The 123,655-nt window shown below is 43.9% G+C and overlaps 5 protein-coding genes and 1 long non-coding RNA gene across 8 annotated transcripts; 1 reads left to right on the forward strand and 5 right to left on the reverse strand.

The window, feature by feature from the left end:
- Positions 1-40,742: 40,742 nt before the first annotated feature.
- ghrhrl (growth hormone releasing hormone receptor, like) lies at positions 40,743-66,549 on the reverse strand. Its single transcript, XM_049010450.1, has 13 exons — positions 66,482-66,549; positions 62,896-63,001; positions 61,809-61,916; positions 55,438-55,529; positions 55,072-55,175; positions 53,243-53,375; positions 48,946-49,102; positions 45,954-46,014; positions 44,596-44,665; positions 44,298-44,389; positions 42,629-42,758; positions 41,721-41,762; positions 40,743-41,496 (listed from the first exon to the last, which is right to left on the reverse strand). The coding sequence occupies exons 1-13, from the start codon at positions 66,530-66,532 to the stop codon at positions 41,395-41,397; spliced, it is 1,248 nt and encodes a 415-aa protein (XP_048866407.1). The 5' UTR covers positions 66,533-66,549; the 3' UTR covers positions 40,743-41,394.
- LOC125739901 (nucleolar protein 58-like) lies at positions 46,350-47,349 on the forward strand. The gene is made up of 3 exons (XM_049010456.1): positions 46,350-46,649; positions 46,692-46,871; positions 46,914-47,349. The coding sequence occupies exons 1-3, from the start codon at positions 46,362-46,364 to the stop codon at positions 47,031-47,033; spliced, it is 588 nt and encodes a 195-aa protein (XP_048866413.1). The 5' UTR covers positions 46,350-46,361; the 3' UTR covers positions 47,034-47,349.
- A 2,425-nt stretch (positions 66,550-68,974) lies between the features above and the next one.
- Positions 68,975-90,231, reverse strand: fyco1a (FYVE and coiled-coil domain autophagy adaptor 1a). 3 transcript variants are annotated; one of them, XM_049010412.1, is made up of 18 exons: positions 90,146-90,231; positions 84,624-84,732; positions 83,083-83,189; positions 82,757-82,882; positions 81,925-82,031; positions 81,597-81,740; positions 80,839-80,926; positions 77,737-79,866; positions 77,082-77,174; positions 76,643-76,761; positions 76,379-76,546; positions 74,930-75,082; positions 74,270-74,493; positions 73,044-73,158; positions 72,777-72,875; positions 71,615-71,825; positions 70,776-70,885; positions 68,975-70,631 (listed from the first exon to the last, which is right to left on the reverse strand). In XM_049010412.1, the coding sequence occupies exons 2-18, from the start codon at positions 84,682-84,684 to the stop codon at positions 70,559-70,561; spliced, it is 4,128 nt and encodes a 1,375-aa protein (XP_048866369.1). In that variant the 5' UTR covers positions 84,685-84,732; positions 90,146-90,231; the 3' UTR covers positions 68,975-70,558. The 3 variants fall into 3 exon arrangements, with proteins under 3 accessions (XP_048866369.1, XP_048866370.1, XP_048866368.1); XM_049010413.1 differs by having other exon boundaries at positions 90,184-90,202; XM_049010411.1 differs by having other exon boundaries at positions 90,136-90,189.
- Positions 90,232-104,407: 14,176 nt separating this feature from the next.
- On the reverse strand, positions 104,408-105,586 carry LOC125739904 (uncharacterized). Its single transcript, XR_007397374.1, has 2 exons — positions 104,734-105,586; positions 104,408-104,582 (listed from the first exon to the last, which is right to left on the reverse strand). It is a non-coding gene; the product is annotated as an uncharacterized LOC125739904 (long non-coding RNA).
- Positions 105,587-109,456: 3,870 nt separating this feature from the next.
- On the reverse strand, positions 109,457-114,417 carry LOC125739898 (CMRF35-like molecule 8). Its single transcript, XM_049010452.1, has 9 exons — positions 114,222-114,417; positions 113,311-113,631; positions 112,063-112,386; positions 111,342-111,444; positions 110,924-111,021; positions 110,668-110,717; positions 110,112-110,171; positions 109,776-109,841; positions 109,457-109,672 (listed from the first exon to the last, which is right to left on the reverse strand). The coding sequence occupies exons 1-8, from the start codon at positions 114,271-114,273 to the stop codon at positions 109,776-109,778; spliced, it is 1,074 nt and encodes a 357-aa protein (XP_048866409.1). The 5' UTR covers positions 114,274-114,417; the 3' UTR covers positions 109,457-109,672.
- A 389-nt stretch (positions 114,418-114,806) lies between these two features.
- Positions 114,807-123,538, reverse strand: LOC125739887 (leucine-rich repeat-containing protein 24-like). The gene is made up of 6 exons (XM_049010426.1): positions 123,349-123,538; positions 122,987-123,220; positions 119,396-119,583; positions 118,816-119,094; positions 117,659-117,827; positions 114,807-117,238 (listed from the first exon to the last, which is right to left on the reverse strand). The coding sequence occupies exons 2-6, from the start codon at positions 123,126-123,128 to the stop codon at positions 116,151-116,153; spliced, it is 1,866 nt and encodes a 621-aa protein (XP_048866383.1). The 5' UTR covers positions 123,129-123,220; positions 123,349-123,538; the 3' UTR covers positions 114,807-116,150.
- Positions 123,539-123,655: the final 117 nt, after the last annotated feature.

The following is a 123,655-nucleotide window of genomic DNA, read 5'->3' on the forward strand; positions in this document are numbered from 1 at the left end:
GTTCAACTCTGAGGTCCATGAGAGAGTCTAGGTCATGTTCAGCTTTGCGGTCCATAGGAGAGTCTAGGTCACGTTCAGCTCTGAGGTCCATAGGAGAGTCTAGTTCACGTTCTGCTCTGAGGTCCATAGGAGAGTCTAGTTCACGTTCAGCTCTGAGATCCATAGGTGAGTTCAGGTGACATTGAATTCTGCGGTCCATAGGAGAGTTTAGTTCACGTTCTGCTCTGAGGTCCATAGGAGAGTCTAGTTCACGTTCTGCTCTGAGGTCCATAGGAGAGTCTAGTTCACGTTCTGCTCTGAGGTCCATAGGTGAGTTCAGGTGACATTGAATTCTGCGGTCCATAGGAGAGTCTAGTTCACGTTCTACTCTGAGGTCCACAGGAGTGTCTTGGTCATGTTCAGCTCTGAGATCCATAGGACAGTCTAGGTCACGTTCTGCTCTGAGGTCCATAGAGACGTCTAGTTCACGTTTAGCTCTGAGATCCATAGGTGAGTTCAGGTGACATTGAATTCTGCGGTCCATAGGAGAGTCTAGGTCATGTTCAGCTCTGAGGTCCATAAGAGAGTCTAGGAGATGTTCAACTCTGAGGTCCATAAGAGAGTCTAGATCACGTTCAGCTCTGAGATCCATAGGTGAGTTCAGGTGACATTGAATTCTGCGGTCCATAGGAGAGTCTAGGTCATGTTCAGCTCTGAGGTCCATAAGAGAGTCTAGGTCATGTTCAGCTCTGAGATCCATAGGTGAGTTCAGGTGACATTGAATTCTGCGGTCCATAGGAGAGTCTAGGTCATGTTTAGCTCTGAGGTTCATAGGAGAGTCCAGTGACATTGAGTTCTGCAGTAAGATGTGGGGAGAGAACTTTCCTGAAGTCAGAACTGGAGCCTCTTTGTTTAGGATAGAGTCCCACAATTTGGCTATCCATAAGAGAGTTTAGGTGACATTTAACTCTACAGTCCATAAGAGATCTCCGGTCACGTTCAGCCCTGACGTCCATAGGAGAGTCTAGTTTGGTCATGTTCAGCTCTGCGGTCCATAGGAGAGTCTAGGTCACGTTCAGCTCTGAGGTCTATAGGAGAGGCTAGGTCATGTTCAGCTTTGAGGTCTATAGGAGAGGCTAGGTCACGTTCAGCTCTGAGGTCTATAGGAGAGGCTAGGTCATGTTCAGCTCTGAGGTCTATAGGAGAGTCTAGGTCATGTTCAGCTTTGAGGTCCATAAGTGACTCCAGGTGACATTGAATTGTGCGGTCCAGGTCAGACTACTACTTTGCGTCTCCTACAATATGAGACAATGAATCAGTAAGCCAACACAGAATTCGAGAGCAAATGGTAACTTGTAGGCAAATGTCTGTCCGGTTCAGCAGAAGTGATCCACTGTCACGCTGTTTATTATTAGATGTCTCCCTTAAGGAACTGCACATGTAGGAATGGCTGTGTATCCTTTGCAATAGTCAATAATGACTTCAATGGATTATGAGTATAGAATCTTGAATCATGGGTCTTGAGTATTGAATTGTGCTCCTTGAATTGTTTTGATCTGACCTCTTCAGTCACAATCTGCCATATGGGACAATTGAAAGCCTAATGAAAAAGGAGTTTGCCAATATCAGGTCTTTCAAGGAAACACCTACTTTATTACATTAATTCCATATTTATTTCTGATTTCAAAGCTGATTATTTCAAGTTTACATTCTTTTTGAACCATGAAATGGTGCTTTGCCCATCACATGAGAATTTATGACAGAGATCAATATTCAAGGCATTTTGAAAAACACATGTTGTTTCCAAATATACAGCATACCTTGTTACCAAATGAAAAGGAAAAATGTCAGTATGTCCAGAGAATAATGTTCATTGGTCATTTAAGGGTGTCACATGTTGGGCGGATGTAAATGAGGCTTGATGATAGGTTTCCTTAGAATGGTAATGTCAGTCAGCTTGTGCATGTGTAAATGGAGTGCTCCTGCATGGAAGGCTGTCCCCCCGGAGACAAGGAAAGGGTTGATTGGTTCCCTGGGGACTGGGCTGTGTGGTTTGCAGAGCTAATCCCCTTGCTGGAAGGCAGGGGTGCTGTCAGGTTATGACTGATGTGGATGCAGGTTTGATCAATGTTCTAGTTTTATTGAAAGCATAAGAGATCTAGAGAGGGAGGCTTGATCTCAGATGAAGATTAGTTTACTTTATTAGTAATGTCATTTTTTATCATCTACCCTAAGCATTTATTCACAAAAATGCATTATTTGCTTTACTAGCAATGTTACTCCTAACTCAAAGCCGAGGACAAGACTTTGTTAAGCTTTAGAAGGAGTAAATGACTGAGCTGGTACACTAACCTGGCCGGGCGCTCTAAGCGGTAAAGTACTGAGCAGTGTGTCACTGTATGTTCCATGCCATTCCTGCAGATCAGTATGCCTATATTCTGGCTTAGACAGGCTGCCATCCTATGTGTCTGTGAAAGACTGGCTTCCTGTCCTTCATGTCCGCTGCCTTATGATAGACTGGCTCCCTGTCCTTCATGTCCCCTGCCTTATGATAGACTGGCTTCCTGTCCTTCATGTCCCCTGCCTTATGATAGACTGGCTCCCTGTCCTTCATGTCCCCTGCCTTATGATAGACTGGCTTCCTGTCCTTCATGTCCCCTGCCTTATGATAGACTGGCTCCCTGTCCTTCATGTCCCCTGCCTTATGATAGACTGGCTTTCTGTCCTTCATGTTAGCTGCCTTATGATAGACTGGCTTCCTGTCCTTCATGTCCCCTGCCTTATGATAGACTGGCTTCCTGTCCTTCATGTCCTCTGCCTTATGATAGACTGGCTTCCTGTCCTTCATGTCCCCTGCCTTATGATAGACTGGCTTCCTGTCCTTCATGTCCCTTGCCTTATGATAGACTGGCTTCCTGTCCTTCATGTCCCCTGCCTTATGATAGACTGGCTTCCTGTCCTTCATGTCCCCTGCCTTATGATAGACTGGCTTCCTGTCCTTCATGTCCCTTGCCTTATGATAGACTGGCTCCCTGTCCTTCATGTCCCCTGCCTTATGATAGACTGGCTTCCTGTCCTTCATGTCCCTTGCCTTATGATAGACTGGCTTCCTGTCCTTCATGTCCTCTGCCTTATGATAGACTGGATCACTGTCCTTCATGTCCCCTGCCTTATGATAGACTGGTTTCCTGTCCTTCATGTCCCCTGCCTTATGATAGACTGGCTCCCTGTCCTTCATGTCCCCTGCCTTATGATAGACTGGCTTCCTGTCCTTCATGTCCCCTGTCTTATGATAGACTGGCTTCCTGTCCTTCATGTCCTTTGCCTTATGATAGATTGGATCCCTGTCTTTCATGTCCCCTGCCTTATGATAGACTGGCTCCCTGTCCTTCATGTCCCCTGCCTTATGATAGACTGGCTTCCTGTCCTTCATGTCCCCTGCCTTATGATAGACTGGCTCCCTGTCCTTCATGTACCCTTCCTTATGATAGACTGGCTGCCTGTCTTTCACGTCCCCTGCCTTGTGATAGACTGACTTCCTGTCTTTCACGTCCCCTCTCTTGTGATAGACTGGCTGCCTGTATTACAGGTCTCCTTCATCTATCTCACCCTGTATTCCTTTCCATGCCACTTTCAACTGTAGATAGTCTGTCTAATGTTAAAGTATGTGAAATTTCATGTGAAGATACTTGTAAACTGCTCTGAAATTGCCTTGTTTGTTTAACATTCTCTGCCAATAATGAACTTTCTGATGCTAATTCTGATTCCAGAGCTTGAACTTTTAGAGGTCAATAATGTTGAAGCTGATGATTTCAGCGCAGGGGTCCATGATTAGCAGTATAATGCCTACACAATCGAGCACAGAAGGAATTGTGGAGACATAAACAAAGATTCTTACAGCTGTTTCTGTGGCCACGCTTCCACATGGGAGTCCTGTCAGTGGGAACAGGAAATCCCGTCATGGACACATCTCTAGCTCATGTTTCATTGCAAACAGCAGCCTGAGATCATTCCGCAGCCCTTCCTTTGCAAGTCCGCTTTGGACGTTTGCATCATAACCAAACCGGCTTCGGCGGATTCCGGTGTTAAGGGATAACACTCTGTCAAATAAAATCACCTCAGAAGAACGCTAACTTCCAAACAAGTGAAGCAGAACTTCCCAGTAGTCCCGCCAGGTGAATGGCTCTCCTTTAAATGACATAATAAAAAAATTTGCAAATAAAGAAAATTGTGTATTATAATTGTTTAAAGTAATTTTTTCTTTTTGTTTTGCACGCAGGGACCATCTGCAAATCCTTTGTGCGAAGGAGATACTGATGATGCAATGTGAGTCAGAGCTGTGAGAGGCAGTGGGAGGGGGATGGATGGGCCGGCCCAGTGTGTGGGACATGTTCTGGCTGCCCAGGTCAGCGGGATGCCCTGAAGACCCGTTCTCCTACGTAAGAGAGCTGAGTCCAGACGTCAGGCCCGCGGAGCGCTGGGTCATTTTCCAGAAACCCTGCGACGGGAACGAATTGGAGCAAGTGAGAGAGAGATGGAGGAAGAAAAGGCGGGGGCGTTGGCTGACGTGAAATCGAGCGGGAGCTTTCCCCCAGTCGCATCACTGCTCCTGCCAGCTCATGCCACCGACCAGTGCTGCTGCTTCACTGTACTCTGGGAGAAGTCGTAATAAGCACACCCCTCCCCCCTCGCCCCCCTCCCCGGGCTAATTCTGCTGCAGAAACTTTTTACCAGATACACCCATTGAGCCTAAGGCTTCAGAGGTTTGCTCATTTGATCTTTGTGAAGTCAAGTCGAATGAAGCTCTCTTGTCTTCAGTCATGTACACAGTGAAACAAATTAACATTCCTCCTGACATTCCTCCTGAACCTGTGATGCAACATTAGGATGGACATTACAGTTTTAGAGACAGAGATATGTATGGGAAGACAGAGTAGATTCAGTAGAAAGACAACTACCTACCTACCTACCTACCTACCTACCAAACGTAACATAATGTAACATAATGTAACATAACGTAACATAATGTAACATAACGTAACATAATGTAACAGAACGTAACATAACGTAACATGATGAAACATAACGTAACATAACGTAACATAATGTAACAGAACGTAACATAAAGTAACATAATATAACACAATATAACACATTATTTATGTTATGCCACAACACCCATCCACATGACATGTCAAACATCGCATGACATGAAATAACATATCATAACTAACATAACATGACAGCCATGACACAACAGTATAAAATACATATATCCATTTTCTATACCGGCGTGTCCTATTCAGGGCTGCAGGGGTCCGAGGCCTAGTGATATATATCATATCACACAGGGTCGTAACCAGTATTTTTAAAATACTCAGGTCAAAGGTGTCAGTCGATCGATCCTAGGTCTGCTCATAATGCATCATGGATACTGAAGTTGCAGAAAAAACACTGAGAACTTGACCTTGGGATCCTCAGTAGCAGGTACGGGTATAATATCACATCCCAACATTTCTAAGAATTAACACTGAAAGACTGGTGACTTACTTTTATTGCATTTTTCTATAATTCTGTATTTATTTCAGGCAACATAGAAGAAGCAAAGCAATTTAACAGTAATTGTAGCAGTAAAGTAAAGGATGAGAGGAGCTGCTCTGAGATTGACGGAGACGGTGGGGAGAAGACAAAGGGTCCATGAGCTGAAGGATGAGGTGTCATTTTTGGGGAGTGAGGAACACTGCAGCTCCACTGCTGATGGTTCACTGGGCGGGAAGCTTTGCCCAGGCAAAACCCGAATGCCAATCACAACACCCTTAACCGCTACCCAGCCCTAACATAAGTAACCAGCTAAAATACAAGACTTTTTTAACTGCATAAGCAGTTTCCCCCCACAGTCCAAAAACATGCTGAGGCTAATTGGAGTTGCTAAATTGCCTGTAGGTGTGCATGTGAGAGCGAATGGTGTGTGAGTGTGCCCTGCAATGGGCTGGCCCCCCATCCTGGGTTGTTCCCTGCCTCGTGCCCATTGCTTCCGGGATAGGCTCCGGACCCCCCGCGACCCAGTAGGATAAGCGGTTTGGAAAATGGATGGATGGATGTATAAGCAGTCTGACTTTTTCAATGTCTTTACAATGTTTATCAGAATACTTTAGGTACTGGTGAAATTCTTTTGCCATGGGTAGGGGGGAGGTGCATAGGGGTTTGGTACAAGCTGCTGAACAATGCAAGACAGGACAGGGCAATATAGGACTGAATAAACAACAAGTAAGTAATACGAAGTTTAACAGGGGAAGGTCCTACAAACCTACAAATTTTTGCAATCTGTGACATTGCTTGTTTTTAGGGATATTACACTCTGCCTTGACATTAAAGCAGGTTATTACCTCCTCCCAGATAATTATCCCCCCCTCTCACCCGCATATATACACAGACACACACACACTCACACACACACCGAAACTACTCCAGTTTACACAGCTGGAGTAATCTGCCCCTAATTGGGCTCTGCCGCAGTATCCTCGAACCAGATACTCAGTGCAGATTTCCTCATATGCTGTTCAAAGCAGCAGCCGCTTTGGACGTAAGCATCTTCTGAGGGATGAAACAGAGAAAACGCCACTGGGACTGGATGTGAGAATGCTTCTGTCAATCACCCATCAGCTCCCCCCTGCAGGGACCCGGCTGGACCTGCCTGTTGGCGCCCGGCCTTCCTGACATGCGGTCCTGCCCGTCTTCCATCCAGCTGGGCCCCTGCTCTCGCCACAAGCGACTCACAGCCTATGGAATGACATCATCTTGAAAAAGGAATGGGGGGGGGGGGGGGGGGGAATTAAACCATGCTATAGTGCTGTATGGTGTAACCATGGCAACCCTCAGATCGCAGTGCAGAGGGGATGGAGGCCGAGGAGCACTGGGGAGGGGGGTGGGGGTGGTGCTTTTGGAAAGAGAGAGATCAAGATGAAGAGCGATGTCACTGTGAAAGGCGCACCAGATCCAGCAATTATGCTGTGCAGTTCCAGGACACACCAGAACTGCACTAACGTTTTATCACTGGCCAGGGGATCTTACTCAAAATCCCGTGCAGTGCCTCCACAGCCACACAATGGGAAAAAGCAAGATGTGACTACTTAAAATACATTTTTGTATAGTCACAAAGATACCATTTTGAGATGACCTAAGAACCAGTTTTACTCAGAACAATGCATTACCACAGTAAATAGATAATTCACTGTTGTCTTTAGGAATGCCTAGTTTTGGTGGAGAGGGAATTAATCACTCAGAGCTTTAAGAGCATAGACTTGTGTTTTAAAAGTATTTAAGGTGCTTGTTCTAAGCCGTGGCAACAGTGCCGCTGATCTGTTTAAGACCTTTCACAGGCTAACCATTGGCCATCAGCTTGACTGGGGTACTGACTCATGAATTATCTAGATCTGACCCCAGGCAACTTAAAAGGCACCAAAGGATGGAGGACACAATTACAAAGTAACTGGTTGTGAGCTTCTGGGACCATGTGGCCAAGTAGCCCAGAGATTGGAAGCTGTGATGTCAGTGGGCTAAGCCTGTGTGCTTCTAACCAGAAGGTCATTAGTTCAAACCCAGCCGCAGCACATCTGTGGGTCCTAAAACAAGGCTCTTAACCCAACAGCCACCCCAACAGGTGGCTGCCCTTCACAGGCAGCTTACTCTACAAAGAGCTAGTTGAGGGAGGCATAAAGACAATTTCCCCACAGGGATTAATAAAGTGATGATTATTATTATTATTATTAGCCCTTTTATTGTGACTGTGGTACGTGGCTTTTGAGCCCAACACAGAGGAACCTAGCTCTTCTTTGGAGTCCTTCATTTAAGCTTTATATTTGTGCCATTCTGAAGATATGTATCTATTCAATTATGAGATACCAAGTTATCACCAGCTCCAGGCCCGGAGTGGCCAGTTGGGAGACTCGGGAGAAATCCCAGTGGACCACTTAGCTATTGTGCTGATCCGAAACAAAATAATTTGACAAGTCTAAAATTGAGTTGGTTGGAAACAAAATAATTGTAAAACTTTAAAATTCTACAACAACGCTTCAGAACGTGAACCAGCCAGTTTAGTTGCGCACATAAAAACACACACACACATAGGTTTCTAATTATATCTTTGTGGGGACTCCCCATTCATTTCTATGGGGAACACTCTAACTCCAGCATGATGACCTTAACCCCTACCCTGCCCTAAGCTTAACCATAAGTAACCAAGCAAAATACAAGAGTTTTTGCATTTTTAGTTTTTTCATAGCAGTCTCTGATTTTTATAAAATAGAGTTTTCCCTTATAGGGACCGGTTTCCTGGTCCCCATAAGGGAAAACTCTATTTTATAAAAAATATCTGAAAAAAACAGATATTTATCACGTTATGGGGACATTGTGTCCCCGTAAGGATATGTATACCCGCTTGCACACACACACACACACACACACACACACACACACACACACACACACACACACAGACAATAGACCTTGATTGCTCTGCATAGAGAAACATGCAAATACGCAGCACATGCGTCAGTGCGATGACTTGTCATTTAGAACTGAGTGAGGGCAGTGCAAGGTTGCGGAGCTGCAACAATTAATCGCTTCCTATCGCTAATCACGGAAAGTTTCTCAAACGATGAATGATAGAAAGAGACCAGGCGGGGCTGAAAAAGCCAGACTGCTTACAGTTCAATATGCTATTTATTATATATTTTGGTCTTGAAATGTCAGTAATAAATTTCTTGGGATAATGAGACTTGAACTGTGGTATCATTTATCAAAGTTTCCCCTGAACGAGGACAGGATGGGCTGGTCTCAGGCATAAGGCTCCCAGACTGAAAATAAGTCCCACTGTGCGCCTGACCTGATCCAACATTGTAGCAAATCTTTTTCAGTCAATACCGTTATATTGTATAATATATTAAAATTATAAATATATCGCCAGGCTGTTTTCTGAGTTCCTGATTTCTGGATCATTCCCATTACTGTGCTGTGAGGGTTTTGGGAAGTTGGATTAAGTTGCAGACCCCATCTTGCTCCTTCACGAAAAAGGGGTCTCCAACAACATGGCTTACGTGCCACCTCCTCCCCCCCCCCCCCCCCCCAGATGCTCCATGAAAGCGACTAACTTTGTAAAATATTTCATTTTGAAAAGCAGCCTCACTGACTGACAGTCTTACCCCCATCTGCCCATTCTGACCAGTTTGATATTTTTGGAAGTGGTCCTTGGGTGGGAAGGGAGGCTTCTGCTCCGTCTCACATTCACAATGTGACATCCTTGCTGAGATATGAGACATCTGACCAGTAAAGTTTTGTACGTGTGACCAGAACCGCGAAAAATAAACCCGACTGTCCCAGAAGCTTCCTGGTTCCCTGGCCGACACAAACCGTATCTGTGAGGACTCGCCGGCAAAGATATCGTCACTCATCTCGCGCTCAAACTCTGTGGCGTCATGGAAACTAACCCTCCATGCGGGCAGCTTCAGCACGAGATCTCCGATGCCATCAGCACGGTGATGCCGCAGACATTCCGCAAGGCGATTGCATTCTGCGCAAAATCTACTGACAGGTGCTGATGGGTCACCATGGTAACCAGCTCAGGTACCCCATGCGGATGATGCTGTGGAGCACTTACTGTATATACAAAACGGCTCGCTCGTCTGTTTCCGGGTCACCCACTTTGTCGTTTGAGGCACTCGTGTATCTGTAAGGTGCCCCCCCCCCATACCTTCATCATCGAGCCCTCGACCAGACACCCCTCACATCTCCTCGCCTACAACCTGCCTTATCACCATAGCGACGTAGCTTAGAAACAAACTGCACTCCAATTATGGCAGGAGCATCATTTAACTTTCCAGATCTCTCAAAGTGAGACCCTGAGTTTTTCTTTTTCAGTGCTTTTATAACTTTTTCTGGGAAAAAAAAGTTCTATAGCTTCCAATCGAAGTAAAACACAGTAAAATTTCTCCGACATGCTAAACGTCTCAGCCCTTGAAGCCTGGCTCATCTACAGCGTCCTGTTCCTTCACACAAAACCCGAGAAGAGGACTGCTAGGGGCATAATAATGTCATTAACATCTCACTCTCAAATGACCTACTTCCCTAATTGCCTAATTACTTAAGAGTGGTGACATCGTTCTTTATATATTTTTTTCCCCTTTACACTGGGGAACACCGACTGTGATTTAAGGCCTTCTTCCTTGTTGGCCACGTGTTTTTTTCAACAGTAACGACAGATGAGATCCCATCCAGAATTCTGAAGAATAATGCAAGGCAAGTATTTCCCCTGGCTGCCCTGACCTTATAGATCTGCAAGCGGATGGGCTTTCTCCATGTTACACATCAGTCGCCTTTGACTGTCCCTGGGTTATAATAATAATCATTATTTTTGCCATCTCATAACTTTCTGCTGTTTTACTGAAGAGGGCTGCAGCATAGGCATCATATAATGGCTCTCTGAGGTTTGCGACTAGCTGATTTAATCTTCCTTCTGGTTTCATGCTATAATCTTCATATTTTCAACCACATGCTAGATAAGCCCAGCTTATGAAAATAAATATCTACCCAAGGTAATCTTAAAGATGTAACCAATAAACTAAGAAGAATTTCCAGAAAACAATCCGGCAAACTACAGAACATGAATTTAAGTAGGTAAATTACTAAATGGTCTGTATTACTCATCCGGAGATCAGGCACGGATGCTGGTGCACTACAAGTAATGCTACTGATGAACCAGTTCCACTGACTGAGAACCGATTTGACACTGATTTGAAACCGGTTTAATGTCATAATGGAAAGCCCAATATGGATATCCTTGAGGATATTTAGAGAGCAGTGCGCTGTCCTTTAGCTTTCTAGCTGCTCTCTTTGTCCACCTCACACTGAATCAAAGCCATCTGTTTCTCCATTAAGCGCAGGCAGACTTTTGATATTTATTTATAGGGAGGCCTGGGGGGAGGCCATGAGTTTTTTTCCCTGTGATTTATGATTTATTATTATTAGAAGGTCCTATATGAGACCACAGTAAGATGGAAAAGCACCTCCACCCCCAGGACAAGCTTTTATCTGAATCGAAGCTGTGCCGCATATTCTAAGCTCAGCAGGAACCATCAGAACTGCATTGGTGCCTTTCCCCCCGTTAAAGTCTTCGAGTGAGGCGGTCGCCATGGTGACAGAAAGCCCTTGCATCCGACAGCACTGTGCTGTGCGGGAATTTTGCAAAGAATAAGATTCTAAATGTGCACGTTGCAGAGGAACACACTCACTGCTCGTCTAATGCCAATCAAAGCAAAGGTCAAACAGGATGCCCTCAGGTCGGCCTCTCTGCCCACATCCCCGCCCCGCAGTAACGATTACAGCCGCACTCAACTGGACTTGGCAGCACTTCAGATAAAATGTCACCATTTAACGGAACAATTTGGGATTAAAATATAAAACAACGGATACTTCCAGCAGAATTAATTCCACGCTGAGCTTCCAGGACCTTAATTCCAAGAATGAGAAGTCCTGTCTATTTATTTAATAAATATAAATAAATGGCAAATGTTCTGTCTACTATTATTTAAATAGAAAATATGTGAATCGCTTAACACTGATTGGCACTTTTTGCAGTGAATACTATAATTGTTTTCACAAAGTGAAATCACAACATACTTATATATGTGTGCTGTATCCATATCCTGCACTGGCATGGTTAGTCAGAGAGTGAATCATAACTGCATTTCTTAGGTGCCAGGGAACGGATCTGGTAATGTAATGCTCTTTTGTCCTGGTAAACAGCTTCTGAGATAGCTAGATGTACATATATACTAAGCGTACTGTGTGTAGAACGTAAGGAAAACAAATAACAATGGGAGAATATGAAAGAAGATGAAGGTGGAGGTGCAATAGAAGGAAATGCAGTGAAATGCAGGTGCATGTCCAAATGGAGTCATAAACGAACGGGATGCACCGTTTAAAATGCAAGAATGAGGTGCGAATTCTCATGTCACTAATATCATCATAAACGACAGAATCACAGATGGTAGAACAACAACAAAAGTGAAAAATGATAAAGCAAGATGCTATTTTCAGTCATACTTCCTGGCTATTGTATTGCTATTTTGCACTGGGTTTAATAGGGGATTCAACAATGAATTTCTTTCAGGGGGCATTGGTATAAATTACCCATAAATCTCTAATATTAGGGTAGCAGTCGGCCATGACAATAGTCAGGTAAGCTTATACACCTGTGGTCTGTACTCTGAAGTGAGGTTACTGGCTTATCAGGGGTAACTTGTCGGATTTAAGGTAGTCTGGACGAAATGTAAGTGAATGAATATGAAGTCCATTTAAACTATGGTACCTTAAATCCGACAGGTTACCCCGATAAGCCAGTAACCCCACTTCATTAAACAGGCCACTGGGCTTTGGACTGTTTGAGATGATAATCATGTGACCAGTATTTTGGGATCACATAGTAAAGAATGGAAATTAATATGAATTACTTAGCAGAAATTCTTTTGAATAAATTTGTGATAAAACAAGTACAATGGGCATAACACAATATACCAATTCAATGATTTATTACAATTAACCTAAAATACAAAGCTTACTTATTTTGTCCCTATATCATTTTTTTTTTAAGTGAAACAGAGTGTTACCCGTGGAGAGTGTTACCCTGATTCTTTCATCTGGTATGGGCTCTTTAAGCCATAATTGTTTTTGCACAGAAATTGATTTTGCATACAAAGAAAGAGACACATTGCTGTCCTGCAGTTTCCGCCTTAGGTGTCGCTCTGTATGAGTGTTTGGGGTGAAGTGAGAGAGTCAGGTGTGAAAAATGGAACAAAAAAAATGAGATAATAAATGCAAAAAACATGAGAAGAAAAATTTAATAACTAACCGTGCATCTGTCCATTTGTCCATCAATCATCTAAAATTTCCCAGTTGCTGTTGTCAACAGAGGAATTCTGGGAGAGTTCAATTCCCAGTTTAAAAATCACGCATGACACACAGATGACTGGGTAGGGACCAGAAAACTCGAGTATGAAATGCTGGAATGCTTTTACATGACACTGTGAATGCCTCTACAGCTGGTACAACTCGATCGAGCTTCCACCCACGTCCAAACATTAATATGCAAATAATTTTCACAGTTACACCTTGGCATGTCTTAGGTTATAACGGTGAAACCTAATAACTGAATGCGAAAGAGTTAGGCTGTATACTAAAGGTGAGCGACAGCTAAATTGCTAAATCTAGAGATGAGGGTCTGAATAGGGGGTTTTCCCCGCCCCTTACATCCAAATAATCTTCCATTGATCATTTTAACACTTGGGGTGGCAGCAGGTTACCATTGTAAATATCTGGGATTTTAACCCTCCAACTTCAACTTCCAACAGCGAAGGCACATTTAGTCAGTCTGTTTAGGACGTTGATGATATGCCGAGCCACAAATCCCTTCCAAGAATTCGAACCAATAACTGCACATGAAAATAAAGGCCAGCTATTCATTATAGCCATCAGTTACACTTACTTGTCAAGCACTATCATTCAAAATAACACACAATTGAGAACACAGGGTGAGATGGTTAAAGGCCATGCTTAAGGGCTCAACACTAACATTATTCTGCCGATCCTGAGATTTGAGCCAGCAACCTTCTGATCAAAGGTACAGGACCCTATCCCACTTAGCCACATACCTGTACAACTCCACACCATACTGTCGCATGGGTCACCTGACAATCAAAGGGTTGTGGATTTCAATCCATCCCCAGCTTGATGTCTATGCTCATATGTGCCAAAGACATGGTTTTACTTGAACTGTTGAAATGTGCATGAACATGTTAGCATGCTGCAGTTGCTCCTGACTGACGCATTAGAAATTTAGAGGCACATTGTAACTGTGAAATGTGCTAAGACTTAATGTCATGGCTGTAAATAGACAGTGGAGCAGCTGTAATGCAGGGCCCTGTTGTACTCTGCTGCTTGCACTCGATAAACCAGTATTTCCAGAATAACCATTTATTCGAATCCTCATCTTCTGGCCATCAAACACCTAATCATTTGGCACGTGGGTCCCGAGAGCAGCTCTGCGTTATCCTGACAAACGGCACAGGCGCATCAGAACGTAACTAGAGCATCCTGTTTGCTCTCTGTGCACTAATTCAGCAAGTGTTACAGTAATTTCATTTTTTACGCTTTGTGTAGCGTCATTTAATCCTTATGAAGACGAACGAGGTTGAGAAGCCTCCTTTAAGTTCAAGTATGTTTCCCCATCATTGAAGTCCGTACCGTTTGGTGTCTCGCTCTGTCTTTTTCCGAACAAACTCCCCGTTCCTCCGTCTTCCCGAGCCTAATTCCCCGATCTCGGCTCGACCTGTGGTTGCAACACATATATTTTGTGAATGCGTGTTTTTCATATTTGCAGGTCAGTCAATGTGTGGGATATTTTGTATATATATAGCAGGCTTTTGTGAGGGTTTCCATGCCACAAACATAGGTTTGGGCTGCCTTGGATTTGAGCTAGCAGTCTGAGTAAATAAATGCAAATGTGCCAGGGTTCACAGGTGAGCAGTGTGTTTGTACAACAAAAGCAGAAGGACAATGGAGCTGAAGGACTGCGCAAATCTGTGCAGGTTTAGTAGTTCTAGTGAAAGTCTTACAAAAAAGTGGCAAAAACAATGGATCAAGATGAACTTTGGCTGCTATTTCATTATGTAATGCAGTTCTTCCCCTTACTGGTGGAGGAATGCAAAATGAGTTATATTTACTTCATTCCCAGTAATAAAAGAAATAAAATACTTCCTAAGTAATGTTTCATTTCCTGTGTCATCCATTACAGGCAGTAACATGCAGTTTCCAAAAGAAGATTTCTTGGAAATTTCAATGCAGAGACCAAGAAGGAGTAGTTCTTTTGTGCATTTAGCTTCTTTTTCAAAACAATGGGCTGGTTACCTGTCCGTGTAGTGAAGTTTATTCTTATTCTATGTATGTGGAATATCATTTGGCACTAAGCTCCTCAACTCAAGACTGAGCTTATAGTGACATATTTACCAAACTGGGATCTTCAAAAAGCGCCAGTAGGAGGAATCCCAAAAGGAGCGAGGTTCCACGCTCGTTTATACATTGCTAACTGGGGTTGACAGCATTGCAAGCAACAGGCACAGATGGACCAGCACACTATTAAAGGATAACAGACTTCCCCACCTGTCTCATTGCATCGCTTTTCATTACGCGGTGCAGTAAATCAGTTTAACCAGTAACTCGATTTTCCCTCCACTTGTCATCCATACAGACTTAATTCACTAATATTATTTTTGCATCAGATGCAGGGTCAGAAACAGAACAGAGATGTACATAGACACAATGGAGTTGGACCAGTGACTGAAATGTTGTGACCAAAAGGGGAAATGCTGTTGTACCTTAGTACTGAGGTCTGAAAGCGCAGAAAAGACTCCAGAAATAAAATCACAGCATGAAAAGGATCACCACAAGCCTGTAGTGGATTCTATGTCTGGCTAAAGAGAGTCATCTTCACACGTACGCAGATCTCACACCTCTTTATGAATGGCGTTGCCACTTTTCTACAGCCAAATGGCATTCAGATAAGCAGTTCGTTGGTTCGTATGACAGCAGAGTTTTACTTGGTTCTCCAGTTTGTTCACAGAGTCACGGCGATGTGGATTTTAAGGCGCAGTAGGTAAGGTGCTGGTTCCTTCATCCCGAGGTTCAGGGCTCCAGTCCTCTCGGAGGGACGTTGTGCAGCTCGTTGGGTTAGGCATCTGCGTGTGCAATCAGAAGGTTGCCAGTTCAAATCCCAGCCTCAGCAAAATGCTTGCTTATCTGCCAGGCACTTGAGCAATGTTCTTAACTCTCCCCCCCCCCCCCCCCCAAAAAAAAAAACAAAAAAACAAAAAAATGTATTTATTATCCAGGGGCATCACATAAATGGCTGAGCCTGTGCTCAGACTTCAAGCTTCACATTCCCTAGTTGATATGTGTGTGTGTGTGTGTGTGTGTGTGTATGACTTAAAGGAGAGCATGATGGATGGGATATGCAACAGGAAGCATTCCACCGTACTTGTGCAAATGTCAAGTAGAGGATCACCAACAGTGTTTTGGAATTCCCGGGGTAAAGGTGGGGGGAGCGCAGGTGGGGGCTTGGATGATTCTCCATGGCCTCAGAGCTACTGCAGCTGTTGAGCTCAGCCAAGCTACATGATGGATACCAATGAGCAGGTGCTGTGGGGAGCCGGTGGGGGGGGGTCACCCAGCAGGGGATTGTGGGTGAGGAGAGATGGCCACTCGCTGACCCTGATAAATGAGACACACACACACACACACACACACACACACGTTTAACACACGCCTGCAGATTCAGTTTGAGATACAGGAGATGCTGCTCACCCAAGCAGGACAGCCGCTTCTTCTACTAAAAAACAAAAAGGTTTTTAATAATAATGCACATTCTGGCTGTAAATCAGTATTTGCAAACATTCATGAGCAGCAAGCAAAACTGTGCTGCGAGTTACTGTCACGTCACCGCTTGCGAATCACTCAGACGGCTGCTTAATGGTGGATTAATTCATTATTAATCAATGACCATAATTAATTTGTTGGGATAACGGGGGCTGGGGAGCACGATTTAGATTGATGAGGAGGAACCAGCCAGCTGCCTGTGTCACAATCCCCAGAACAGCGGACTGTACTATTAACCAATAACTGCATGCAGGTGAGTAATGTTTACTGTGATGTTGCCATCATTCAAACCGTGGGTGGCATTTATGGCCATTTAACCAAGAAGCGATGTAGGATGTGTTGCACAGTTTACCTGTTTAGTCAGTATTTTTAAAAATTTGTTATTCATTTATCTGACACTTTTATCCAAAGCAACTGTGGAGGGAAGTAGAGTGGAGGGAAGAGACACACATTTATGTGCAATGTTGGGGATTTGCGCCTCAACCTTTGCACTGTTAGCAGCATGCTGTAATTGTTGAGCTGCAGGATCATTCGTTTATTAAATCAGATTTTTCATTCTCTAAACTGTAGATGGTTAACTCCGGTTTCCCCCCACAGTCCAAAAACATGCTGAGGCTGATTGGAGTTGCTAAATTGCCCGTAGGAGTCCATGTGTGAGTGAATGGTGTGTGAGTGTGCCCTGCGATGGGCTGGCCCCCCATCCTGGGCTGTTCCCTGCCTCGTGCCCATTGCTTCCGGGATAGGCTCCGGACCCCCCTGCGACCCAGTAGGATAAGCGGTTTGGAAAATGGATGGATGGATGGATGGATGGTTAGAATTATTAGCATATTAAGGGATCTGGCTTGCAAATCAGCAGCTCTGATGTAAAGAATCCAGGTATGTAACACCATGGTCTTAAGGTGCCGATAGATTACACAGGCCTCCCCAGTACAGCCCCCCCAGGCTCCAGTCAGTCACATGGGTTTCACATTTTAGTTTTAAATAACAGACGTCACAACCATGGTCATTCCTAGGAAAAGCTCCAGGATCGCTACAAGATCATGCTGGATGAAAAATGGATGGATGGATGGATGGATGGATGATGAAGTGGTGATTGGTCCATTTTTTCATGCAGAGAGGTCAAGGGATTGGCTAACAGGAGCAATGATGGACAGAAAAGAGGCAGAGGGGTAGGAGACAGAAATGAATAAAAACAGGGCCAAGAAAGCACATGTGGGAAGAGAGAGTCAGAGAAATGGGAAGGGAAGAATGGATGGCATAATGAAAGAGTGCTGAGGAAGGCAGGGCAGGAAGAGAACGAGACTGACAGGATAATTATGGGATGTCTGAAAGAGATGGATGGGGTAATTGGGAGATGGAGAATTGGATGCAGTTGTATAGTACTGGAGAGAGAGGGATAGTGGGAGGGTGTATAGTGGAGGAGTGAGGGGGTGACAGCGAACCAGAGGAGTGAGAGGAGAGGCCAGGGAGGGGGGCACTCCAGGAGGCTGGGATGGAAGCAGGGAGAGGAGGGGGTGATGGAAAGGGGGCAGTAAGGAGGGGTGGGGTGATTCATCACATACAGGGACACGCAAGGTTTGTAGGGGAGGAGGAGCTGGAGGCATCGGTGATGTGTGCCACACGAAACACACACACACACACACACATGGCTTAGGTATACATAAATCTGGTAGGGCTCTCCACTGACTGCTGTTTAATTGTAACTAGCGACCCCTAAAACCCCAATCCTCCAAAGACTCATTCAAAAACAGGTGAAAAAAGAGTTTTGGTGCTTTATATGAATGCACACATTTCCAGGCTTACTGATCACCGCCCGCACGCTCCACCATGATGCCGGCCGGCACTGTGGTCACTGATATCGGCTATGGATAATGTCACGTGACCCCTGGATGCCGACTGACTCGTGTACCGCAGGAGAAATGGACTGATGACCACAGAAGGTCGCAGATCCTCTCACCGTAATGTCCAGGTATGCTTGACTTCCGATCATCCTCTAGTAATACTGAAATTCCACCCTGAAAGCAAGAATCGCTCAACATATGTGTGTGTGTGTGTGTGTCTCTGAGTCCTCACTGCCAGAGTTGTGAGGTCATCAACATGCTTCAGCGCCCCTCCCCCCATCATCCCCGGTCTCTCGCCCACCCCCCCCCTCCCCCCCTCAGGGCAAGCCGGACCATACCAGGACTCCTTCCTGTCAGCCGTGAGACATAAGTAGGATAGCGGCTCATATAAGGCCAGTACCTGGTCCCGCTGGAATCCGTCTGCTTCCAACAATAACCCAAACTGGGACGGTGTAGGGCCTGGGGCATCGTCCACGTACATGACGACTGAATAAGGGCAATAACAGCTGCGTACATCACTGCAGGCAGCAGCATAATCGCTGGGAATCCGAGGGCGCACTTAGGCAAAGTGTTTATAAGCGTTTTTATGGAGCCCTAAAGGTGCCTGGTGGCAGCGTCCATAAGGAGGCGCTAACAGGTCACCAGAATGTGACTGAGGTCACTTGGGCCGTCCGTGTGTGCTGAGGCATCAGACAATTTATGGGAATCCAAATTTCGCCCCACACACTCCCCCAGTAGGTTGCGTAGAATATAATAAATCCCTAACGCATTCCATCCATCCATCCATCCATCCATTTTCCAAACCGCTTATCCTACTGGGTCGCGGGGGGTCCGGAGCCTATCCCGGAAACACGAGGCAGGGAACAGCCCAGGATGGGGGGGCCAGCCCATCACAGGGCACACTCACACACCATTCACTCACACATGCACACCTATGGGCAATTTAGCAACTCCAATTAGCCTCAGCATGTTTTTGGACTTTGGGGGGAAACCGGTGTACCCGGAGGAAACCCCACGACGACATGGGGAGAACATGCAAACTCCACATACATGTGACCCAGGCGGAGACTCGAACCCGGGTCCCAGAGATGTGAGGCCCTAATGCATTCCTCATAATTAAAAAAGCAAAAATCTCAGTGCAGGCACCTAAGTATCAATTTAACGTGTATTTTTAATAAATTTTTCCCTTGTTCACTGCATAAAAATTGACACGACAGCTGGACGAAAATGTCCTTATATGAGCTGACTGCGCACATGGGGGGGGTGAGGTCATCACATTAACCTTTGGTGAACCTTGACCTGCATCATAGGAATAGGTTCCACTCCTGCACTTCTTGAGGTAAAACATTTTCACCCTTATGATAGATAAATACAGTAAATCAACAACAGTCAACAAAAAAAAACAGGTAAATAAAATCACAGTGAAACATCCCTCCATCCATTTTCTCCCACTGTTCCTATGTAGGTTTGCGGGGGTCCAGATCCTATCCCAGAAGCTAACCCAGAACGGGATGCGAACCCACAGCTGCTTGCAATGACTCCTGTCCTGTACATCCATGCTGAGGCACCTCTGTGTGTACAGCTGCTGACTGTATCTGACTTCCAGGGATAATTTTGTCTGTTCTGTCTGTTCTGGCTGCGGACCCGGTCCAGAGATGGACCCAGAGAGAGCAGACTGCCCATGAACTTAACTGCCCATCCGTCTCAGTGACAGAGCTCTTGGGGAAAATGAGGCGACAGGGTCGCATAAAATGCTGATTTCTCTCTAAATCTGGTCACTGGTGTGTGTGTGTGTGTGTGGGGGGGTATTGAGAGATGCATGAGAGATGGATACAAATTCACTGCATTGTTACTTCAACTCTTAACAGGGGAAGCGATTAGATGTGAATTTCCTATATGCTCCAAGCACTGGGGAAAATTGAGTTTTTGGGGGTAGGGGGAAGGTACTGGGATGGTGCACCTGAGGCCAGTTTTGGGGGGGGGGGGGGGCTTTATTTCTAACATAAAATTTTTTGCGGCTTTCCACTTCTATTCATTATCATCTCAGGTAGAGGATATACCTCTATGACATTCAGTTAGCAAACAGTTTTACCCAAAGCGACATCCATTTCTCTTTGTTTTTGAGAGCACAAGGTCAGCTGGTCCCTGGAGCAATTAGGAGTTAAGGGTCTTGCTCAGGGGACCAGAGGTGAAATCCCCCCCTGACGAAAGGCACAGAATTCTGCGCATGATTCGGCCCATGCTGCAGGGGGGGGGGGGGGGGGGGTCTAGGCACTGAGGCAAGGATCTCCGTGGGCATTTGACAATTGTGGACAGACCGGCAACCTGTCTGCCTTCCCAGTGGCGTGGGAGCCCCCCCAATGTTTACAGTACATTTTGTAAATGTTTAGCAGGAGGACAGGGGGCTGTGTGGCGCCTGAAGGAGACCCCCCCCCCCACCCCTGCCCATGTTGACAGAGACCAGATATGGCATTTTAACCATCAGCCCCCTCAGAGGTGGACACCGCGGTCCGGAGGAAAAGCAGTTTGTCGTCACGGAAACAGGGGAAAGGCCACTTTCCTGCTGGTGCCTGGGAGGCACTCATCTGCAAGTGACAGCACCCGCTCTCCTCCCACCCCCCCCCACCCCCCCAGCCAGAGATGTTCTACTTGGAGGAGCTTTGATTTGCCCCCAGGCCTGCTCCAATTGGCTGCCGTGCCGCTGAAAATGCTCCTGATCAGCCCCTCAGCTCATTATTCAGGATGAAAAGGGAGAAGTGATGGAGGGGGGGCTCTGATTCCCCTTCACTGTGTGTGTGATGTCCCCCCCTGCTTGGGCTGGGGGCCATCTGACCACCCAGGAAACATGTCTAAGCCAGACTCTCTGTTGCTTGGGGCTCTCTCTCTCTCTCTCTCTCACACACACACACACACACACATTTGTATGTTTGTATGTATATTCATTTCTATGGGCAAAACCCCAAATCCCAACAATGGCAACCTTACCCCCTTCCCAGCACTAACCTTAACCATAAGTAACCAAACAAAATACAAGACTATTGGCATTTTTAATTTTTTAGTACCAGTCAGGGGGCGGCATGGTGGTGCAGTGGTTAGCACTGTTGCCTCACGCCTCTGGGACCCGGGTTCGAGTCTCCGCCTGGGTCACGTGTGTGTGGAGTTTGCATGTTCTCCCTGTGTCGTCGTGGGGTTTCCTCCGGGTACTCCGGTTTCCCCCCACAGATCAAAAAAATGCTGAGGCTAATTGGAGTTGCTAAATTGCCCGTAGGTGTGCATGCGTGAGTGACTGGTGTGTGACTGTGCCCTGCGGTGGGCTGGCCCCCCATCCAGGGTTGTGCCCATTGCTTCTGGGATAGACTCCGGACCCCCCGCGACCCAGTAGGATAAGCGGCTTGGAAAATGGATGGATGGATAGTTGCAGTCACTGATTTTTATAAAATTGAATTTATAAATACTGGGGTGTTAAATACTAGGCGACAATACTGTCTTACTGTCACTGTGCATAGAGCAATGAAATGTCATTTAACGCATTCTGTTTTACGAAAACAAAAATAAGTAATAAGCCACACCCATAATGTGTAATTGCACCCCATTAAATATATAAGTGACATGAAACTGCTTATCTTGGTTTTAGTCATATAGATTCATATAGATCAACCAAATTCATGCAGGAGTATCAATGTACCCCCCCCCCCAAGAAATGCATAACAAAGCAATTAAAGCAGAGAAACAAGACAGATATTTAATACTATTATTTAATTGTCATTTCCTGCATAACAGTGGAAGCCCAGTCTACCCTGACTACCGGGACAGAATTATTGTTGTAATAAATTTGCATGCCCTTAATTTATGGGTGGTGGTGGGGGGTGTTATTTACATAGAGATTAACTCAGGAATCCGAGGCATGTGGCGGGATTTTCAGTTCAGTCCCCTTTTCGCAGATAATGGACTCCAAGGAATGATGTCACACTTCGGCATTAACACTAACATACAGCATTTCGAGGGGCGAGAAAGCAAAATCAACCGACCACTTATGAGCTAATGCTGAGATAAGCTTGACTCTCTCGGGGTCTGTCTCTGGGCCGGGTCCGCAACCAGAACAGACCCATTAGCGAAGGCCAGCACAGAGCAGGTGATGGCGATCGCCCCGACCCAGGGTATCACCCGACGGCGCCTCCAGTGGAGCAGGACATGCCTAGACGATGCCCCTCAGGAAGGCAGAGAGCTCTGCTGAACACCGCGGATGCTTAATGGCAAATTCGCTGCTCAGAGTGACGCCTGTACTGCGTCAGCTCATTCACACCTGCCCTACATCATTTTCCTGCAAATGTCGTGGAACAAAATTAGTCCTAAAAGTCAGATATGGTCAGCAGCCGTGCCATTCGTCTGTCCCTCTGTTAAGCTTAAAGAGATAAAAAAAAAAAATAAATAAAATATGAAGAAGAAATTAAACGGGACAACAGGAATCCCCAAGCCTGGAGGTGCAACCCTGCAGCTTTTCACAGCAGAGGGACCCATACTGAGCTCGGATAACTGCTCAGACAGATCAGACTGCATAGGGCCAAGCTGCAGCTCCTTCTGAAATGATAGATAACGTGAGACCAGGGAAAGGTAAACAGTTGAGAAAGGGACATGAAGTAACCACCTACCCTAAAGGTAGCAAATCAACAGACAAATAAAATGCTAACACAGGGAAGGTGCCAGAGCAGTTCCCTCTTCAGTAGGCTGCTCTCAGACTACGCAGTACAGACAGAACTGGGGCCACTGACTGAAAGCACCTGACCAAATAGAAAAGGCTAAGGGCACAGCCCAAGGCAGGGCTAGCCAATCAGAGGCCAGGATACTGAGGGGAATCAGAAAAACAAAACGTCCAATCCAGACCATGCATATAAATTCTACAGGCGAATAAGAATGACAGAACGCCTAGATCAAATAAAGGAAAGCAGCCTCCCCCTCAGAGTGAGCTGAAAGAAATGGAGGGACTAACAGAACAACAGTAGGTATGAGCAGTGGTAGGTGGTTCAGGTCCAGAGAGTGAAAGTCCAGACCAAGATTTTGTTTCCCCCAGTCAGTTGAGCGTGAAGAGACATAGTCACTTAGTACTCAACTGCTTGGTTTAAACAAAATCTTGGTCTGGACCTGAACTACCCGCCTCTAAGTGTGACTGTTTAAGGGCCAGTTGGCCAGCTAGCCTGAGTAGTGGATGTGACCAAATCTGGAATGGATGTGACCAAAAAAAAAGGAGATGGAGCATATAAATATATGCATGCCTATTTTTTATTTAATGCAATGTGTAATGTGTATGTCGTCATAAATACAAATATAAAATGTGTTTTGACTCATTACTCAGATCCAACACTGGTCAAAGACTGTTCAGTTCAAATTTCACACTAAGGGGAAAAAGAGAGATTCACAAAGTATTCAGAAAGAAATTGGAAAGAAGATTAACATATTTACAACATATTAATGCTTACTTTGATCAGAATGATCAAACCATTAAAAAAATACTGCAAATATGATGGCAGCTCACTCACCCCCTCCCAGCTCCAAGCTGGTGTGTTGCTATGGCAACCATAGTTGGGTCTCCGCCTCCCTCTATCAGCTCCCGCGTGTGGTGTTAACAGTACAGAATGTTCCAGAAATGCAGATACCTACCCGCGGAGGCCTGTTGTGTGGATACAGACCTGTCCTAGTCAGACAGACTGACGTAACGATTCCGCATTCGCCGTGACCGTGGAAAGCCAACAAAACACAACGAATTATCTCTAATGAACATAAACGACACATAATGGGGCATGCATAACGACTTGTGTATCATTTCAGGCTACACTTAGATGATGGCCTGATAGATACCGAAAAGAATAAAATAGAGAACAGCACACGTGGATTTACAGACTTAGTCAACCAGTGACTCACTTGGAATGTGGGTCTACATGCTGTGTTAAAGACAATCGCAGTCATCCGATATGTGGCCACATGACTGCGGTGCAGAGGTCTGAGCTGCAGGGAAGCGTTTCTGATAGCTATATGGACTTGGAGTCCAGAATGGCAATTAATAAAGGCAAGATATTACATGAACGACAAATTCTACCTATCGAACAAAAACATCCACAATTTTAGACGCCTCAAAACGGTCATCTTTCCCAGTAATTATAGCTGAATGGACTCTAGGGATTCTATGAATTCATCACTCAAGCCGGATGTGAAGCCTCACCTCACCAACCAATTAATCCAAAATCAAATATGGTAAATGATAAGGTGTTTAAAAGCACTAATAGAGTGCAAAATGTGCAGATTTTGATATGAGGAGCCTATGTGCAAATCCTATCTTAAATCAAATTCTCTGAATCTATTCATTGAGTCATTTTCCATACCCGCTTGCCCTATGCAGAATCAAGTCAAAACAAATCCTGCCAACTCAGTGTGACCCCCAGGCCTGTAGAGGCGCTATACATTATGAGAACAGACAGTTGTGGGGGGAAACATATTTAAATATTTGCACTGTGACAAAACCTCAAGGGTTTCAAACGGAAACCAACCAAAGACCACTTTAGATCTGAACAGAAATAACGTGTTTTTGCTTTTATATAACGGGTGACTGGAACTGTAATTACCTACCTAGGAGCACCCTGTAAATATTTAAGCGTTCAAGTCAGCACCAGTTGCAGTTCCTGCCTCTAGAACACAATTAATTACACATAAAAAACGGTAAAATCTCCGTACAAGTGAACTTGTTTCAACAGCACCTGTGATACCTAACTGTGGGCCTCTGTTTCATAGGAAAGCCTGGACAAATGCTACAATGTCCTTCTCTACTGTGAGCGGCCACTTGGAGCAATTGAATGCCCCAAGCATGTCCCTGAGATCAGCAAATACCTCTTGATTGCCCTCTAATGGTGAAACAAGGCATGCAACTAAAACAAACCTGATGCTTTGGTATTAATCTGATCCTCCCTATTCTGTCCTCATTAAATGCCCATAGCACACTGTTTTAATAATAATAATGATTGTCTGTATGGGTGTGTGCACCCTGAGATGGACTGGCATCCCGTCCAGTGGATCCCTGTGCTTATGTCTTGGGGGCGAAACGCATCTCTGGCATTTTCTGAGGCACAGACAGGTGATTACCGAGCTGGTCCCGCTACCTGCCCGGGCTGAGAGCCTGACGCGCTCTAAATATAGAGCCGAGGTTGTGATTACAGTGAGGAAGCCAGTGACCTTTGCGGAAAGATTTAATGGGCACGGATACCTGGGGGAGATCGGCAGAGCCCGGCGGTCAGTTCCGCAGCCCGGAAGTGGGGGCACGTCGTTGACAATACAAGGGGAGGGGGGGTTAGCTGAACAGCTGAATGACCCCCAAATGAATTGGAGGGGGAGGGAGTGGATCATTAGAAGACATCAAATGCAATAAAACCTGCCCCTCTCTGTAAAAACACCACCCACTTAATTACTTTGGCACTCTGGTCACCTGGTTTATCGATTTTGTTTCAACCTTGCATCCCCTCAGAGATTGACGTAAGCTTTCAAATAACAAAAGTGGTGAAAATTGCCATGTGTAGCGGGAGCTGTGATGACTCACTTCCTCTCTGCCCAGCGCTCCAAGATGCTCGCGGAAAAGGCGCTATAAAAGGCAAGTAATTAACATGCTCGCTGGTGCTGGTGGGAGCGGCTGCTCGCACACGGCGCAGAGATGACTTCCTCTTCAAAAGTGTCACCCCCGCAGCTTTGAAACACTAATGCATGCTACGTATGTGCCGCAGCTGGATGGCGATCTGTGATGCGGCTCTTTGGGAGGAACACAGCTGAGGGAATGTTGTAATCTGCTGCTGCTTCTCAGTTCCACAGTTACTACTTTACTCATTCACCCAGAGACAACATGTGTATTTGTGATAGGCGATATGAAAGATAAAAGGTAATTTGAAAGGAATTCTTACTGTTCCTGTGGATCTCTCGGGCTCCCTTTGAAAGGCTGAGTGTCTTTTCCGATAACTGTGTGTCTCTATGAAAAGCCGATTCTCCCCGTGGATTACTGTGCGTCCCTATGAAATGCCGATTGTCCCCATGCATCACTGTGTATCCCTATGAAATGCAGTGTCCCTGTGGATCACTGTGTGTCCCTATGAAGTGCTGAGTGTCCCTTTGGATCACTGTGTGTCCCTGTGGAATGCAGAATATCCCTGTGGATCACTGTGTATCCCTATGAAATGCAGTGTCCCTGTGGATCACTGTGTGTCCCTATGAAATGTAGAGTGTCCCCGTGGATTACTGTGTGTCCCTATAAAATGCAGAGTGTCCCCGTGGATCACTGTCTATCCATATGAAATGCAGTGTCCCCGTGGATTACTGTGTGTCCCTATGAAATGCCGAGTGTCCCCGTGTATCACTGTGTATCCATATGAAATGCAGTGTCTCCGTGGATCACTGTGTATCCATATAAAATGCAGAGTGTCCCCGTGGATCACTGTCTATCCATATGAAATGCAGTGTCCCCGTGGATTACTGTGTGTCCCTATGAAATGCCGAGTGTCCCCGTGTATCACTGTGTATCCATATGAAATGCAGTGTCTCCGTGGATCACTGTGTATCCATATGAAATGCAGTGTCTCCGTGGATTACTGTGTGTCCCTATGAAATGCTGAGTGTCCCTGTGGATCACTGTGTGTCCCTATGAAATGCAGAGTGTCCCCATGGATCACTGTGTGTCCCTTTGAAATGCAGAGTGTCCCCATGGATCACTGTGTATCCATATGAAATGCAGTGTCTCCGTGGATTACTGTGTGTCCCTATGAAATGCGAACTGTCCCTGTGGATCACTGTGTGTCCCTATGAAATGCAGAGTGTCCCCATGGATCACTGTGTGTCCCTTTGAAATGCAGAGTGTCGCCATGGATCACTGTGTATCCATATGAAATGCAGTGTCCCTGTGGATTACTGTGTCCCTATGAAATGCAGAGCGTCCCCGTGGATCACTGTGAATCCATATGAAATGCAGTGTCCCCGTGGATCACTGTGTATCCATATGAAATGCAGTGTCCCCGTGGATTACTGTGTGTCCCTATGAAATGCAGAGTGTCCCTATGAAATGCCGAGTGTCCCTGTGGATCACTGTGTGTCCCTTTGAAATGCAGAGTGTCCCTGTGGATTACTGTGTGTCCCAATGAAATGCAGTGTCCCCGTGGAGTACTGTGTGTCCCTATGAAATGCTGATTGTCCCCGTGGATCACTGTGTGTCCCTATGAAATGCAGAGTCTCCCCGTGGATCACTGTGTATCCCTATGAAATGCTGAGTGTCCCCGTGGATTACTGTGTCTCCCTGTGGAATGCAGAGGGTCCATGTGGATTACTGTGTGTCCCTATGAAATGCAGAGTGTCCCCCTGGATCACTGTCTATCTGTATGATATGCAGAGTGTCCCCGTGGATCACTGTGTATCCCTATGAAATGCAGTGTCCCCGTGGATTACTGTGTGTCCCTATGAAATGCAGTGTCCCCATGGATTACTGTGTGTCCCTTTGAAATGCAGAGTGTCCCCATGGATCACTGTGTATCTCTATGAAATGCAGAGTGTCCCCATGGATCACTGTGTGTCCCTTTGAAATGCAGAGTGTCCCCATGGATCACTGTGTATCTATATGAAATGCAGTGTCCCCTTGGATTACTGTGTGTCCCTGTGGAATGCAGAGTGTCCCTGTAGATCACTGTATGTCCCTGTGGATTTCTGTGCATACCTGTGGAATGCTGAGTGTCACCGTGGATCACTGTGTGTCCCTGTGGATAACTGTGTATCCCAGTGGAATGCTGAGTATCTCTGTGGATAACTGAGTATCTCATTGGAATGCAGATTGTCCCTGTGGATTTCTGTGCATCCCAGTTGAATGTTGAGTGTCCCCATTAATCAATGTGTGTTCCTATGGAGTGGAACCAGCATAAGCATGAGGTGAAATTGGCTTGTGTTACACATAAATACAAAATAAATCATGTCTGTTACTGGAGTAGCTTATAATTACATCTTAGTTTACAGGAACCAAAGTCAACAATGTTTGCTGTCATATGTCTACATCACATCCGCATGTTAAATAACTTGTGTAAGTTTTTGAAAGATGTGGCCCTCTGGAGGACAGACCATCAACCAATTTAACAGCAAATAAAATGGCAGCAGATTAAGGCTCAGTTGTGCTACCAGCAGGAGCTTATGACCACCAAGGAGCCATGATTATGAGCAAATTACCAAAAGTTAAAATCTCAAAAACATTACAGGGAGAACATTGAATAGTATGTTGAGGTATTAGAGTATGTTTCAATGTTCTGATGTGTGACATCATCACCCAGCTATTCTTCTATTACCACTTATTATTCACAGGGGTGCCGTGATCATTGGATCATCTTGGGGTCAATGTCATATTTGGAAATACATTCACGCTACTAGAGTGGAGTGGTAGATGTTGCGTTAATGCACAATGCCACTGGTGGGATAAGCCATGGATGATCAGTAGATGGATGACTACATCCATACGATAATTATGAATTTTTCTAAGAATGTACAACATGGTGTTATTTGGGCTCAGAGTCAAAATGTTTACTGTTTAACTGATTTCTCATAAATGGATATTGTTAAAGACTGTGGTCTTCATCTCAAGTCAGAGTCAACAGTGTTTGCAACAAAATGATTCCTTCATTGAAGTTGTATCCATGGAAACCTGATGCATTGAGATCCACATTCCAGTTATTGTGCCTGAGCTTTTGCCAGTCTGCAGATGAAGGCCACGTGATTCACTTGTTTCACATATCGGAAGATGGGACAACAATAGTGATGAACTGCTTCTTGAGGTCATAAGTACGCATTTGGCTATTTTCATCTATTTGTTACGTTTGAACAGCAGTGATGCCTCTTCATTAGCAGAGAGCTAACAGTCAAGGCAGAGGAAACCCAAATCAAACTAGTCGGAAGTTACATAACGTGGCTTACGAAACTCTTGTCGGCCTGTCTGTGTTCACTGCTAATTGAGATCTTCAACGTGACCACATTCACAGCCTGCTGGCAATCATAGCCTTTTCACAACGTCACCTGTTACTGACTGTCCACAGCCCTCACCATGCAGCAGAAAGCCAGAAGGTGAGAAACATCAATCAAATCGATTTACCTATTTAATAGCAAGCCACTCTGCTTTACTTCCTTTAGAAACTTTATGATATTGAATCATGTTTGGTAGACCGGTTGGTTTTTTAAAAGCAAGCCAAGCAAAGCTGTTTGCAGGATAATAATAGTTTGTCAGTGCGGGGGGGGGGGGGGGGGGGGGGGGGGGGGGGGATTACTAAGTACTAAGATTATTAATTAATTTCCTTGGGAAATGATGTGTCCAACCCAAAGCCATTCATAGCTCATATATGTCCCATGACTCTGTATTAGATAAGCGATTGCAGTGGGTCAGTGAATGATTTGGGTCTATATTTGTAAAGGAGTTTTATGTGACGGATAAAGCTGATAATGACGTAATAATTTCTTTGACATTTTCAGCTGCATGATCTATAGATGATGATAATAATAATAATAATAATCATAATAATAATAATACATTTTATTTATATAGCGCTTTTACATGAACTCAAAGACGCTTACAGAGAAAGTACACAACAAAAAAAAATACAGAGATCATACGCTGAGGTGAAATTACGATCTAGTTGGGCATAGTGCAAGAAACCGTGATAAATAGAATATAAAAATGAATATGAAAGATATTTTAAACACTGAAAATCTGACAATTTCCACAGCATACTGAGACATGGATATAAGACAGAGGTAAATAGAATGAAAAATGCAGTTTAACAAGAGTTTTATATACAGTTGTCCAAAAGGAATGCATAGTATGGGTTTTTGTTACAGTTATATTGCAGTTGTGTTATTTTGCAGTTACAGTTTTGTTATGTTGCAGCTATAATACCACCCATTATGTTGCAGAACGGTTTAGGAATTGATATATGAGGAGCGTTATGGAGCGTGGAGCCATGTTTGCTAAACCAGTATCCTGCAAGCAGAATAGGCTTCTTATTTATTTGTTATTTAGTTTCCCTTTATCCTTCATTCTCAAAGTATGATGTGGTACAGTAGACAAAGAAAGTCCTATTTGGTCCACACGTTTTTTTTTTTTTGAACAAACACAATGCCAGAGTGTTGTCATGGATACAATATATATGAAAATGGGAGGTGACAGGAATAATGTCACTGAGTGTGACACAGCAGCCACACTGGCTCTCCAACAGAAGGCCCAAGTTGTGTCGAGCAAAAGCCACAGCCAAGTCTTTAGGTTCACCCTGACCACTGGCCCTGGAGTTCTCCTATTGGCTGGGGCTTTGTAAGGTGACCCACTTCCACCAATGATCTCGTTCGCTAACGTCGAGAATGTCTCCCATACTGAGATCTGTATAGGACTTGTGCAGCAAGTGGGTTACCTGTCCTGATGTAGAACTCTGCCTCTTGCGATAACCTGGTGCTGAAGGATTATGGGAAACCGTATGAATCTTTGCCACATTATGGATCAAGGGAATGAAATTGACATTAAACATGGATGAGGTCCAGATTGTGGACCAGACATGAACCTGATATACCTCCTGCTTGTTACCAGACTCCATCCTCTAATTCCTAATGCCTGTCTGGTCTTCAGCTTATCCTGAATGTATATAATCCCCCTACTAACATCTCTCTACTATCATTGGATTACAGCCACACTCAGACTGGAGATCCTGCTCCTAGGGTACTGAGCTACTTGAATGATATCTGCAGCATGCTCTTCTGGTGAACCCAAGATCTAGGTCAGATATACTGGCTATAAAAGGATGTTTAATGGCATGCATCAACCTTAATCACTCCTCAGCTATCACTCCCGCACTGAAGGGAGCTCCCATCTCAGAAAGCAACGCGAATATATGTTGTGTGCATGTAAATCGCCGATTCCCTGAATTAATTACATGCTCTGAAATGGTCTCGGTTCCTGTTCAGAGTGCCCAATAGGTAGGTGAACTGAAAATGAGTAAATGACTAGCCGCTAATTTGGAGATACCTTCATCAGGGACACGCCTATGCTCATTTCAAATCAGCATAGTTACATACAGACCTGCCAGCAATTTGGTTTATCGGTCTAACTTTCCCTTCAGTGGAGAGCTGCAGTATTTATTAGTGGCAGAATGATGGAAGTATAGGAGTGGATGGGTAAAGAGGAGGGACAAAGCCGGGAATCTCTAGTGGACACCCAGGGCCCTTCCCTGAGACAGTATACCTCTTCACTTATACCAATAAATGTTTGCTGGCTGTCTGACACTCAAGTTAGAGCTGTGGCTTCTCTCAGGCCAAAGAGACAAATAAACATGCATTCCTGATACTGTTTATTATAGGTGAAAAACACAAAAACAGACAAGAACAAAGAAATACTCATAAGGAATACTCATAAGGAATACTCATAAGAAATACTCATAAGAACTCAAGATATTTAAAGTCATTACAATCTGGTCCTGTTCCCTGCAAGCCTGTTGAAGGATGTGCCATGTTCATTATCACCGTCAGCACAGTGTATATAAATGTTACAGAAAAAGATTATAAATATATAAGAAGAACATAAGGACAAAGAGCCAGCTGACAACTGTAAGCATGTAACTTGCGTCCAAGGCGATGTGTAGTTAGAGCATGAACAAATCCTTAGTGACTGTCAAAGCTCAGATGATCTCAATAAAGGACAGCGTTTCAAATACACGTTGTAAATGCTATGCAGAATATCAACAAGGCCTTCTTTGTTGCTGATGAACCCCCAACCGGCTGGAGTTTGAATCTCCACCGGTGGGGATGCTCCACTGTTTCCTGACGCATAGCCAAATTCAAACACGGCTTTGTCCCGATCCATCTGGCTTGCTGTAATCCTCACAGACAAAGCCAGCCCACAACAGCAAAGATCACCCGATTTACAGGGCCTCTGGATTTCCCCCTCTCTGCCCATGAGACGATGTAAGAGGCTGTCAGCATGTGCTACGTCCATGTTCCTCAAGCTAACATTGATCAGTCTGACTTCAAGCCACTCTGAGAAATGACAAGTTCAGGACAATCATTCAGTTAGTGCAATTCAAACTAAAATGCAATGCGCTTCATGCTTGCTGAGTCATGTGATCAGTCACAACTGACTGTTGAATTTCAATTGAAGAGCAAATTTTGCAAAACTCTCTCAGTCCAAGAGGTATGTTTTTGAGAAAATTTCTGTGGACTTATAATGAAATGAGTACTGAGTATTGGTTCCTGATACTGTTACATCTGATGAGGAATTATGACTTTAGGTAACTGGAGGTCTCATGTCAACAGCTAAAAATGGATGGAGTGGAGTAAGGAAATTTGCTCTTCAATTAACAATGGAGCTATACTTTCACTCATTAACAACCCGTGGATACATATGTTGCTGCAGCATCCTCATCCTCACTGCTTAATGAGTAACTAATAATCCATCAGTAACACACTGCGCACCACCCCAGCATAAGTTTCAGTGAAATACAAACCTTCTAAGATCTCAGTTCTCAGAGGCATCTGTCCATCCATTTAGGACCACTGTTATTTCAAAGTTACATGAGCGATATTGACACCATATATACTGTAAACTGGTTAAATTTGCCGATGACAGCAAGGTGGGTGGAGTAGCAGGTACTGAACTAGCAGCCTATAGGCTACAACGGAATCGTGATTTAATTAGTGACTGGGCTGATACCCGGCAGATTAAATTTAACATAGATAAATGTTAGGTAATCTATGCAGGGAGCAGAAATATAAAATACAGGTATTTTTAGGTTCCATTGAAATAAAGGTAGCTGATTATAAGTTTGTTTGTTGATGCTTCCATGTCCCAGTCTTGCCAGTGTGGAGAAGCAATTAAAAAGGCCAATAGAACGTTGGGTTACATCCAGGGACGGAGCTATAAGCGGGGCGGGCGGAGGCAGCGCTCCTGGGCCCGGACCTTCCCCTGGATCATAGAGGAACCTCCCATACACTAAAAATACAGCGATATGATTTCTCGAAAGCTCTTAATAAGTAGAATATAACACTTTTAACTTAATAACTTAATTGTGATTTGCGATTTTATATATCTGTCAATTTTTGTATACATACTTATTATGGTGGGTGTTTTTAATTCTTAGAAAATAAAATCTGTAAAATCCGTACAATAAACTTAAAATATAATACACAGTAATGTTTTGAAATCAAACTAAGCTGTTCCTTTTGTATTTAATGGTTTTCCGTTTGAGGAATTTACAAAAAACTGCAGTGCATGATGGGTAGGATTTTAAGGCTGCCTAAAGTCCTCATCCGTCTGACGACATACATCAAGACTAGAAAGGTGCATTTTACATAATTTAATGTTACATTTACTTAGCCAGGGCGACTTACATAAGTGCTCTGAGACTCTGATGTTCATGACTGGTTGCGCTTGTTGGTCCAGAAAGTAATTCAGTATCGCCATGTAGGCTACGTTCTTAAAAACTGCTTTTTGTTGGATATAGTCCGATTATATGCCGTGGACATTTTAATTTGTTTGCAATTTCGCCAGGTAGGCTACCTTCTTTAAACTGCGTTTTGTTAGACTACATATTTCAGGATTTTATTGTAGTCTTTGTAAATATGTATATAGTTTAGCCTAACCCAGCCACTGAAGGGAGCAAGCCAGCTCAACCATGTGCCGGTCCCAATCCCGGATTAATGGGGAGAGTTGGCGTCAAGTAAAGAGACTGTATCTTCACTGCATCACTGATGTCAAAATGTGGGAAATATGTGGTTGTATAAATAAATGCGTTAAAGTAGGTTAATGATTCTGTGCTGTCTAAATTGTATAAAAAATTTCTAGGCATAGCCAAACAAATCTCCTCCTGTCTGAAAAGGCGTAGAAAACGCAATTTAGCTACTTAAACTTTACAGTTTTTGTGAGGGACAGTCGAATTCTCTCGTTATGTTTTTTGTGATCCTGCACCTACACTTTAAAACTCGTTTCAGCGCCGCCACATACACGCGTGCGTGCGTGCGCGTGCACGTGCACGCGCGGCAGGTGGGGGGGGTGCGATCGGTGTTTTGCCCCGGGACCTTGTGTGCCGTTGTTCCGCCAGTGGTTACATCTCTAGGTGTGTGGAGTTTAAGTCAAGGGAGCTGATGCTATGATCATACAATTCCTTGATAAGACCCCACCTAGAATATTGTGTGCAGGTTTGGTCACCATACCTTAAAAAGGACATTGCTGCCTTGGAAAGGGTGCAACATAGGACTACCAGAATGATTCCTGGTATTAGAGGAATGTCTTATGAGGAGAGGTTAGCTCAGCTGAATCTGTTTAGCCTTAAGCAAATGAGACTAAGGGGGGACATGATCCAGGTTTATAAGATTCTAACAGGTGTGGATGCTGTTCAACCGAAGTTACTTCTATATTAGTTTGAATACAAGTAATGGCTATAGGTGGAAATTAGCGGGAGAACATTTTAAACTGAATTTGAGAAAGCACTTCTTTAAAGAGCGTGTAGTTAGAGTATGGAATAGTCTTTCTGTTAGTGTAGTGCAAGCTAAAAAATTGGGTTCCTTTAAATTAGAGGTATGAGGTAGATAAGATTTGAACAACCCCTATTAGTTGAATTTTCCCCAAACAAGCCTGATGGGCCGAATGGCCTCCTCTAGTTTGTAAATTTCTTTTGTTCTTATCCTCCCACCAGGAAGCAGAGGGCACATGGAAGGGAAACAGCCTAGATCCGATGGCGGTCGATTGCCGTAGGTGCTCAGTTCCTGAGGGAACCCACGCAAACACAGAATACTGTACACGTGGTGGGGCAAGTGACTCTTTCCCTGAGGGTGTGTGCCATTTATCCAAGGCGACATACCTTTTTGAGAAAGTAATCCATGGAGCAAATGAACGTCGAGGGTCTTGCTCAAGGGCGCAAGGGTGAAACCATTCTGCCAACCCTGGGATCTGAATCGACGACCTTCTGATGACAGACAAACTGTTCTAACCTATCGAGTCTGTATTAATCATAATTCAAGTACCACTTACAACGTAATAAACGTAGCCAAGTAGTAAAACTCCGGGTCTGAACCCCCCTTCCCCAAATGTATTTGCTCTTGATCAGCCAGGTAGTAGTATGAGCTTTCACCCACCTAGAAATTTGCAGGACCCTCCTCAAAATTCACTTCTGGCTACGGCCCTGGATAACTGAATGAGAAAAATGAGACTGTGGTGTATTAGAGAGGCAGTCGAACCCTTGGCCGGATCCCATCTCAGGCACGAGATACATGCCGATACTGTAACAAACACGTACACTTTGAGACATACCACGCCCATCCCACCCTCCATCCCAACACCCCATCCTTTCCATCCTGGACCTCCACCAGCAGAGGTCTTTAGGTGAATGGATGAGCCATTTTAAGTGCTCTAGTGTTAATCCATTAAGCGAAATGTTGTTTATTTTTATCCGGCACGCTGCTCGAGTTTTCCCGAGCGCTCTCCTCTTGAGAAAATGACAGAGGGTAGAACGGAAGGGAAGGAAGGATGCAAGCGGCGGATAGGAAGAGCAGATGCAGTCGATAATGGCTTGAGAAATTAAGTCACTCAGAGGATTGGGGGGTGGGTGAGGGACTGCCATCATCATCGATGAAGGAACCTCTAATCTTGGCTGTTGCATGTCTTCTCTGGGATTTTAGAGCGATAGTATGCACGTACCTTTTGAGGAACATGGAGGCTTGCTGTAAGGATTACAAGATTTCGTTGTAGTCAATGAACTGAATCATTACAGTCTTCTGGGGTTCTTCAAATCTATACCACTCCGCTGGAACACCATGGCCCCCAGAAGCTTTTGTCCCAGGTGGGAACTGAAAAGCCTGTTTTGCCTAATTGTGGCTTGAGTTGGGTTTGCTTATGTCATTCCAGTTTGGTAGATCCCCAGAGAGGTGGGTTGGGCTGGGTACTGAGCAACTTAACACATGACCGTCAGCCAATGAGCATACAGCATGCTTGTACAAAGATCTAGTAATGCTGGTGATTGCTAACATTCCATGAACACGTCACAGAGGCATGCAAGAAAAACACCTCTGGAGCTCACATGTGTATGCGTACTAGGACCTGCTCTCAGATGTGGCTGACAGGTCTGAGTGCACATGCAGATGAGAATGTGCTGATATTATTAAACACACATTTTGCCTGAAAATCTTCCGTCAAATTTGCTCAGTATAATGTGAGTTTTGTCATGAGCAGCAGGTCTGTTTTAGAGATAATTACCAAGAGAATAATTAGGCAAACTGGGATTAACCGCATAATAGCCTAATATATGTCAATATTAATCACCCATAAACATTTGGTAGGCTGTTTACAACCAGTTAACTCTCAATGAGCTGAGGCTAGTATTTAAGGTAAAACCAAAGCACGTTCTGGACTGTATGCAGTTGTTCTACTACTTAAAGTAACAATATCTCATTCAGCTAAATCTTATTGTTTTTAGATAACTTCTTTAATGCCAATCAGATTGAAGATTAATTTACATTCCAAGATAGATTAATAAATCAATATCTGCTTTTGCAAACCACAAAGAAAACAGAGATCGTTGCTTTTAAGGTACATACATTTGGACTCAAGTCATGCCTTCCTTTGACTTTGCATTTAATCTCATGTCTGCCCTGGGGTCAAATTGACCCCAAAAGCACATGTCAGGTGACCTCATAGTAATATAATTATTGTAGGAGTGTGTAAGAGTTAAGTACATATGAAGGTACTGTCAGGCTATAGATGTTGACAGGAAAAAGAATAAAAAAAAACTTACTGGGTTTTTTTTTTTAAATAGGATAGTGTATCAGTGGAGCCAAACAAGCAAACAAACAAAAACAAACAAACATTGCACTTTCTGTTTTGGAATAAAAAATATGCATTATAATTATAATTTGCATTTGTGACTCCATCAGCCAGGTAAAGGACCTAATTCATAACAGTATTAATGTATTCATTCAATCGAATTAATGTTTCTGCTCAAGTCCCCTATGTGCATATTGCTTGATTGTTTTTTTATCCTGCTAGCACCAGTGCTATAATTTGAAGTAAGCGTACAGCCCTGTAACAGAATGCAGTGAAGGAACACTGGACTACTAAAAAGAGCATCCGCAATACCAAATTCAGAATGCTGGTAGCTCAGTGGGCTACTGTACTAAATTGTACACCCCTGAACTTACGTTAAATATTTTTATGTTATGAAGCTGCTTCGAGTGTGTAAAAATGCCAAGGGGCTGAAAAGTACAACTACAGCCGTGGCCAAAAGTTTTGAGAATGACACAAATATTAATTGTCACAAAGTCTTCTGCCTCAGTTTTTATGATGGAAATTTGCATAAACTCCAGAATGTTATGAAGAGTGATCAGATGAATAGTGAACAGACTTTAATCGCAAAGTCCCTCTTTGCCATGAAAATGAACTTAATCCCAAAAAACCCATTTCCACTGCATTTCAGCCCTGCAACAAAATGACCTGCTGACATCATTTCAGTGATTCCCTCATTAACACAGGTGAGAGTGTTGATGAGGACAAGGCTGGAGGTCACTCTGTCATGCTGATTGAGTTAGAATAGCAGACCGCATGCTTTAAAAAGTGGGTGGTGCTTGAAATCTTTGTTCTTCCTCTGTTAACCATGGTTACCTGCAAGGAAACATTGCGTTGCACAAAAAGGGTTTCACAGGCAAAGATATTGCTGCTAGTAACATTGCACCTAAATCAACCATTTATCTTCAAGAACTTCAAGGAGAGAAGTTCAATTGTTGTGGAGAAGGCGTCGGGGAACCCAAGAAAGTCGAGCAAGCACCAGGACCTTCTCCAAAAGGTGATTCAGCTGCAGGATCAGGGCACCACCAGTGCAGAGCTTGCTTAGGAATGGCAGCAGGCAGGTGTGAGTGCATCTGCATGCATAGTGAGGTGAAGGCTTTTGGAGGATGGCCTGGTGTCAAGATGGGCAGCAAAGAGGCCACTTTTCTCCAAGAAAACCATAAGGGATATACTCATATTCTGCAAAAGGTACAGGGATTGCACTGCTGAGGACTGGAGTAAGGTCATTTTCTCTGATCAATCTCCTTTCGGATTGTTTGAGGCATCTTGAGAAAAGATTGTCCGGAGAAAAAAAGGTGAGCGCTACCATCAGTCCTGTGTCATGCCAACAGTAAAGCATCCCGAGACCATTCATGTGTGGGGTTACTTCTCATTCAAGGGAGTGGCTCACTCACAATTTTGTCTAAGAACACAGCCATGAATAAGGAATGGTACCAAAACATCCTCTGAAAGCAACTTCTCCCAACCATCCAAGATCAGTTTGGTGAGGAACAATGCCTTTTCCAGCATGTTGAAGCACTGTGCCATGAGGCAAAAGTGATAATTAAGTGGCTCGGGAAACAAAACATCGACATTTTGGGTCCATGTCCAGGAAACTCCCCAGACCTTAATCTCATTCAGAACTTGTGATCAATCCTCAAGAGTTGGGTGGACAAACAAAACCCCACAATTTCTGACAAACTCCAAGCATTGATTATGCAAGAATGGGCTGCCATTAGTCAGGATTTGGCCCAGAAGCTAATTGACATCATGCCAGGGCAAATTGCAGAGGTTTTGATAAAGAAGAGCCAACACTGCAAATATTGACTCTTTGCATAAATATCGATATGTAATTATCAATAAAAGCCTATGACATTTGTGAAATACTTGTAATTATATTTCAGTATACCATAGAAATATCTGACAAAAAGATCTATGAACACTGAAACACCAAACCTTGCGAAAAGAAATACTTGTGTCATTCTCAAAACCTTTGGCCACAACTGTAATTCTAATTTCGTTAAAATTATTTCTATAAAATTGGTATTGAAGAAAGTATTGTTCCAGGAACCATTATCAAAGTCAAATTAGTGGTACCAGTAGCAGTACTGAAACATTTTGAAGGACACGCAGCCTCAGAGGTGGGGTAGCCTTAGTCCGCAACCGGCCCGAGACCCACAGGTTTCACAAAACACATTTTACCTGACACCTGAGCTAGGTAAACAGATCCAAGGACCAACTTGTGTTTATTTTAGGGGAAATCTGGACATTTGCTATGACATCTACGATAAACATCTGGCTGTAATTCCCCACCTACAGAAACATGCTATAAAAATAATTTACCATAAGCAGAGCTATAGGTCAAATCCACATCCGGTCCCAACTAAGAGACGTTACTGACTATAATTTAGATGGCTATCATTCGTGATAGCTAATATATAAGAATTATTTTGGGTTTAACAAATACTGCAAGCCTGGTTTAAGGGGTATGGGTAGCAGTAATACACATTGATACATGTCTGAATCTTTTGTCGGCATGAACTTAGTCAGATACGTAGCGAGGGAAAACGTCGATATTTTGATATCAGACGTAAAACAGGCTTTTGGTAATAATCGTGAAAATGAAGGAAATACATTCAGCTCAGCTTACACGCAGAAAAGAGGCTCGAGTACAGAATGGCTTCTTCCGGCTGATGGAATTCATTAACCAAAGGCAAGGTCGTGTCCCTCACTATTTGAATTAATAATCTTATTTAAATGCAAAAGATAAAAGAAGGCGGGGCTAAAATTAGACCCTGCGAAATGTGGTAGCGACATCATTTGCTTGTACGTGCATGTTAATTGGCATGTTAATACACTGATACCGACATGTCCAGCTCTTCTAGGTAGTTGTTCCAGTAATTGGAGTCTGGTCTTGATCCGACTGCCTTAGATTTCGGTCCAGTGTGGTCTGCAATAGCTGAGCTCTCAGGTCTGTTGATAAGAAAGGTCATCAACCAAGAACACGTCCAGAAAACGAAGGAGGGATTATTCTGGTAGAGGTGGACATGAAGACATTGGAATGGAAATGAACGAGTGCACGTCTGCATGTTGAAAATTAGTGATCCGTTTAATTACCCTGCATTTCACGTCGTAGCTGGGACTCTGGAATATCTGAGAGCTAAGAGCGACCCCTGCTGGAAAGAAACATAAAATAATGACGCCGAATATGTTGATTATTATTACACATGTTGCTCTTTACCTTATATAACTTTTGTTTAAGGTTAAGGACAGTAGTTTTTGTATCGAGGGAAAGTTTTGACAAGAACAGGTTAAAGGGATAAAGAAGAATGTGTATGTTTTTAAAATGGCAGGTGTCAGATATTCCTTTCAGAAATTTGCAATAAAAGCTTCAGTAAATAACCATTAGATGGCGATGTAGCACAATGCACTGATGAATATTTAACATATGCATGAAAATATTTGAAGGCATTCTAACCTTTAAGCCAAAGAAAAAGCATCCATTTTACAATGGCAATATATTACAAAATGTCACTTATTTGACAATGCAATCACACCCCTAGACTTAGCAGAAGGAACTTTTATTATTATTTCTCTTGTATTACATTTTCATTTTACTTTTTCACTCATCCTGTTCTTGGTTTTACTTCAGGTTACCGGTAAACTGTTATTTGTAAAATTCATGCATACAGAAATGATACAGTAAAAAGTAAACAGGATATTCACAAACATACGACCCATAGTAGAAGGCTGAACTTCCTTGACTCGCCATTCATCTGATTGTAACTTCACGGATGTCTTGCACACGACATACATGTGACATGCCATGTGACGCACAAACGTGTACAGTGGGATGGAAGGGGCGTAAGCTGGGTGCAAACAGGTCCTAGCCCAGCCAAAGTAATTGCAAGGCAGGACCCTTTCTGGGGAGTGTGTGATGCAACAGATCCTCCTGACATGAGACTTGTTAACTGTACTGAAAGCCCTGTGAAGGGATCAACTTGGAGCAGAAAATTCAAAGCGAAAGAGCAGGTATGCCACACCTCCACCACGGCAGCAAGAGATCAGCAGTGACCCTAGGCTGCAGACTACAGCACTGCCGTCGTTCCTTTGGGGGACCACTGGCCATAAACCAAACCGCTCATTAAGCATATCAGCAATGGAATAAAACCATTATGGAGGGTTAGAGGAGAAGCTGCAGCCAATAGCGTTGCGGTGACTGGGCGGGGCAGTGGGCGGGGCCAGCGTGTCGACATATCAGAACGGGGTATCCATCTGGCTGCCCCGGGCACCGGCTGGCACCGCTCCATAGCTGCTGTCCTGCCAGCGAAGCCACCTCACTCTCACCTCCGTCTGCACCTGAGGACGTTGGTGGCAACGTTGTTAAAATGCACAAAATGCCAAACGTCCGCGCCGCCAACCTCATGCTGCAATTAAACAGGAAGGACTGAACTGCTAAACAAGGACGTGCTGCCAGTGTGGTAAGTAAAAGCAATTATAAGGGTAGCTAAATTCTTGCAGAAACGCAGTAATGGTTGCCTCAAAAAATTAACCGTCGTGTTCTTTATAAAGTCGCTACTCACCTCTTTATTGAGAAAGCAGTAGAGCACAGCGACAATGAAGCCCTGCAGGAGGGAGGAAAACAGAAATGAGGGAAGATGGGAAGCAAAATAACAACAGACTCCATTTTCTCCCTTTATGGTGCATAATTTTCTTATGGGGTGCACATTCCGCTGTGTTTTTCACAGTGTTCTAAAAAATGTCAAGCAGTGAGAGCAATTGCACCTTCTCCACGTATAATCAATGCAGTTGGTTTATAGCCAGAAATACTCATTCAACTGCAGAATAAACTTCTCGGTTCAAGGTTTCAAGAGCGGCACTTAGCAGTCGACCTGCTTGCAGTGGGCAGCAGATGCCTCATAGTGTGTCCCTGTGTACAAATTCCATGGTACTCAATAGACTGTAACTGTCAATAATCCTTTTAGGATCTATTGCAGGTAAGGATCTTTGTAAAATGGAACTACCACATCATTATATAAAACAAATCAGATATTGATCACATTTGTAGACGTAACAACTGACGACACAAGCTGGAATTTTGCTGTCCACAACATCCACCAACACTCATTTCCAAGGGAGAAAGTAGTGGGAGCCCATTCGTCATTCATGTCCATATCTGGCTGTGTGTCTGAACCCATTTCTTCTGGCAGCAAAACAGCAAAGAGCACAGTGTGAGAGAAGGACTGAACCCCCCACTGTCTGCTGTTTTTTGTTTAATAAGACCATCACATAGCAAAACAGATGGATCCGTGCCTGATAAGATCGGAAGCTTCCAGTGCTGTGCCTTTGGCTCTCAGTAAAATATCATTAGCCAATGATATATTTTGACTTGGTGAGTGACAGGGGACGAGACACTCCGGGGGCCAATCAGCTCCCAGTTGGGGCAGTAGAGCATTAACACCCAGACATGTCCCGACTGGGCAGAGCCTACCTGGAAAGAGCCCAGGCACAGCTCGAGACAGAGCCGCGTCCTGACGTGCACGGAGTCCGGCAAGAAGCTGAACACCATGTAGTGGGTCCCAAACAAGGGGATGAGCAGAAGGGTAGACTTGGTCAGGCGTCTAGGAGAGAGAATGTTCAGGGATGGGGAGGGAACAGGACAAATCACTGTGACTGTTCAGTGGTAGGTGGATCTGTTGGAGGCATTCTGACATCTCTTTACGACTCTATTTATTCTCTGCCAACACAGATAACCAAGCTAGGGAACTCGAGACGTATTTTTGGGTCGTAAGAAGGTGCTTTTCCAGGAATAAATATATCCAACTGTATGCAACAGAGTAGGAGAGAGTTTGGTGTGGGGGGGGGAGGGGGCAACGTAATAATTAAAATGCAATGGTCTAATTATTGTTTTCAGTTCACATTCAATTTTTGAGTTTTATTATCACATCTGTTCTAAGTAACAGGGTGAAATTCATATGGCACAGTTGTATGGAGGGACAATAAGACCAACAACAGTGCAAATAAAGGACAAAACAGCAGTACACTAAAAGACCAAACAATGCATGCAAGAAAGAAATCATATATATATATTTTTTTTTTTTTTTTGGGGGGGGGGGAGGGGGTACATGTCCTCCTCCCCCCAGTTCCTATGTTCCTGGCTGTATGAACAAAATGCAGGCAGAGGCATCAGCGAAGCAGACGCAGGAAATAAAAGTGCGCAAAAAGTCTCGTTCATCGTTGTGTGGTTGGGTTTGTGTGTCTCTTTCCCAGCTTTATCTCGGAAAACGATGGGTCTGTTGCTGCGGTAACTCCCATACCTCATTTCCTGAGAAGTGCTCCGGTCATCGGTGGCATCAAAGTGTTCCGTTTGCAATTGTTGATGTCTAAAAATATATCGCCTCAATGGCACTAGTGGGTGGATGTTGAAACTATGGCGAAAGCAGTCCATGACACATAGTTCACTTTCTCCTCTCTTCATTCTGTTTTCGGTTTTTTGAGTAAACATGGTGCTATTGGCCATACTATGAAGGCCAGTCGGCGAATGAATGGGCAGAATGAAACAGAAACTGGGGCATTACAATCACTAATAACTGCACGGTCTAGGTCAAGTCAACTGACAGAGACCTGAATGTACGTGAAACGAATCTTACTCTGGTTTTACTATGGGGAGTAGTCATTTTATCCAGAATATTTTGACCTAGATGCAAAGCGATTGATTCAAGATCCACTTTCCTTCTGTACAGCAGTACATATACTGTAAATTCTTCACTATCCAGTGAGAAACATGTAACACCCAATGGAAGGCAAGAACAAGGCAATCAAAACGTCAAAGCAAACATACTACTGGGTTCTTCAGAGGGACATATTTATGGAATAAATATAAATTAACAATTTAGCGTGTAATCTACATGACAGGTGGATTACTCACTGGTATTGGGACTAGCCTTTGCTCTGAGTACAGTTATTGTCCATATTATGAGGTACTAAGGAATATAATTAAACATATTATACAGCTAAGCAAACTACATTCACCCTGAGAAATGGATAGTCGCTATTTTCCATACTGAATACTCAGCATTTAATTGTACTGGTGTAGCCAGTATATGCTTACACTGAGTAATTATTATTGAGAGATAGCGAAAGGAGCAGGCCGTACTTACCTGTATTGTGAGGAGTTATTGAACTGAGTCAGACGAGGATTCAGCTTCTGCATCAGGATTCGGATGATGTTCACGAACAGAATGAAATTCACCTGTCAGGAAAGCGAAAGAGGAAACACTTTCCCATCACATAGCTGCCCGGATCCCCCAGAGAAGTCATTACAGCCCATCATCACCATTTAGCAGAACTCCACTGGGTGACACAAACTCACTGCTACTCACAAATGCTTTTGCTCAAAGTCCATATTTTTCCATCCCGGTTTTACCCAACTAGTCTTATTTATGATTGTCAACTTACACCAATGGACATCACAATTGGTCCCTTTATAATCCACCAGTAGGGGGAGTCCTCGTTAATGTCCCAGCACCTGGATAAATGGAGATCATTCAAACCCGCGTGTTGCGAGAGGATGTTGTAAGCAGAGGATGTTCATTGCCTGGATGTAATTAACGATGCTGTCATAAATTGGACTCAACCTGAAATGCAGATATCCAGCAGATAAGTATTGTCATGGCAACTGCATCTCAGAAAATGAAAAAAGGATGAGAATGGCATCCTTTGGCTGCATGGACTAGTGGATGGCTAATAGACATGCTCTAATGAGCCTGACAAAGGAACTGTTAGCTTGCTTCTGTGAGAAGATGCAACAAGGCAATAGTGCCCTTTAAGAGGCAATTACAGTGCCCCTCCACAAGTATGTGGTTGGCATTGCATGTTACAAGACACATCTCTGGGTCATCCTGGGGTCAACACAATCTTATTCCTGCTGCAGTCAGACAGAGATGGACCACTTGACTTCAAAGCATGTTATTTGTAAGATAGTCCCATTGAGCCATTGTATAAATTACTTTGTATTATGAATTATAAATGCATAGTGGCTCAGTGTGCAGCCCCTGTAGGGTTCTGGGTTAGACTCCTGCCCTGGATGTGCTTGTGTGCAGCTTGCATGTCCTCCTCTGCTCGATGGGTTTCCTCCTGCGCCTCCCTTATATCGTAATCAGTAGCTGTAGGATAATTAAGCCCAGCTAGCACTAATAAAGGATATGTAACGGGTCAGTTGAGTGGATTAAGGAAGGATTTGAAAGCCAATAAAGTATGAATTAGAAATAATATACTGTGCAAGTACTGTCTTAGGTAGTCAAAGAAAATGATATTCATGTTGGTGTAAAACTATGATGTCTATCAATGCATGTCAGCTTAGCCATTTCAAAACCTCTCCTAGTCAGGGCAGTCACCCATGTATCTGTTGACCCCTAGCTTACTGTGTTTGGCTAATCAATACCTAATCAAATTATTGAACTAATTAAGTTAATTAATTAAGTCAGCTGGCGTTGAAATTTGACAAATACACCAAATGGCTGAGGTGCTCCTGAGGAGAGGTTTGGAAACCAAAGTGGTGATGTTCTAGTCTTCCAACGGGATGCCAGTAATGTTTTGGAGAACAGAATTCTGGTTACTTTTTATTCTTTAATTGTTCATTGGTATATTTTCTAATAATAATTTGTGTTTTTTTCTGAGCAAATATACACATATTTCCCAGATAAGTTGCTGTAAACATTTTCCTTGACTGCCTAAGACTTTTGCTTTTAAAAAGTATTTATCTCGTCAAATATGGAAACAGCATTCGATAAATAAGCTGCAATGAATATTCTTACTCTGTGTCTTCGAAGAATAACCTGGACACAACCCATATGGCCATAAACACTATAGGAACACCTATGGGAAGATAAGAAGTCAACATCTAAACACCTTAACAGCCCCTTTTATAAACACATTCAATAACAGCTGCTTTTACTCATGTAAGACAGCAGCACAAGTGAAATCAAATGGGGAGAGACGAGGGACATCAGGATGCAGGTGAGGGACAGCAGACTGGAGATGAAGGACAACAGATGGACAACAGGATGGAGATGAAGGGGAGAAGGATGGACATGAAGCCCAGGATGGAAATGAGGGACAGGAGGATGGAGATGAGGTACAACAAGATGGAAACAAAGGACGGGAGGATGGATGTGAGTGACAAGATGGAAATAAGGGACAGCAGGCTGGAGGTAAGGGACAGGATGGAAATGAGGGACAACAGGCTGGAGATGAGGGACACCAAGATGGAGGTAAGGGACAGGATGGAAATAAGGGACAGCAGGTTGGAGATGAGGGACACCAAGATGGAGGTAAGGGACAGGATGGAAATGAGGGACAGCAGGCTGGAGATGAGGGACAGAAAGATGGAGGTAAGGGACAGGATGGAAATGAGGGACAGTAGGCTGGAGATGAGGGACAGCAAGATGGAGGTAAGGGACAGGATGGAAATGAGGGACAGCAGGCTGGAGATGAGGGACAGAAAGATGGAGGTAAGGGACAGCAGGCTGGAGATGAGGGACAGCAAGATGGAGGTAAGGGACAGGATGGAAATGAGGGACAGCAGGCTGGAGATGAGGGACAGAAAGATGGAGGTAAGGGACAGGATGGAAATGAGGGACAGTAGGCTGGAGATGAGGGACAGCAAGATGGAGGTAAGGGACAGGATGGAAATGAGGGACAGCAGGCTGGAGATGAGGGACAGAAAGATGGAGGTAAGGGACAGCAGGCTGGAGATGAGGGACAGCAAGATGGAGGTAAGGGACAGGATGGAAATGAGGGACAGCAGGCTGGAGATGAGGGACAGAAAGATGGAAACAAAGAACAGGAGAATGGACGTGAGGGACAAGTGGTTTGAGAAATGGGACAGGAGATGAGAGACGAGAGATTGACAGCAGGATGGAGAAGAAGGAGAGAAGAATGGAGATGAGGGACAGAGAAATGAAGCTGAGTCAGGGGAAGAAACAAGTGTTTTTGATTCAACGAAAGAGGAAAAAAGTTTAGTTTATAAGCTTATTAAAGTTTTAAAAGTAAACTCAAGCGCTCAAAGTTTGGTTCAAATTACGTTTGACAAGAAGTGACTTTAGATGTCAAGCAGACAAAAATAAAGAATTACTTACTCTGTTTCAATTATATTTTAATTATAAGTCATTTAAAAGTGAGGTAAGCCCTCAATGTTCTGTTCAAATCAAGTCTGACAAAAAATAACGACAGTGGTGATAATGAATCAGGGATGTATTTTAAATGCCAGTTTTAACAGAACTGATTAACATTTCTATCATAGTCTTCTACAGTAACTAGATAAAGTGTGATTATGATATTAGGGTTATTGCTATTTAACACTGGCTGTTCCAATAAATACACGTCAAACTAATCAAGTGCAGAAATGTAAATCACCGTGACATGTGAATGTGACAATTAAAAAAAAATACATGAAAAGAGTGATGGTTACTCATAGTTTTCACAGCGATTCAGAAAGAGATTCACAAAAAAGGAATAAAAAAGAAATAGAGACAGCAGTGCCGGTGATTTTACTGAAAAAAAACACCAAAACATCTTGCTTCACAACAATTGGGGGGCCTTCTATACATTAAAAGCCAAAATTATAACTGAAAAATGATAATTAGAAACTAAACTGCGAGAGCTGAAAATGCTTTTGACAAACAAAAGTTAAAAGAATCGAAGACACAACAGAGCCAGCCAATCACAAACCGAACAACAGCAGGGTATCACAGTATGAATTACACGGTTTTGTAATCGAACCTCAGTCCAATCCTAAAGTTTATTATTCAGGCTATTAAGAAAAATAATGACTTCCCAATCCTAGAATATTGTAATTTAACCCTGGGTTACTTAATATAATGAATACCTCCTGCATTTAATGCGTGACTCTGAATACCATTACTAAAGAAAAGGCTCTAGTGGTGTTCTTCGTAACATAAGTATGATATTTAACTTTACAGAGCTTGCATTTTTACATGAGTAACAGAACTCACGGAAAGATGAACATTCTAAACAGAGCCGGCGGACAGTACTTTATGCGTCTAAATGCATGGTACAATATATAAAAATACAGGATGAAGACAGTAAATGGTGATCACATACAATACCAGTCGGAAGTCTGGACACACCTGCCTTTAATGCAAATGTCTCTGTTTAACTCTTATTCACCTTATAATAAGATGCCTTGAGGCAATGAAGTACAGTAATACATATCAAATTTTGCAATGACCAATAGAAGTGTTCAATTTCTCACCATTTTCTCAAATTTAACACTCTTCAAAATAGCCCCCTTTTGCTTCAGTGGCAGCATTGCAGACTCTCTGCATTCTTTCAACAAGCTTGCAGATGTAGCCACCTAGAATGCTTCTCCAACAGTCCCAAATTTTCCAGAAGCTCTTGACACAAGTTGGCTAACTCTTACTCTTCAATCCAACTCACCCAAAAGAGCTCTATAGAGTCAAAGTCAGGGTATTCTGGGGGTCAGGTGTATCACAGCACTCCATCTTTTCCTTGTTCACAAGATAGTACTTCCTACTGTACATATCCTCCCGGTGTGCTTAGTGTCATTATTTTGCAGTAGGTGTGCCCAGATTTTGATTAGTATTGCAAGGGAAAATACCCAAATTGCAATGGATCTGCATTTTACACTGGTCATGGGTTCCATTTCACTTCACTTGAACATCTTCAGTAAGCATTATAGCTGTAAACATGCAAATTCACAAGGATTGTGGTTGCGTTTTCCTAAAAATTGGCGAAGAAAAAAGAAGCCCCCCAGGCCATTCTCACCCCAGCCGAGGAGTGCGAACCACCACAAAAGGCGTCCACCCACAGGGGGCCGAGCCCACAACAGCAGCAGGTTGAGGTAGAGCGCCTCCACCAGGAGCCAGAAGAAGTTGGCCATGACACAGTAGTGACAGAGCACGACCGAGGCCTTGCATGCCGTCTGGTGAAAGAGGCAGGGAGAGTAATGATGGGGCACAGTTACTGACCGGATAGTAAAGGGACCCTGCAAAGCTATAACAGCATAGTAAAGGTACCTACCAAGGGATTTGTTTTTCTTTCAAGAAATTTATTTTAATGAAAGGTTGGATGTTTGTCATTCTTTCAGTATAATATAAAACTACACCAAAAGGTGGATTTCTTCTAACCTTTCAAATCATTACAAAACTCTTCAAATCGTTACAAGAGGTGCCAACAATTGTGGAGGGTCTTGTACCTACCAAGGCTATGACAGGATAGTAAAGGTACCTACCAAGGCTATGACAGGATAGTAAAGGTACCTACCAATGCTATGACAGCATAGCAAAGGCACCTAACAAGGCTATGACAGGATAGTAAAGGTACCTACCAAGGCTATGACAGGATAGCAAAGGTGCCTACTGTACCAAGGCTATGAAAGGATAGTAAAGGTACCTACCAAGGCTATGACAGGATAGCAAAGGTGCCTACTGTACCAAGGCTATGACAGGATAGTAAAGGTACCTTCCAAGGCTATGACAGGATAGCAAAGATAACTACTGTACCAAGGCAATGACAGGATAGTAAAGGTACCTTCGAAGGCTATGACAGGATAGTAAAGGTACCTACTGTACCAAGGCTATGACAGGATAGTAAAGGTACCTACCAAGGCTATGACAGGATAGCAAAGGTACCTACTATACCAAGGCTATGACAGGATAGTAAAGGTACCTTCCAAGGCTATGACAGGATAGCAAAGGTACCTACTGTACCAAGGCAATGACAGGATAGTAAAGGTACCTTCGAAGGCTATGACAGGATAGTAAAGGTACCTACTGTACCAAGGCTATGACAGGATAGTAAAGGTACCTACTAAGGCTATGACAGGATAGCAAAGGTACCTACTATACCAAGGCTATGACAGGATAGTAAAGGTACCTTCCAAGGCTATGACAGGATAGCAAAGGTACCTACTGTACCAAGGCTATGACAGGATAGTAAAGGTACCTTCCAAGGCGATGACAGGATAGCAAAGGTACCTACTGTACCAAGGCTATGACAGGATAGTAAAGGTACCTTCCAAGGCTATGACAGGATAGTAAAGGTACCTGCCAAGACTATGACAGGATAGCAAAGGTACCTACTGTACCAAGGCTATGACAGGATAGCTAAGGTACCTGCCAAGGCTATGACAGGATAGCTAAGGTACCTTCCAAGGTACAGGAAGGGGCAAGCGAAGCCTTCAGTAACCCTATAGATACTATAAACTAGAAAAATATCTATCCTGGATGTGGCCAAATGTAATGAATAATTAATATGTACTAAAAAGTACGAAACAGACTCCAGCCACCCCACCCCACCCCAGAAGGAAGATGGATGGATAAGTAAGGAATGATTTTATTTTAATGAAATAGAGATGTATCTGAATGAACCAATTTGGCTGACTAAACACGCAGTTTCACAAATGAAATGAGCAATTAGTAATCAATTAGAAATCAGTAACAGCTCAGGAGCAGATCACTAATTAGTTATTAATTTTAAGTGATGCGGTTGTGGTTTGAAGAACACAGTGCGTCAAGTAATGAATTTATGCAGGATAGTGTAGTGGAGACTGATACAGCGATAATGACTGATACTGGTGCAGTAATAGATGTACCTATGTGTTTGTGGAGACTGATGCTGTGATTATGACCGATACTGATGCAGCAATAGATGCACATGTGTCTTTGTGGAGATTGAGACAGTGATAAGGGCTGATACTGGTGCAGTAATAGATGTACATGTGTCTTTGTGGAGATTGAGACAGTGATTATGAATGATACTGATTCAGTAATAGATGTACATGTGTCTTTGTGGAGATTGAGACAGTGATTATGAATGATACTGATGCAGTAGTAGATGTACATGTGTGTTTGTGGAGATTCAGACAGTGATTATGACTGATACTGATGCAGTAATAGATGTACATGTGTATTTGTGGAGATTGAGACAGTGATTATGACTGATACTGATGCAGTAATAAATGTACCTGTGTCTTTGTGGATACTGATGCAGTAATAAATTCACCTGTGTCTTGGTAGAGACTGGTACTGTGATTATGACTGACACTGATACTGTGCTATTTCTTTTGTTATCAAAAGCATTGTGAAATCCGTTAAAAGCATTAAACAAATGTACCAAAGGGAATAAGTGAGCAGTCATCAATATAATACTGTGGCAATGACCATTCACAATGTCAAGACTCTTTGTTTTAATTAATACATTCTTGTCCATAAGCCATTTCCAGGTTGTTATGCAGATTTTAGTGTTTTTAGATGCACATAAAATAACCTTTTAGAATTTATATTTTTATGATGGAATCAGTAATGGTCTGGTGTAAATATATTCTGAAAAATAAGTATTTTAATGAAGAAAAATGCATTAGGCAGAAAGATCAATTAAGTATAATGACAAGATGAAGTGCTCGTCATAATTAACATTTGTAAACAATTATGCCCAGCGTTCAAGCATTTTATGATCACTTATGATCCCACTTAAGCCCCCCTAGGTTTTACTGTGTAAGTAAACACTCCAGTAAATTCATGCTCTATTCTCAGTTTTTAACAGTCCTGTGCAAATGCAGGCATTAAGGAGGGCCACCCCAGGACTGGGTCCTGCCCCCAAAGGCTGTACTCTTAAATACTCTAACAAGCTGTGAGCATATGTCACATCTCACATTTTCCTGCTGATACTTTCACCAGTACTACTGTACTGTATATTTTTTGCAGGAATGCTTTGTGCTTCCAATAACCTATGTTATACAGATCTGAGTATTAACTAGAATTATCTGTTCTAAACAACTTAAATCTGAATGATATTCTGCATTCTTTGATCATTAATTACATTAGCTTACATGTATGTAGCATGGGGTTGTGTGCTGTACGTTTGTGTGTAAATCCCTGTTTAACACTTACATCATACATCTTAATATTTCAATAATATTGATTTTTCTCTCTCATAATTCTTTTGCTTCATCCACACTAATTACTTAATACTAACTGTTATGTCTTTGCTCTGAACCCAGCCATTTCGGGAAGGGTGTTGTATTAAAAATGTATTAACTGAATAACTATTCCTTGTTACATGACATTTCTCTTTAACTACGACTGAAAATTGTATTTCTAGCTCTAAAACACAAATATTAATGACGATGATGTATGTATTGGAGGGTCAACCTAGACAGATGATTTCACTTTATATTATTACAGACCAGTATGAGTCACAGCTGTGGGGGTGTGGCCATGGATCAATGGATGGCACTGATTGGGTATTGTGCCGACGATCCACCCGGTACCTACAGTACTGTGCAAAAGTCTTAGGCAGTCCAAAGAAATGTTTAAAGATGTTTATCTGGGTAGCAAGTGTACTTTAGCTTAGAATAAAAAACACAATTTAACATTAGAACATGTGCAAATTAAGAGTAACACAATAAAAGCTAGTAATAATTTCTTCTGTTTTCTAAATAGTTACTGATATCTAGCTGGATGGCTAGATGAACACCACTTCAGTTACCAAACTGCTCCTCAGGGGCACCTCAGCCGTTCCATGATGTGGTTAAATTTCACTGACAGCTCAATTAAATAATTAAATATATTGGTTTAAAAAGTCAGTGACAGATTGACTAGCTGTATGAGGTGTGCTAGTGGCCAAGTCAAAAAATACATGACTGCACTGGACGGTCGCTGCAAATACCAAGATGATTTTAGCAGAGATTCTGAAATGGCTAAGCTGACACACTTTGACAGGCATCATATCATAGTTTTACACCAATGCGAGGATAATCTAAACATCATTTTCGTTGCCTGCCTGAGACTTTTGTACAGTACTGTATTAGCTAATTATGTCAGTCAGATGTCAGTCAGATTGTTTTGTCTAAATAAATAACCCATTGTACTTTTGAAATTACATACTGATAAAGGTGTAATGCTGAAATGTTTGTGTGTAGAAGTCATGGGGGAGTCTAATAAGATACCACACATCAGTGGTATTTATCATCCAGATTGGTAAATCTTTAAAGTTTTTTTTTCTGAACATTGTCATATGATATTCAAGATCTTTTGGTAAACAATGCTAAGGATGGACTTACGGTGGACAGTGTGCAGTGATCTGTCTCAGGGTTCGCAAACAGGGTGGTGTCCTTCACGAAAACCCCCCCGGCCTTCAGGATGAAGGTGAGGAAGAGCTGAATATGGATATAGTTCCGCGTGCAGCGAAGTCTCCTGCGAGGAATGCGGAGAGAAGCGGGATGGTGGCCATGGCAACGGGTGACCACCAGGGGTACCGGTCAATAATCTCAAGTAGGGTGAGACTTAAATAATACTCGATGGCATCTGCATGCACATTGCTTCAACTCAGACCAGTTTGGGGTTAGTTAGAAACAGTGTCCAGTGAAATATCTATGGGTACAACAGCAGATCTACTCCTGGGATTTCATCAGTCAGTCTAGTTCCTTAATTCCTCAGTTATGATGCAACCTGCCTACCTGTCACATGACTGTCAATGGATACTATTTATGTAGGAATCATATAATTTTATGCATTCAGTATATTTACATTTAGACACCCCCCCTCCCCCCCAAAAAAAATAAAAATCATTTCCACCCCACGGGAAATTGTACCCCCTCCAAAATTTATTTATGGATACAGGTATGTATTATACAAATGCTTTTTAAGGGATATGGGTAATCAAATTCATAAATAAAGACAAATACAAAATAACATTTTTTCGGAATTGGATGCTTTTAACTAGGATCTTGGAGGAGGGCTGAATGAGAGATGGGTGCCTGGAGAGAGAGGGGAAGTAGGTGTTTCTTTGTTGAGGGGGTGCAGGTGCAGCACTCCCATGGTCAGATAACAGGGGGGCCTCTTTTGAGTGCCACGATCTCGTAGTCGCCCGATGACCACACTCCCGACCCTCATTGGCCCTCGGTGTTGGGAGCGTATCCAAATAAGGCCGGCGTTCAGGGTGAGCTCGCTAAGCATGACAATGATGTTTCCGACGTTGGCTGCCCTTTCAGTGACAATGGATTAATAAGAACTGATGCAGCCTTTCAGTAAGCGGGGGCTTCATTTAATTTATCTCCTTCGTTTAATGTGATTAAGAGGCGGGTTCGGTTTGGAAACAGAGCAGTGACAACCCCCCCACCCCGGGCAACAGGCAGCCCCTCACTGGCATTCGAGTCGAGACCAAATTGGGTTTTGCTTTTCTTACTTTATTACTTTTTGTTTAACTTTTTTTGGCTTCCAGCTCATCGTCCAATGGCTTCCCGTAAGTCCCGCGTGTACGGCAGCGATCTGAGCCTTCGCTTGTTCAGGTAACCTGACACCGCCCACTGGTGGGTCCTAAGGCGGGGGAGGGAGCTATCATGAGGAGGCGGGTGGTTATCGAGTCTAGAGCAGTGATCCTCAACTACTAGTTTGTGGCAGGGAGACGCAGTTCAGTCCGTAATGGGCCACCACACGGAAGGAACCCGGGAAGATTCCCCGTCCATCTTCCCACCCAGTCGGCAAAACTGACAAATAGCCAGGTCATGTGATTCGATGTGACAGACTGAGCTGATACCCATTTTTTTGATGTTCTGATAAACTCCACATGCATACTTCTCAGCACACATTTTCAAGACCAGCTATTTGAGGACAGCTTCATTCATTTTACCCCCCTAATTATTGGCTTCCTTTCTTATTTCCCCCATAAATAAATGTCTAATGTACGCATCACTGCAGTGTAGCCTGTGGCAGCACGCTAAGTAAGGTTTACCTGGCTGAGTTGACTGCTCACTCACAGCCTGTACTACACAGCTTACAGCGTGATTTAGGAAGGTGTGGTCTGATTGGTGACCCTTAGACTGGTGCTGGAGTCTCTCTGCCCACACCAGGAAACCCCCCCCCCCCCCCCCCCCCGCCAACCCACCCCTACCTGAAGTACAGGAGAATCCCTACGGCAACCACCAAAGATATCAGCGAAGTGGCGTAGCCAACGGTATAAACGGTCCTCACCGCGGCGAAGTACCACTCCTGGGCCTTGCAGAGACAGATAAGCAGATAAACAAGGACTCTCAAATCTTTCTGACAGTGGGAGCTACTACAACAAAACTAATCTGATTGTTTCGATCGACAGGTCAATCTTTAAGACATTCCTAATCGATCGCGTGCGACGGGTTGGTGACCATCGAGCTAAATGGCATTACATAATTTTTTTAAATATCACTTTTAAATTTTTTTGTTAATAACACGCCTGAGGCGACCAGTAAAGGGTCAGGAGTCTACCCAGAATTCCTCTCACCTCTGGTATTTCATCCTCCACACTGCAGGCGATGTAGTACGGAGGATATGGCCTGGACCAGCCGGCGCTGGTGCAGTTACGGCTCACGGTGCCTGTGAATGAGTTTTGGAGAATCATAGTGCTTGTGCCTCCACAGTCCAACAGCCACCCCAACTCTCTGAGCCGGAGACCGACCCGGACTCCCACGTCAATCTCAGTGTAAGGTTCAGGAGATCAAAAAAGATGAGGGGAGAGATGTTTGCAATATTAAATTAATGCACTCTGTCACCACAGATGGTCAGTGTGAATACATCAGGCAAGGCTCCTTCCCATTGGTCTGTCACTGTAGGGCAGGGGTAGGAATCAGCCAATAACAGTGGATTCCAAGGACTGGAGTTGAGAATCGCTGCTTTATTATTGGCTGACTGAGAGGCCATCACAAAAACCCGCAGCCAAACCGGCTCTCCATGGATCAGGTTCCCTACCCCAGCTGTAGGGCATCACATGATGCCTTTCTTTTACCACACTGCACCATCCATTCACCCATCCATCCATCCATCCATCCATTTTCTGTAACTGCTTATCCTGTTCAAGCTTGCTGGGGATCTGGAGCCTATCCCGAAGGCTATGCGCACAAGGCAGGGAACAACCCTGGATGGGGCACCAACATACCTCAATGCTATTTCCGCCATTCACCTGACAGTCTGCTTCTCGTACTCGTTTTTAATTCCCACCCAGTTCCCATCTCCTTCTCGGACTGGTCTAAAGGATTCTGGTCCATCTCGGTCAGGACTCTTCCAAATCTGGGCCTCGATTCCAAATCCAGGCCTTGTTTTCAGTTCTCCAATGTACTTAGTTTAACAATTACTGATTCTGATTGGCCAGAGGTTTCACAGCTAGTTCACCGGTGTAGGAAGGCTGGAAAATGCGCAGGACTTTGACCTTGAGGATCGTGACTTGAATAGTCCTGGTCTAGGCAGTGCCAGTGTGAAGCCTCTGGGTTGCTCTGCCATACTCATGCAGGAATGCACTGCATTGTAAGGTTTCAGCTACAGCACTGAGAGCATGTTATGCGCGTGCAACAAGATGGTTTGGTAGTGGTGCGATTAGGTATCCGCTCAGGAGCTAACTTCGAAGGTCTGCGACTTATGGTTGACGGTGTGTGTGGGGGGGCTCGGCGCAGGATGTGAAATTAATTAATCACCAGCAGCCTAATTCACCATTTTTTGTGGTTGCAGTTGCCATACCGACGCCATTCTGGCTCTCATTCAAAGGCTTCACCGAAACGCAATTTTCCTGTGTCATCATGACCCTGCACAGGATTAGCGGTGAAGGAAGATGGATGAATTTCCATACAGAGGAGGATAATTAGATAGGAGGACAGAAATGTAAGATTCTGAATAGTTATTTTACCTGGCTAATCATTTTTGTAGTTCAGTATTTTGAGGAGCTCATGGTTTTTCGGTTTTCTCGTGTATGACTGATGTTTAGTTTAAAAAGTCATTTCAAAATTCTTCCAAATTCTTATGCATATGCAGATAAGTCTATTCAACCAGTTTGATAGTACAGGCTCTCTCTGACATCTTTTTTTTTGAAGAGAATAAATAATTGTATCCATGGGATGCATTTTACAGAAAATTGTTCTGGAGCTAAGGGAATTTTGAAAATATGTTTTTCATTGGATTACATGAGAACTGACTGAGTTTCGGTTCCCAATGCTGTAACATATGATGAGGAAGCCTGACATTAAGTCAAATGGACTGAGTGAGTTTTGGAAAAATCCTCTATAGTTTCCATCTTAGGCTCAAACCTGCGACGGCCATGTTCCATCCATCCATCCATTTTCCAAACCGCTTGTCCTGCTGGGTTGCGGGGGGTCCGGAGCCTATCCCGGAAGCAATGGGCACGAGGCAGGGAACAACCCAGGATGGGGGGCCAGCCCATCGCAGGGCACACTGACATACCATTCACACACATGCAGACCTATGGGCAATTTAGCAACTCCAATTAGATGGCCATGTTCCCTGATAGCTAAATCTGTAAAGTGGCAGAACTGCCCAGAAGGGCTGGATCCAGAAAGAGGAAAACGAGTCAACTGCCTAGGGCCAGATCGGCAAAAGCAGGCCCAGGGAAAGGGTGCATCTCAAACCGCTTACTTTGCCTACTGTCTCATCCATACTGATGATTTGAGCATACTACTCATTTCACATACTACATTTCACCTACTACATAGCAAACAAGTATGCTGACGTGACCATATATACACAAAAAATATCACACAAAATTAAAAATAATACAAAATTTATGTCCAGGCAGAGACATGGCACAGGCAGGTGCCTAAGGCCTCCGTATTACCTGTGTTGAGGAGAAAGTGAATCAATCGCGAGTTTTCTTGGGGGGGGGGGGCTCCTGATTCTAGTGACTTTGGGGTCCCTAGGCAAAAAAAACTCCACACCTCCCTCAACATGGTAAAATTTACGATCATCATTTTAGCGTGAAGACTAAATTAATAATATCAGTAAAGAGAATTTAAGAAATACAGGTCCTTCATTTTCACTTTTGTGAATAAAAAACAAGAATACTCATAAAATAGATTCGTCGTTGCGATGTTGTAATCTGCAGTGGTGGTAGCAGCTAATTAGTATAATTTCACTACTTTTGGCTGTAACGAGAAACGTAACTAATGCAGCCCATTCCCCTAATTTCCTGTTTATAATCTAACATCATCCAAACTTATGATGTTGCAATGGATGGATGATATTAGGTACAGTGATGGATAAAATTTGACAATTGTATTGTCTCGCATTGTCACAGCAGGAACACTAAAATAATATAACTATCCAGACAGCAGACATGCATAGACACGATGTCTCCTCAATGCTTTATAAGTCCACCGGCAAAGCATCTCTATAAGGTCGTTTGTTAACTGGCAGATTGTCACAGAGACATTGCTACCGACATTCTCTTGAGTCAGTGCAATTAATTAATCAACAGCAACACAATGGTAATGTGATCACCATGCCATGTTTCATATATATACAGTGTTGGCCAAATTATTAGAATTCTTGCCATTTTTAAGAGGTTTCAGTTGTTTTTGTTGATGTGGCCATTAAAATATCCATAAAACGAATGAAATATCTAGAAAGTCATCCTTATGCTCTATAAACCATAGAATTGAGCCAACATAAGGAAATCTAGGTCATGTTCCTTACAAAAAACAAGCCAGGCTTATTTCACTGTCAATGTCACACAATCATGTTCCTTCACGGAAGAAGCCAAATTACTTGTTTAATCACTGTCAGGTGTGATCATGGTTATACTGATGGTGTCTTAGAGTGTTATGGAACAGCTGAGTCATTCTTTTGAATGTACAAGGTCTGTCCTGCCCATTAACTGATTGGTAACATCAGGGTTTGCCACTGAGGCCTCACCACCAATCGGTATAAATTCAAAGCCTCTAGAAGGAGTCTTGAAGCACATATCGCTCTTCTTTGAACGTGGCCAAGGTGAAGATGGAGCTAATGAGTGAGGAATGGGTTGGAATAAAGGCCCTTTTTGATGCTGGCTGGAGTTACCACAGCATAGCCAAGGACTTGAGATGCAGTCCAAGCACTGTAAAGTACACTTAGACCGCCATGATGCCACCAATTCACACCAGAACTGAAAGGGAAGGGGAAGGAAAAAGACACTGTCTGGCAGACAAGTGAAGCATCTCAAAATTCTCAGTCTTAAGGACAGAAGAAAGACCTCATGAGACCTGCGTGACGAGATCAACACCACAGTGACTAATGGTGCCTCAGTGTCCTCAAGAGCTGTGCGTCGAAGACTGGGAGAAGGAGGACTCGTTGGCAGAACAGCAGCAAAGAAACCATTTTTGAGAGAGAACAATATAGTGAAACGCCTGAAATTTGCAAAAGAACACAATGGACAAAGAAAGATTGGTGTAAAGCGTTGTGGACTGATGAGTCCAAGTTTGAACAGTTCGGCAACAAACGAAGAGTGTATGTTCGACGGAGGAAGGGGGAGAGATATAAAAAGGAGTGGCTCTTGCCAACAGTTAAACACGGAGGGGGTAGTATTATGGTGTGGGGTGCCACTTCAGCCTCAGGAACAGGTGACTTAGTGAAAATTGATGGCATCGTGGATAAGAAAGTATACCACAACATTCTGGTGAGGCACAGAGTACCATCTGGGAGTCATCTTATTGGGCCTGGATTCATTTTCCAAGAGGATAATGACCCTAAACATTCTCCTAACTATTGCCGGAACTACCTGCGGCAGAAGGAGTCTGCTGGAACACTGAAAATGATGGACTGGCCCCCTCAAAGTCCGGAGCTCAACCCCATTGAGCAAATTTGGGGCGAGTTGGAAAATAAACTGGACAGATCTATTGTACATTCAAAAGAAAGCCGTTGGCTTGAGTTGCAGAAGGCAACATTAGTGTTGAAGTTCTTAGGAAATATATTGACACTATGCCAAAGAGATGTGCTGTTGTAATTGCTGCAAAAGGTGGACACACCAAATATTAAAGTTAAAAGTGGATAAAAACTGTAGAACTCGCTTCATCTGATATTTGTTGTACTCAGCGCAACCATCTGCATATTTCATGGGCATTATGAAAAGAAATCATGTTTTGGAGGCAAAAAAGGCCAATATTTTCAGATCTGTCAGGTGCTCTAATAATTTTGGCCACCACTGTATGTGTAAGTACACTCACTGGCCACTTTATTAGGCACACCTTGTTAGTACTGGGTTGGACCCCCTTTTGCCTTCAGAACTGCCTTAATCCTTCATGGCATAGATTCAACAAGGTACTGGAAACATTCCTCAGAGATATTGGTCCATATTGACATGATAGCATCATGCAATTGCTGCACATTTGTCGGCTAAACATCCATGATGCGAATCTTCCATTCCACCACATCCAAGGTTCAAGAAACCAGTCTGAGATGATTCGAGCTTTATGACATGGTGCATTATCCTGCTGGAAGTAGCAATCAGAAGATGGGTACACTGTGGTCATAAAGGGATGGACATCGTCAGCAACAATACTCAGGTAGGCTGTGGCGTTGCAACGATCAATTAGTACTAAGGGGCCCAAAGTGTGCCAAGAAAATGTCCCCCACAGCATTACACCACCACCACCAGCCTGAACCATTGATACAAGGCAGGATGGATCCATGCTTTCATGTTGTTGACGCCAAATTCTACCATCTGAATGTCGCATCAGAAATCGAGACTCATCAGACCAGGCAACATTTTTCCAATCTTCTAATGTCCAATTTCGGTGAGCCTTTGCGATTTGTAGCCTCAGTTTCCTGTTCTTTGCTGACTGGAGTGGCACCCGGTGTGGTCTTCTGCTGCTGTAGCCCATCTGCCTCAAGGGTCGACATGTTGTGCATTTGGAGATGCTCTTCTGCATACCTTTTTTGTAACGAGTGGTTATTTAGTTGCCTTTCTATCAGCTTGACCCACTCTGGCCATTCTCCTCTGACCTCTGGCATCAACAAGGCATTTTCGCCCACAGAACTGCCGCTCACTGGATGTTTTCCCTTTTTCGGACCATTCTCTGTAAACCCTAGAGATGGTTGTGCGTGACAATCCCAGAAGATCAGCAGTTTCTGCAATACTCAGACCAGCCCGTCTGGCACCAACAACCATGCCACATTCAAAGTCACTTAAATCACCTTTCTTCCCCATTCTGAAGCTCGGTTTGCACTGCAGCGGTTTGTCTTGACCATGTCAACATGCCTAAATGCATTGAGTTGCCACCATGTGATTGGCTGATCAGTAATTTGCGTCAACGAGCAGTTGGACAGGTGTGCCTAATCTATAAATATATATAGATAGATTTATTCTGTTTACCCTGCATGTAGGTATAGTGCCTAAAACTATATACCACTCAAACCATTTTAACTGATTAAATTTATATGTTTATTACTTTACATATTGACAGCATGACAGAACCAGTAACAATAGGTCTAACGGTAATGCTGAACTGAGTAAAGTAAAATTACTGGAAAAAAATCACTTGCTACAACACACATCAGCATCTGTAATAATTTAAACATTGCTAATGAGCCTAAATGGAAAGCCATCGTTTAATGATGTTCCGATCCTAAACGAAGTCCAGGTGACATATGTGTGCTGTCTGGGTAGGTGTGCATTAATAAAATAATTAATAAATGACTTTCCTTGGTAACTAATTATTTTCGTATGTAATTGTTAACCTGGTTGAATGACTTTTGAAGAGTAACTAGTAACTAATTACTACTTTTCAGTAACTTGCCCAACACTGGTCATGTGCCACCATCCTAGCTTGAGACCAGAGGCAATTGTTCTGCCGTTATGCCTTTGCGTAAAGATCTGTCAATGGGCCAGTCAGAACATACCTGTGCTGTTCCCGAACAGGGAGAAAACCTGCGGACAGGTGGTGGTGACTGTCTCCCCGATGTCTGCAGTCGGCCAGCAGACCACAGAGTCCCAGGAAGGAACACACCCTTTGGGGGGTTGGGAGCAGAAGATACCATGTTAACATTTCTGGGGGGGAGGGGGGTGTTTCCTTTATCTACCATTTTCGATACACCCCTCTGTTGTCCTCTAGATCAGTGGTGCTCAACCCATTTTGCACCGCGACCCAATTTTTACCATGCCAGCTCAGTCGCGACCCTAGAACAATATAGATTTAAATTAACAATATGATCAAGCACTCCGCAATTTATGCAGAATCAACGCCTGTCGCACAAATCTGATTGGACGTGCCAGTACAATTTAAATTTAAGCATTTCTGGTTTAGCTTCTTGGATTGGTTGAGTGCTCACTAGTTTTGTGCTAAGCATTTGCAGACCCAAATTTGGGTCGCGACCCGTGGGTTGTGAATCGCTGCTCTAGATTAAGGGATCCCAACATGTTCATGCCCATGGAAAGATACATAATATAGTACATAATTTGCATGGACCAGTAAATTGGGTGGGGCGGGGGTGTCCCCACAATACAATTTGTAAAGCTGGGGGAGGGGGCTACAAAACGTATACTAAAATACAGGATAAATCGCGTATAAGTACGTATAACATTTTCCTGGATCACAGCATTTTGTTTTTCAATATGGGCCGATCCAGCAGTATATGGTAAAGGTGGTAACTCTACCCCCAGCAATCTGCGGCCCTGTGGAATATTCTCTGGGGGTGTGGTACCAGTCTGCTGCCCGGGGGCCCCGACTCTATATAAATTCACACAGGTTTTACAGCATAACTTCTTACTTTCTTGCTTTAGAGCCTGTAAAAGCTAAAGACTTTGAGAAGGATTCTATAAAATTTACAAATTGACAGTCACTGGACTGACAAAACATGAAAAGAAAAAACAAATGCAGTGAACCATGTGCTGCACTGCAAAGCATATTTGTAACAAGTGTGTAAAAACGTTCCCATATAATTTAAAATTGCTCATCACAGTCATTCACACCCCCACCCCCCTGCATACCTGCAGTGGTTTGGTTTTCATGCTCAGCTATTATTTTGAGACATCGGTGCTCGTCTCTCTCCAGCTGAAAGATATACTCGCATTCGGGGTGCAGAGTGGCCAACGCCTGGCAGGAGAAGCAGTGAAGAGAGATTGCAAAGAATGAAGAGGAGAGAATTGCAACCATATATACACAATTTAAAATAATGTATGGGCAAAGTGTACTTTCCCAGAGGAGTAAATTTGATTGGTTGAAATAAATCGGATTTCTGTTTGGCCTGGGGTGCGCGGCTAAGGGCTTCGGAAGGGAGGAAGAAGGGAGCGAAAACAGCACTCCTGTTTAAAGAGCTCTGCTCAGCATCATGTGCAGTGACGGGGCCTGCTGTTATCCAGATGCTGCACATCTGCACTAGAAAGGCTTTCAGATTTACCCAGGCAACATTCTTACATTTCTTTTTTTCTTTTTAGAAGATGCTTTTATCCAAAGTGAGGTGCCTTTTTTGAGAAAGCTGGGTTGGCTGGTCCCGGGAGTATTTGGGGTTAAGGGTCTTGCACAAGGGCCCAGCAGCAAAATCACATTGCTGGCACTGGGACATGAACTGACAACCTTCCAATCACAATCACAGCAGTTCTGCTATCAAGAAAGCACCTGTAGGAAATATGGGATATGGGACTGTTTTTATTTTTGGGGGGGGGGGGGGGGGGGAGGTGTGGTTTAATTTTTGTGACCTTAACCTGACAGTGAACCCGAATTCTATTTGATATCTAGGGGTTATTATGCCTGTATGAACAGGACAAATCCAGCCTGTGTTATCTGGAGAATGCAATATTGTCTTGATTTGTATTTAATTTGGCCAATTCCTTCACAATCTAGCAACCCGCCACCGGGCACGTTTCAAATGTCATTCTTGCCAACACCGCCCCCCCACCGTTGAATGAGCGTCCGATAATGGAAATTCAGCCCCACCCCCATCCCCCCAGCCCCTGCTGTGCAAATGTGATTACAGGATGCCAAAATGCAAGGATCAGCCCGGGAGGTCGCCCGGCAATCCGAGGAACAATCACTTCTGGAAATCCCGAATTGCCACCAGCCTCCCCTGTGAACTCGGCAATTTATCGTATCTTTAAAAAAAGAGCAGCCTACAGTTATACTTCAGCGAACTTCAACCTGTCAACCAGTTCGCCCAGCCTCGCACTTCTAAATCGCGAGAAATAGTCCCACGTAAGTATAGCGCAGGTCTCAGCCCGTTACGGTGCCATTAATGCGTAAATTCCTGAATCTTTAAAGAAAGCCTTTAAGCTGGGCTGTCATGCTTCACTGCTTCGGTGGATTTAGCGTGACGAGCTAAACTGGAAATTGTTTAACTAACAATCTAATCGCCAGGCTGCTTCACATTTTCAGGGCCGTGGATTTACACTACATTCACCGAACAGACATGTTTATACGATGCTACTATATGATTTTTTTTTTTTTTTTTAAGAAAGCAGGGTGGGGCGATCCCTGGAGAAATTGGGGGTTAAAGGCTTTGCCTTTAGGGAGCAACAATGAAACTACTGCTCCAGCTTTGGGATTTGAACTCATAAACTTTGGATCCGTATCTGTCGCCCCGGTTTTCCTCCCATAACCTAAAGACAGTTAGGTGAAATTAAACTGCCTGTAGTATAGAGGTATTCCAGCTGTGGGGTACATCTCCCTGGTGAGGCAACTGAGGGAAAAAAACAGAGAACTTTGTGGGGGGGGGAGCCCTCACAAGTCAGAATCTACATAAGCTAAGAAGAAACGTTGTTAATAATTTCCTGCTATGTTTCTTTTGCCCCATATTGCCAAGCAGTTGAGCCCATTCTGTTCTGGCGAGGAGTTCTTCAGGCTAATGCATTTCTGCTGTAATTATACAGGAGGTGCAAATGGGCAGAGACACCTGCACAATAAACACTATCCTACACCAGGGATCTTTTCCCATAAATTCTAATCGTTTTATATATTTTATGCTAATTCTATGTTTATTTTTCCCCACAAGAATGTGCCAATTATCTTGTGCCTTCTCTGCCATCGCCTTCTTCAATTCCATTTTAAATACAACCACTCAGACACAGAGTGACGGGATTTAATTTTCAACTGTTGCAAAATCAAATTATCAGATGTCTTGGGAAGTTTGGGTTCCGGACCCCTTTTCAGTCAGCTGAACCATGTTTAGCTGATACTTTTAACTTCGCTCAGTGCACAAACACATATGCAGCTCCCAGGTGTACTTTGACTGACAGACAGACAGAGGAGGGGATATTCAGATGATGTCTCCGTGTCGATTAAAATCCCACTTAGTTCCAGCAGTGCAGCTTTTTATGGTACAGATGGCATTTTTGAACAGTTGCCAAGGTGACGGACCTCAGTGGCACGCGCAAAACAATAGGAAAAACCGATTTTTCTTTCACATTGTGCCTGATATCGGTCAGCTTGCAGTATTATACTATAAGGTTTGCTGAGTTGTTTAAGGAGTATTACTGCGTTATCAAGTAAAATATGACAGGATACCTTTCTCTTGAAAAATCATCTATAGTAATGTGAATTGTCAAAGTGAAACCCTGTTATTATTATTATTATGCGAAATTATAGTCCCTTATTGTCCCTCTTTCACGTTTTTTTTCTCGATTAATTTAGACTTTTAGCATTATTTTAGGTGCTTATGACCAGGTAAGTGCACTTGTACATTATAGCCCAAACGGGTCCTCTACCCACCGAGTCAGGCTGTCCAAAGGGTTTAGGGAACATTAAATAAGAGGGACACACACGCTAGTCATATTGTCTCGATCGATTGGATCAGCAGGTGAGGTCCTGCGGTTGCATTGTGATCATGGAACATGAAATTTACTGCCTCTGTGAACTGAAAAGGTGACACGTCTCCGGTCCCCGAGCATCTTTTTGGGATATTTGAGCAAAGGAGAACCCCCAAGAACAGCGACCACAATAACGACGATCACCCATATTTTGTCCGTCATTTTATTCATTTTGTACTTACGGTCAAGTCACAATGACACTTACAGCGAACTGTTTTTACAACAAAACTACGTCGCGTGTCCAAAAATGATTAATAAAACGCTTGAGGTGTAGGAAAAATACTTATTCAAAGTACCATTCGGTACTTATTTAAAGTTTAAATACATCTTGAGTAGTATAAAGTATGTATTATGCATGTATTGTGAATAAGCAGGAATTAAAAAAAAATATTTTCCATCAAGGGAAATCTTAATTTATGAGAACGTTCACGTCAAAGCCGGAAACATCAGTTTAACCAAGAGATTAAACTAGACACATGCAAGAAGCAGAACCTGTAATTTTGTCACATGACAACCTTTACAAATCAGGCATTGTCCTTTGAAATCCAAACGTAAGTATTGTAAAAAAAATAAGTTCAGAGTGCCAAATATCAAAAATGAACTTTGTTTCATCGTGAAAGCCCGCTAGGGGAAAGTCAAAATATTTTTAGAGCCTTAAACGAATGTTTCATTCGCTGCTGATATTTCAGAGCCAAGTACTATAATTATGTTTCCCCCCTAATATTACTGTGCCATAATGATTTTTAGATTTAAAAAGTCAGTTTCATTCACTTACTGAGGCGATGAGGGACACCCAGCAGACAAGCCCGCAGCCCGAAACATGCATCTTCAAAGAGCGAGGGATCAGACACTCCCACCACTGCTTCGGAAAAGGTCCTTTAAACGCCGAGCATGTCAACGTGACGTACGATCCAGTGGCGACATCCGCTTTCCTTCCCCATTTCAAATACGTTATATTTCAGTGGAAGTTATTTTAACACTATTTGCATCCCAGTTTTTGGCTTTGGGTAGATGATGAGGGAGAGAGCGCGCTTTTTATACGAGTGATTATTTCCACAACTGGTGCACTTTTGTTTGAGTTGTGCAAGCATCTCTGCGAGATGTTTTGTGAGGGTTTTATGCAAAATTAATGTTGACTGACAGATGTAACCGTATAGATCAGTTTTTTTTCAATTGGTGTGCTGAATGTTGGATCGGACACTGACTGAAACACGCTGACTTATGGAAAGTGTGCCACTGCATAAAAACGTTGGGATGGGTTGGCGCCCCATCCTGGGTTTGTTCCCTCCCTTGCGCATGCAGCCTCTAGGATAGACTCCGGACCCCCCGCGACCCTCAATGTGACAAGCGGTTACAGAAAATGGCTGGATGGATTCATGGGCGACGTTAGGTCTGATCGCATTTTAGCCCTAATGCCAATCTTTACAAAAAAAAAAAAACAACAAAAAGACAAACTCCGGGTAAACTTGACTCAGTCCCTGAAATTTTCATTAGCTAGAAACGTTCCCTAACTTATGGACATTCACCGGGTGCGACACTGTGGATTGCGCATTTACCACAAAAACAAGCTGATCATTAAAATACAGGTTCGAAAAATGGGAAAGACATGCAGGGTAGTGCGGCGTGTGTAAGAGGGCGCAGAACTGTAAAGCGTTTCCTTCGGTATTGGGTTGAGTTAAAGTAACATTACTATAGAGTACTCAAATGCGTTTGTTGCCACATACGCTCTTAAACTGTAGTTTACTTCTGTGGCTTTAAATAAGTGAGGAAATCCCAGCCCGCGCAGAGATGCTCTGAATATTCGCCTCAAGCAGTGGCGACTGGATAAAAATATTAAAAATATATGTGGACTGTTTGTGCCATATTCAGTCAGTTTCAGTTACTATCTCAGTACAATTTAACACAAGCGGCAGAATATCAGTGTTCGGAGGCATAGTCAGTAATTATTTCATTAGCATTAAAAATCAACAGATTAATAAATAATGAAAATTATCATTACAGGACTCGCCAGATTTCGGAATCTTTAAAAAAAATTCACCTGGAAACATATCCTAAAGGCCATTCTTACAGTATGTCTTCCGTTTAGGCAAAGCAGTCACTTTGCATGACAGAGGCAATATTAACTGGGCACTAGCAGCGAATCTGAGACACAGCAGTCTGTCGGCGTCACGGACAGAGAAAAGCAAAAAGAAACTGAGACAGTGCCTTCGGCCAAATGAAAGCCGAACATCCAGCGATAAAATAAATTGATCAGCAAATTACCTTTATTCACCTTCATTTACTCCAGTGTCACCCACGTTTTTTTTTTTATTTAAATAAATTTTTTATTTAAAAAACCGCATAATTAACGATACCCTGATAACAGACAGCAGGTCGCTCATAGCTATTTTTGCTTTCAGTGCGTGTGCATCACAGCCAGTAATATCTGTTCTGTTTAAATCGTTGGCTTTTGTAAAGTCATTTCAACCGGTGGCGGAACAACTGTACACTGGACCCTGGGGCAAAAATTGACCATATATGCCCTCTCTTTTCCAGATTCACACCTATGCCTCGTTTCCACCATCACGGAGCTGGTGCCAGGCTGGTTCCCATTGGGTGCCTTTGGGAACCAGCCTGCATTTCCACCGGTTTCAAAAAAGAACGGAACAGAAATGTTGCGTAGGCAGAAGTGAAACCGAATATGAAGCTGACTTTACCCAAATCAAAAATTCACATAATGTGGAGCCTTAGCGCCCTCTATTGATCTGCCGCCACTGCCCTCAAGGTCCTGTTAAGCGGAGAGTGCATGTAGCTGTCTGTACCTTGTACCACCTCCCCCCGCTGTTGCCACATCCATTTCGGAAAGCACTGCAAATTCATATAACATAAACTGTTCTGTTATTAACATTGTCTTGTCCAGAGTTTATCTCCAGAACTACACCCCTCCACACTACATTACATACCCTCATAGAGAGTAGGGGCAGGGCTTGGAGCCCTAGCCCTAGAGACGTGAGGAAACAGTACCCACACAACCCAAACAGTATACTCACACACTCCAATTATCCTCAGCATGTCTTTGGACTGTGGGGGGAAACCGGAGTACCCGGAGGAAACCCCACGACGACATGGGGAGAACATGCAAACTCCACACACATGTAACCCAGGCGGAGACTCGAACCTGGGTCTCAGAGGTGTGAGGCAACAGTGCTAACCACTGCACCACCATGCCGCCCCCCCCAAAACAGTAATGCACCCAGCAAATAAAAAATAAACTTAAAAGGCAAAATCGTCAACATAAACAACATTTTATTTTTTGAAGGTATACATATATAAATTCAATATGATGGAATCCGTGATTGTCCATACACACTCAGCTGTGATAATACATACGCACTTATGAATGGGTTGCGCTGCACGCTGCTGCCTTACATTTGGTGCTGAAGGGTGGAGGACCACCACAGTCTGTCTCCAACTCAACTGACTAAGTAGATCTGAAGTCTGGCTGCTTCTACGTCTCTTCAAACGACGCAAACCAGCAAAACAATGAGGGAAGATGCATTCTTAGAAAGGGACATGAGACTGTGTGTATTCTTAAAATCCTTGTATGCTATGAAAAAAATAAATAAAATACCTCAAATAGGAAAAATCCCATAGAAAATGCCTCCCCGGAGTTTGGTTAATGCTTATTAAAAAGTGCTTTTTATAAACAGTGCACCCAGTCTTAGTTTGGCTGGTCTGCATGCAGGTGCATATACATACACCTTGCATAATTCCACTCACGGCCAAAAAGCACGTAAATCGCTACAAGTAACTATTGCACCTGTTACACCTCTGACGTGCTGAGCACATAATAACCAATTTCCTGATAGAAGTAAAAACAGCTATTGCACAGAAATTAGTGCTATACTTTGCAAGGGAACAGATATTTCATATCTATACAAAATACTTTGCATATATCAAAATAAAATGTAGCAATGTTTATCGTTATTAGTCATTGGTATTGCTATTATTATTAGCGTGTATTTACAGAGATTGGCATTCTGAGTAATTAAAATCTGCAGTATGCTTTGATGTTAACAAGGCAGTGTGGCTGTCATGGCGATATGGTTGTCACGGTGACCCTCTACCCAATTATCTGTTTGCTGGTGTTAAGAACCCGGAAGCTTGTTTAAAGTACAAAAAAAAGACTGATAGTGCTATTTATTATCCTTCTAATTCCCAGCCCGACCTTAAAAAAACTACATAAAAACTGAGTCTGATCTTAAAAAACTCCATAAAAACTTTGCTTCTGCCGGCCTGTCGTCTGTAAGGACTTGAAAGTCCTTGTTAAAATTCTCCAAAATTCCAAACATGCATGTCTGACACTGTGAACAAAACAAAAACGTAATAAAAATACAACATAAATAAAATAAGATAAACTAACACATCAAGCTTTTCTCTGAGTTTTCATAAAATTTCTTGGAAACTTTCAGTTTCTCAGTCCCCTGTTTGCGATTATAATGCTTAAGTTTTTTTTCCCCAATCTTTCTAAGAGTTCTGAAAAAAAGATACTTTGGTGATTTTTACGTCTGCATTTGGTCTGAAATGCACCCTTAATGTTTTTCCTTTTTTCTTTTTCATAACCATGGCTATTATTTTTAAAATGCTTTAACTCAAAAGGAGCCCATCAAAAAGAGTGGTGTCATAATGGGATTTTTAAGCGTCTATGGGTTTTTCAAAGTAGAAGACGGGTGTAAAATGGAATCACAGAATGATGCCGTTAGGATCTACAAGAGAAAAATCGCACAGACCGGGAGGAACACGACGACGCGAGTGACTCTACACCCAGGGAATTCTGGGGGGATCTGGGCGTTTGGGGGCAGGAGCACCTCGCCTAAGAATCACTTCCATCATAGATCACTGGCTTTTCAACTGTCAAATGGTAGAAAATATTCTTTGAGATGAACCTACAAAAAAAAACAAGATCATAAATATAATTAAAAACAGGAATAAAACGAACAAAATCAAAACTGTGGTTGAAATATAATCGACGGAACTTATAGGTTAATGCTACCGACTCGAGCTTTCCTGCCTGCAATGGAATGGCATACCTGGAGTAGGAATTGTCGAAGACGAGTGTATAAACCCCTGGCCTCCGAACTTTCAGCTGGCCCTGAATTGTCTCCTGGTGGGAGTTGCAGCGAGTCAAGGGGATCAGAACCTGCCGAGGGAGAAGGACAGATTTCAACACTCTGCTCTAAAGAAATGTGGGAATCTGGCTTCACGTGCAGAAGGTGCTCATACTAATTCAGTGTGAGAGTGACGCTCATATAGCAGCCGGCAGTACTGATTACCACACAGGCCATATTCCACCTAAAAAATAATTCATCATTCAGCAGAAAAATGCTAGGCTGAAAGTCTAAGGGACAGGCTAGAAATAATTCTTTATTACGTTTGATTATATATTACAGATCTCCTCGCAGCTCTTTGTGTGTGATAAAAGTGTGAGGTTCCTCTAGGCTCTCCGGTACACACCCATTCCAGGGCTCAAACAGACCCTGGTATGACATGTTCCTCCGTTCCCTGGGATTGGCTCCAGATCACCGTGACCCCAACTGTGTGTATATATGAGTTGCCACAGCCTTCCAGTAATGCCACTAAATCCTGCTTACTGCTCTCCTGTAGTGTATCTTTGATGTTAAAAAGACCATCCTCACCCAGGTTCACTCAGTCAAGGCCTGATGCTCGATGGCCTTTGGAAACCGAGACGTGATTTTTTTTTCTTCTTTTCCATAAGACATAGACCTTATTCGGCTAAAACAGGCCCATCAGAACTTGGTAAAAGGAGAACAAAAGCCCTCTGTACTTCAAAAGGAGTCGTGTTTAATTTTACACAGGAATTCCAGATTGGGGAAATCGCAATCAGGGCTCCAAAGGACTCTTGCTTTACCTTGGCCTGCTCGATTGGGGCGTCACCCACTTCCCGGTACATCACGCTGAAGGAGATACTCTTGGGCTCGGAGGAGAACACCCAGCAGACAGTGGGTCCCGCCTCGGGCACGGTGATGGACAGCACACTGTAGCAACTGGAGCGGATGAAGAGCTCCTGGGGTCCTTCACCGAAGTGTGAGATGTCCTCCAGGGTCAGCGGCACGGCAGACCTGCCCGAGACAGCCGCAGCTACATTTCCAGGCCCGTGGGCCGCTCACATTTTCACATCTCGGAGCTAAGAGGCGACTTGACAGATTTATGACGTAACACGAGGCACTGACTTCAGCAAATTCTCACCCTGGAATCTGTTTTAAAAGACTTTAAATGGAAATGTAGGCACCCCCCCCCACACTTCATGGAAGATTCTCCGGGGCTTTTCAAGACTTTCTGTAGGAGATCTTGGCGAAACATCTATCAGCGATTAGGTTTCTAGGTGTGCCAATTCATATGCTATGATGTTGCAACAATCTATTTATGGATGCATTTCTGATCAGGATTTAGTTTAAACCACATTAGTTTCAGTGCAAAGTTTTGGGAGGCTTGCTTAATTCGGTAAACATATTGCAGATTTTTTAATTTTATTACGAAAATCATTACTCTATTAATTTTGCAAAAACATATGTATCACATTACAAACAACCAGCAGACTTAAGCTAAACATTAATTTCAAATAGCAATAACCTGAAACCCAAATTACAGTTACAGAAAAGAGATGTTAAAATAGTTTAAAACGTTCATTGACAAGCAGGATGGTGGGTGCTTTTTAATTAGCGACACCTTGCAATAACATAAAACACCAAACATTTCTGTTTAGTATCCCTTTGGCAGCCAATGACTACAATTGCAATTAACAGCAAAATGGCAAGATCGTAACTGAACGAGTCAGTCGAAAAATGTACACTAAATAAAAAGAAAATACCTGTATGTAAGATATGTGCAGATATGTTAAACACTGCTTGACAGCTGACTTCTATTATGAACCCAATGAATTAGCCACATTTCTGCAGGATTAAGCAAGCGTCCCGAAGCTTCCTGTTAGCACTGTATGTGAAATTACAGTGTGCACCTTAGTTTCAACAAGGAGGCCACAGTAGTGATGATATGCTATCCTATTCACTCACGTGAGCACCCCTGACTTCAGGAGCTGGATCTCTGCATCCTGACGGTCCAGCGTGAAGCTCCCAGGTTCTTCAGAGGCAGCTTCCCCCGTGCCATCACTCCTGATTCACGACATTACCAAACAAAAAACAGCATCAGGATTCCGAAAGAGCAGCAGTGCTCCGCTCCATGGCAGTAACGTTGCACTCAGCCGCCCCCCGTGTCAGTGTTGTGACGCGTTCCTGTAAGCGGCGACTGGTTCACGGACGCGTTCGGGGGGAGCTGCTCACGTGTCAGTGCTGGCCGTCTGCTGGCATGCAGAGTCGCTGTCGTAGACCCTGTCCAGGTCCTCCTCTGTGATGATGTCGAAGGCTACGTCATCCGACTGGGGACTCGGGTCTGTCACTGAGGCAGGGGGGAAGGAAATGGGAAGAAGGTGAGAGATATGCCAGGATATGTCCGCCGACTGCATCTCAGGGAACTTCCCAGAAATTATCAGAATGACTCCTGGAATATTTAGTGAAGCAGAGAAATTCCCAACAAAGAAAGAAAGAAAGAAATCAATCGATCCATCCATCCATCCATCCATCCATCGTACCAGCTATCCAGAACAGAGCTGCTATGAGCAAGCAGCCTATCCCAGGGAGCATAGGGCAGAGGACACCCTGGACAGGATGCCAGTCCATCACAAGGGACACACGCAGGTGTTCCTGGAATTTTTCAAGTCGCTGGTTGGATTATTCTAAAAATTGTGCCTCATCTACACTGCTAGGAAGCTCATATGAAACCTTCTACCATTTGGGTCAAGAGATGCAATCAGTCTGATTCCCAATCAGTTTCTAGCTGCAACCTCGTGGCTGAACCTGTCTCTTCTGGCAAAATGTTGGCAGAACTCTGCCCTCGGTCACCTCTGCTGAGCTCAGCACCTTTTAACCTCTCCTTCCGCAGCAAAGTTTATTAAAAAAAAACAACATAAAAAAAAACACATGTGATCTTTGTTTACATCATATCAATTCTGAAATTTCCCTGCCATGGAGAAATTATACTCATATCAGGAGACCAAGACTTTTCCTTGGGCTCCCTTGAAATTTAAGATGGTAAATGGACTGCATTTATATAGCACTTTTCTACTCCTACGAGTACTCAAAGCGCTTTACATTTTATACCTCACATTCACCCATCCACACACTCATTCACACCCCGGTGGCGGAGGCTGCCATGCAAGGTGCCAACCTGCTCACAGGGAGCAATTTGGGGTTCAGTGTCTTGCTCAAGGACACTTTGATGGGGTCAGGAGGAACCAAGGCTCGAACCTGCAACCCTCCAGTTGCTGAACGATAGCACTACTGTACCTCCTGCGCCACCATCTTCCCCTCACCTATAAGACACCTATAGACAAATAAAGTGTGAACTATCAGAAAGATTTCACAGTAAACTCAAACAATGGCCACATCGGAAAGACATAATACTTTCGTTTTTCCACAAGAAACTTCGCCGACTGTTGTTTTTGAGTTACCTCTCACCCTAGGCATGGGTGCGTAGGGGGCGGCTCCAAGCGCAGAGGGGGGGCAGGGGGCGGTGGGGGTGTCCTGATTGCTGCCCACCTCGGCCTGTGTGAGGCGCTCCACCACCGCACAGTGCTGCGAGTAGCACTCTCTGCAGCAGCGCTCCTTTTTACCACTATGCTTTGTCATCGCCAAGTTGTTGCTGCAGTAGTAACAGAAAATGCGCCCGCACAGCCTGGCATGACCAGTAGGGGGCGCCACACATCTATGTTTTTGTTTCATGTTTTACACCTTCTTGACTACCAAAGAGACCTGTACGGTAAAAACTTGCAGCAATCGGCGATTCGGGCACATAACACCCCCCAAAAACTGCCGACTGGAAGTACCCCTAAGCTTTACTTTAACTAAAATCAAAATTAAAATGATAGAACAAAGAAATTCTTCACTTAAAAATGTTTGATATGAATTTGGGAAAAAAAATGCATAATACAGTATAGAGACACTGGCTGTTTTCTCATTTCATTCTATATCACATGCCAAAAAAAAACCACAAATCAGAGACCCGATTATTATCATTAAGCCAAAGGCACTAGCCCACACTCAGCCAATCAGTGGCATCGTCAGAGATGGCCGTCCAGTCAATGGGAAGCCCTGCTGTTTTCTGCGCTCACCTGCAGTGGTGTCTTCGCAGCCACCAGGTGAAGGTGCTCCGGCAGCCCAGGCAGCGGTCCGTCTCCTTGTCCACGAGCCACCACTGCTCCTCCGCCCGCAGCTTCTGCTCGAACTCCAGCGCGTCTGACTTCTGCCACAGGGCATCCTTATCCCTATGGGGGGGGGGGGGGGGGGGGGGTAGGAAAACGGCTTCAGGAGCTCAAATAGGATCAAACAGGAAAACCCAACAGTGCCGGACACACACAGTGCAGGTCAAATCCCAGAAAAGAACATGGTAGCCTCAAACCTCCAGGGATGCAGGCCTGAATCCGACTGCACATCCGTCTACAAGGCCTTCCTCCTCCCACTGTCAAACCCATGTGTTTAGGGGGCCGTGATGAATTTAAAATCACCTGTAGGATGTGAGTGTGTGCACCCTGCAACTGACTGGCGTCCCATTCAAGGTGCCCTCTACCATGTTCTGCTATATATATAACCTTAAAATGCATATTATAGAATGACAATAATACAAACTAACTGCAAGTAATGTACACATCACCCAGTTAAAAGTAAATACAAATATACCAGTACATTTAGAATATGTCTATCGCATACTGGGGTACAGTATTGTGCTTGTCCCCTGAAGGTAGACCTCACATGAACAGCTGCTGTACATTCAGATATGCAAGCCTAGGTCCAGGGGAGGTATACTACGGCCGTCGTCGTGGAGCCCAGGAGTCATGTGATGTAATAGACTCAGACGGGCTAGGAATGTCTTCACAGCAAGACAATTTCCTGAAGCTAAAGACTCCCCGTGGACAAGCAGTGGGCAGGAAATAATGCAAAATGCATTTTTTGATTGCTGCCTAAGAAGCCACCCCCAGCCCCCCCCCCCCCCCCCCAAAAAAAAATCCAATATGGATGTAAACAAGAATAGAACTAAATGCTGAACTATTTACTTTGGTTACAGATTGTTTTATCCATTGTGATTCAGGGAATTTGCCTGTTATTATCTCCCTCATTATTGTACCACATTGTGTTTTCCATCATCTCTGATATAACGTTAGGTAGCCTGTTATTATCTGTGTTTATATCCGTGCTTCAATGTGTCCCTATTATTATCTCTGTTGTTACTGTTTTATATTGTGTTACATTATTTTGTTGTTATGATCTAAGCTGATATTATTTCATTGCATCCATATTATCCCATCACTGTTTCACATTGTTTCTTGCTGTGATCTATGTTTATATGACTGTCATTGTATTTCTGTTACAGTCCCTGTGTTCTCCATCATTCCTGAATTGCGTTACATTGTGTTTCCTGTTATTATCCCTGTTGTTACTCTGTCTCACTGTGTTTCCTGTTTCTATGACTATTATTACTGTGTTCTGTCGGCTTTCCCCGCGACCTCTGCTGTTTCAGTGTTTCACTTTGATTCCCATCATTACTGCTCCAACTGACGCATTACCTGATCAGCTCAATGAGACGTTCCTCCAGGATGCTTTTCGTCTTGCACAGGTCTTCAATTTCAGCCGTGGTCTTCATCTCCAGGACTTGTCTCTCTTCTGCAGCCCTGTCCAGCTTCCCTCTCAGCTCCTCGCACCCCTTCCTGGCCACAGACATCTCCTCCTCAGTCCTGCCAGAGTGTGAATAATGCAGGACATAGGCAGTTTCAGGTCAACACATATGCATGAAGCAGTGAGGTTCAGGATGCCACCGGCAGGCAGCTCACCTAACCAACGTTTCTCTCAGCTGCTGGAGCTCCTCCTCAGCCTGTCGTACCTTGGCGTCACTCTTCGCCATGTCATCCATTTTCTCCTCCATCTGATGGGCGTAGTCACTGTTTGTGGCCTTGGAGGAAATGAAGATGGAGTCATGCACAGACATGGGTATGCGACCTCCCTATCATAGGAACAGAGGCCTGACACAGAGCTCTTCCTTTATTTCTCTTTTTCTTCCTTCCTTCCTATTCCCCGGTGACCATGGTCATACTGTCTATATTCCCAGAGGCTGTGTTGCTCAGCCAAAGCTGTAATCTTGTTTTGCTTCAGTAAAATGCTCCATACTTTCCTAAAGCATAGGTTCTCATACTGGCTCCTCGAGATCTCTCCAGCGGTCGAATGCGCATTTCCAAGGAGCCAATTCCAGCTTCAACTGCCAAACTCACAAACCTCCAGTTGTAAGACTCTGGCCTCCAACAAAGACGATTTCTCCCTCTTCGCTGTCAGCTGGCCTTTGAGATTTCCCACTTCATCCCTAAACCCCTATGAACACAAGCCTAAGGTTACCACCACAAAAACTATATGAATACACTCTACACAACGCATCCACATCTTTAGAATTTAGAGATCAGTGGTCACTGTTGACACAATGCACAACAACGAAATGTGTCCCCTGCATTTAACCCATATGTGACAATGTGACATAGCAGGGGGCAGCTAATTCAGCACCGGGGGAGCAGGGCTTGGGGGCGGTGCCTTGCTCAGGGTACCTCACTGGTGCCTTGCTGGTTGGGGATTCGAACCTGCAATCTTTCAATTACAAGTGTGCTTCCCTAACCATTAAGCCACCACTGCCCACTCTGAGAAAGCATGCAGTGTATCTATATCTATATGGATGTACACAATTTGTATCTACATCTACAAGAATCAATCTATAAGAATGTGTCTATAGCTGTAAGAATGTACACAACGTATTTATATCTGTAGGAATTTATCTATATCTATAAGAGTGTACATAATGTACCTATATCTATAAGAATGTATCTATAGCCATAAGAAATAACAGAAAAAACTGAGACAAGACGGTGTTGAGTGGAACATGAACCTTGAGCTGATTCTGATGGTTTAAGGCTTCACTGGACATCTGAAACTTCAAGGCCTTCACTTCCTCCTGTGCAGCTTCCTGGATGCTAGTGGTCTGCTCCAGCTGCTCCTTGAGTTCTAGGATGGTCTGCGTGAGGTTCTGCGACTGGGCCAGCTCCTCGCACAGACTGGCGTTCTCCTGTCGGAGGGCGGCAAGCCCGGCTCTCAGACGCTCGGCCTCGCGGGCCGCCTCCTCCAGCCTGCAAGCCGCCTCCTGGTTCTCAGAGGTCAGTCGGCAGACAGCGACGCCCAGCTCAGCAGTCTCGGTGTTGGCCCGGTGGAGGCCCTCTTGGGCTTCTGCACGCTCCAGCACCAGGTTGTCATGGAGAGTCTTCATGGCAGACAGCTCTTCCCTCATGGACACTAGCTCAGCCTGGACCTGAGTTTCACGATCCCTGATGACCCTCATCTCCTCCTCTGTCTCCACCTGCCGCCCCCGGAGTTCCTCCTCCTGTCCCTTCAGCTTCTCAAGCAGGGTTGCAAGCTCTTCCCGTGAGGTCTCTGCCACATTCAGCTGACCTTCGGCCCTCCTCTTGTCCTCGACGGCACCCCGGAGCTCAGCACGCAAATCCAGGACCTCTGCCTGCAATCTGGAGACCTCCTTGATGTTCAGCTCTAGCTGGCCCTCCGCAAGCATCAGGCTGGAAACTGCATCCATCTTCTCCTCTGCCAGTTCCTTTATTTTGGCTTCCAGCTCCTGGGTCTGGAGCTTCATGAACTCCAGGCGTTCAGCAACCTCCTGGAGCTGCTCGCAGAGTCCAGCCTCAGTCCTCTTGGATTCCGCCAAGCTGCCCTCCTGATCAATCACCCGACTTTCAGCAGCTTGCAGCTCCTGGCGGGTGGAAGACAGTGCCCCCTTTGTTGCCTCCAGCTCCTTTTTCAAGTGCTGGTTCTCCTGCTCAAGCTCCCTCATGGCTCCTTCTACGGTCTCCTTCTCCAAGATGGCCCTGCGAAGGCCTTCATCCAGGCATCGGTTCTCTTCACGCTGCTTTCTCTCCCGCTCATCCAGCGCCATGGCCGCGTCATCTATTTGGCTCCTCAGCTGCTTCTCGGATGCATGCAAGGCAGCCAGCTTGCTCTCCTTGACCATCCCGGCCTCCATCAGCTCTTTCTTGGTCTGCAGCAGTTTGCAGTTCAGCTCCTCAAGGCTACTGCACCTGGTCTGGCAGTCTTCCATCTTCCTAGTCTGGTCCTTTACACTGGCCTGAAGCTCCACCAGCCTCCCCACAAGGCCTTGCTTCTCTACAGCCAGCTGAGTCATTTGCTTCTCCAAGTGTTCGATCTTCTGGAGCCTGATGGACGTTTCTTCGTCCTTAGCCTTCAACTGCTGCGTGTAAGCGTGAATTTGGCCCTCTAGAGAGTCCCTCAGGCTGGCGAACCTCTGCTGAAGTTCCAGCTTCTCCTCCTGGGCTTTTTTCCTCTCTTCTGTTGCCTCGACCGCTGTCACCTCCAGGGTGTGCTTCAGGTCTTCCAGTTGCCTTTCCAGGGTGCCAGACGCCTTCTGCTTTGCCACCAGTGCCCCCTGCAGGCCATTCCCTTTGGCCCGTTCTTCGGCCAACACCCCCTCTCTTATCCTCAGCTCCTCAGCCAGCCGCTGTGATTCCTGCCTCTGCATCTCCACCTCCCGGCACATCTCCAGCCGAGCCCTCTCTGCCTCATTGAGTTCATCCAGCAGGCCGTGGATCTTCTGGGCTGAGTCGAGGTAGCTGGTTGCATGCAGGCTCTTCTCGTCCAGCACACCGTTCAGCTTGGCCAAGAGCTCTGCGTTCTTCCGCTCCACAGCGGCCAGCTGGGCCCTCAGCTCCTGCTCTGCTGCCCCCCTCAGCCCCTCAGCCACCCTCAGGGCCTCCAGCTCCTTCCGGCCAGCCTCCTGAGCAGTTAGCGAGGTGTCCAGTTGACCCTGTAGCGCCTCCACCACGGCCCTCAGCTCGGCAGACTCCTGGCCCAACTCCACCGCCTGGCCCAGCAGCTCCCGCTGCCTCAGCTCTGACTGGTCCAGCTGCAGCCGCAGGTCATCGGCCGCACAGGGGCTCACGGCGTCACAGGCTGCCTCACCTGCGACCAGGTCAGGGCTGGAGGGGAAGTCCTGCACCTGCCAGAGATGTGGGGAACAGGTGTGGTTAGATGTGGCTTTTCTTGAGGACTGTGCCCGTGCTGGACTTCATTCCACTCTGTCAACCACATTTCTGGCTAATAATCTATGCTGCTTGATACTGTAACAGTGCTGAAGGATTACAGTACTGTTAAAGAGTCTTAGGCAGGCAAAGAAAATGATGTTTAAAGGATCTACATCTTGGTGTAAAATTATGATAACTAATTAAGTTTTAAATATAACAAATACATAGAATGGCTCAGGTGCCCCTGAGAAGAGGTTTGGGAACCAAAACTGTGTTCTAGTCATCCAACAAAAAATCAGTGACCTTTTAGAGAACAAAAGAAAATTTTGTCAGTGTTTATTATGCTGCAGTTAATTTGCATATGTTCTTTTTTTAAGTTGTGCTTTTTTTCTGAGCAAATATAGGCTTATTGCCAAGATAAATAGCTTTAAACATTTCCTTTGACTGCCTGTGACTTTTGTACAGTACTGTATGATAACTGAGCAATTAAGAAACTTCATGGCAGGAAGCGAGACAGAGACTCCCACCGCCGCACAGCTGGAATACAAAGGCACACAGCAGAGAAAGCTTGATTAAATGGGCACTCCACTAAAACAAGTTTGCGCTGTGTAATATCGAGTGCCACCTAGTGGTCATAAGAAGTCATGACGAGCCAAAATATCCCCAACTTCAATGCATGCAGGGCGTGCTTGTGAACAACAAAACTGAACTACTAATGAGGACTGTTCTTCAAAACCTGACAGGATGATTCATTCAAGATACCAGGGTGTGGGTCTGGTGCTCCTGACGAGAATATCGGGATGATGTGTGGCTGTACAGGCTGAGCAAGGCCCTCAGCTGCAACTGCTCCGGCGACATTAACTGATCTTACTTTCTCATTTGCATGTCACTTCAGACAAACGTGCAAATGTAATAATGCCTGGCGTCCTGATTTCGAGAAGCTTTACCTGAGAGTAGGAGCTGACCAGACTATTGATGCTGGAGCTGCGGCTGGGTGGCCTCCACAGGTGGGCGGGTGAGCTCCCCAAGGTCCTCCTGCAAGGGCACATCTGCCATCAGCTTCACTGGGTCGGTGATCGAAGGCCACTGAGCAAATTACACTGAAATGCTTTTATGTGGTCAGTGCCTTAAACACAGCAGGGTACTTGACAATATAAAATATAGTTCCATATATTTGTATGACAGCTTGCAAAATTATTGCTTGACTTACAGCATGATAACAGACTCTGACATTGACACTCTGATGGGGATTCGACAATGATCTTCTATGCCTCTTTGAATCTGAGATCGCTTGCCCTTAACGTTCAACCTCATTGTGCTATTAGTTTACTGCATACATTATTTTTTTATTCTAGTGGTCTTCTGATAAATAATATTTACTCTCTAGCTTGGAATTTGGTTGGCACATAGGAAAGCGGCATTAAAATCATTAGTGGTCTACAGAATCTGTTGTGAAAATGGACTCAACATGTTTTCAGTGCTTTGGTTAGACAGATGCTTTAATGAAGTAGTTAAACCAGAGCACCTCACTTAAGGGAACTAATTCCGATTAAACGATTCTCTCCTTAGGACTAAGACTTCATTTGTACACGTCTCCTGTTTGGATTTTGTTCATGTTGCACAGCAACGTCTCTTTAGCGCCCTCTGTTGTCGCTTTAGTTGGACGCACTTTTAAAAGACGACAAAACAGCAGCCGATGTGTTACCTGGCGAAGGTCGGCCAGGCAGCGTCGAGATCATGGCCCCGAGATGCGACATCGAACTGGATGTCGTTAAGCTCATACAGGTGATTGATGATGTCTGCACTCAGGTGGGGCTTCATGAGGGGGCTGCGTGTGTAGTACCAGTCACTGAAAATGGAAATAATCAGTGCGGGGAGGGGCCAGGGTGTGTCAACGTAGACCACAGATCAGCTGTATGAGGCCCATCACTGTTGCCTGAAACTCACAAACCTCCAGCTGGAAAAGACCCTGGCCCGCAACAAAGAGGCTCACTTGCAAACAGAAACCCACCCTGGCATCTTCATCTGCGTACCTAGTGACCTTCTGATTCATCAAGCATTGCTGAAGAGTGTCAGCCAGGCGCTGGTGCACCAGCGAGTAGCGGAGGAAGGCTCGGCCTTTTCCCAGGGACGTCTTCAGCTGGGGCACAAAGGTCGGTGACAGACAGTGGTGTGATACAGTGTAGGGTACATTTCAACACCTCATACTCTGGCTGGAGACTCCATACTGGTCCTGGAGAAATCACTAAACCCGGGTCCCAAAGCTCCATGGTATCTACCCAACTACTAAACCTGGGTCCTGTGGGTCCACAGAGTCTAAGAAATCAGTAAAGTCAGGTCCCGGACATGCACAAAATCTAACTAATCACGCAATCATAGTTACGAAGATCCACAGTATCTATCTAAGTACTCAACCTGAGTTCCAGAGAGCCAGAGAACCTAACTAATCTCGCAACCATGGTCCTGGACATTCACAGTGTCTAATGATCTACTAAACTCTGGTCCTGGAGAAACACAGCGTCTACTGATCTACTAAACTCTGGTCCTGGAGATCCACAGGGTCTACTGATCTACTAAACTCTGGTCCTATAGATCCACATTATCTACTGGTCTACTAAACTCTGGTCCTGGAGAAACACAGCGTCTACTGATCTACTAAACTCTGGTCCTGATGATCCACAATGTCGACTGATCTACTAAACTCATATGCCTGGCTACAGAATGTATGTCCTTGAGTACCACGCTACCTGCAGGATTCTACATTCTTCTTATACAATGCTAGTCCTACACCAAAATTGTGCTGAACCGAAGCCCACCATCATACCTCAGCTACAAGAGCACTGCATGGTCCTGGGTAATGCTCACCTCTGGGATGGACCTGACAAAGCGAATCCCATCACTGGCACCCTTCAACTTGGCCAGGCAGTCACTGAAGTAATCCCAGTAGTCTTTTCGAGTGCCAAGGAATGTCACTTTTTCCTTCAGGTCAAACTGAAAGCAAATCCGTGAGTGAACATGGGATGGTGGTTGAACCCCGTAACTACTACACTACAGGGAAAATCAACCTGGACTGCAAGGTTCCTCAATTGTGATGCTGGTATGCAGGCCAAATATGACCCGTTAGGCATGTGGATGCTCACTTGCCTCGTTTGAGGCCCAAGCTTTGAATTGTGGGGGGGGTGGGTGTTCACCTGCAACAGGTACTCCAGCTTGTAGGAAAACCGGTGCAAGTTGGAGCTGTCATCTGTGATGGGCTCCCCACTTTCCTTGTACTCTCTGGCCAGTTCTGCCACAGCATCTATGGTATAAGGGAGAGGGAAAACCATTATATAGTAAATGTATACTCTGGAGAACAGAGAAAGCTATTATATAGGGAATGTATATTATAGGGAACATTACATAGGGAACCTACGGTATACTATGGGGAACAGAGCAAGCCATTACATAGGGAACCTACGGTATACTATGAGGAACAGAGTAAGCCATTACATAGGGAACCTACAGTATACTATGGGGAACAGAGTAAGCCATTACATAGGGAACCTACGGTATACTATGGGGAATAGAGAAAGCCATTACATAGGAAACCTACAGTACACTATGGGGAACAGAGTAAGCCATTACATAGGGAACCTACAGTATACTATGGGGAACAGAGTAAGCCATTACATAGGGAACCTACAGTATACTATGGGGAATAGAGAAAGCCATTACATAGGGAACCTACAGTACACTATGGGGATCAGAGTAAGCCATTACATAGGGAACCTACAGTATGCCATTATATAGTGCAATGATGGCTTAATGGTTAGGGAAGCGCACTTGTACAGTAATTGAAAGGTTGCTGGTTCGAATCCCCAACCAGCAAGGCACCACTGAGGCACCCTGAGCAAGGTACCGCCCCCAAGTACTGCTCCCTGGGTGCTGAATTAGCTGCCCCCTGCTATGTCACGATCTCACATATGGGATAAATGCAGAGGACACATCTTGTTGCTGTGTGCTGTGGTGTATCAACAATGACCACTGATCACCAAAATCTAATATAGGGAATATATACCATAGGGAACAAGTCAACATCGCATACAGATAGACATGCACACATTCATAGACTGATGATGATGCATATAAATATACATACACATTTTCAGATTCTATTACATATGTCCGGTAACGAGGAAATGACAGTGGAGATTCAGCTGAAAAGTTATAGGATTTATCAGACAATGAGAGGTAAAGTTGAAATCTGAAATCAGAATGTGGGGATGACGCTGAAGGTGACTATAGAGTAGTGAGCCATACTGAAGGCAATGATGCGGTATGAGCAAAGAGCTTTCTGAGAAGAATAACGTGCATAGAAGCAGAACATCTGGGAAGCTCTATTACGAAAACCTCCCAGTCCGAACTGCCGTGCTTTTCTACTGTGGGAATCATGAGTTGCTGAACTCCATGGAGAGCAACATGCCCTTCAACCACAGCAGTAGATGAAAGCGCAAATGGGGCGAATCTGGCAGGGTGGCGTGGCCCTACTCCCTCTGCTTGTCCACGGCAGATCCCGGGAACCAGCAACAAGGGAAGTAAAGGGAGAAGTCTGGCGAGCTCAGAGCTCCCTCACCATCAGAGGACAACGGGCTGCTCTGCTCCAAGCACACACACACACACACATATACACACACACACACACACACACATACACACACACACACACACACACACACACACTCTGCCCACCTACCCTGCAGCTCTCGGACGATCCTCTGCAGCTGGTTCCCTCCAGCAGTTTCTGGGGCAGCCATGGTCCACGGCGTTTCCCGGCAACAGGGGTCAGAGGTCACACGCCATCTCTGCCGAGTCAGGGAATCCCACATATCCATGATTATCAGTCATGTAAAATCAGCTCACCCACATCTTACATATTTTATATTTTAATTAACAAAGACTATTCTATCAATCCAGCGGCTCCTTCCAGGATAAGTACGTCATTTAAATATGAAAAAATAAATGGATTACGAGACTTTTTGGTACAAAATGAAGATTCAAAGAAATATTTTAATTAAATAATTCCCTTTAACTTGAATTAATGCTTGTTTCAAACTTGTCTTATTGTGACTTTCATCACTAGACTCTCAGCTCCCGTGTCCTATATTTGCAATCAGGGACTGCTGAAACTGTTGAAAGACCTACTCAGTGGCGCTTTGTGTGCAGTGTCCAGAAAGAAACTCCCAAAAAGAGAATTCAAACTCAAAATCATGTATATATGCTAAGACATATATGGATATTCTGCACAACTCCGGTTTACACAACCCAGTTAATGGCGAGGGGGCGGCTATTGTAAACATATGGCTCTCGTGTTTGGTCTCGGGGCTGGCGTGGGGCGAGAAATCAACAAGCAGTGTAAAACTGCTGAGATCTGCATCTCCGGGCAATATTCGTCACCCCAGCTCAGCCGAACACAAGCGCCAAATCCAGGACCTCGGGTTTCAGGAACAGCCACTTTGTGTAAGTACATCTCTACTACTACATAGGCTGAATACCTCTTGAAATATAAAGACGCGGGGCGTGAATTCTGACGCACAATCATTGACTCCCCCTGGTACAAATTGGGGTCACACATCGTGATGTTACTTTACGAAGGGTACGCACCAACCTCTCTTATAAAACCAAATGCATTAACACTAGATTTACCGAGTTTTTATTCTCTGCTGAGAGTCCCAAGGTGTTTGTCACCCCTGCTGTGATTTTCACAGGTCTTCAGCCCCATCCTCCTCCTGCTTTTGTTGTGCAAACACACCCATTACCTGTGAGGCCTGGCGCATTTGCATTTTTTACTCAGAGTAGCTCAAATCCAAGGCAGGCTAAACCTCTGTGTGTGACATGGAAACCTTCACAAAAGTCTGCCATATCTATACCAAATATCCCACACGCTGACTGACCTGCAAATATGAAAGACGCACATTCACAAAATATATGGAAACACAAGTCTGTGTTATTTATAAAACAAATTGAGTGAAAATAGAATGAAAAGTTGCTAATAGCATGTTTTCATTTTATTCATTTCATTCTAACACTTCAGTCTCCAATGCATGTTTGTATATAAATGTCATAAGCTGAGTGAAGTCATGGTCCATGGCTCATACACATACAGAATAAAATGTCATTTCATTTTCATTGGCCATCACTGAATTATAACACCAAAAGTGAATTTTGTTTTTGTGTGATCTCTCCAGCTTTGCATGTTTGGCTGTTCATGTAAAAATTTATGTATCCGTGCCTCAGTTCCAGGTTCATCTCTTCGTCATCTTTCTGCCTTTTGTCTCAGTGGTTACTGTCCCACACAGTCTGTCTATCTTTCAAAGTCTGTGTTTGCAGCGTTTGAAAACCCAGTGACCATCATCCCTGTATTTGGCAATGGAGTTCCTTGGCTAGAAGAATCGGAAACAATCTTCTTTTTCCTTTCCACCCTGTAGATGCTTTGTACAGAACGTAGGCATTCACGGCCACCAAGTCCAGCATGTTGTAAAACACAGCTACTGGCCACTTGCTTGTTGCTGCTCGTACTGAATACATGCGCGCCATTCTAAACACTGACGTGGAGAATTCCTCTCCCTGTGCAGTGTCCTTTGCCAATGGAGGAAGTTCACGGCAAACGTTATTCACCATGCCCAGTAAAGTGAAGCAGTCTGTGTGACAGTGACAGTGAGGTGAAGAAATTGTCCATTGTGACATTTCTCCCGTCATCCAGAAATGACTCCATCAGACTCATGACCACGTTCTCTGCCAGCCTTCACCAAGAACTGTGCTGAAAGTTTCACTCCAGGAGAACACATGAACATAGATGTACAGCTGTTCTCGACCAAGGTTCATTGTCCATGCAGTATATTTACATTTACATTTACAGGATTTGGCAGACGCCCTTAGCCAGAGCGACTTACATAAGTGCTTTGAGACTCTGCAATGAATTTCCGATGCTAGCTCAATAAGGACCCCAGCTACGAATACTATCTCTGAGAACGCCATTGAGTAGTGCAGAATCCATCCATCCATCCATTATCCAAACCGCTTATCCTATTGGGTCGCGGGGGGTCCGGAGCCTATCCCGGAATCAATGGGCACGAGGCAGGGAACAACCCAGGATGGGGGGCCAGCCCATCGCAGGGCACACTCACACACCAGTCACTCACACATGCACACCTATGGGCAATTTAGCGACTCCAATTAGCCTCAGCACGTTTTTGGACTGTGGGGGGAAACCGGAGTACCCGGAGGAAACCCCACGACGACATGGGGAGAACATGCAAACTTAGTGCAGAATTTTTATTTTATTTTATTTTTTTAAAACACACACCAGAAAAAGAGTCGAGTAAGAATATAGAAGTTCTACGTCAGGTATTTCTGAAAAAGAAAAGTTTTGAGTCGTCGCTTGAAGACATTCAAGGATTCAGCTGTTCGGACATCTAGGGGGAGTTCATTCCACCAATTAGGTGCCAGGACAGAGAAGAGCCGAGACGCGTGTCTTCCTTGTGCCTTGAGGGGAGGTGGGACCAGTCGAGCAGTGCTGGAGGATTGGAGAGATCGTGGTGCAGAGCGGGGTGTGATGAGGTCCTTTAGGTAGGATGGTGCCAGAGAATTTTTGGCTTTGTATGCGAGCATCAGTGTTTTGAATCTGATGCGTGCAGCTACAGGAAGCCAGTGGAGGGAGCGCAGCAAAGGAGTGGTGTGGGAGAACTTGGGAAGGTTGAAAACAAGACGAGCAGCTGCATTCTGAATCAGTTGGAGGGGACGGATGGCGCTCAGTGGTAAACCCGCTAGAAGCGAGTTGCAGTAGTCAAGGCGTGAGATGACGAGGGACTGGACGAGTATCTGGGTAGCCTGGGTGGAAAGAAATGGACGTATCCTCCTGATGTTAAAGAGGAGAAACCGACAAGAGCGAGAAAGACTGGCGATATGTGAGGAAAATGACAACCGATCATCTATGGTAACTCCAAGGTTTCTAGCAGAAACCGAAGGACGGATCAGGGAATTGTCAAAGGAGATCGCAAGGTCCTGGAGGGGGGATGAGTCAGCCGGGATGTAAAGCAACTCAGTTTTACTAGTGTTGAGTTTTAGCTGGTGAGTGGTCATCCAAGATGAGATGTCTGCCAAGCATGTAGAGATCTTAGTGGAGACATGAGTGTCTGAGGGAGGGAAGGAGAGGATGAGTTGAGTGTCATCGGCATAGCAGTGGTAGGAGAAGCCATGTGAGGATATAACTTCGCCAAGAGATTTAGTGTAGAGGGAGAATAGGAGAGGGCCAAGAACCGAGCCCTGAGGGACACCGGTGGAAAGACAACGTAGAGTAGATATGGATCCATTCCATGTCACTTGGTATATCGCATCCAAGCCGGACAAATTTGGGATCAAGTTCTGGATGGCCACGGATTTGGAGACCAAATACGTCTGCAACGTGTCCCCTAACTTGGGAAAGGACCCCAGTCACCAGAAAAGGGAGAGGCTGGCAGAGAACATGGTCATGAGTCTGATGGAGCCATTTCTGGATGACGGGAGAAATGTCACAACGGACAATTTCTTCACCTCACTGGCACTGTCACACAGACTGCTTCAGCGCAAAACAACACTACTGAGCACAGGGAATAAAGTTTGGTATGAACTTCCTCCAATTTCAAAGGACACTGCACAGCAAGAGGAATTTTCCGCGTCAGTGCTTAGAAGTGGCAGTGTCTCCTTGACAATTTATGCACCTAAAAAAACAAGATTGTGTGTGTTCTGAGTTCTTTGGACCAAGATGTGGCGATCTGTGAAGGCAGAAAGAGGAAACCCAACACGATAACAGACTATAATCACATGAAGGTATGTGAATGTGTGTATAATTTTACATCAGTGCTACAATGTTTTCTGATATGTACTATACAGGCCTATATAGAAAGAAGGTAGAAAAAAAGCAAATACACTCATGACTCTCTCTCTCTCTGCTGTTATCGTGTGGTGTAAATGTGTTGGACCAAATGGCGCGCATGTATTCCGTAAGAGCAGCAACATGCAGGTGGCCAGTAGCTGTATTTTACAACATGCTGGACCTGGTGGTGGCAAATTCCTACGTTCTGTACAAGGCATGTACAGGGTGGGAAGGCAAAAGAAGATTATTTTTGAGTCATCTAGCCAAGGAACTCCATTGCCAATTTATGCCACAAAAGGCTATGGGGACAGAGGAAGGCTGCTGCTGTGCCAGGACTTGTATGGACAACTCAGTGTCAGGTACAGGAGAACTGCAACAGAAACCGCAGCAGGTTTACCAGTGCAAAGTGTTACAAATTCACTTGCGCCAAATGCAGGGATGATGGTCACTGGGTCTGCAAACACTGCAAAGTTTGAAACACTCAATTTTTTTTATAAATAAAACAGACTTGTGCTTCCATATATTTTGTGAATGTGTGTCTTTCATATTTGTAGGTCAGTCAGCGTGTGGGATATTTGGTATAGATATGGCAGACTTTTGTGAAGGTTTCCATGTCACACACAGAGGTTTAGCCTGCCTTGGATTTTAGCTGCTCTGAGTAAAAAAATGCAAATGTGCCAGGCCTCACAGGTAATGGGTGTGTTTGCACAACAAAAGCAGGAGGACAATGGCCCAAGAAACTCTCAGCAGGGATGCTAGTAGGTGTTAGGCCCAGGGAATTTACGCAAATTTGCGTAGATTTGGCAGTTCTAGTGTTAAACGCACTTAAACCTGAGTGTCAAACGCGTAAACCCTGACATGGGATGCACGCAAAACAACAACTAATAATAATAATCCGCAGGACTGTAATGTATGGAGGTGACACTGCACAGTCTGAAAACTTTTTAAACCCCGACTTGGTTTCCCTTTAATCCGACAGAGGTCCCAACACAGGTGCTAATTTGGGAACTACTAAACACGGGTAAAATTAATCTCTTATTCTTTACATAACGCAAATAATCTCTTTTCGATTGACATGAGTCCTTCTATAAAATTGTATCATTAGTCTTTTACATATATACTTGTGTTAATAAAGAATTCGTTTTAAAGAATATATTTTTAGACATAGGCCTATGGCTATATATGTTGTCCGGATAATAAACGTCGGTATGTAACGCTATGCTAGTAGTTGCTTAATACTATTAAAATATGCATCTTTCTGAATAAACATCACTGGGAAAGAGCAGAACTCGTCTAAATAATGCAATTGCCATAGAAGCATACGCAAGACACGCACAATAAAAACAGCACTAACTTTGACATACTTTAAACTAGATGATCCAGAGTAGTTGCCACAGTTTACCTCTACATACTATCTTGCCTGCAATAGGGCGGAGACGATCCTTTTAAATAAATAATACTGCACCAATAACCACTTAGGGTTTCGGTGACGACACGAACCGACCCAAAAGCAAGTTTAGTTGCACTGAAACCCAAACGCAAACACACGAGTCATGTGACAGTTTCAGCACGCGCTTACCTCAATAAGCTGCTCCCTACCCAGGGGTGTATATGGGGTGAGGCGTGGGACAATCTGGACGGGACGTCTCTCGCAATGCTTGGGCGTGGTTTAGCCAGGGCTGGTTCCGAAAAGTCTTCACTGCTTTCTGGACAGCGAAACCAGAGTTAATATACCTAAGCAGTTCGGGAGTATGCAGGTTCTTACATAATCCATACTCATTAGAGAGTGAAGCGGGAAGTGCAGTCGGCATATCATTTTCCATATAAGAATATCTAAAAAGATCTTAAAACAGACTGTATCTTTTATGGAGGGACTTGAAAATGTAGTTTTATTTATTGAAATAATTTTCTCACATACAAATTTGGTTCTCAGGTACAGGATTAAAATGCGCACATTCTTGGGTCTCCACGGGAAACATGGAAACACAGGGATGGACCCCCCCACCACCCATGTGCATGCTGTATTAACGGACCTGTAGTGACTGTGTCAGAAAAGACTCACTGACATTTTTTATATTTCATCATTAGGCTGTAACGTCATGTTTTTTGTTTGGAAGTACAGCCAAATGAAATCATGTTTAAAAGTATTCATCTGTACAATAAACAGTAATACAAGGTATTCGACTTTTTTGGTGTTCTCCCAAACGTTGCTGGTATCTTCTAATATATAATAGGATGGGACTATTATTTTAACATTTTTATATGCAGCCAGCATGTCCTTGTACGTGTGTCACCAAAGACACAATTTAATCGTGGTTCTTCTGGTGTAATAATAAAACCCAGGAAAGAGAGGCTCAGTGAATGTGATCTGGACCCTGTGCAGAGGCTTACTGTGTCAGAAACTCTGTAGAATAGGGGTGGCAAATCTTATCCGCAAAGGGCCAGTGTGTATATATTTTTTACTATATTTGCCGCATAGCCCAGGCCACAGGACCTTCTTCCTGTATTTACCGCATAGCCCAGTCCACAGGACCTTCTTTTTGTATTTACCGCATAGCCCAGGACACAGGACCTTCTTCCTGTATTTACCGCATAGCCCAGTCCACAGGACTTTCTTCCTGTATTTACCGCATAGCCCAGGCCACAGGACCTTCTTCCTGTATTTACCGCATAGCCCAGGCCACAGGACTTTCTTCCTGTATCTACCGCATACCCCAGGCCACAAGACCTTCTTCCTATATTTACCGCATAGCCCAGGCCTCAGGACCTTCTTCCTATATTTACCGCATAGCCCAGGCCACAGGACCTTCTTCCTGTATTTACCGCATAGCCCAGGCCACAGGACTTTCTTCCTGTATCTACCGCATTCCCCAGGCCACAAGACCTTCTTCCTATATTTAACGCATAGCCCAGGCCACAGGACCTTCTTCCTGTATTTAGCGCATAGCCTAGGCCACAGGACCTTCTTCCTGTATTTACCGCATAGCCCAGGCCACAGGACTTTCTTCCTGTATCTACCGCATACCCCAGGCCACAAGACTTTCTTCCTATATTTACCGCATAGCCCAGGCCACAAGACCTTCTTCCTATATTTACCGCATAGCCCAGGCCACAGGACCTTCTTCCTGTATTTACCACATAGCCCAGGCCACAGGACCTTCTTCCTGTATTTACTGCATAGCCCAGGCCACAGGACTTTCTTCCTGTATCTACCGCATACCCCAGGCCACAAGACCTTCTTCCTGTGTTTACCGTATAGCCCAGGCCACAGGACCTTCTTCCTGTGTTTACCGCATACCCCAGGCCACAAGACCTTCTTCCTGTGTTTACCGTATAGCCCAGTCCACAGGACTTTCTTCCTGTATCTACCGCATACCCCAGGCCACAAGACCTTCTTCCTGTATTTACCGCATAGCCCAGGCCACAGGACTTTCTTCCTGTATCTACCGCATACCCCAGGCCACAAGACCTTCTTCCTGTGTTTACCGCATAGCCCAGTCCACAGGACCTTCTTCCTGTATTTACTGCATAGCCCAGGCCACAGGACCTTCCTCCTATATTTATCGCATAGCCCAGGCCACAGGATTTATGCCACCTTGACCGTGCTTGTGTTCTTCTCTACCCATTTTATTTTATCTTCCATTGCCAAAGACAAATTCCAATGCTAAGAGCAGAAGTACAGTGCATGGTAAAAATCCCTGGATGTTGTTCTTGCTCCAGCCAAAATATGAAGGATGCATCGGTTGCATCCCCCCCAAAAAGAGAACAATCCCATTATTTATTGCATCCCATGTTCGTTCTTGGGGGACAAGTTACGAAGACAAAATACAGTCTTCGTGTTCTTACTGAGAAACATCCTTAAAAGCTGATTCATACTTCTGCGTAGAATCGATACTCTAGGTGCGGCATAGCCGCGTACCCAACAGCGTAGTGTGACACACACCTCTCCAGAAATGTACCTACGTGTCGCAGCCACGAAAACCACAAAAACTGTGATTTGGCCACTTGGATTTGCGTCGGTGCACCAGCATCAAAGTTTTATGCGGCTACCATTATTTTAAAAAGTATGCACCAGACATGGTTTGGGATGAACCTGGGATGCATAGTTTCTGACATCTTTGAATGTGTAAAATCTAATTTAATAATATATAATTATAATCATTTAAGTAAATATCCAACTCAATGTACCATAATGAATTGCATAACATTATATTTTTGCATCTTATGATATTGCTCTGAATTGCATTGAGGTTAAATAATCTTTCTGCAACAGCATTTCAAATGAACTTTTGTTATGTCGTACTTCAAGCAGTAAAAGATGATTTTAGAACTTCAATGTGTTTATTATGAATAGTGGCAGCAATATTCAACTTAAGTGGTTTATATGTTGCACAGCGACACCTAGTGGACGGCAGCAGATCTCATGATGCTAGCACTGGTTCATGAGATTTTTTGCGATCACTCATAATGTCATCAGATCATCTCCAGTTAACAGTTAATAGTCACTGGATCTTTCAGTAGATTCAAACAGACTGGACAGATGGTCCAGTGCACTGGTCCAGTGCAGCACTGGCTTTTGCCGTTTTAACCCAAACACTGATAAAAGTTTTTCATAAGTGAGAGTGGGAGGAACATCCTGCTTCTCAGGCTGCAGTAGGTGTGGTTTTGGCCAGACTGAGAAGAACTTGTCCTGACTGGGCAGAAGATACTGATATATACAGACAAGTATTTATTCTTTGCTGGGTATCTGAATGCTGTCTTACTGGTGTCTTATACCGGTTTGTCCAGATCTATTTTTAACTACACATGTTGAGTAAAAACCTCTATCCATCTTTGATAAACACTGTATTCAGTCCAGGGAGTCCGTCCCAGTAGACACAGGGCAGAGGTTCATATATATTTATATTATGTTAAAATGGAGAATGATAGTGAGAGTGAGGAAACAACAAACTGTCAGAATGTTTTGGTTTATTAATTTGTTGGTTTTCCAGATTCGAACCAGGTGAAATACATAAATGATTGTTAACCCCATTAAATGACTGTTAACCCCATTAAATGATTGTTATCCCCATTATAGCGATCATTGTTAACTATTCATACAGGTACATTAGATGGTAAAACCACTATCAGTCCTGGATTTTCGCTGATTTCAATGTCTCTAAAAATTGCAAATCACTGTGTACAAAATATTTCATTCTTTCACAAAAAACACAACTTTCATTTGATGAAATAATTTTGAATAAGTTGTTAATGAGGGCGGCACGGTGGTGCAGTGGTTAGCGCTGCTGCCCTGCAGCACGATGGTCTTGGTTTCGGGCCCCAGGCTGGGCATAGGACCATTCTGTGTGGCGTTCGCATGCTCCCCCTGTGTTTGTGTGGGTTTCCGCTGGCGGTTTTGGTTTCCTCCCTCAGCCCTGTGCGTGCGTGTGCCCTGTGGTGTGTTGGCAACTGCCTAGGGTTGGTTCCCAGCTGCACTCCTTGTTCCCAGGATAAGTGGTTATGGTGATGGATGGATGGATAATTTGCTAACTAGACATTATTATTATTTAAAGGAAGTCAGTCCTTAACAAAAAACTTCTAAATGACTTAAACGCATAAATTATCTGTATAACTGTACAATTTATTCATTCATTCTTATGATTAATATTGTCACATTTTACATGAAAAAAAAGCCTTTTGTACCAGAGTTAATTTTATGCTTTTCCCTCTTACTCTTTGCTGTAGTCTGATAATAGCTGATTAGTTAGTTATTCATTCTGTATTGCTCACTTTAACTGAAGATCCTCCATCCATCCATTTTCCAAACCACTTATCCTACTGGGTCGCGGGGGGTCCAGAGCCTATCCCAGAAGCAATGGGCATGAGGCAGGGAACAACCCAGGATGGGGGGCCAGCCCATTGCAGGGCACACTCACACACCATTCACTTACACATGCATACCTACGGGCAATTTAGGAAGTCCAATTAGCCTCAGCATGTTTTTGGACTTTGGGGGAAACCGGAGTACCCGGAAGAAACCCCACGACGACATGGGGAGAACATGCAAACTCCACACACATGTGACCCAGGAGGAGACTCGAACCTGGGTCCCAGAGTGGTAAGGCAACAGTGCTAACCACTGCACCACCATGCCGCCCCTACTGAAGATCCTATTAATTTATAAATAAAGTTCATGCTATACAATACTGGGAACTTGTGTCCAGTGTAATGATAGAAACCAATACTGGTAGAACATAAACCTAGCTTAAATGTAAAAAGTCAGAATGTTTCATTTTGACACCAAATAAAGACACAAAACATTTCAAGTCATTATCACTATCAGATTTGGAGATTGGGGTCCCTCATCCCCCCATGACCTGATGAGTGGGGAGCTCACTTTCATTTTCACGTTGTTGGATTTCATTACGTATCTCCAGAAAAATGCTTTGTCTTTGAAGCGTTTCTTATGCGTGCAGTTCATGGGCTAATTTGCAGACTATTATCAGAAAACTGAGGGGGAACCTTACCATGTCTTTTTTGGGCAAACTATTGTTGAATGAAAAAATATTTATATTTGACATTTCTGGACAGAAAACTGATAAGCTGGGATAAAATGAAAGTCCATTCTGTATTCGACAGAGCAAACAGTTCACAACCAGTAGTCATGCATTCTAGTATTACTTATTTAGTTAATTTGTCTGGGATACATTAAGCAGCCTACTAACCTAGCTGACACAGTTTCGCTGTACTGTAATAAAGATCAAACCCAGGACAGAGGGGCTGAGTGAACGTGGTCTGGACCCTCTGCTGGAGGGTCACTGTGTCAGAGACACTGTAAAATGCAAGATGATTTTAGAACTATCATCGGTTTCTTATGAATAGCGGTGTCAATATTCAACTGAAATGATTTATATATTGCCAGACAGCGACATCTAGTGGACAGCAGCAGGGTGACAGACCTAACCCTAACCCTGTTCCTCAGTTCTACGTTTGGTGAATAGCAGGGTGAAGGAGGTCAAACAGACCAGTGAGGATTACTGGTTCCTGATCCGATCCTTCCTGAGGTGGATCGGATCCTCTGCAGGAGCCCGAGTCCCTGCACTTTAGAGGGCATCATATCGAGTCTCTGCGATTCCTAAATTGCAAGCGCCTGTTTGCCTCCAGCATGCTTATATCGAAAATTTTAAAGCAGATAAGCCACTATTAAGGTATAAGTAATCCATGTGAATGTTTTTTTTAATTTACTGACACTCATTTAGGGATGGAAATAAGGTAAATGGAATTCGGGATTCTGGAAGTTGTGTTTAAATACTTCAAGATTAATTATATAGCATTAAAATAAAAAAATGAGAATTCCTGTATTCGCTACTGATTGTTATGTAATTGTGCATAAATGCACACTGTTCTGGAGGACATACATTATTAAGCCATGTTTTGGACATCTGCAGCAGTGCCTGTCATTGGTTCTGTAGACACAAGGGAGGCGAGCCAATCCGATGGCAGCACCAGAGGGACACAGCAATGATTCTTCTGTCTGTTCATTATTTTTAATCATACGTTATTGCCAATTTGTTGTTACACGGCTTTTACATGTTCTGCACCTGACCTTGCTGTCTCTAACTTGTGTTTGGCATTCTTCACATCTGTGATCTCTGATGTGCACTGATTGGATGTTTTTCATATGAAACCAGCAGGTCTGTTAGGTGCATCGCTTCATCTGCACATTAATCTTCAGTACGATGCACAGAAATCATTCAGCGTGTCTCGGATAACTGGTTTGTGGTCGCATCTTCTGCATTTTTGCCTCACTAGTTTTTTTTTATGTTTCATGCTATTTCTTTGTCAGTATTAGTGTGATCTTTGTAAATAGTTTGTGTATGTATTCGGTATTTCACTGTTTTTACAAATCTACATAAAACATTCACTTGCACTGGGAATTGGTCACATTTTGTGTTTTAAGATCATTTGCAAACATCTTACTGTCCATCTGTTACTGACCCTGTAGAATAGGATTAGACACTGTGATGGAGGACAGATATTTGCTCTGCAGAATGTAAATCACATTCACGTCATGATTACAGAACAGACTGGTGGACCTTTATGTTCTAATCATTGATGACAGGTGACTTGGCCTGATGTGTGTCCTTCATTCCACTAGGGGGCAGAATGCTATGCAGAGAATTCACTTACTAAGTTAGACTTTCGAATACTTGTTGGGACGTGCAGCCACTTCTGCTCTTTAGGTCTGTTTCTGTAGGAGAAAATCCCATGATGATGGTTTAAGCCTGACAAGTTATTCAGGAGATGCAAAGTACAGCTGTCCTGGACGCGGTGAAACGCGTGGGAAGAGTCGTATAACTATCCCTATTAAGATAAGCATCCACTCTCTTCTCTGAGCTCCATTCTTCTCTCTTTGGTTTTTGGCATGATCAAATTACTTTTCTCAAAGAATTTAAGCTTGATGCCTCTAAATCTTGCCTTTAATTACCACTAGCCCTGCTCATTTCAGTCCATTTATTAGAGTTTGCTGCTTACAACGATACAGAAGTTGTTTTTAAATAACTGTACCAGTCGGAGGTTGAATATTGTACTTTGTAAAGTTCTAAAAATGGTGTTAAAATTGGACATAAATGTAGGAAAATGTCCTATTTCCTATACGGGGATAATAATTATGACCTTAACTGGGTGGTCAGAGATTAATGTGCGTCTTTCTCATCACACACCGAAGAACGACAGACTTTGTTAAGTTTTAAATTCCTTCCACGCTGTACCACATGACCGAATTCCATAATCAGGCCCCACATAGAGGCGCCCATCAGCCACCCTTTCTGTCGTCCTTCAAACATAAAGATCAGCACTAATGATGAAAGCTCAAGCTAACTGTGTACTTTGTCATATCAACCTTCTCCAATGCCAATGTCATGGCTGATGTGGCTGACAGTGTATGGAGGTAGAAGTGGGAGTTTCCTGGCATGGAGCAGTTCAGACAGCTTTTCAGAAAGGAGGCCCACTGCTTCTCCAGCACCCTCTGGGAACTGCCCCTGTCATTCTTGAACACCCTTGGCACCCGTGGCAAGACCACCTGTGAGATGCAGAATCATGATAACAGCCTGGTCAGATGGTGTAGCCTCTTTCAGAACCCTGGAGAGGCACTGCCTTAGAGGCCAAACAGTGCATATTTCAAAAGGTGGCATGTCCTCCAACTATTCCTGTGTCTGTTATCGCTGACTCACCCCAAGCTGTTATCCAGGCTAATCCTGATAACTGAAATTAATTCACTGGTGTTTACCATTAGTTTAGCTTTTCTCGATGTGCTTCTTTAGATTGGACGGGGAGCTTTTAAAAGCCAAAATATCGATGTCTTTAGGCAGGCACAAGAGGCATTTCATCCGGTAAGACGAATCTTTCAGATCCACGTGAGAAAATATTGTATTTAAGTATGGCCAGGGGTGCTGGCCATCTTCTCCGTTGTTTGTAGCCAACGCTGCTCCCTCTCTTTCTTCCTACATGAGCGCTTGTGGGATGGCTGCTCAGTGCTCACATCGACAGATAACAGACAGGTTGAGTGTGGAGTGACGCGTGTGCATGTCGCCTTACGTGATTCATAGAACAAATGACAAGTCACCTAAACCAAGAGCGGCAGAGAAAACACCAAATCTAATTTGGTTTTTGTAACGAGTAACAGAATTCCGCGCCGAAAATGTATCGGAGTAAAAGTATGCAGTTAAATTAGGAAATATAGAGAAGTAAAAGTGGGAGTTGACAAAATAAAAAAAACTCCCAAAACATACTTGAGTACAGTAGTGAAGTATTATTACTTCGTTACTATACAACACTGCTGGTGACTATCTTGACACACTTGGCATGCTTACTATTTCTATCAGACTAGGTGAGGAGGTTTTCAATGACAGCGTCCATGTCGTCAGGAATTCTTCTCAGTCAGTTATGCTGGAATGGAATTTTCTTTGCAAACACCATGCCATAATTAATCTGTGCGATAATAGCTTAGGCCCCACCTACACCTTGTATAAGGCAAAGGGCTTACCAAACCTCTACCCACTTGAGATCAGAAATAGAGAGGCAAGTCCAACAGCTCCTTTCATGAGATGTTATTGAAGAAAGTTCAATACTTCTTCAATAAAGTTCAAAACTTCGCTGGTGGTATGTATCACTTTTGCATAGACTTCAGAAAACTAAATGCATTTACGGTCAATGATCCCTACTCACTACCACGTACGGATGATGCCCTTGATAGTTCATGGAGCTTGTTCTACAGGCACTACACTGGAAAGTGTGTCCCATTTATATGGATGATGTGCTAGTGTTTAGCATGACCTTTTCAGAACATTTGGATAGCTTGGAGGAAATTTTCAGCCATTTCCGTTCAGCTGGGCTCAAACTAAACCCCCGCAAATGCCATTTAGTGTGTAAGGAAGTTTCTTTTCTGGGTCATGTAGTGTCTAGTGAGGGTCTTCATCCAGATGGCAAGAACCTTGACAAGGTTCGTAGCTGGCCTACGCCAAGTACCTCCACCGAGGTACATGCATTCATAGGCCTGTGCTTGTACTACAGGTTTGTTAAAAATTTTGCAGTCATAGCTGCGCCCACTTCATGCTCTAATTCAAAAGGGTGCTGTATTTCATTGGTCCGATCAGTGTGAATCTCTCAAGCAAGCTTTGACCAGTTTTCAAAATGTGGCTCATCCAATATTCACACAACCTTCCTTGTTATATACTGATGCGTCACAAGACTACTTTGGTGCTGTATTGGTTCAGAGTCAGGATAGGAGGGAACGTGTGATTAGATATGCAAGTCAAAAGTTGATCACAGTAGAAAGGATATGGTCCACCTATGACCGGGACGTATGGACCATAGTCTGGTTGGTGCGTCACTTCAAACATTTCGTGTCGGGCACGCCGTTGATCATTATCATGGTTCATATAACACTTTTGAATCTGAGGAAAGCCACGGTGGATAATGATCCCACGGGCCATTGTGTATGCTGGTTACTCGAGCTAGATGTCTACAACTTTTCTGGCATACATCAGGAGGGGAAGCAGCATGCAAATGCTGATTCAAGGTCACGAAGGCCTAGATCACCAGAGATGGCTACTAAGGCTGTTCAGTGTGTCATTGGGAGTGCTGCATCTCAGCCCGCCTTCCCTTTTATAGATGAACAGCAGAACAACCTACCAATTAGCCAATCTTACACCCAGTCTACGCTGGCTATTGATCCTGCAGAACTGCAGGCCCAACAGCAGGTAGATGTAAGTCTTCACACTACCCTGTCTTGGTTAGAGAAATATAGACATAGGCCACCTTTGGGTCAGTTAAAGCAGTCACTGCCTGCCCTGCGGAAGCTGTGGCACGAATTTCCTAAATTAGTAGTTCACAATGGTCTCCTGTATCAGGTTGTATTCCTGGAGGCCCTCATTCCCACAACTCTGAAAGGGCTGCATTGCGACAAATTATGTGAACACTTAGGTGTTGAACGTACCCTGTCGAGAATGAGACAGATCTGTTATTAGCCTTACATGTCGAGAGATATTTATAAATTCTGCACAGACTGTTTACCATGTTAATCCCGCAGCTCTCCCACAGGCTCCGTTGCAGTCCATTCATGACCCTTGCAGAGAATGGCAGACATAAGGGAGCTTCTGGTGGCCACGCAGGGGAACAGATACTTCTTGGCTGTGGTAGACTTTTTCACCTGCTGTGCTAATTAATATCCGCTGAAGGATCAGCGAGCACCTACAGTTGCTCAGTGCCTATATCAGCACTATATCCGGCAACATGGGGTTCCAGAGTTCTTGAGTCAGACTTGGTTAAACAGCTGTGTGCATCTTTGGGTATTAAAAAGACCAGGACTTCTCTATATCATGCCCAATCGGATGGTATGCTTGAGAGATCGAATAGGACATTGAAAGACTAACTTCCTATGTACATTTACCAAAGTGGAGGTGAATGGGATAGGTATTTCCCTTAAGTAGAACTAGCGTACAATTGGAGCGTACACTCAAACACTGGGTATCCTCCATTTTTCCTTTCCCGTGACAGGGAACCACACCTACCTGTTCATGTCTCTTTGAACTGGAATCCCACTATGTCAGTGTCAGCTCCCAGTAAACCTGGAGCTTATGCGCAAGATCTTTGCTCGTGTCTTTCACAGGTGTTCAGTGAGGCCACAGATAGATCTGTTGCTGCTAAATTGAGGCAGAAAGGGCAGTATAATAAAAGGATGTCATTTCATCCTTACCAAGAGGGGGATTTGGTTTTGTTGGATGACCCTGCTGAAAAGCACAACAAACTAGCTCTTACATGGAAGAGCCTATATAAGATCTTGCAGCATTTGGACAAAAAGGACAGTTCAGGACTGACATGAGATAACAGACCCCAAAAACCCCCAGTCTCGGGGGTGGGTGGTGCATCACAACCATCTCAAGTCCTTCCGTGGTCTCCTAAGAGTACCTAGTACCTAGATCCAGGACCTCGTCTATTTCTTCCCAATTATCGGAGCCCATTTCTGGAAGAAAGCAGCAATAATGGACCATAGCATTGAGAAACTTTCTAGAAGGAGACGTGGTACTTCTTGTAGATGACTGCACGCCAAGAAATTCATGGATTATGGGGAAAGTTATCGAGATAATAGCAGACAAGAAGGGTCTAGTTTGAAGTGTTCGGATTAAAACAAAAACCAACATATTGGATAGACCCATCACAAAGATTTGATTACTGACAGAATCAGAAAGGGCAGGTGGTAAAGACTGAGCCCCAATAATGAGACATGTGCTGGTAACCTCTGGCTCTTTTTCTTCATCTTTTCTTTCTCTATATCTCACTTTATATCATTTTATATTATATATATTATTTCCCCTAGAGGCTTCGTCAGCGGGACTGTTCTTGAAGCTGACATACCACCACTGACTAAGGTTTGTTGCTTCTCGTATTGTAGCCACTCTGTTAGCAACAAAGGTACAAAATCGTCTTGTCTCATTCTTGATGTATTTCAACATATGTTTTTGGACAGAGGGTCAAACTCACTCCTACAACTGTAGTAACAGTGCCTTCCTCAGCATCATATCAACTTTAACAGCCAATACAGCAGCTGTGAGCTCAAGACAAGGGACTGTTGTCTGTTTCAGTTGCGCAACCCTGGCTTTGCCCAACATAAATACAACATGCACCTCCTCATCTTGATTCACCAGCCTTAGACAGGACTCTGTGCCATAACCATAGCTGCTGGCATCTGTAAAATGATGCAGCTGTGCACAAGCAGGTCTTCCGAACCCCTTTAGCTTGATACAGTGGCTCACCCTAAGCTTTGCCACCTTCTCCAAATCCAACAGCCATCCAGTCCATTGTTGTAAGAGTGTCTGAGGTATATGCTCATCCCAAGACATGTTTCTTCTGCACATTTTTTGTGGCGGCAACTTTGGCAGCAAGGTGAACGGCAATAAGAACCCTAACGGGTCAAAGACAGAACCCCCCAGATTGATAGAATCCCACGTCTGGTGTGAGGGCGCTTTTCCACTACAGGTTTAAATGTAAAACTGTCACTTTCAGCACACCAACTCAATCAAAGTGCCATCTCCATGGGTAGGTTGTCTTGTTCCAAATGCAGTTGCCTAGTTGTTTTAGATCACTTTGCTTCAGGGATGGATGACAATACAGCCCGACAGTTACTTGTCCATTTGAGCAGCTGAACTCCTCCCTTTGATCATACCTTAGTAAGCTCTGTAACTAACTTTATAGCCTCCTCCTCTGAAGACACAGACTTTAGACACTCATCCACATAAAAGTTGTTATAGACAGTTTCAATCACTTCAGCTTGAAAATCATCCTTGTTATCTGCTGCAGTCCTTCTTAAAGCATAACTTGCACAACTCAGAGATGAAATAGCTCCAAAGAAGTGCACCTTCAGTCTATGTTCTACCAGGATTTGTGTCGTATCTCCTTCGGGCCACCACAGAAAGCGAAGGAAATCCACGTCTTTCTGACACCTTCACTCGATGAAACATAGCCTAGACATCAGCCATCAAAGCAATGTTCTCTTGTCTAAATCTTGTTAAGGTACCAAAAAGTGAATTGGTGAGGTTAGGACCTTGCAACAACTGACAATTCAGAGATGTTCCTTTAAATCCAGTTCCACAGTCAAAAATCACCCTTAGAGATTTCGTTCTTAGGTGATACACCCCATGATGAAGGCGATACCACACATGGCTTTCTTCACGGTCCAGCTGGTCTTTAGGTACTACTTCAGCATATCTACTGTCAATCATCTGTGAGAGAAATGTTGTATACTCCTCCTGGTAGGACTTCCTTTCATACTTTCTTTTCAGACAGTTAATACGTTGTTCAGCTACTGTATGCATCTGTTATTTGGCACAGTGATGTCATCAGTTTTGAAAGGTAAATCCATACAATAATGACTTCCTTGCAGGTGTGTGGACTTCTCAAGAATCTCCATGAACCTCAAGTCATCCCTTGACATCTCCTGCTTCTCCTCCAATAACTTCTCATTAAAGTCTTGATTACACTGATAAACCAACAGCTCCTCCAATCTGGCACTGGATATTCTATTGTCATAGACAGTTGAGCAACTTCTCTGGCAACACCCGCTATTGCCCCTTGATGGACCGTTAATGACCCACCCCAATAGGGTCCTTATGGCATAAGGTCCACCGCTTTCACTGTTGAAAATTTCCCAGAGCTTCATTAAATTTGATGCATTATTCCCAATCAAGAGTTCAACATCTGCGTTCAAAGGATGTCTGTCGCTTTAATGTTCACATGCAGTCTTAAGAGGGAGAGGAAGAATGGCTTTCATGAGAGTGGAGTTTCACGGTTTTTCTTTGACCGTGTTTTTTAATTTTGTATGGAAAAATGCCGATTATTTCTTTTATGATAATTGCTCATTCTGTCATAACAAAAATAAATAGATAACAATGAAACTTCAGTAACAAAAACCGAAGACAGTCGTTTCTTGGTTATTTGGATCCACGGACAAGGAAACACGCATCAGCCATAGGACTCCACTCAGATATGGAGATAGGAAACAGATTGTGATGGATTCCATTCACAAATTTTTACAATGTTGAGGTTATACAAATGAGAACCTGGAAAAATGTGCCCAAAAGTAAGGAAGTTTCTGGTTTTACTACACTTGGAGACATCTGGTTCAGAGACCACATTCCTGCAGAATCCCAAATCATCTAGATTTAATTCACCGTAACTAATTAGCTGGTTATGATGAAACTGTAAATTCAGATAGGGGCATTCCATAATCACCTTTGGCTAATTATTATCGGCAGCACAGTTTACGTTAGGAAGTTCCTGGGGTGTCATTATAAAAATGGTCCTGAAAGACTTTACATGGCACCGCTGATTATTTTAACAATCCACTGCTGTCCGGGAACCTTCAGGAGAAAATAAACAGCATCAGAATCAAACCTCAGAAACCATGCTGAGGTGAGGTGAGCTTCGCCTCAGCAGAGGGTTGTAAATGACATGTTTCATCTTCCTTGTGGTGTAACACAAGACTAGTCTTTTAATATGACTCGATGTCCAAAGGGTTTGAGATGTTTATCTTTGAGTGTGGAGTCACATGACTGTGGCAGAGAGGTGACAAAATGACGCAGACACACGGCTTAAAAATAGCCTGTTTTATTACCACAAAACCATCTTAAGCTGCATCGCCTTCAGCAAAGCCTGCATACGCCCCTCTGTTCGGCTGTCGGCCACCTGCCTGCATTTCACTTCTGCTAAACTGTACAGAGAGCCGTGTTGGTAAGTGTGGGTCACCAGCTTCAAAGGGGGGAAAAACTGCCAAAGCCAGCAGTGACAAAGAGTCAATCTTCACATCCGGCCTCAAGTGACACGTCTATCAATAAATGTGTTTGCAAGTAAGCAGTTTCCATCACATGCTTAGTGTTAATCTTTATGTTATACATTAAAAATTAAATTCTGCACTGACCAATGTACAATATCCTACAGCTGTGCCGGTCGACGCTTTAGGCGAGCTTCAAACTTTAGCACCGCATGTTACTTTTTCTTGCCCGGTTTTGTACATGCTCCTCGGACCGGGCGGGGAAGAGGGTGGCGCTGGTGGTTTGCTAAGTTGGCGCCCCCTCAGAAGATGGCGCCTTATGCAGCCTCCTATGTTGCCTAATGTATCGACAGGCGCATTTAAAACAGATAAGAAAATAGGAATATTAGCATGCTGCCCTCGCGTAAGAAAATGTATAAAAATACACATGTACAATTAGTAATAGTAAAATAGACTAAAATGAACTTAAATCCCTTACAACTAAGTAATGCATTATAATGCCGTTTTAAAAGCGATCATTGTACAATACAAACCTAGCATAGTTAGCAAGCATTAAACAAACTAAAACAAGATTGATTTATAATTGAAATACTTCTGCCTCACTGAGTACTGTAAATTAAACAGAGTTATCACAAATTAAATTAAGCACATTCACTTACAGACGAATGATGTCCAAAGCGAAGCATGATGAGAATACCGTTGCAGAGAAGCAGGAAATACGCTCACTACCTGCTTACTAAACGAAACTAAAGCGACTTCCTGCTTGCATGCGAAATTTTACAATAAAATGCGCCACTAGGTGGCGGCATAACGCAATAATATACCATGCGAAACATACCATTTAAACACCAGTTAAAGAGAACTGAACAATTAGAATAACAGAATGCATGAAAGAGGAAGTTTTTGATCGAGTCACATCCTCCTTCACACCAATGCAAACTTGGCTAATTACGTCTGCTATCCTTTACTCCCTGAAAAAAAGACACATTTATCTGTAGTGGCTGACAACAGGGGGCGCTGTGACACAGTGAGCACCATGCTACCTAATTTCCTGTGTGTGCGTCTCATTTGTATTTTGTCTCTCTCTGTCTCCCCCAAAGACCTGCAGCTTAGCTGGGCTGCTCTCTCCACATTGCCTGCTGTATCTTTATGTGTCTCTGCGTCCCTGTCCATCCCCTGCCCTCTGCTCCAGGGTCCTCCTGACCCCGCACTAGATAACTGAGGAGATTCCTACAGAACTACAGTGAGAGGAGGAGATATTGCAAAGCCCTCCTTGCCTGTTGAGGCCTTATCCACACGAACACGGCATTTTAAGTCACTATAGTCACTCCATCCAGGGTGAAGATTTTCAGGAATTCTGTTTTCAGTGTCAACGTGTACAGTGTAGAGTTTTTGGCTTGTAACATCAGGTTGTGCGCTGTTACATATTTTGTTTGACATCAGAATTTGTGGAAAAGGCCTGGGATAATGGGCGATGAACAAAAAGATTACTTCGGAACAAGCTGGGCGATCTATCTGCGCTAGTGAGGTGGCAGAGGGTACGTGCAGTTTAATGTGCTTCACGGAATCATAGCAGTAGGTGGGACTCGCCGGACCCCACTTTGGACGGCTTCCAGCTCGCACGAGCGGATCAGAGTAAAAGCGGAAAAGCATGGAGGGGCTGGGCTGGCCGTTTTTAATAACTCCAAGGGGCAAAGATATATATATAAGAAATTAAAATGTAAAATAAACCTGCATTACAGAAGTTTATATTCCCCTTCTCTGGAGTTTTTCAGTACATTCGAGACCATCTAGGTCCATCTGCTGGAGGAGAAGCTCAGGAGGGTGCAGGTGAGGAATGTCTGGACACCGGACTACCTCACATGCAGGTCCCAGTGTGTCTGTCTCAGTAGGTGTATGTCATATGTGGTCCTGATCAGCACAGAGCACCCCAAGGTACTGGACTGGATAATTCCTGTCCACTCTCTACAGCACAGACATCCGGTACAACACTGGCTTTTGCCACCTCCATAAATTGTCAAGTAAGTGTTCATTAGTGAGGGAACGGGAATAAGGTGCAGGAACCTAGTGGAGAGCTTCCTCGGATGGTGTAAAGAGAATCACCTGCAACTGATCAAGAAGACAGAGGAGTTAGTGGTCAACTTCAGGCGAACCAGAGAACCACTGGCAGCCGTCACTACCCACGGGAGAGAATGTGGAGAGGGTACACTGGTACAAGTGTTTGAAACGATATAGCCAGTGCCAACTGATGACATCACAGTTACTCCAATCGCAATCAAAACAGCACAACTGAACATGACATACACGCTTCTTCCAACGTGATTGGTTTCATCATATGGATTTAGTCTGAGACAAAAGGCCACGATTCAGCTATTTACTGCAGTAGCTCAATATTCTCATCATAGCTAGCATGGTGCAGATTAAGTAGAGGAGGCCAACAACAGTGTGCAGAATGAAAGGCAGAGTGCGCCCCCTAGTGGAAATAATCAGAATCCATCTGAATCACAATACAGTGAAACAGGAAGTCATATTAACATCAGCTATAGGTAATTTATATTATTCCTTGGTTAATGGGAACCTCTTATACATTAGACAGGTTAATTTCTTCCTATTTCACACTAAGAAGAACATTTTGTGAAAATGTATTATGTCTAATTTAGTTGAAGTGAATAACTAAACAACACAGAATGAAGTACTACTTAAATTCTTAAATCAGTCTTAATGTAACTCTGTCTGTGGCATAGCTGGTAAAATTCTTATCATTTGGCATAATTTTCGGTTCATTCAATCATGTTGGTCAAAATGGATTAGATGTAGTTTTCCGTAAAATTATGTTACACCCAAAACTATATATGTGTAGTGCTTGGGTGCATCATGTTAGCCACCTCATGCACAGCGGTTAAACAAACAGTCAAAAAATTGCAGTGATACAGCATTGTTGTGTGTTGGTTCCCACTGTACATTTTGTTGTCATTTTGTTGTTCTCCTATTGCCATCTTGCTGTATTTGTGTTATGCAGTGCTGCGTGACCTTTTTGTTTGCCACTGTACTGCCTTGAGATCTGGAGAAGTTACACGCGCATGCCGGTGAGCTTTACATACTGTAATTTAGAGCCTTGCAGTGTTGAAACTGGAATCTTTGACATGAATCAATAACAGTAGGAACAGACTACCATTCAGAATCGTGGAGCTCAGGAGCATACTTACCCTGACATACTGACAATATATCTAAGCATTTTGACTCTCATGGTTAAAATGAGGCAGATTGTGCTTTTCATTTTGGTGGCATTGTCTAATTTATTGGTGGAATTATTTTCTTTTGAGACATGAGTTAATTGTTTTGGGTAAGTTGAGGACTTAGTTAAACCAGGGTGTTATATGCATGAATTGTTTTGAGAAATGCTCTTACAGTCTTGAGAATGTTAAATATGTTTTATTGGAATTTAGTGATCATTGTTGACCACAGCACACAACAACAAAATCTGTCCTCTGCATTTAACCCATATGTGACATAGCAGGGGGCAGCTAATTCAGCGCCTGGGGTGCAGTGCTTGGGGGCGGTACCTTGCTCAGGGTGCCTTGCTGGTCAGGGATTCAAACCAGCAATCTTTCAATTGCAAGTGTTTTCCCCCAGCCATTAAGACACCACTGCCCATTATGCAGTGCGCAAATGCAACTGAGAAGAAGCATTCATGTCAAACACACCAGTTTCAGTATTGCAGTGTTCTGCATTACAGTTTGTAAAGTTCACTGGCAAGAGGAAGCACTTACATGTACATGTAACACCTTCAGATCTCAAAACACAATACGATAGCAAAGCAAAACATCACATAGTAAAACACAATAAAATGGCAATACAGGAACAACAAAATTACAACAAATTACTGTGGGAACCAAAAACACAAGAAGGCATATCCCTGCAATTTATAGAACATATTTTTATATCATTTTGAAAGCTTAGTTAACTGTTTTGCATGTAGTGGCGAATACCATGATCATACATGTATTGTTTTGTGTATAAATTCTTTTTTGTTGAAAAACTACATGTTCTACTATATATTCAGCAATGAGACTAAAGCAACTGGAAATTGTTCCAAATGATGACAATCGTGCAAAACCATTTGCATATATGTACTATAATATTTGGAAATTTGTGCAAAGCAGTGAGAAATTATGTTCTGCTGTGCAGAAGTGACATTATGGTGTGGGGATTACACTTGCTGTTTTGCAAATGTTAATTGTCATGTGAAAAATGTTCCAAAGTAATTGAGAAAAACTGTAACATTATGTCAAAATTAATATTGCAAAGGTGTATTTGTGGAACTGAATGAATATGTGATAATTGGGAGGAGTTCCCAGTCATAACAGAGATCATTTAGAGTGACACGTAACAGCAGGTGTTCCAAATAGGCAGGTAACTGGGCGCCCTTTGATTCTACAAGTAGCCTTGGTGGTCATTCTCTGCACAAGCATTTGTTGGGTTAGTTGAGTTTCCCGACACGACTAAAGCTGGTGAAATACATTGTATTGAAATACAACGCATTGAGGAAATGAGTCATAAAAATTCACAATCGATATCCTCAATTTGATTTCCATTTCTAACCATTCTTTCACGGTGTGAAAATAATTTTTGGCTAAACTGTATTTCTAATGATCGCAAAATAATAAAAATGAATGTTCAGAAAAACAGAAATACTCAAAATAAGCATTTGTACCAAAATAAAATAGTATTATTAAGAAATAGAATATAGAGTCAAGCTATATACATTAATCATCGTCTATATGATTGACTTAAAACATTCTTAATACAGTTATGATGGATAAACTGAGGAAGTATGCTCATATATATATATATATATATATATATATATATATATATTCCGCACAATTAAAACTGTCTTCAGTAACAACTGATTAATTACAACTACAATTACAATTAATTACAATTAATTAATTACAATTACAATCAATAACAACTGTATTGCCTTGAATATGAATGAAAAATAGCTTTCGATGTCAAATATTTGAAATGAGGTGAACTGACTGGCATCCAGTTCACCTACAGGACCGCCTGCTCATCCATGGGCCTGAAGAGAAATACGTGCTTCAGTGCTTTCTCTGCAGTGATAGCAACATGTACAGTTTACTGTAATTTAGCACAGTGAGGAAGAGGGAGAGTGATATATTTACCTATGTCTGCTTCAGGGCCAGAGTACTATAGACAATCGAACCAGCAGAGTCCTCTGACGCAAGCTCCTAATCATGTTTAGGTGAAGAGGGTACCTTTAAGTCATCATTTTTAGTGACACAATAAGCACATCTAATATACTAACTCCAATAAATCCATCACATTTTGCCCACAACTGACATGAATGTTCTGATCTTGAAGAGCAACTTCAAGGATATAGAGACAGCTCACTGTGGAGGTTGTGAGTTGTAGACATGTATCTTGTTATCCTTTCATTTTATTTGGCCACAAACTATAGTCATTAACTGGGTGATAATGCTGATAATCTATTATCCTACCTCTTGGTCCTGTAGATTAACTGTGCTGTATATCATAGCATCGTTAGGGTCTACAGAGGACTGGAGAAGAAACACGATGTAAATGGATAGTGTAATCAGGTACCATTACTGTTACGCTGTATAGTTAGAGATAGGACATGCACTGTAAATGGATAGTGTAATCATGTACCATTACTGTTACACTGGATAGTTACAGAGAGGACGCGGACTGTAAATGGATACTGTAATCATGTACCATTACTGTTACACTGGATAGGTACAGAGAGGACACTGACTGTAAATGGATACTGTTATCATATACCATTACTGTTATATTGTATAATTACAGAGAGGACACACACTATAAATGGATACTGTAATCATGCACTATTACTGTTACACTTACAATTACAGAGAGAACACACACTGTATATGGACGCTGTAATCAGGTACCATTACTAATACACTTTATAATTACTGAAATGACACAGACTGCAAACACACAATGTAATTATGTAAATTGGTATTGTAATTGTCTGATGTTACTGTTACTCTTCGTATTTACAAAGGGACTTACTATGTTGGTCAGTCTGTTCTGTGTATCTTCATCATTGGCCGGTCTTTTTCCTGAAATGACAGATGGTCGTAAGAACTGCAGAGCTGAGGTCACTGCCATGGACAACTACCACATCAACGCACCATCAGTCAATGATTGTAGGAATAGCAGGAGATTCATACTGGTGTCTTTTTTAAAATGCCTTCTGCAGTCTGTCTAAGGCCACAGATATGGCGAGTAGCTGACCTGCTCAGATGCAGCCCCACTTTCCTCTCACCTCGTCTGTTCAGAATGGCGCCTATAACAACGGCCAGCAGGAACACCAGGAGCAGCAGCAGGCCCAGCGTTAGTATGAGAACCAGCTGAGAGGATGAGCTGGAGAACATTGTGAGGCAGAACGTAAGGGGTTCCGTAACATTCCTTCACTCCCTATGAGGCAAGAAGCTCAGCATATACACCCCCAAATCAGAAAAGTTGGTTCGGTATGGAAAAACATAAAGTATGGGACAATATAACACCTGAAACTTTGCATTGCTTGTATTTGTATTTGTATATTTGTATTTTCCATACCGTCGAAATGTTTTCTTATTTGGGCTTCTACAGAAAAACTATCCCAGCACCTTCACTGGACCCAGTGATGCCCGGTGTCATTGATATAATATATTTCAATAAAGAGCAATGTCTCTGCAGCTTGCCTTTCTGAACTGCCAGTGCTGGAGGCCTCCTTAGGTGAGACGCCAGTAGATGCCATGGGTGACCCAGCTGGAGGTTCTTCACCAGTTATATTTTCGACATTTCCTGCAGATTAGGAAAACCACTCTCTTACTATATATAGATATAAAATGAAAATCAATAATGAATTATAATAATGCATATTTATATGAATTATCCATCCATCCATCCATTTTCCAAACCGCTTATCCTACTGGGTCGCAGGGGGTCCGGAGCCTATCCCGGAAGCAATGGGCACGAGGCAGGGAACAATCCAGGATGGGGGGCCAGCCCATCATCGCAGGGCACACTCACACCAGTCACTCACACATGCACACCTATGAGCAATTTAGCAACTCCAATTAGCCTCAGCATGTTTTTGGACTGTGGGGGGAAACCAGAGTACCCGGAGGAAACCCCACGACAACATGGGGGGAGAACATGCAAACTTTGCACACATGTGACCCAGGTGGAGACTCGAACCCCGGTCCCAGAGGTGTGAGGCAACAGTGCTATATGAATTATAATAATACATATTTATATGAATTACAATAATGCATATTTTGGTTCACCATCTAACTGCTTTTCCAACAAAGGGCAGCGGGGGGGCTGTAGCCTACTACTACTACTATTTTGGTCAAAACAAAATAAAAATAAAATAAAAATCTGTTCTAAAGTGTGGGTGTTATGAAGTATTTCACATACCGCTCCTGATCATCAGAGGCAGAAATACCGCGGGATCTGCCGCAAATGGAATCCAAATGGCACACCAGTAAGTGTCAGAGTCCGTTTCCTGCAGGTTCCTCATGGTCACATTAAAGACCAGGTGGGCGGGGTCATCACTGACTGACACCTCCCCTGTCATCTGAGGGGAGTCAGAACGTGCCACTGTGGAGCAGTACATCCAGTTAGACCCTCTACACCAGTACTTCACATGGTCTTTATACTTCTGATCATAGTAACATGGGATGGTGACAGATCCTCCTCTCTCTGCAGATACCCAGCTCACAGTCCTCACACTCTGAGCATCTATGAGGACAAAATAAGAATGATGGAGCATTAAAAACATATATTAATATCACATATTGTGTGAATGACACATTTAAAGAGATATAAAGGTGTACAATGGGCAAAGTGTACAAAGAAAGTTATGATAATAATCGGTGGATTTAATGAAATCCATCATCCACATCTGGCATGGGGTCAGGGAAAGTCTGGAGCCTGTCTCAGGGATCGCGGGGCTCAGCACAGCAGAAGAAGCTGTGTGGGGGGTGGGTTCATCACAGGGCATGGACACAGCTTAGGGGTACCACAGTGTAATAATCACAAAAATGCACACATGCACACACACCCACACATGCACACACACACATGCGCGCACACACACACACACTCACACACACACACACATGCGCACACATGCGCACACACACGCACACACACACACACTCACACACACACATGCACACACACACACATGCACACACCCACACACACCCAGTATGAACAGGGTTAGGATTACTGCAAATGACAAGTACAGTATAAACACTACATACATACAAAGATACCTGTTGTTATTTATAAAACAGTAATTAAACTAAGGTTATTTGTTACCTTTCTGATCTTATAGCATGGCTCTGGGCCCAGGAAGACTGCAACATGTGAAGAATAAGGCGTGTGTGTGTGTGTGTGTGTGTCTGTGTGGCTTTTGTGTTAAACCACAAGTGGTTTCCATCGCTTCAACCGTCTTACCTTCAGGACGTATACAGGGGCGGGGTCACTGGGGCACTGGTCCCAAGCTGAAAGGTGATTGGTCCCCAGAGTGCCCCCTCCCCTGTCACTCACCAATTCAAAGCATATCATTGGCTAATGATAAGGTTGGCCTTTCTGTATGAATCGTAGCCCCTCTTAAGCCCCCATCCAATAAAATCCTACAGTCGCCCCAGTTCTTACTTGTAACTGCTAAGTGGAGGTTTTCAGAGTATTCTGTAGTGCTGTTAATCTCCACTGCACACCAGTAATTCCCGCTGTCAGACCATCGCAGGTTGCTCATGGTTAGGTAGAAAGCCAGCTTGTCGGGGTCGTTGGAGATGCGTACACTGCCGATCCTCCATTCAGCCTGACTGCGACCCAGGATGGTACAGGATTGCAGACGTTTAGCTCTGCACCAGTACTTTGCATGATCCTTCTGCTTGTGTTCATAGAAACAGGGGATGGCAATTGATCCTCCATATGGGTGGGTTAAATGCTGAAATGTTTTCACACTGCGGTTACCTGCACAGAATGTGATGTATGTTGATTTTTGTAATTCACACAATACTCGCTATAACAAACTACAGACAATTAATGCTATACATCATCATCAAATACACCGTCCACTTTAAATAGCTTAACATCCACCATGTCACTGTAAGGAGCCCCATGTCTATGTAACTATAAGGAATCATTAGCAGTATTAGTATCCAACTATCCATCCATCCATCCATCCTTCCTTCCATCCATTGCTTATCCAGTATAGGGTTACAGTGACCCTAGATCCCACCCGAAACCACAATGCCTATACGACATGCCAGTCCATCACAGGACACAGTATTTATATACCATTTAAAAGTAAGGCTTGTAATGTAGTACCACTTTGCACAAAATGTTAAACCAATTTAATTAAATGTAATGTAAATGTCAGATCTCATATCTGCTAGGGTTTTGCCTGCAAAATAAAGCCTGAAAACGTTTTCTGCTCTTCCTCTTGTTAGCCCATTACGAGTCTCAGGCTTCGACCTGCTCCTGCGTTTTATCAGTCACGGACCTGGCTCTCTTAAAAGCCCTTACGTCCTCCAACACTGCAATGAGGCGTGCCATCTTACCTGGAAGGCCACTGAGGATGAGGATGAGGAGAGAGAGGAAGAGGATAGCCATGTGTTATGTTATGTGTTAGGAACCAGAATGTCTCTGAGGACTGTCTTGAGATACTGGCCCCTCTCCCCGCCCTTGACTCACTTCCTCGTGTATTTTCACTCGGTGGTGCTTCATGCAGAAACGGGAGTAGAGCTAGATGCCCGGAGAGATGTAAAACCTCTAAGGTCTGACCCTGAATGGTTATTTATGTAAAGAAGGCCACAGAAAGCAAGAAAGGGAAGTGGGAGAGGGTCAGAGGGCCTGTGGGCTGCTCCGCTACCTAAAGACATACAGTATCAAAGGTCACGCACACGCGCCTCTTCAGATTTTGGGATGCTGTCATGTGATGATCATGTGACATCCACAGGATGTGCCGAAAAAGAAGCACATGACCTCTGTGCTCAGCATCATTCTCATTTCAGTTTCAGTGTCTGTCTTCTTGGTTTTCAATGCAGAAAACCTCCCACTGAAGTGTGAAAACGACAAATGTCATGTTCCGAAATGATCACGCTTCCTTAAAAAGCAAGACAAATAGTTTAATGACAAACACACAAACACATTTTGATATTACAGTAATGAAAAAAAATACATAGTTGTGTCCACGTTCAGTATTTTTATTTATTTTTTTGTTGTTTTTTTAAACCGCAATGCTTTTCGGACAAAAAGGGAAACAGTTTCGACCAGGAGGTTCTCTTAAGAGAAGGTCAAGCACGAAATGTTTCATATTCATCATAACCAAACTTCACAAGTAGCTTTGTCAGTGAATGCCATAATAATAATAATAATAAACTTCAGAATACTAATCCTCGTTCTGTGTGTACTGCCACAGTGCTCTCAGTGCTGTCCTCTGCTCTCCTGCATACAAACACCGCAAAGATTGTAGTAAAGCTTCTGTGCAACTGTCGACAGTGATTTTTCAGTGAAACACTTAGCAAATTTGGCACGGCCTTGCAGATATCTGTGCATCGCTTAACCAGGAAAAATCCCACACTCCATGTGTGAGCACAAGGGGGAGACATTTCTTCATTTGTGGGGGGGGGGAGGGGTGAATATACACAGAAGTGGGTGCTGGGGAAATGTTGGTACACTAACCGTGGAACCACTTCACCATGCAAACTCCACAACAGGATGTTCTCCTCCCAGTAAAGAATGGACAGGAGGGTGGGCAGAACCAAGTACAGTGAGAATTGACGCCTTAATGTGCCCATATTGTCAGCGCCCATAATGCTTTGCTCTGTGACTCTGTGCTCAGTGTAAACACGGGGCCGTGAAGCTAGATGCTCATGCCCAGTCTCACCGGTTTTGTCATCACATAACTTGATGTAGCTACAGCTTGATGTAGCTACACTCTCAGCGATAGAATATGCACGTGGTTTTTTCACCGCGGACTACTGGTGTGGATACTTCTGACGGCAACTGTCAGCCTCTTTTGTTGTGGTTTGACAAGTACAGTTTCTGTTTCAGAGCTTCGTGGATGATCTGAAGAACAATGTCTTTCTCACAAGTCTCTGTCACAGCTATGATTCTGCTCCATTTTTGACCATTAGATTGGCCGGGGCTCTTCTCTAGTGATGGCATATCCAGCTAAATTATTATTATTATTATTATTATTGTCGTCCTTTTAATGGCCTCTCTGGTTCTCTTTCATGACAGTTTCACAGGGATGGTTCCTGTTCATAATTACTCATTCGCCACAGCCTACTTCTTGTTTCGAAGCATTCATGTCCCTACTGTGGTCTCTGCCACAACCTCATGTGATGGTTTTCTTGGTATATGGTCTCACCGTCCTTGTTCACCCAGCTCCCCCTCTCCCCACACAGAACTCTCAACACGCGTCAGCGCTGAGTTCCGGCTGTCCATGAACTCGGCACGCACTTGGGAAACGGCCGCCGTCTTTTTCAGCAGTGGATCTCGTAGGCAATCTGCTTGTCAAACAGCAGGCTCTGGCTCAGGAAGAGTTCCTCGGCCTCCACGTCCATAGTCGGCACTGCCTCCTCCCCCTCGCCTGCCATCCGGCTCATTGGCCGAGGAGCACGGTGCTGCGGGGACTCGGCAGGCGGCAGCACCCCCTGCTGGGGAGGAGGAATAACGGGCCGGTCGCGGTTCAGCACGTACATCTCGTGGCCGCGCTCGTCGCGGTACTCCTCCAGTTGGGCGAAGGTGGTGGGCCCATCTGAGTAGTCGTTGACATAGAGGACGCTCTCCTCCTGCTGGCCCTTCTGCCGCTGCCGGTGACGGCTGTAGATCATGGCCACCAGTAGCAGGGCGGTGAGCGCCAGTAGGGCGATACCAGCGGCAATGGCTGTCTGAGTGGCGGTGCCCAGTGCGTTGAAATCCATGCTGCCAAGGGCATAGAGAGGCTCCCTGCTGACGTCCATCAGCGCCGGGTGGGATGACTGCAGCCAGGGGCGCCAGGGCGAGGAAGGGGAGGCAGCGGAGGAGCCCGAGGAGGACGAGGATGGTGACACGTTAACGTGAAGGTGAAAGGTCACCCGGGCCACACCCCCGGCATTCCAAGCCTCGCATTCGTAGAGCCCCCCGTGGGCTTCTGTCACATTGCTAAGGAATAGCATCCCACTGCCCATGTCCGGGCCGAATCGCTCGGACTCCCCCTGGCCGTCAGCGGCCGCAGGTGCCGTGGCTTCAGGCTCCGGAGCCGCTTCCTGTGTCAGCCCCTGGGGAGTGGCCCTGGCCCTGTCCTGGACGGCCTTCCTCCAGGTGACCTGTGGCTGTGGGTAACCAGAGGCCTGGCAGGACACCCGCAGGCTCTCGCCGGGCCGCAGGGAGCGCCGGCGCGGCTGCAGGCGCACGGCAGGCGGGATGCACACCAAGCTGTTCCGGGGCACCTCCACCAGGCTGAGGTGTGACAGGCGCGGCGGCTCGGCGCACACCAGCCGCCTGTCGGCCGAGCTCAGCAGCCGCTGGCCCTCCTCGTCGATCCAGCTGCGCAGCCAGTGCAGTGCGCAGTCGCAGCGCCAAGGGTTGCCTGGGGTGACCGGGCCAGGAAGCAGGGAAAGGTGGGTTGAATCAGTGGGGAATTATGGGAGAAAATAGAGAAGAGATTTAGAATTCAGTTTGCGGCCATAGCTGCAAGAATGAGAAAAAACAATAAATAAAAAAACGAAAAAACAAACGAGGTGTCAGAAAGGATAATTGGATTGCGTGAGCGGAATGTAACCGCGATGCGCGATGCACGGAAATACTTCAAAATCTCTGTCACATGCACATTTATTTGAAGAACTGTGATTGTTTGCAGAATAACACGACATTTCTATTTTGATCTGCTAATAAAGCATAGAATGTGTATTTATAAAAAATAGCCCCGGATACAAAAACACAAAGCTTTTTATATGTGTATCTGTGAATTCCTTTTAAAATGTGTCTTTGATTCTCTCCCCATCCTCACCTGTGACACGCAGTACCTGCAGGCTGACCAGGGGTCGCAACGATGCCTGGCTCAGAGTGTGCAGGTTGTTGCGACTCAAGTCCAGCAATGCCAGGGAGCCCAGGCCCGCCAGAGCCTGTTCCCCCAGCACCTCCACACTGTTCTCCTGCAGGTGGAGCTCCTGCAGCCGCTGGGATATGGGGTGCAGTGGGATGGACCGGCGGAGGAAGAAGTGGGCGTGAAAATACAACTGTTAGTCCCCGACAATGAGGGTCTCATACTGGCATAAATATCTGATTTAGTCACCAGTATACATTATGGTGATCAATACTACAGTTGTATGACTTATCTTTAAATTACATTCTGTTCAGTTCCACAATAAGTATCAATAATTCATATAAATCATATGCAAACGATTACGAGACTTGTAGTCAATAAAACTATGTTAATTACTCATTAAAGATGCCCTTCGCCTTACAACGGTTCAATTTCAGACATTTTAACTCTATGACGCTGCGGTAGCGATGCACATTCAGGAGTCAGTTTTGAATCTGTCTCTGTTTCCGGGCTGTGGATATGCTGTATCATGCCTTCTACAGATTATGGGTGATGGCAGTGTCCACACAGCAACGCTTCTCGCCTCTGTAGTGATTAGCATTAAACATCTCATACCGAGTGTACTGTACTGCCCTCCCCACATCTATCTATCTATCTGTCTATCTATCTATCTATCTATCTATCTATCTATCTATCTATCTATCTATCTATCTATCTATCTATCTATCTATCTATCTATCTATCATATTCTACTATTCTACCTGCAATTTTTTTTCCACTTTAAGGTTCATTGGAATGTAACCCTATCGTAAGTCAAGGAGCGTCCCTGTGTCTAAATATCAGGTCCATTCACCAATGTACGTTAAAGTGATCAATCACAATGAAATTAGTCCGTACTACATAACAAATATTATCTTGTTAATCGTGTTCTCCGTAAAACAACGGATACCTTTAATTCTAATCAATTGTATGCAAACTCTCATGAGTAAACATTATCCCTACAAAAGTGTTAACTTTAAATGTTTCATGCAAAGTTTATTCCATCAGGAGAAATAATGTCATGTCAATATCTAGAGTGTAGCATAAATAAAGTCACCGGTCAGCCCCCCCCCGTTTCACACCTGCAGCCCGCGGAAGGTGAAGTCCTGCAGCCGCGTAATCTGGTTGCTGGCCAGGTAGAGCACGCGCAGGTGCGCCAGCCCCAGGAAGACATCGGGCGTCACCAGGTGGATGCGGTTACCATTGAGCGCCAGCTCCAGCAGCTGGCCCTGGCCGCGGAAGGCGCCCGGCTCCAGCGCCGACAATCCATTGTGCTGCAAGTACAGGTAGCGTAGGCTGGTCAATCGCGACAGGTCCCGCCAGCGCACCTGTCCAATGGCGTTGTCCTGCAGGAAGATGGTCTGTGTGGGGCAGAAAAGAAAAGTGTTGGTCTTCACCCATCTGTTTCCGGTCCAAACTGGTTCAGACTCTGTCATTTATTTACCTCTATGGCTGTGTGTCTTTACAACAAAAGGAGACAGAGATGCGATATGTGAAATTAAAACATCCCAGTGCACCTTTTCTTGTTCAGATGGCAAATAAAGCTTCGTTTTGTTGGGGTGTTTACGACGCAAGGAGAGATGGGGAAAGGGAGACATCATTCCCCGGTGGGGCTTGGTCTGGCAATAACCCTGTAGGCGAGACCGCAGACGAGGCACTGACCTGAGTGATGGGTGGAATGTTCTGGGGGAACTCCCTAAGCTCCATGGAGCCACATTCCACCGTTAGGCTGTAGCAGCGGCATCCGGCCGGGCAGCCCAGGGCCAGGGTCGCGTCTAGGGCACGGAGGGCCAGGACAAGGACAAGGAGCGAGAGCTGTGGGATGGACATCACGCTCACATGGGCGGGGCCTAGGAGCCGAAGAGGAGAGTGTGTTTGTTTCACTGTCCTGCTGGCACCGAGTACAGGCTGTGCCCTCTCTGTCATCTGCTTATTTATTGTAGGGTCATAGTGCATTAATTATAGAAGCATTAAGATAATCAACAAAAGTATTTCAGACTATTATACCCATCTGTCTTCCATAACTGCTTTTGCAGTACAGGGTCACATGATCACTGTAAAAAATTGTCACCTAAATATATAGTAAAATACTGCCAGCAGAGTTGCCAGCTGTTAATTTTGCAGTTCATCTGCTATATTCTGTTTTACAGTATGTTACTGTTATAATACCACACTGAAAAAAAATAACCTGTCGGATTTACTCAATTATGGCAAGATTTTTGCATTCACTTACTTTGGAGTGTATTTAAACTGATTTTTTCTTTCAAGATAGGTATACCAAATTTTAGGAAATAAAATATTTTAAATAAATTAAGCTAAAGCTCACCTACACTCTAAACCCTGCTAGGTTGAGTTTACTCAAAATGGTTCAGGAAATTGTTGTTTCAAATTATTTAAGTTTGAAAGCTCAGTTTTCCAAGTTGCTTGTTTACGTTAATTTCTAGACAAAGCGTTTCAAGCAAGGGAGCGCTCATTGACACAGATTATAAAGTTTGTTAGACATCATTTTGCAGGGCTGAGAGAAGGTGAGAGCTCCCCTAGTGGCTATAGGAGTGCATTTCACTAGAGCAGACACAATGGATGGCAGATTGCTTTATCAGAACTTGGGATTGACAAACAAAACAAATCATTTTGGCCATTCAATATTTCGATTTTGTATCAGGCTTAATTTTTGGAAGCCCATGCTTACTTAATATTTAGAAAATCTCCACACCTAAGAACAGAATACCATAGATAGTCTGTACCACATTTCATTACTAAATATTTTTCAGAGATCTTTGGGGTGCCTGAGTTAATTGTTGTGTACCAGATGGCCTTTTTCCTTTAGTGGCAAGAGGTGTGCAACTACAATAGAGTCGTAATTCCTTCAGTGGGTTGAAATATCTGGGTTAAAACAAACAGATCATTAAAGGTACGTATTCCTGCAGCACGATAACAAGTATTGCGTTTTTTTTTTTTTGTTTCTCCCCATACACATCCAACCTTAGAATCTGAATCACACAGCAAAAATCAACAGCAACACTAAATTCCATTCCAGTAGCAGCGAAAAAGCCATGACATAAGACTTTCTTATACTCTTACCCTATTGAACACCTTTGTGGTGGACTAAGGAAATTTTAAGGGCGGTGCCATGTCATTTTATGCAAATATATATCCAGCACCATTGGTCTACTGGAGAGTGGGCGGCTCTAGGAGGACATCACAACCCCACTGTCTTTTTCTGCATGTATAAGGCCACAGGCCAAAGGGGGGGGGGGGGAGTACTCAAAATGGCCTTGCATTAACAAATACATCACCCCTGGGGGGTGTCATTTGATGAACAACCACACCTCTATTCAATACATAAATAAGGAACATCCAGTAAGATCAGTATTTGGCATCCTTCTTCATGACAATTGGTGCAATATAGCATGGGTGCCGTAAGATTATGTACCTAATTTAAATTGAATGAAAGTGATTACGTTGGTTTAATTGCACATGAGAAAATGAGTGAGATTAATTTCACTACGTTCTGTTCTCAGAACACACAGTCAGTGCATCTATATAAAAAGAACATTTCGTTTTCAGAATACTCATTCTAGTTGGGAGTAACCACCGTCCATTACTTCATTTAATGAATTATGCATGAAAACAAATATATTTACATTGTATCAACACAATTAATTTAAGAAAAACCAATAAGTCAGTTGAATCCTTTTATTCAATGGGACAGCATGTGGCTCAGCAGACCTCAGTAAGTGTCCGGGCCTCTGATCACTGCCCAGCCTTGGCAGAATAGCCACAAGTCAATGGGCCCTTCAGCAAAACCTTTAACTCCTAACTGGACAGGAAACTTTATCGGGTCACGCTGGCAAAAGAGACTTGCGTCCCACCTGGTACCACTTTGCATTAGATGCTGAAGAGAGCCCTTAAATTACATTGGGTATACTATTTGCTAAACTTGGGTTTATTTTACATATAAAAATGATAAAAATTAACCCAAAACATAAAGTGAGTGAAAACACGTTGCCTTAGTAAATTTGAGTAAATCTTATAGGATGGTTCTCTGAAAGTAGGTAGCCTTTGGCTTAGTTTATTTAAAATATCTCCAAAAATTAGGTATACTTTATTTTTTTTTTTAAAAAAGGGTTTAAATTCATCCAAAAAAGTGAGTGCAAATCATCACCTCATTTAATCTGAGTAAATTCTGCAGTTTATGTTTTTCAGTTCATGTAATGAATTACAGTACACTGCAGTATTTTATGGGAAACAAGCAAGATTCTCATAAATATTGCCCAGAATGCATTTTTTCACCAGCATTGTATAATTTCACAGTCTTTTAGAGCATTTTATTACTATGTACATGTGGTCCAGGACCAGGTAGCTCAGGGCAGATGTCCGAGGACAGTCCATCATATTGCACATACTGTACGCTCTCTCTCTCTCTCTCTCTCTCACACACACACACACACACACACACACACACACACACACACACACACACACACACACACACACAAACACACACAATTCAGATGTCAACTCCACCCTGTTGCACGTTTTTGACTGGAATAGAAATGGGAAAAAACATGTAAATTCCACACACCAGAGGTGACTGAGGCCACCAGATGTTTAATATTACATATCCTACACAGCAGAAAAGACCGCTTCTAACTGATCATGGATTTACGCCTTTCATTAACTCTAGCGCCCCCTTTAATACTCCAAGACTTCATCAAAACCATTTAATTTTTATGTGGCTAATGCCACAAATGATCATCACGGTTGAAAGTGCACATTATGGTCTATTTCCTAATTCGACCCGCAAATTAATCACGTAAATAGCCAAAAAATTAACCACACATAAATCATCGACACCGGCTCATTCGCAACTCCTTTTTCCTCATCACGGAACCGCGACGGGACGGAATATGCCCGTAGTATTTTTACATCTAAAATAAATAAAGGCGAATATAAACAAGCCTTTTGCGAACGCATTATATCGTAATAAAACATATCCTACATGTAAGTACACATATATAAAGAGAACATAATAATTACAGTGCGGTTATATAACGCTCACATACAAAGAATGCAACTGATGGAAGCATGTTCTTCATTCCTGATGCTCATTTCATTTCATTGTTAAATTGCAAAGCCATAAAAGCAGCACTTATGCATAGACCATGTGAACTCGGAGTATTATTATTATTATTATTATTATTATTATTATTATTATTATTATTGCAGCATCAGCAAAGGAATACTCTTTACCTCCAGCGATGGATAAAAAGCAGAGATGCCCGCTGCTCACTCCCTTGTTGCGTCGCTTACCATTGAAACCCACGCATCTGTTCGCACGCTGGTTTCCATGCCAAATGCGTCCCAATCTATTAACACGCACTACCCTTGTCATTTAGGACGTGAAAGCGGTATCCCCGAAACATGTCAGCCTGCGAGGGAAACATCACGTCTCCATCCCGTCCAGTCCCAGCAAACGCCTGCCGCCTGCCGATCATAAACGATAAATTACGGGGTTATAGATATAGGCGAGAAAAGCGCCGTTGTTGCAGTGTGCGGAGGCGAAGGGGGGCTTTGTTTAAATCCATAATTTTCTTTTTTTTCCCCCTACTTACAGTGGTTATAGACGCAGTCTCATGTTGGCTCTGCAGTAGCCTACAATCACTGACCTCCTGCCCCGCCTTTTTCTCACAAACCTTTCGGCGTGTTGCTGAATAAAAGCGGTTCACGTTTTATATATACAGTAAATAAGGCGAACATAAGCATGAGTCGCTAGTTGTCTACTCTTCTATACACGTTTTTCGATTGCCGAGAACTGCGAATGGGGGGAGTTTGCAGCTTGTTTTCGGTGGGTGCTGTAGTCTCACGGGGTTTTGGATTGGTGACTGTGAATTCTCCGATGTGTATGAGTGCAGACTTCTT

Source organism: Brienomyrus brachyistius, chromosome 4, assembly GCF_023856365.1.
Source record: "Brienomyrus brachyistius isolate T26 chromosome 4, BBRACH_0.4, whole genome shotgun sequence".
NCBI classification, from domain to species: Eukaryota; Metazoa; Chordata; class Actinopteri; order Osteoglossiformes; family Mormyridae; genus Brienomyrus; species Brienomyrus brachyistius.

What these genes read in the sequence shown, in the direction of transcription:
- fyco1a (XM_049010412.1), bottom strand. Translation starts at nt 84,684, where the DNA reads ATGGCTGCCCCAGAAACTGCTGGAGGGAACCAGCTGCAGAGGATCGTC. An exon ending in GCCTGGCCGACCTTCGCCAG is followed by an intron (nt 80,927 to 81,596) that starts GTAACACATCGG and finishes GTGCCCTTGCAG; the next exon opens with GAGGACCTTGGGGAGCTCAC. An exon ending in CTGCGAAGACACCACTGCAG is followed by an intron (nt 74,494 to 74,929) that starts GTGAGCGCAGAA and finishes TGGTCATGCCAG; the next exon opens with GCTGTGCGGGCGCATTTTCT.
- LOC125739887 (XM_049010426.1), bottom strand. Translation starts at nt 123,128, where the DNA reads ATGACAAGGGTAGTGCGTGTTAATAGATTGGGACGCATTTGGCATGGA. An exon ending in ACATTCCACCCATCACTCAG is followed by an intron (nt 119,095 to 119,395) that starts GTCAGTGCCTCG and finishes TGCCCCACACAG; the next exon opens with ACCATCTTCCTGCAGGACAA. An exon ending in GCAGGTACTGCGTGTCACAG is followed by an intron (nt 117,239 to 117,658) that starts GTGAGGATGGGG and finishes CGGTCACCCCAG; the next exon opens with GCAACCCTTGGCGCTGCGAC.
- LOC125739901 (XM_049010456.1), top strand. Translation starts at nt 46,362, where the DNA reads ATGGAAATGAGGGACAACAGGCTGGAGATGAGGGACACCAAGATGGAG. An exon ending in TGAGGGACAGAAAGATGGAG is followed by an intron (nt 46,650 to 46,691) that starts GTAAGGGACAGC and finishes AGCAAGATGGAG; the next exon opens with GTAAGGGACAGGATGGAAAT. An exon ending in TGAGGGACAGAAAGATGGAG is followed by an intron (nt 46,872 to 46,913) that starts GTAAGGGACAGC and finishes AGCAAGATGGAG; the next exon opens with GTAAGGGACAGGATGGAAAT.
- LOC125739898 (XM_049010452.1), bottom strand. Translation starts at nt 114,273, where the DNA reads ATGGCTATCCTCTTCCTCTCTCTCCTCATCCTCATCCTCAGTGGCCTT. An exon ending in CATCCTCAGTGGCCTTCCAG is followed by an intron (nt 113,632 to 114,221) that starts GTAAGATGGCAC and finishes CATTCTGTGCAG; the next exon opens with GTAACCGCAGTGTGAAAACA. An exon ending in AGAACAGACTGACCAACATA is followed by an intron (nt 110,172 to 110,667) that starts GTAAGTCCCTTT and finishes TTTCTTCTCCAG; the next exon opens with TCCTCTGTAGACCCTAACGA.
- ghrhrl (XM_049010450.1), bottom strand. Translation starts at nt 66,532, where the DNA reads ATGCATGTTTCGGGCTGCGGGCTTGTCTGCTGGGTGTCCCTCATCGCC. An exon ending in CCTGTTCGGGAACAGCACAG is followed by an intron (nt 55,530 to 61,808) that starts GTATGTTCTGAC and finishes ACTCATTCACAG; the next exon opens with GCACCGTGAGCCGTAACTGC. An exon ending in CAATTGTGATGTCCATTGGT is followed by an intron (nt 44,390 to 44,595) that starts GTAAGTTGACAA and finishes CTTTCCTGACAG; the next exon opens with GTGAATTTCATTCTGTTCGT.